The sequence below is a fragment of the Chelonoidis abingdonii genome, chromosome 24, assembly GCF_003597395.2.
Source record: "Chelonoidis abingdonii isolate Lonesome George chromosome 24, CheloAbing_2.0, whole genome shotgun sequence".
NCBI classification, from domain to species: Eukaryota; Metazoa; Chordata; order Testudines; family Testudinidae; genus Chelonoidis; species Chelonoidis abingdonii.
This window is the reverse complement of record NC_133792.1, coordinates 7,087,534-7,215,544: the sequence shown is the minus strand read 5'-3', so window position 1 is coordinate 7,215,544 and position 128,011 is coordinate 7,087,534. Positions and strand designations below refer to the sequence as shown.

At 48.8% G+C, this 128,011-nt stretch overlaps 2 protein-coding genes and 1 long non-coding RNA gene across 3 annotated transcripts; 1 reads left to right on the top strand and 2 right to left on the bottom strand.

Annotated features, from left to right (window-relative positions):
• Positions 1–7,030: 7,030 nt before the first annotated feature.
• On the bottom strand, positions 7,031–76,384 carry ARRDC1 (arrestin domain containing 1). The gene is made up of 8 exons (XM_032765229.2): positions 75,952–76,384; positions 48,473–48,583; positions 20,070–20,120; positions 18,704–18,858; positions 17,091–17,273; positions 16,278–16,454; positions 15,186–15,597; positions 7,031–9,037 (listed from the first exon to the last, which is right to left on the bottom strand). Exons 1-8 carry the CDS (start codon positions 76,067–76,069, stop codon positions 8,973–8,975), a joined length of 1,272 nt encoding a protein of 423 aa, XP_032621120.1. The 5' UTR covers positions 76,070–76,384; the 3' UTR covers positions 7,031–8,972.
• LOC116816191 (uncharacterized) lies at positions 17,307–18,372 on the top strand. The gene is made up of 2 exons (XR_004371654.1): positions 17,307–17,908; positions 18,178–18,372. It is a non-coding gene; the product is annotated as an uncharacterized LOC116816191 (long non-coding RNA).
• Positions 76,385–103,153: 26,769 nt separating the features above from the next.
• Positions 103,154–113,093, bottom strand: LOC116816180 (glutamine synthetase). Its single transcript, XM_032765216.2, has 7 exons — positions 113,039–113,093; positions 111,949–112,124; positions 110,839–111,000; positions 107,633–107,779; positions 105,816–105,943; positions 104,772–104,971; positions 103,154–103,916 (listed from the first exon to the last, which is right to left on the bottom strand). Exons 2-7 carry the CDS (start codon positions 112,112–112,114, stop codon positions 103,595–103,597), a joined length of 1,125 nt encoding a protein of 374 aa, XP_032621107.1. The 5' UTR covers positions 112,115–112,124; positions 113,039–113,093; the 3' UTR covers positions 103,154–103,594.
• Between the last annotated feature and the right edge of the window lie 14,918 nt (positions 113,094–128,011).

Here is a 128,011-nt window from a genome sequence, read left to right as displayed (position 1 = left end):
TTAAATTTACAAAGAAATAATTTGTACTAGAAGGGTTGTTCACCAGAATCTTTAATTAAAAGTTTTCTATGGGTTATTAAAGAAACCTGACTTGTTTTTAACTTCTAGTGTGTGACCACAAGGAATAGGTCTGGATTCACACAGGGAATGGTGGGGAAGGAAACAGGAGAACGGCGGAGAGAGAGAACTAAGTTCCTCGCTCGTGTCAGATTACTGGTCACTCTCTCTAGGGAGAGTCCCTGGAGAGGGAAAAGAAGATAGCGAAGGGGGAAGGTAGAATTTAGTCCTCTCTGTTGTTGGTGGTCAAGGAGTTCAATCACAGGTACTTCCAGGGTAACCCGGAGGGGAAGCCCTGGGAGAGGCAACGGGGCGTGGGGGAAAGGGTTTACTTTCCTTGTGTTAAGATCCAGAGGGTCTGGGTCTTGGGGTTCCCCAGGCAAGGTTTTGGGGGGACCAGAGTGTACCAGGAACTGGAAATCCTGGTTGGTGGCAGCACTACAGGTACTAAGCTGGTAATTGAGCTTAGAGGAATTCATGCTGGTACCCCATCTTTTGGACGCTAAGGTTCAGAGTGGGGAATTGTACCATGATAATATCATTAAAGCATATGAAGTTATAAGAATTGTGTTGTATGGTGGTCACTAAAACATGCTGTAAGTTGGGGAATCAGCCAGATATTAGCTCCCCAGAGACAACAGCAAGAAAAATAACCAACACCTGGGTGAGGTATCAATCAACCAATCAACAACCATTGTCCAGCATGGGAGCTACAATGCAATGACTCACCTGTATGAGGCCACACCAGGGGAATTGTTCAACCTTGCTGGGAGCCTCAGCAATGCCCCCGACATGCCTGGACTGACGGTAAAAACAGAGAGTGGCCACATGCTTGGCCCCTTCTCCGGCCCCAACCTGCGCTGCAAGCAACTAAGACAGTGAGAAGATGACAAGATTCCAACAGAGGAGATTGGCACAGATTACAAGGGTGAAATCTGTATACTAAGGACTGCAATATCCAGTGGGGTGAGTAAAACTGCTCAATCTAGTTGTTGCCCAGTCTAATAGGGCTGAGAGTTTAGACTGCGTGGTTATATCTTATTTCTTTTGGTAACTAACTCTGACTTTTTGCCTATCACTTAATGTCACTTAAAGTCTTTTATGGTAAATAAATTTGTTTTGCTGTTTATCTTTACCAGTGAGTTTGTATGAAGCGCGTGGCAAATCTGCTCAGGTTTGACAAAGGCTGGTGTATGTCCACTTTCCATTGATGAAGTGGTGAACCAATTAATAAAACTGCATTGCTCGTCTTGAGCGGTGGAAGATGGTATATTCCTGAGGTACAGTGCTGGGAACTGGGGGGGATTTGGCTCTGGTGCCTTTCTCTGTGTGATTCATGAGTGGGTCTGGGAGCATTCGTGCAATATAGCTGTGTGGGGGGCTCCACATGCTGTTGTGCTGAGTGATCACAGCACCTGGAGGGGTTTGCTGCTGGTCACTAGCAAGACATTGTGAGAGACAGCCCAGGCTGGAGAGAGTTCAGGGGATACAGCAGCCCCACTGCCCCAGGCTGCTCCCCAGGGGAATCCAGTCACTGGATGAACTGAGTAATTATAGGCCTGACAGCCTGACATCAATTCCAGGCAAAATAATAGAGCAGCTGATACTGTACTTGATGAATAAAGAATTAAATTAGAGTAATGTCATTAATGAAAATCAACATGGGTTTGTGGAAAATGGAGCCTGTCAAACTAACAATTTTTTTGATGAGATTACAAGTTTGGTTGATAAAAAAGGTAAGAGTGTTGCTGTAATAGACTTCTGGAAGGTGCTTCCCTTAGTACCACATGACATTGTGGTTTAAAAACTAGAATGCTATAAAAAGAACACAGCACATATTACATGTGTTAAAAACTGGCTAACTTTTAGGTCTCTTCTCCACCTCTTCACCCCCCTCCCTCCAATAAAAAAAACACAACAACAAAACACAGACATCCAGGATTGTCAAATGGCCCCTGGACACAATAGCCAAAACCCAGACTGTCTGGGTGAAAACCAGATGGGTGACAATGCTAGATGAAGCTAACAGCTCGGGTGTCACCTTCAGCATTATAGGCATACAATGAACCTTCTACTACCGTCCAATACGAGTTAGCTCAGTATAGTCATACACAAAATTAAAATAGCCCAATAACTTTCCAGTCACATACTGTGTTCATAAAAGTGATACATCTCCATGTTCAGAACGTTATTACAGGTCTACCTCTGTCACAAGTACCTGCCTATCATACGGTGGCTTTGGGAAGTTTAATAATCCTTGGCTGAAAAGGTTATGTGAGGGCAAAGTAGGATTATGCCTGTGAAGGATGATGTGCATGAAAGATGCTGTACCCTTAAGTTACACTGTACAGTGTTGCAGATGTTTTCCACATATTAAAATTTATAGCTTCTTCTTTCCCCCTCCCCTGCTAAATGCACAAGTCACAAAGTGAAACATTATGGCTGGGAATTGCCTAGGAGCCTGACAGAGTTAGCTCAGCTCTCACTGACTTGTTTTTAATTTAAACGTAGGTTTCTTTGGACAATTCCCCTCACTGTTTTTGCAGACTGATATCTTCGCCTTGTTTGGACGGAGACATACCTGTCACTCCCAAGGCAGTAGGAGCTCTGAGCACAGGCCTGGCTCTTCGAAGCTGGCCACCCAGAAACAGATGTCAGGACTAGAAGCATGGGCTGAAGTGATCTGTGCAAGTCACCCAGTGAGTCTCTGATAGCCCCACAAATAAAGATAATTGGCCTCCTGCTATCAGGAACGAGGGCCTGCAGGTGAACCTCGGACTAGCTACTTCGATCTCTAGGCAGATGAATGAACCCGATAGACTACAGCAGAACTGCTTTGATGGGCTGACCCACTTGATTGGTCACACTCAAGTCCAGCAGCACCAGTAGGTCATCGGCTGCTCACCACTTATGCCTACAACTGCGATTGTTCCTGTGCCTGCCTTGTTGCCAGCCCTGATCACTTCCTGGCTCTGTCCTTTGGCTCGGACTCCTGATTCTGGCTTTGACCCTCTGTGCTGTTCCTGGTCTCTAACTGCCCGCTGCTGTGATCACTAGGCATGACAGCCCATGCCCCAGTCATGATCTAAGCCCTATGTACTGGACCATGCCACTCACGTAGAAGAACATGGTTTTTGACTGTTGTGGAAGCTGAAAGTGAAGCAACTATGCCAGACCCTGGCAACCAGGCCCAGGGCTAGGTTGGTAACTCTCCAATATCTCGAGTGACAGGCAAAGTAAGATCAGTAGCTAGACCAACACTGGTGCTGGACATTTACTATCCAATCCATTGGCTGTACCTTCAGACAAAGTCTGCTTTGAGAGAATATGAAACCATGCTTTTTTCCCCCTGAAAATTCTGTCAAATCAAAAATGGAAAATTATATATATAAAAAATCAACCCAAGGCATTTCAGGTCAGCTCAATTTCCCCCCTCCAGAGTCTCCCATTCCAATTAGCTCGAGTTGTAAGATAGACAGTAGAGCAGGTCCACCTGTTATTGGTGCTAGCGGGTGTGTTTCTACTAGATTTTGGGGGGGAGATGGGGGGGCAATTCCAACATTTTCTCCATCCTAACAGAAAGAGTTATTTTAAAATACAGCCCCTTAATAACACCCCATATATTCTAGGTTATTCTGGAGGTTCAGGGATCTTCCCCTCTCCCCAGTCACTAGCAGAGTGTATTTAAATTTACAAAACTACTGAAAGTTCAGTACAATAAAAAGCATTTTTAAAATGCAGTGTCAAGAAATAAAGGGTATGGGGCAGAGGGAGCAGGAGAAGCAAAATCCACACACCCCCAAATTAAAGGGGAAAAATCAGATTTGAGTGCACTGATTCCCTAATAGCTTAAGATGAACAGACAAAAAAAGACAAAGGAGGCAGCAAATAAAAAAAGGACAGATGAGCTATTTTTGGTATTCTCCAATAAATGCTCAATATAGAAACAAATTAGCTTGCAGAAAAAAAAAAATCACTATGCTCCTACCCTCTGTTTAAAATAGAACGGTTACTTAAGAAGTTTGCTCTAGGAATTTAAATGAATCACAATGCACTAGGGTGCCATTCTCTGCCCAGAAACAGCAATGGGCAAGGAACAATCTTCCACCGGCTCAGTTATGGAGTTCAGAGACTGGAACGGAAGATGACTAAGGGCCTGGATAAAGCTGTCAGAATGGAAAGCGATTGAAAAGATTGGGACTGATTAGAAAGGGGACAAATAAAAGGGTACAAGATAAAAGTAACAAACTAACAAATGGGATAGAGGTGGTAGATCTTCCGTTCACCCTTTCCACAACAAAACAAACTGAAGAATGAATTCAAAATGGATAAAAGGAAATAGACTTTTTCCACACAAATGCCCATTTAGCCTGTGGAACTCACTGCCACAGGATATTGCAACTATGACTATAGTAGGATTGGAGACTGGATATTCTCGTTGTCCACAAACGCCCAGAGTTCTAACAGTAAAGATTAAAACAAACAAGAATCTCTACTGGGAGTCAGGAGAATGCTTCCCCTGGGGTCAGGGTTATCCCACACGTGGGCTGCAGGGTATCTTGCACCTTCTTCTGGAGCATCTCTTGGGAGACAAAAATATTGGACTGGATGGACCATGATCTAGTCTGGCAATTCCTGTGAATCTTGATGCTACTTTAGAAAATGCTACACTAGGTTAGGGCGTCATCCAGGGGAAACTTATGAGCCAAACTGGCTCCCAGTGATTTCAATGGCAGCTTTGCTAGTGGGCTGCAGTTAGAGTTGCCAACCCTCCAGGAGGATCCGGGAGCCTCCAGGAATCAAAGATTAACCTTTGGTTGAATGAATTCCTGGAGGTTTCATTACATGACACTCTCTTTAATCAAAGTTGGCAGCCCTAGCTCCAGTGGAACAGGACTACGCCCTAAGCAGTTATAAAGTGGAGCAGCAAATAGCCTACCCCAGGAGCAAGTGCCCCTCCCTGGGAACACTGGAGGGGAGTCTCACCCAGGTTACCTGCCAATTCTTTGATAGTCAACTTGCTGCTGCTCACCCAGGGCACCCAGCAGAGTAAAGGCTCCCATAACAATGCATCGAGAGGCGTCGGATTTTCCTGGCAGCAGCCATCAGAGACCAGATTCCGCAGCACCCCCCCTCCCCCAGTGCAGCGGATGGATGGAGATGGCGCTCAGCAAGGGGACGCCACCTGCAGCCGTTCGTCTGCTCCTTACTGGGAAAGCGGAGATACATTTAAGGCAACGGGGCTTTTAAACCAACACAACGTGCTAGAGGAACTAGTTGGGGTGAGCAAGCTCCAGCACATGGGAGCGTGGGAGAAGCCAAGTGAGATGAAGGCCCAAGCAGGATGTGCTGACTAGGGCAAAGCAGGCCCCTTGCACCTGGTGTGGCTGGAAGCCTATGCCGGATGTCACAGGTAGGAGGCACGTGCATTATTTAAAAGTGAAAACTAGGACGACAAGTGCTGGCTGAGTAAGCAGGAGAACTCAATTCTGCAGGGGCTCTGGTACCACAGTTCAATCTCACGGTTCAGCTAGAGGCAGGAGGCGCCACCGACACAGGAAGAGCCCATTGAGCACCAGCAAAGGAGCTGCCTAGGTAGAGAGAACCTCCCTTTCCCTCTGTGGCCAAAGAGAGGGGAACAGAGCAAGGAAGCTCTTAACTACCCCTCTGTATAGGGAAACAGCTATCCTCCCGCAGCCCCAGCCTGCTTTTCCTCCCCCAAGGGCCATCTCAGACTCTGCTCTGTCACCCCCATGACATTTCAACCCCACTGAGCACACAGGGGATGTATGGGAGTTCCACAGCATGGCATTTAGCTCACCAGCTGCGAACAGCTCTGCCAACATAACCGCCAGCCTAGTGAGCAAAGCAGCACACCCACATATATGCAGCACACTTATCTTGGGTCACAGCGGCCCTTTAGCTTCACATATTCCCCCTGAATAAGGAAATATTCCCCTGGGACTCACACTGGATTTGTCTGTTCAGAAAACAGTCCTGCTGCACAGGGATTTGGACTCAGAACGAAAGCACTGGGCAGAGGCAGATCATACGGCCTTCTTCCAAACCCATAGCTAGAGAGAGACCTGGGGCATGGCCAAAGCTCCGGTTAATCCAAAACCCATTCAAGTCTATAGGTTTTTCCATGATCTTGTTTGTACAACACCTGGCACAAGATGATGCAGCTGGGGGGCTGCATCTGGTTTACAACCAATGTTGTTTTCTCCTCTCCCCCACAAATATATTTTCTAGGAGTGTTGTCCCTAGAACTGATAAGGCTCCAACCTTTTCTCTCAAGTCATGGCTATTCCATTTCCTGGAGATGATTTTCCTCCTCTAATTCCCTAGCTTGTCTTGAGCCTCCACACTAAATTGCAGAGAGCTCTGACTACACCAGGGATCAGACAACACCTGCTGCTCATTTTGATGAACTGTACGTTCTGAGCATAGCAATGCACATAAGAGACAGTGAACTAAATCTAGCAGCTACTCCCCTTCAGGCCCCACGAGCTGATCCAAGCCAATGGGAATTGAGGGAACACAGCATCTGAGGATCAGGCTCTCTCTATATCAATATACCTTATATTATAAGGTAGCTTGAGGGCAGGCAATTCACTAGTGACTAGGAAACGTGATTTAGCCATTAAGACATATACCCGCTCCCCCATCTCAAAATCGTTAGGCTACAGAATGAATAGATGTGTCTGCAAACATCAGACCCTTGCTGGAAGCGCAGAACCACTTCTAGGAAAGCACCTCCCGCTCAACTGTTAAAGGGCCATGCACATCCCCTGTAGGGTGACCAGACAGCAAGTGTGAAAAATCAGGACGGGGGTGGCAAATAGGAGCCTATATAAGAAAATGACCCAAAAATCAGGACATCTGGTCACCCTAAACCCCTGTGATCCCAAATCACACGTGCAGAGTTCTAGGCCATGTGTACATATAGAAATGATCATTTTGCAAGAATCACTCCATTTTTCTCAGAATAATTTATTAAATACAGCATTAAAATTTTATTGGTTATGAATTCAGTCATTAAAAATGAGTTTGTATTTCATCTTTATGGACCTGGACAATCATTTTATAACTATCGGTGCAGAGAGAGACTGACCAACAGTGCCAGTGCTGCTAGGGAATGGTTATTTCCCCATCCTCCCTTCCCCCAAAGCAGTTCCACACAATTAATGACATTTGCACAGAAAAGTGAGCACTGTCCCCCAGCAGCCAGCCCTGGGTTAGGTAGAGGCAGGTGGAAGTAGGGGTTATAGAAAGGTTTTGGCTCTCAAGAATTGGCTTCTGCTATTGGGTGCACAGCTTGAGACCCCTTATCTTGGGTTCAGCTCTCACAGGTGGAAAATGACTGCAGCTCTCATCAACTGTCAAATGCAGCTGTAGGTGATCAGCATTTCTGATGATCGCACTGGTAGGTGGTCAAGATGGGCACCCTCAAAAGAAAGGGGGGGTAGAGGCCCCCTGTTGGAAAAAAACGTTGCCCCTAAATGCCACTAACCTCTGCCCCTGGAGCATCCACATTTGGTTTGATTTTGCACTGCGGCTTGTAAAAGCTAGTTTTCCTTATGAGCTAGGGAACCCTACTCCAGTGGCAAATCAGCCTTTTCCCCAGGACACTACAAGCTTGTGGGGGGAGCTGCAGACAGCTTTGGTGTGGTGAGAAACAGGAGCAGGCCACAGTCCAAGGGTCCTTCCTGGCACTCCCATCGGCTGCACAGCAAGGCTGTTTGGGAGGAGAGCATTTCGTGGTATAGGGTTGTTTCAAAGGACAGGGCTTCTCCATCAGACGCCTTGGGAGACTTCAGAGGTAGTGTTAGATGCAAGTTTGAAGCATGATTGTCAGTTTCCAGCTGGCTGAGAGCAGTGGAGAGTGGGAACAAAGAGGTTATGCCCTCCAGCTGATTTGACTGGCATGCCAGAGCTTATCCCCTTTATACCAAAGTCCTAGAGCATTTAAAAGGGATGAAGCTAGTAGGGTACTGCAGGTGGTGCTCAGAAAATCCTGTAAGGTTTTTCTGGACAATTCTATTCCTGAAGGAGACCTCTAGAGACTGGCTTTAAAAGTGCCATGAAAAGGTATTAAATTGTATAGCACACAGTCCCCTTCCCCCTCACTGCCAGGGGCTGTCCCCGCTATGAACCCCGCTAGGGTTACTGATGACAGCCTAGGTCAAGGCTCTGGCGACAGCAGGCCCCCTTGTCTCATCACGTGCTGGCAGCGTTTTAGCTTTCAGCTGCTGGAAGCTGGCCAGCCACTTAGCAGCATGGCACTGCAGAGAGCCTGGCCTGTAGGTCCTTTCTCCCCTCACTGCTGTGGCAGTACCTTCCGGAGATCTCCTGTTATTGATTTGGTGTAAAGTGGGGGTGCAGAGCAGGTAGGAAGGGCTTTGAGGAAGTCAGCTACACCAAAGGCCCATGTGGAAGGCTGACTAAGGCTGCTGAGTCCAGTCCTGATTAGAAACAGAACTCAAAAAACCCACCACATGAAATATATCAAAAGAATCCACACGAGCCCGCTACTGCGGACAGAGACAACAATTCAGTAGCATTTTCCATAAGGCATCACAGGTGTTTCAGTAATAAAGCAGTAAATAAAGTGTTGGATTACAGTACAGGAACACAGACCATTGTGCAAGGTGTCCTGAGGGCAGGCAATGTCTCTGCCCTGCTGCGTCAGGAGAGCAGGTGTGAGGGGGCTGTACAATTCCTTCCCCTCCCTCCCCCCGCCATACATACACACACCACGCCCCACACTGCTTCTCACCGCTCGATTTCTTTAAAAAAGAAGGACTTAAAAATCTCAGCCCAGGAGTAGCCCCCAGTGGAAGATGCTTTGCGCGGTACCAGACAAGGGGGCATGGTGCCTCGGGGCCAGCACTGTCAGGATTTCAAGCACGGGGCTAGTTGCCATTGCTGAGGCTGGAGTTGGCGCTGCTGCAGCTTTGTTCATAGGAAGGAGGGGCCTCTATAGGGGGAAGAGAGAGAACAAAAAAAAGTTTAAGAGTCAGATTGTACAGCTTACTTTGAAGGTTTCCTTCCCACCACTCTGCTCCTCCAGCTAGGGCCAGATCCAAATCCCACTGAAGCCAATGGCAAAAAATCATCTCCAACTTTACAGGATTAGAGCCCGTAAAGAGACGCACAACTGAGTGTCTTTGTGGACAAGCTGCAGTTCATGCCCAGACAGGAGCAGAATGGGAGGACAGAGGAGCTAGGAATGACCCTGTGGACCAGAGAACACTGGAGATGCAGCCCCCAGCCCTGCCATTTGACCTGGAAGTACACGAACTGGTCACTTGTGAGGCTGTAAAGGACAGTCTGTAGCTACTGAAAGACTCTTACCCCTAGAATGTGTCTGTTAATGCAAGAAAAAGTACTGTCAATTAGGTAGACAGTCACCAACACAGGCACTTACACAGCCCTTCAGAGCTCTTTAAATGTTGAGCTTCACAGCTCCCTAGTCTGGTAGGGATTAACACTCAGTTATAGAAGTGGGAAAATACTCGGTTTTACAGGTGGTTCCTATCTGTGTTCGACACGTGCGTACACAAGCACGCCATGTGCTGGAGATTAGAGAATTCTAGTAAGAGCATCCATTGGTCTGTGCCTGCAGTTTTCCTCCTCCTGCTCCGAACCCAAGGGATAAGAGAAGGTGCAGACCAAACACCTCCCCAGTTCTTTTATTTCTGCCAATCAGATATAATCTGCAGCAGAGGGGAAGGAGGGTGGTAGTGCAAAACTGATAGGTTCTTTGAGATGTGTGGTCCCTCTAGTAACAGGCAAGTAGCCTCCATTATTTCTTAAAGTGTGCATTCCTAGGTGTATTCCACACAGGGATGATTGGTAAACTGTGTTTGAATCAGGTGTGCGCACATGGGGGTGCAAGGATGCAGCTGGTATAGAGGTTTAATATTGCTGGCCGTGCTCCATCTGCAGACAAGACCTGGACCAATGCCTAATGTTTCACAAAACTATTTTCATAAACAGATAGTTAAGGGTTAATGTCTTTTACCTGTAAAGGGTTAAGAAGCTCAGTGAACCTGGCTGACACCTGACCGGAGGACCAATTGGGAGACAAGATACTTTTAAATCTTGGTGGAGGGAAGTCTTGTTTGTGCTGTTTGTTTTGTTCATTCTCTCTTGGGACTAAGAGGGGCCAGACGTACAACCAGGTTTCTCCAATCTTTCTGAAACAGTCTCATGTTCAGAATAGTAAGTATTAGCTAGAAGGCGGATTAGTCTTTTGTTTGTTTTCTTTATTTGCAAATGTGCATTTTGCTGGAAGGATAATTTTACCTCTGTTTGCTGTAACTTAGGCTAGCGGGGAGGGAGTCCCTCTAGTCTATGTATAGCTGAAGACCTTGTAAACAATTTTCACTTTCTTTCTTTAATTAAAAGCTCTCTTTTTAAGTACTTGATTGATTTTTTCCTTGTGTAAGACCCAAGGGGATTGGGTCTGAACTCACCATGAGATTGGTGTGGGGAAAAGAGGTGGGGCGGGGGGGGGGGGGAGGTTAATTCTTCTCTGTTTTGGGATCCAAGGAGTTTGGATCAGTGCATCTCTCAGGGTAACCCAGGGAGGGGAAGTCTGGGAGAAGGAAAGGAGGGGGAATGGTTTATTTCCCTTGGTTTTAAGACCCAAGGGGTTTGGGTCTTGGTCCCCCAGGGAAGATTTTAGGGGGGATAGGGAGTGTACCAGACATTGGAATTTCTGGTTGGTGGCAGCACTATCAGATCTAAGCCAGGAATTATGCTTAGAAGGGTACATGCAGGTCCCCACTTTCCGGGCACTAAAGTTCAAAGTGGGAATAATACCTTGACAACTATGAATGGAGCTCCAGGTAAAATGTCCAAATGAATGCAAGAGTCTTTCATGCTGAGAGCTGCGAACCACATTCCCTCGACCAGGAAGGGGATTATTTATGCCAGGTTAACTAGCTGGCATTTTGATTTCCAATACAAACACGTAATGGCTGAAGGTGGAGAACAGGTCTCCATCCTCCATTTTTCTTGGGACCGATGGAATATGAGGAGTAGAAACCTTTCCCTTGGTACAGAGGTGGTACTTGTTCTACAGCCCCTTGTTGGATGAAAAATCTCCTCCTGAGTGGTCCCTGAAGAGGAACAGGAAGGGGAGAGGTTTTCTACAGAGTAGCCACAGTGGATGATTTCTAATATCCACTTGTCTGTTCTCATTACCACCCAGCTGTGGGCAAAGAGGATGAGGGGGCCACCAAATGCTCAGGGGGCAGAAGTGGATGGCATCAGTAGGGGTAGGAGGTTCTTGATCATCCCATCAAACGTAATCCCTGGGTGGTGGATGTGCTGGAGTATTTGCAGTTGCAGCACGGAGATAATACCTATGTCTTTGTATCCTCTGACTTTTGCATGGTGGTTCGAAAGGGTGCTGGTGGTGGAGGAGGCAGATTTAGCTCATGCACTTGTGCTCTTTGGGGTAGGGGTGTAAATGCCTGGGGAGCAGAGGATTGTCCTAAGTCCTTCAGTGTTTATAGAGACCTAGACTTCACACTAGATAGAGAACTTGCCCACTGAATGTAATCTAGGACATTCTGAACCTCCTGTCGAAACCCAGAGGAGTGTAGCCAAGACTCATGCCTCATGAGTATTCCTGTCTCCATCCCACTAGATGCCACGTTAGCAGCATTCACGGCAACTTGAAGGGATGCTTTTGCCACCAATTTGTCTCGAAATTGGGCCCGGTCTTCTGAGGAAGATTTTGGAGTTCAGGGACAAACACCCATTAACTGTTGAAGTCAGTCACTCTGCCAACAGAGCTGGGTAGTTAGCAATATGAAACTGAAGGCTGGTAGAAGATAATATCTTCCTCCCTAGAAGGTCAAGCCATTTAGAGCTCCTGTCCACAGGTGCTGCTTTAGGATGCTGCAACCTAGATCTCCCGGACACTGCTTGTACCACCAGGGAGTTCATTGCTGAATGTGTGAAAAGAAACTCCGCTCCTTGGCTGGTACAAAAATCTCACCTTTTGCCCCTTTTTGAGGCGGTGCACAGGAGGCTAGAGAATGCCATGCTACCCTGGCTGGTTCCAGAATGCCCTCATTTACTGGGAGGGCTACTTCGCGGGAAGCAGAAGGCTGCAAGATGTAAGAGAGCATGTGCTGAACATCTTGGACATCATCAAGTGAAACCTGGAGTTCATTCACCACTCTGCAGGAGCTCCTGATATTGCCTATGGCCATCATGCATAGGGAACCAGGGGCAAATTGCCCCATTTGGTGAAGGTGAGAAACACACATTGATACTTCCAGATCCAGCTTGAATTTCTTCTCCACCAACCAGCTCCATTGTGTAGTGTAGAAGAGGGTCAATGGGACTCTAGACACCCTGGAGCCATCCATAAGTAGGGTTCCCATAGACCTGAACAGGTCCAATATGAAGGGCTGACCAGTTGTGGGGGATCTCAAGGAATCACAACTATCCAAGCGATTGACAGTATGTATCTTGGAGGAAGGATGGATTCCAGATCTTTGAGTCTGTCTGAACTCCCCTCCATATGTGGAGATGATGGTTCACCTAGAGCTTCCAACCCACCCAGAAAGAAAGCTAGTTCCTGTTCAACCAGCAGAGCCATCTGCACTGGTGGGGGTAAAGCTCCTGCCTATGGACAGGAGGATCTCCATTTCCTCAAGGTATCCTCCTCCAGTGTCAAAATGTCTCAAGACCTGAAAGAAGGGGAGGGTGAAGATATATACTACTACAGCAGTAGTCATCACCCAGTCAATCCTAGAGGATCTCTGGTGGCGTAATGGGGCTACTGCTACGGCAGGCTCCCTGCCTGCCCCAGCCCCACGCTGGTCCCAGAAGCAGCCAAAGCAGCCCCACTGGCCAGGAACAGGGAGCCGTTGCCAATGGGAGCTGCGGAGATGGTGCTTACAGAGGGGCAGCACACAGAGCTACATGCCCCCACCTGCCCCCAGAAGCTGGAGGGGCATGTTGGCCCCTTCCAGGAGTGCTGCCTGGCAGGAGGCTGCACCCCAATCCCCAGCCCTGAACCAGCACCCCAAACCCCCTCCTGCACCTTACACTGCCCCAGCCCAGAGCCCCCTCCTGCACCCAAACTCCATCCCAGAGCTTGCACCCCTCACCCCCTCTTGCAACCCAACCCTCTGCCCCAGGCTCAGCCCAGAGCCCCTTCCCACACTGTGAAGCCCTCAGCCCCAGCCCAGTGAAAGTGGGTGAGGGTGGGGGACTAGAGTGAGCAGGGCGGGGTAGATCCTGGCTTGCCCTTAAATTCAAAAATGATCTTGGGTGTGAAAAGGCTGGAGATCACTGCTCTACAGGGAGGTGCAGGTTTTGTTTGTCTTTGAAGAATGAGGTGTTCCTATAGCTGGGACTAGCAGATCTGGCATGTCCCTAGTCCAGGAATGGGTTGGTACCGCCAAAGAGTCTAACTGGGAACTCAGATGGTCTTGTGTGCTGATCCTTAGGCTTATCAACTGGAGACGTTGTCAGTACTGGCAAATCCTTTCATCTTCACGCCTCATCCTCATGATCAGAGGGTTCAAGCTGGCTAAAGCCTTAGGATCTGGGCCCAAGGATTCACTTGACTTAGATCAAGTCAGGGAGGGATTCCTTCTTTTGGGAGCTGACCTGGAAGGACATCTGTCCTTGTACTTATGAGTGCACCCTTACTCTCATGAGCAGCCCTAGCTGATGATTTGGGTTTTGCAGCTATGGAGCTTTTGCTTGGAGGGACGTTGCTCATTGGTGGAAGCCGATGTACGGTGTGTAGGGGAGGGTAGAAGGAGTCTCCCTGGCCTGTACCTGACTGAGGTCTCAACCACCTCTGTAAGGTGTTTTCTCAGATGGAGATCTTCCTCCTCACAGAGACAGTACCGTTGTTTGAGGCTCACAGAGAAGGAACAGTGATAGAGATCCAGTTCTTCAGCTAAGCTAAACTTCCTACTAAAAGACAAAATGAACACCCCCAAGACTACATACAGCATATTGACAGGTTCTGAAGAAAGACAGACAAAACATAAGGGTATCTTAAGATTCCAAACTCAGGCCATGGGGTGGTAAGAAGGAACCAGAGAGGTTTCCATCTGCACCAACTCTTATTCCCTCAGTTTGGAGCACAAGGAGGGCATCTGCACAGGTTTGGACTGACCAACAGGCACTATTGGCTAGAAATCTCCAGTCTCAGGTGCATGGTGTGTGCGCAATACACATAGGGACCAGCCCTTGAAGTAGTAGTCACGGTTTTGCTTACCTGTGCAACGGTTAGGCTAGTACTCCTAGATCTCACCCAATCCCCATCCCAGTAAATCAACATCCTCCCACTCCCCTTGCAATTCATCCATCCCTTGTTTGTGGATGTTTGGTCTCAGAGAAACAGCTTGGTTCAGTTACACAGCCAAGATGCTGCCTAGTGCCTCAGTTTTTATCCTGGGCATGAAGGGTGTTATTGTCTTAGGATATTGGTTTGGTCTAAGTCTGTTCTCTCACAGACCCTGTATGGACAGTTCTGGGATAGGCAGGGTTTTACGGATTTTCTTCTCATGTATAAAGGAGTTCCCAAATTCTTATATGCCAGACCATCTCAGACATAGAATTTGCCCTCTGAACCAGACGTAATGCCCATTCACATCAAAGGAAAAACTCCCGTTAGAGTAGCTTTTCCAGCTCTGTTGCCAACAGCATCAGCATGGGCCCAGACATTTACACCATCCCGTTGGATTAACACCATCATCTTTTACAAAGATTTCTCCACTTCCACAGCTATCCCCAAGATAATGTTGACTGTGGGTAGGTAGCGTCACTCATCGGAGACATGTGACACGACTGTCATAGCTATAAGGGGGTGGGATCCTTTACAGAGGCTACTGGACACAGAGACCCTGTGGTTTTCCTGACTGGCCATGTGGCCTTGTCTCCTCCTACATGGCTCTCCCCGTGTCCTGGCCTGGCTCAGCCGCCATGGAAAGAACCACTACACCACACGGCAGGGGCTCAGCCACTGCTCTGGAAACAGCGGGGTAAGGGACAATTCTATACTCCCAACAGCCGCTAGATTAATTTCTCCTGAGAACCTAGACAGTGGCTCTTTTAGAGCTCTGGGAGGGATTGCTCACCGTAGGGGTAACCCCACGTGCTGTACTCCGGCGGCAAGATGAGAGAGCTGGCAGTGGGAACCGGAACCACTGTCCCCTCAGCATAGTAAGGGACTGTCGCTCCTGTTGCCAAGCAAAGCGTGGGGTGGTTTGGAGAGGCAGTCTGGTCTGAGTCCAGCCTTAGGTCCTGGAAGCTTAGTCCTGGAGCGTAGCTGAATGCCTGAAGTTGGGAATGGCTTTTGGTGGGGATTGAAACGTTGTCCATTGGGTGATAGCCACTAGCAGCTTCCTCCTCTTCTGGTGGGGCGGACGGGACCACAACGGATGGAATGTGCTGGACAGACCTTGCTGGGGTCAGAGGAACCCGGTTCACAGCGATGTTGCCGATGTAAATAGGCAGACTGACTGAAACCTCTGGCGACTTCAGGGAAACCTGGGGAGAGGGGAAAACAAGAGGCATCCAAGTCGGTCAATCTAGGTTCTGCCAAAGGACCAGTTGCTCCAAACACAGGCAGTTCCAGCCACTGAACAGAGATTAACAACACAGCTACAGCTCTAGGCCCAAATGTACCAGAGCAGGAGCGAGTTTCTGGGACGTCCCCAGTCTTGCACTGGAAAACCCACATGGTCTTATTTGGTGCCTTCTGAGAGCTCAGGGCCAAATTTCCAAGCACTCAAGATCCCATGCACAGAGCTCTGCTAAAAGCTTGGCCAGAAGCATCACCTCTATTCCTCTCTCTAGCCGGCTAACCCCAGACTTGCTGAAGTGTTGGGTGCTCCGTTAGGCTTGCTGCTGAAAAATGCTATGTAAAGCTGGGCATCTATGGTTGGGGAGTGTAGTATTCACCTGCACCAAAACTGGGAAGCAGACTGGAGCTCTGTAACCCAGGGAGCTGTAGACACACATCTGCTGAGCAGTACGACACCACATGGGTGTCTCCTCCACAGCAGACAGTGTGGCTCCCAGGAGCACAGTATAGTTTGAAGAGCTTCTCCCAGACACAAAATCCTCTGGCTCCACCCTCCAAGGACTCTGGCTGCTCTGGCCCAGCCCATTGGAAGCACTCACAGGCGTTGTACTGTTAGCAAGGGGCAGGGCAGGGCAGTACTTACTTGGATATAATAGTCAACATGTATGAGGTTGCAGCCGTGCAGCACAGACTGCGGCAGTGCGGGGACAAGGATCTGCTCCTTCCATTCCGCGTGCTTCCAGGCCTTCACCCCTGAGCCCTCCACCTCTGCAATGGTCCTCAAGTCATAAATCCAGCGCTTGGATTTATAAGCGACCTTCTAAAGAGAGGAGCGAAGACGGGATTAAGCAGAAAGATCTCTACAAAGTCCATTTCACTAGGCTTCCAGCATTGCTCAGGGCTGCCAAGAACTAGGAACCCCTTAAGCATTGCTGAGTGAGTGTAAGCAGAGGTCTGGCATGACAGACAGCAACATGGAGTTTCTGCCCGGTTTCAATTATGTGACAGTCACCATCTTGGTGGACACTCTGGAGATTAAATCAAGGACTCCAGAGCTGAAAGCATGGATGACTACAGCTCTCTAGCTGGTGCTGCAAGAGACTCAGTGGAGCAGGCAGAGAGTGGGGGTGAGGATCTGTAACCTGCCGTCTGCCCGCTCATTGAGTTACACCTGGACTGTATTCATGGGGGCTTCTCTCCTTCCACCATACTTCAGTTAATTCTGCTTCCCCTCTAAGGGTTTGGTTTCCACCTAACCCTCAGGTGCTCAGTAGGTGGTAGTGGGAGGAGAAGGGATATGCACAAGGATTTAGAGTTTAGCAGACCCCCCCATTGATATTATCATTGTGCTTAGCAGGGAAAGCAGGTCTTGAGACACTACTCTCAGCACCTGTCTGAATGTGGCGCCATCCAAGCCAGCCCAGCCTCGGTCCCAGATCCTGCCAATGACTCTCACCTGGAGGAGGCTGGCTACCACCGTGCCAGTGTCCCGGCCAGACTTGTTCTCGATATCGGTGCGCAGCTGGATTGCCTGCCCCACAATATATCCTTTGAGGTCCGAGGTGGCGGTTAAGATGATGTTTCCACTCTTCACCAGCTTGTAGCTGAACTTCTTGGTGATGGACGTGGTGTTGGGTTGCTGTGGGAGGACAGCAGGTGGTCAGATGTGGGGGCTCAAGAGAGAGTTTGATCGTTTTTTCTGAAAACTGCAAAGGGAATGAGGGTTTTTTCCTCCCCCCCAAAATCCTAAACACCTAGTCTTCCAACAACCTTCGTATCCTCTGCAGTTTGAATGAAGCTGAAAGTGCCTCTGGATGGATGTATTTGTCCACATGTGGGAGATGTGGAAATACAATGCTATGAGCTACTGTACCCCACAGATCATCTTCCAGCACAGGGCAGACTTCACTGGTCCCCAAAGGGCCGTGCAGACCACAGGTAAATGAACACAAAGCAGCTGCTTGTCCTGTACGTGCTATACGGTGATCTCAAGGAGGGCTAGTCTATGCAGGCCTGGAGCATTCCTCTTTCACACCAGCAGTGACACAGCCACCCCAGAACAATGGTCTAGTCATCAGGAAAGATTCCAGGCTGGCAAAAGCCAGATGGTGTCATTAGACCCAAAAGGTCATTACAACCAGCCCTAGGATAAGGCCAGTTACACGCTCCCCCAGGCCTACACCGAGTGGGATCACCTAGAAAAAGGCTGGTTCTCATGCAGATCTCTGCAGCCCATGCATGAAGGTGACTGCGATAGCGAGTGGGGCAAGGAGGGTGGTCCAGTCTGGTGTGCTGTAAGCTATTTATAGCCAGTACAGCGTACTGGAAAGACACAGGAGGAGCAGAAAGTGGGGCCACCCAGTGACTCCACACTGGCAGCTCCTCCAGCACAGCTGTACTGTCCCCAGCCCTTCCACGCAGCTGCATGCCCAGGTCTCCTGTCTGGGGTCTGAACAGCAGCCAGAGGAGCAGCTGGCGTGAGACTCGGCTGCCAACGTGTCTGAAATAAATATTCTCTGCTGTCAGAGGGAGCTGGTTTGAAGCTCTTCTGCTGGTGATTCTCAAAGCAGGAGCGACTGTGAGCCAGCTATTGTTCCTCTGCTCTTGGCAGCCCACACAGCAGCTGTGCCATGTCCACGCACTGGAAGTGCTCCCCTCCCCACTCAGGTAACATGGGATGGATCATGGAGAAGGGAGAGGGAGATTGGGGGCCCCAGGCTAGGGGAGAGGCGGGGTCACACGCCCCTCCCCCCCTTAACTGGGACAGCATACTGGTAAGAAATGAATACAACTTGCACCACTGGTGCTAGTGGAAACAGGCCCATGGATTTACAGCCCAGAGCAGTGATGCCCTGCAGTGCTTTGGGTGACAACGCGCTCACCCCTACTGCATCTCATCCCGTGCAGTGCGCTCCATGAGCAACCCTCTCCTCCAAGCTTGAGTTACTCCCCTGGCTTTGCAGGGGCACACTGGATGGGGGGAGAGGAACGCTTGGCTTCTCCTTTCTTCCAATGGGAAATGCTCCAGGATGTGAGAGCCTCTTGCCCGCCCCCTTGCTGCTCTCTTACCTCAATGTCAGGGATGTCATTCAGGTTGAGCGGGCAGAGAATGTAGAAGACCTTGTTGCACTTATGGTCCTTTGCGAATCGGGGCGTATCTATCACGGCTTTGACCTGATGAACCACCTTCCCAAAAGGGCCTTCAAATGATGTGGGGGCTGACACTGGATTCACAGGGGAGAAGGCAGTCAGAAGAGAATGCCTCAAGCCATTGAAAGGGGAGCTCGGCCTTACTCACTGAGCCTGAAACACTCTCCTGTGGCTCAAAGCAAGAGAAGAGGCCGAACCTTGCAACTATTTGGGGGTTAGGGTCTCTGAAGTGCATTTGAGCCTGTGCGTGAAGAATCTGCAACCAAATTTGGTCCATTGGGATCACGGTCGCCTCCTTTTACTGTAGGGGCAACCTGTGCCATGCAGCCATGGTGTATGGGGAAGTAGGGACAGCACTAACTCCTCTAATTTGTACTATAGTAGTGCCTAGGAGCTCCAGTCACTGACCTGGCCTCAGTGCTAGGTGCTGTACAAAAAACAGTGAACCAAGACGGTCCCTGCCCCAAGGAGCTGACAGTCTTCCTCCCACTCTGCTCTGAAGAAGTTTACAATTCAGTGTTCCCACTGGTGCTCCCACCAGCTCTGGTGAGGAGATGGGGTCGCTAATGCAGGCAGACTCCAGCAGCTTCCAGCTTATTTTACTACTGTGTGGTTTAGTTAATATAGCTGTAGAAGCAGAGGTTCCCAGAGCCTCAGCTGCACTAGGCAAAGAAGAACTGCATAGTTCCTTTTTGGGCGAGCCAGCAGTGGGGTCAAGAGGCATGACTACAATGCAGCTTCCATCATCGCCACCACCAGCAGAGGTGCAGGGATCTGAATTTGGCCCGTTGAAACACAAGTCAGGGCTCCCATCAGTACTACAGCTCCCAAGGATTAGATTCTCTAATGGAGACAAACCTCCAGAGGGATAATTCCTTAACGGGCCAGTTTACTCAAAGTTGCTCTTCTAAAGAGCCGGGGTCAATTTAAGACCAACTCCAGCTGTGCACTGAGAGGCTGCCCTGAGGGCCTCACTTTAATAGAGGTTATGGTTTAACTGCTGGCGCTCGCCAATGCTTAATATGCTCTTAGGCCTGGACTAGTCCAGGAGAATAGCTCTGATTTGAAAAAAGGTCACATTAGCCAGTCAGCTCTGAATCATCACCCTTGCCTCTGCTGGGAGACAGGTCTTAGAGGCTTGGCAATAAAGGTCCTTTCCTCACTTGGCCAGCATGGGATTTTTACCATATAAGCCAGAGTAGAGAAAAGTCTCTCAAGTCACTAAGTTTTCACAACCCTGAGCCCCAGAGAGCATCCCAAGCAGTCAGCAGTATCTCCACCATACCTGGCAGCAGGAACTGGAAGGGAAAGCTGTGCTCGCCAGCTGTCAGAACGCCTGCAAGAGACCAAGCAAAAGGCAAGTGAGACAACCTGGAAGAATCCTGGACACTAGTGGCCTGAAACAGGATCTAAGTGCATTAGCATGAGGCTCCCCTTGGAAGACAAGCTGCCAGCTGAGAGCACGTGTACAGGACTCATCCCCTCAAAGCCTTCCTCTCACACTCAGTGCACGCAATAGGCCCTTCTCCCTCTCTACAATTCCCTGATCTTACTCCTTATTCTTTGATCAGGGACAGCAAGCCCCCAGGCCATGCCACCCTGTTACAACACCAAACAGATTTCATTCACACCCCAACGTTGGAGGAGTTTGAATCCCGGTCTGCCCATTTGCCTGTCTAAACATTAGCAACAGGGGAGATACAGGGCATGGTCCTTGGGACAGCAGGTGCAGTGGTGAGAGGAGCACGATCTAGCGCTCCTGGCTGGCCACAGGTGACTGGTGTGGGATCCAGGAAGGAGATGCATGTGAACAAGGCCAGAATGTGCAGCATGTTCTGCTGGTGTCCTGGGCTTGGGGAAAAGTTTGGTGGCATCAGGCCAGTATAATCTTAATCTTCCCCACAAGGAGCCCATTTACCTAGATGGGACCAAACTCCCCCTCCTTCAGCCAGGCTGCTTTGCATTCTCTGGCTCTCATCAGCGACATTTAGGGTGACCAGATGTCTTGATTTTATAGGGACAGTCCTGATTTTTGGGTCTTTTTCTTATATAGGCTCCTATTACCCCCCACCCCCTGTCCCGATTTTTCACATTTGCTGTCTGGTCACCCTAGCGATGTTCCAGCTTTGGCCTTACTGAACTCCGTTAGGATTAAAGGCAGAGTCCAGATTCAGACTCCGGCACCCTACGGTTTTCGTCCTGGATTTTTCGAAAACATGGCTGAGATCTCACCAATATCAGCTTGAAAAGACTTCAGTGCAGTCGACTGGATTTGTCCCGCAGCCAAGTGCAAGGATCATACTGTGAACAAGGCCTATAATGCAATAATCAGGCCTAAAGACTGCAGATCCTAGACATGATTTTTGCGCTTTCAGCATGGCAGGCAGTCTCCCCTCCCTCCCTTCTGCCTGGGACCTCACCTAAAGAGCTGGATTGGCTCCGGCAGGGGTGCAGAGAGCCATTGAACCACCCTGGATATAACGGAAACCACTTCAAGCCAGGGTGTGCGGCAGCCCCCTCAGCACCCCTAGTTCCAGAACCTATGGCTCCTGGGTCCCCTTCTCTCCTTTGAGATGGGAACAGAATTCAAGAGACCGTGGCATGAGAGGGACTTGCTGTCTGGTGGTTTGCCTTAGCAGTTACAGGTAAAGACACTTGGATTTGATCAGGCATTGGGAGAAGGATTTAGATTCTGTACCAGAGACTTCATTTTATTTGGGATCAAGTTCTCCGCTTCAGCATGTGCTGCCCCTTTTCCAAACCAACTACAGTGGCCAAGCAGCAACTCTAGTTAAATGTCTTTGGACCCCTTTAATGGCATTGTAACCTACTGTGAGAGCACTTCTTTGCAATCTGGAGAAACAAGCAGCAAATGGCCATGATTAGCTTGGCTCAGCTAAAGCAATTAGCAAATCCTGCCTTTTACATTTACAAGCCAACTGCAATGCTCTGTGCACAGTTCTCACTTCTAGATTCCAACCTAGTTCATCAGCAGTTGATAAGCTGTAGTTAAGGGCAGATAAGCGATACTGTTGTACTTACTATTTAATCTCCAGCAATAAACAGCAAGAAGGAAGAGGGTTTTACAGAATGGTTGTTTACATGTACACATGATGTTTTTAAATTGGCAGCATAGCAAGAGGAACCTGCTACCTATTAACTGAAGCTGTGTAGGTTCTGCAGGTTACTTCTACCAGCAAACCAGAGCCAAAACCCAGAACTGAGCGAGCTAGTTTGTTGATGCAAGAAATGGGCTACAAGACAGCTGCCAGTCACTCTGTTAGCACAACAGCAGGACCCCATTTGTCAGCAGACTAAGCAGATTAATGGAGGCAGATGGGAAAAGAGACACAGACAGCAATGGAGTGTCTCTTCCCCATTTGCAGGGAGACATTTTTGCAGCATGGAATCCTGTAACAGGGTTGGCAACTTCCTGAATGCCTGTTTGCAGCGAGGGTGCCTCTGCTGACACCTGCTTCTGTTTCTCCCACCCCTTCAGGGCCACACCAGAACTGCGCACGGACTTCTCTCCAGGTCAGCACCACCCCTGCCTGGAGCCAGTTTAACAGAGGGTTCTTAACAGTGCTCAGGCCCCCAAACTAAAGTCCATCGCCACACAAAATTCCAGACTTCTCACGACCAGAGCTCTTCTTCTGTCCCTGCCTGTTCTCCCAGGCCATCTTCCCAGCTGGAGTTCAACCCTCTAGGCCCCAGCCTACTTAGCTCAACTCCCATCTAGGAGCCTCCTTTCGGTCATAGCTGCCTTGGTCTCAGGGTCTTTTTGCAGGAGCCCTTCTCCCTCTACAATTTCCTGAGATCACCCCTTACTACTGCTTCTTTGATCAGGGACAGCGAGCCCCCAGGACATGCCACCCTGTTACAACACCAGAGATTTCATTCACACCCCAAAGTTGGAGGCGTTTCAATCAAGGTCTGCCCAGTTGCAAGCTTTGCTAGGAATTCTGTTTTTCATTCATGCAGCCGAGTGGTGGGGGCTGTGCATGGGGGTGGGGGAGGAAATCTGCTGCACACAGGACTTGGTACATACAGAAACCAACAACAATCCTCTCTGACCATCAATGGAAAGACACAGAATGTGACAAGAGTCAAGATCTTAATTCCTCCCAAACTCCTCATGACTGAACAAATGTCTAGACACCTTATCCTTTAGAACAGGAAAAAGGAATCATCTATTAGACATGCTGTTTAGGATTGGTTTCAATCCTCTCCCCTCACCACTCCCAAAAACACCTCTCCGCCCCCAGGTGCCAGCTAAAGTATAACAACTAGTCCAGTCACTAGGTGGTGTTCTGTAGCCACTCTTCAGTTGCAGGTTTACTCAAGCCATTTGCTGGGAATTACATTAGGAGGTGTCTGTGTGGAGTAGATTTCTCATTTCCTTTATTTGCCCAGCACTGGCACACAGCTACAGGAAGTTCAGACCAATCCAGGATAAAGATCATGCTATGAACTTGCTGGACTCAAGCTATTTAAAAAAAAAAAAAAAAAAAAAAAAAAAAAAAGCCTACACACCACCTACTACGGCTCCACCAATGTAATTCATACATGAGTGGCTGAAGCATAGACCTGGGTGACAGGAAACCTGATAGCCAATCCCCAGCTCTGCCATCAACTCACACCAAGCCTCAGGCAAATTATTTCACCTGCATGCCTCAGTTTCCCTACATGTAAACAGTAATTATTCACCTACTACACTGGAGTGGTTGCAAGGATTAGCTATTTGCGAAGCACTTTGGAGATGCCAAACTATCAAGCGTTGATTGCTACAGTCAAAACCTGCAACTGCTGTGTCTTGGCTTCTCAACTCTAGCCACCTGCGGCTGAAGTGAGGTTGCAGCATCAGACAATTAGCTTTACTATTCTGTAAGCTTTCCAAAGAGCATACACAAGAGACAACACGTGGCCTTCCTCCGAGAGGCAACTGTGCCCAGAAGGGTTTCCAGTGGCCGCACACAAAGACTATGTATGAGAACAATTAAAGTGTGTGGGGCGAGGGGGGGATGAAAGTCTGATGTTTTGTGCCCTCCTGTAAGATGGAGGCTAACGGCTCCTGTCCCGGCTAGATGTAGACCAGCCCACCCTCAGGACAGTTGCACTTCCAAGGGCTGTGCTGAATCTTGAAGTCAGTTATGCCCATTGCTGCTGTTGAGCCACCTTTTGTTCTAGTTTTTGCAAGTGATCAGCGCAGCAGAGAGAAAGGGAGTTTGCATGGGTGGATCTCAGCCTGCCTCAGGAAAAACAGATGGGCCTTAAGCTACCAGTGACATTTGTGATGCTCCCATTCCAAGGGTTCACTGAATACAAACGATTTGTGCTGTTGCCTGAAATTACTTTTCCAGCCCCTCTGCACAGAACAGGTCACTCTCTAGTCTTCGTTATTGCTCGAGAGTGGGTTTGCACCATGCTTGATAAAGTCAAGGGTGTAGGCTCAGTGAGGTAAGCAGGGCCATCTAGCCCCAGTGCCCCCAGCCCTCAGAATGCCACCCTGGGCTCTGCCAACCACAGCATCCCGTCTAGTGAGCCTTTGGAAGCAGAAGCTGCCTAGAGGCTGATAGATTAAGGCCTGGCTACTGGTTATGAAGACTAGGGCCTGGTCATTATGCTGCACCAGAAACTGAACGTGAAGCCAGTGGAACACAACATGCTCCTGAGTCTCCGCTTGAGAGGCTGCAGGCAGCCAGCCAGCAGCATCTCCCCAGTTCAGGTCTGCTCACCGGTGACCCAGGTCAGAGTTGCTCCACCCTGTCCCCACTCTGTCCTGCCCATGCACAGCCCCCTCCTTCTGCCAAGGGTAGGGCAGCTTTACACCAAGAGACCTCCTGCTGGGTGCACGTGTATGTGGGGGTGCAAACTGGAGTGTCTGAAGGGTTTCAACTTACATCCCCAGGCAGAGCGACATGCATCCACGCCTTCAGGCCAGACTATCAGCAGCTAAGCCACCATAGAGGAATGAGCCCAGGCTCCTGGCTGAATGGAGATGGAGCCCACAGTTCTCACCACTGTTGAGTGTGCATCAGGAAGAATAAGAAGCTGCAGGTCACTGATGATTGGAAGGATGCGCCCTCACTAGAAGCAGGTGGATGTTCCTAGTGGATACTGGCTCACAGGAAATAAAAGCCACTGCACCAGCAGCTCTCCCTGGTGCCAGACAAAGCTCAGGGCTGCAACAGCAGCAGGCATTACATGGCAGAACTGGGGGTGTGTTAGCAGAGCAGGTAAAGCCTCAGCTGGGAGTGGCTCTACTGCGGTCTACCGTTTTCAGGAGCACTCAACTGAAATCCTAGAATAGTAGGGTTGGAAGGGACCTCACAAGATCATCTAGTCCAACCCCCTGCTCAAAGCAGGACTAATTCCCAGTCAGATTTTTGCTCCAGATCCCTCAGTGGCCCCCTGAAGGATTGAACTCGCATCCCTGGGTTTAGCACACCAATGCTCAAACCACTCAGCTATCCCTTCCTCCTCCCACCCCACCCCCCCATGTCAGTTTGGGGAGAAAGCAGGTGGGGTTTATGCTCCAAAGCAAGGAGTTAAAGGTGCATCTTCACTACAAACCCCCCTACAGGGCAGCAAGGCTCCAAGCTGGCTCTGCTGACTCAGGCTCACACTATGGGGCTAACAGCAGTAGTGCAGCCATTCCCACTTGGGCTCTGAAACCCAGTGCAGGGAGCAGGTCATAGAGCCCAGGCTCCAGCTCGAGCCACATCTACCCGGCTATTCTTAGCCCCACAGCACAAGCCCCAGTTGGTGGAGCTGGGTTACGACACTTGTTGCTGCAGGGTGGAGGTGGGGTTTTTTTGCAGTACCCAAAGCCACAGGTTTGGTAGGAAGCTTCAGGAGGTTGTGAACCTTCCAGGGGACCCTGCTTGGCAGATCAAGCAGCTGTCACAGCGCAGGGATTCCATGGCACTGCCTTGCTGCCTCTCAGCTCAGCGAGAGTGGGGTGTTTAGCAGTCATGCCATTCCTCCCAGATTCCTTGTTCGCTATCCTTGGAGGAAGGGACACTCCTCTCCCCCCAACGCACACAGAGCAGGAAGACTCATTCTAATTAGCTGCCATGTCTGACTCATTCGGGGCACAAGCTCCATCCTGCACTACTGCCACAAATCCCCCATATCATAAGTGGGTGCAACTCCAGAGACCTCAGTGAAAGAACACTCCCCTATTTCTCCCCCCACCCCTATACCAGGGAGGGAGCAGAGTTGGGAGGCAGGTGTGGGGGAGCAGCAACAGGCTGTTGCAGAGAAATGTATGAGGGTAATCTCCACTAACTCCGTATAGCCTGGATGGCTGGAGTCTCATGACTCACCATCCCATCTCATGCCGGCATGGCTTAACTTCTGTGGTCCCTTCACTGAAGCCTCCATGAGATGGGGAAGCAGCCTTCTTCACCCTGGTGGAGGATGTGCATTAAATAACCTGCCTAAGGGGATAAAGCTTTGCTCAGGCACTAGTAGACAGCGTGAATGTGATACGACACTGGCCACTCTTGTTGCAAGCAAGTTCACAGTGCAAGGTAGATTTGGGCAGAAGCACTCTTAGGAATCCCACTAGAGCAGAGGGAACAGTCCACTGCCCTGTTCCTGGAAGCAGGCAGATTGCTCTCCTCTTGTTGGTGCTACACTGATGAAAAGACTGAGGTGCCTCCATCCACCCTCTCTGCCAGGAGGAGAGTCCAGGGTCAGTGGTGAAGAGTTTTGCCCATGCTTTGCTGCAACTTCTCCATCTCACATCCACCAGCACAGCTCAACCAGCAGCTGTCACTCACTGACTGCGGGGCAGTCAGTCTGACGGACCTGCTGGTAGGAGGAAGGCCTGGATGACAAGCACAGCATGGATCATGAGAGGCGGGTGTGGGGGAAGAGACAGACACCTCTATTCTCCACCCAGCTCCCCCAACTGGGGCCTTTGGGCACCACCATAAGAAAACGGTTCTGGATCTTACTTGTATTAATTGTGCTCCCTGCAAACATTCTAAGCCAGTTTTAACGATAAAGGTTTCCCCTTAGATACAAAAAAGTGGGGAGCTTTCCTCTTAAGACTTTTTTTAACATCAGGCTGCAGACTAGTTACATGGAACCAGCAGGGCTGAGAGATGTTGCTCTAGAAACATCTGACAAGCACCCACATGCTGTGTGGTACAAGACCGTTTTAAGGGAACCCGTGTGCAGACTGTCCCCCCAGTGTCAGAGGGTGTGTGAAGCTGGTCTTTAAAGCAAAGCCCACAAATTCCACCCCATTCCGCCCCCCCCCCCCCTGCAATTCCAGCTTTGATACCCAGAGAGTCTCCTCTTGAGACATGCTAGTCTGAATGATCCTGTTCTTATGCCTAACAGCAGCTTTAAAATATGAACTATGGAGAGGAAGGGGTTGAGAGTTACCACCCTCAGCAAGTGATTAACTCAGGATTTCCAGAAGCCTGAACAAAGGGTGTAGTTCGGACAGACAAAAGCTTTTCCTGAAGTTTACATGCAGCTAAAAATACCTCAGAGAGAGTCATGATGCAGCAGAGGCAGCTGGATTAGCACGGCTCAGTGATGATGATTCCACCTGCAGCAGCTTTTCCTCCAGGTTGAAGAGCAAAACTTGTGGCCTTTGAAACTTCTCCCCTAGACTCCTGAGGGGAATAAAGGCTTGTCTACACTACAAAATTACGACAACCTACAGCCACCGCAGTAATTAAATTGGCTACTGATGTCCACACTACTCTGTTTCTGCCAGTGGTGCACGTCCTCACCAGGAGCACTTGCACTGACAGCTGAGCAGGGCTCAATGCTGGACAATGCAGCTGTGAGCCAGGCACAGGGCTTTATTTCACAGCAGGGAGCCAACCAGCAGTGACAGTGTCACCCCTGGTATTAGTTCACATTTGGTCTCTGGCTGGGCTGACAGCTGGAGATCACAGGCTCTGGGGCTGACAGCTGGAGCCCTAGACCAAATGCAAAACCCCCATCATCATCAGCCATGAAACAGACATGGTCCCTGTTCCAGTTCTCCAGCACAAACCACAAGGGGCCACCAGCAGACTCCAATGCCCTGCCCATAGTCCTCACACCACCTCAGGAGCTAAAGCAGTGCTATTATCCCCACTGTACAGATGGGCAACTGAGGCACGGTGAATTTTTCACACCTGAGTAATGCAGATTAAATTTTAAGGGTAGACCAGGCCTACTGGAACAAGAACGTATCAGTGTACCGGAGCCTCTCCCCTCAGTGCGCAAGGACCCATGTGGCACCAGCACCCCTCCCCCAGGCCAGGTGTGAAAACTACAAACTTCCTTGTCTTAGCTTGAAGACTGGCTGTGCCTTCATTAGGGTTTTAAAAAGTCTTCATCTCAACCTCACTCCAGTTGTCCTCTGTCCACTTTACTCCCTGTGTTTCTCCATTGAGAGACCTCTGTCCTACCTACACCCCACCCAATGAATTAAGATCACAGTACTAGCCTGCTGTCCACAAGCCATCAGTCTGCTCCTGTGGTCTAGTCCTCCCCAACCCTTTGGCTCTCTTATCTAGGTAGGCCCTGTCTACATGGGGAAGCGTTACCAGTTACACAGGTAGACAGACCAGGGGACCTCCCCAAGTGTTAACACTTCTCCAGGTAGAAGACTGACTTTTTTTTGGCTTAGTTTAAAACTCCTTCCCAAGCAGCATAAGCAAGCAAATCTCCAATCAACCCAACCCCCAAAACACTCTTTACCAGAGTAAGATTCCACACGGGAGACACACCAGCATAAGTGTAGGAGTTTATATTAAAAGTTCATACCTTTTCTTCAATAAAAAGAAAGGCATAGCCTATAGACAAGGCCTTAGATTGAGGGCTCTTTGGGCAGGACTGCCAACTGCATTTGTGATTTGTACTGCAGTATGAGAGACCTGTCAAGAACCAGGGCCCCACTGTGCCCATGAGCAAACAAACAGAACAGAGATGATCCCTGCCCCAAAGAGTCTTGCATCTAGAGACAACAGGCGAACACAGAAGAGAGCAGAAGGAAAGAATGACACTCTGCTGGTCAGTAGGACAGGTGAGTTCTACTACTCTGAACAGTGTCCAGTAGTACAACGGGGCCTCAGTTCTGGTCCCTACCATAATGACCAACCCAAGTCTCTAATGCAGTGATACTCAGAGCTCAGCAGTTCAGGAGCCCAATTAGCAATCAACATCACCCAGAAGACCCTACAGTAGTAGCTGGCTATTGTAACAGTATGACAGGCAAATATTTAACCAATTTATAAAAAAAACTTCTCATAGCAAATAAGTTAAAAACGTAGTGCAAGTCAATAACTTAATTAAATCAAGATGCTTTTACTATATTAACTAACTACCAATCACCCAGTGTTTTAATATCATGTGCTGCAAAGAGCCGCAGGAGACACATTAGAGCCACGTACAGCTCCTGAGCCTCAGTTGGAGCATCATGGAGCTAAAAACGTCTTTTCATCCCAAAACATCTTTGGGGACACAGGGAGAAGCTCAGCATCTGCATCTGTTCCAGTCCATGGCCTGTTCCTCTATTCAGCCCAGCCTGATCACGTCTCTGCGTACGATTGACACTGCTTATTTTAGGGAAGGTTTGTAGGATGTGAGCGCCTACCCCTCTAGGGCTGAAGCTGCCAGATATTATAAATACTGGCTTCTGTAAAGGGCTTGGCGCTCTGACAAAGAGCACTATACAAGTGAGGAGGGTTTCATTACCCTGATTACAGATGGGGAACCTATGGCACAAGGAGGTGAAGTGGCCATCTAGTCAGCAGTCGGCTTCTCAGTCTTACTGACCTTGATTAAATCTGCATCATCCGTTTGTCTTTGACAGGGTCCCCCCCCCCCCCCACTAATCTCTTCAAATGCAGCCAACCCCATACCTTGATTTTGCATCCTACTCTCCTCTTAGCCCTGATCTACACCCCCAAGGTTGGCATAACAGCTCTAACCCCTGGTGTGGATGTGGCCAGGTCAATGGAAGAGTTCTTCTGTTGATCTAGTTAATGGTGCTCAGGGAGGTGGCTTGCTACAAATAGACAGGAAAAACCCCTTCTGTCACTGCAGGAAGTGTCTACATTGCGGTGCTGCACCTGCGTAGTGCTGTAGTGCCCATAGCAGACACATCGATCTTCATTCCTCTGAGTCACTCCACTTTACACTCGCCATCTCTGGAGGAACTCTCCTCTCTACTGCTTCCAGCCTTCTGAGGTCTGCTTCAGGCTATAGAGTAGTGGGAAATCAAACCAGCGTGCTAACATTTTCCACTTCAGTACCAAAACAGACTGTTTAGCCATCCACACTTGTGTGTCTGATTCTGTTCAGCACTTGTGGCTAAGGCACACCGGCTTTGCACCTGATCTGGACAGAGCCATTGGGACTCAAGCTTCCTAGGTCCACACAAGATTCTACTTGCTCTACAACTTCATCCCGGCTGCCTTTCAAACACTTCCTCTAGCACTCGCTTTCCAAGACACAGCCACTCGGTCTTCTTGGTGTTTATTTTAAGTCCAAGGCAACAAGACCAATTTTCCAAGTTAGTGAGGAGTATTCAATGCTGCAGAAACAAGAGCTGAAGTAGTGCTGGAACTATGGAAGGGACATTTTGATGAAGAGCTGACCCCGGCAGTTTGTCCAGGTGCAAGCATTCTAGACATACCAGATGCACAGGAAAGCTTGCATGGCAGAAGAGATATCAGCACTGAGCCATGGTCAGAAGAAAACAGCCTCTAATGTAGATGCACTTACTGAGTAATGAGGATCTAAAACAGTTTTTTAATTCAATGAGTTAACAGCTTAAGCACATCTGCATTAGAAGTTTGCTTTGATGATTAAGCTGGACCAGTTTAGTTATGCTGGTGAAAACAAAACTCACATGCACCCCACCTGAGAGTAGACCAGCTCTTAAACCACTAGCCTCTGCAAAGCACCAGACCCTTGAATGAACGCCGTTAGAGGAGTATTACGAAAGGAGGAGGCCACCCCATGTACAAAGCGCACAGTGACAACAAGGGGAGTATGGAAAGAATTCCAGTAGGTCATCGCTCTCTTAAATGGGTTCCTGCTACAGCCACTTGCCCTCTTCCCCAGGCAGGACCCTATGCAGCTCTCAGCGTTCACCTATACAAAGATAAAAAGACCTGCGACACAGCCATGGCTGGCCTGGGCTCATGGAGCAGGAAAAAAAAAAAAAAAAAACAAAAAAAAAAAACACACATGTGTAGATGTTCAACCCCAGGGGCTGAGCCAGACCCAGCTGACCTGGGCCAGTCACAGGTTCTCTCTCAGTGAAGACATACTAACAATGACTTAGGGGAGAGGTCGAGCTGATTTTTGATGGCACGCAGTGGTGGGCTGAGATGCTCAGCCCACCACCGCTCTGGGGTTTCCACTGCTGGCCCCTTGCCAGCGGAGTCCTGCCGCCGGCCCCACTCAGCATCCGCTGTCAGCCTGGGTGAAGGAACCCCAGGCTGGCAGCAGGCTGAGATCCCAGCTGGCAGGAACCAGCAGCTGGGACCCCAGAGCTGGGTGGGCTGAGCCATTCAGTCACTGTTCTCGGGTTCTGGCTGCTGGTCCCTTGCCAGCTGGGGTCCCCGCTGCAGCCCCGCTCCCCTTGCTTCCGACTGGAGTTCCAGGGCAAGCCCCCTGCCAGACAAGGTCCAGGCCTCCGGCCCTACTCAGCCCTATCAGCTGCCAGCTCCACTCACCTCAGCTGCTGATCTGGGGTTCCAGCCACTGACCTCTTGCCAGCTGGGGGTCTGGATCTCCAGCCTTGCTCAACCTGCTTTCTGGCAGACCACCTTGGGCTTTGCTCCAGGCCTTGGATCAGTGCTCTGCAGCCTCCCTGCTGTGGTCCACCATCCCCAGACTGGGACAGTGAAGATTGCACATCAGGCTAGAGGGTGCAGCGCAGACCCCCACACCCCCATCTTAAAATTGCTTACATCAGACCACATTACATCTGACCTTGTGCCTGCCTATTGCCATCCCCGCCCCCTCAAGAGTTGAAGGCAACATTTGACAAAATGGCAGCTCCTAAGAAAGCGAAGCTAGATGTCCGATCATTTCGGCCTGCTTGGACAGATGCATTTGGATTTATTGAAAAGGACTGTGCTATTTGTGCTTTCTGTTATGAAATGTTTGTCGCACATCAAGTGTTTGATATTTTGAAACTAAGCACGAGAAAACCTTGACGAAGCAGACAAGACTGAATCGGTCAAAAAAGGCAGTAGCAGCCAATGAGAAGCAAAGCAGTGGTTTTAAAAGCTTAAGTGTAAGTAAAAAATCAAGCTACAGAAGGAAGTTACAAGATTGTAAAAAACAGAAAGCCGTTTACAGATGGGGAAATATATAAAGTCTCTCAGCAGATCAGAGATTTTGTTCCATGATTTGCTAAATATACAATCATATCTAGAATAAAACTGCCCACCTCTGCCAGAACAGTTGAGAGACGCGTAAGTGAAATGGCAGAAGAAATTAAGGAAAAAGCAGACAACTGCACTGAAAGACAACGGCAGTGTTTACTGTTACAGTTGATGAGAGCATGGATATAAATGACGTTCCACGTTTGGTAGTTTGTTGCAAGATATTGTGCTTCTGATGAAATCCAAGAGGAACTTTGTTGCGCCATGCAGGGAAGATATACTGGAAAGTTTTGCAAACCATTTTGAAGAACGAGGAGTTGACATCAGAAAAATAGTGCGTGACAGAAGGTGCTCTTGCCATGGTTGGAAAACAGACAAGATTTGTAAAGTTACTTGAAGATCAAATTGGCTGTTTGACAGTCAAATTTAACTGTATCATCCATCAAGAAAACCTGTGTGCTAAAATTTCTAATTCAGAGCTTAATAATGTGATGGATACAGTGGTGTGAATTGTGAATTTCCTTGTTGCTCGATCTGCTTTGACTCAGACAATTTCAAACACTGCTAGAAGAGATGGACACTGCTTATAAGGACATCCCACTTCACAGCAACATTTGGTGGCTAAGTCGTGGCAAGGTTTTGGTGCACTCTGTAAACTGCTTTGTGCTTTTTCGGACAAAAAGGCCTTGATTGCATCAAAACTACCCCATACTGGATGATGACAAATGGCTGCATAAGCTCATGTTTCTAACGGATATCACCGCTCACCTAAACAAACTCAACCTCGGTCTCCAGGGTACAGGGCAAAACAGTTCTGGATCGTTATGAAGTCTGGAAAGCATTTGTTGTGAAACTAGCAGTTTTCCCAGGGATATTCAAACTTCTACTTTCCACTACTTGCGCTGTCAATGTCAATGAGATTGGAAAGTACATGCCAGAACTGGAATCAATTTTGAGAGACTTCAAGATTTCCAGTGATTTGGCCCAATACTTTCTCTAATTAAACCTGAAAAGTTCAACAAAAGCGACTTGGGTTTGTCTGTATTTCAGTGGATGGGTGTTGAAGATTTCGAAATGCAACTCATTCAGTTGAAACACTCAGAATTGTGGACACCAAAGTTTGTGGATCTGCAGAGCGCACTTGAAGCCACGAGAGAGATCATGGGGCCTGTGTTCTGACCTGCTGGACGTCCCTGCCAGTGAAATTTAACTGTGAAGAAAATTGCGTTTGCAATGGTTTCAGCATTTGGATCCACATACCTGTGTGAACAGGTATCATCATACATGAAATCTGTCCCTCTCTGAGCTGGTTAACAACTGGCCACTCAGAAGCCTGTGTGCAGCTTAAAGTATCCAAATACATGCCACCAGACATTGGAAAAAACTCAGCAAGGAAAAGCAAGGGCAAGCATCACACTAAACTGATAAAAATCTGCATTTTAACTTAATTTTAAATAAAGTTCTGAAACATTTTGAAAACCTTGTTTACTTTACATAGAACAGTAGTTTGGTTAGATAATATACAGAATTATAGCAAGACCTTCTAAAAATGTACGACTGGCACGCAAAGCCTTAAATTAGAGAGAGTGTGTACGAATGACGACTTGGCACAGCACTGCTGAAAGGTTGCAGACCCCTGACTTAGGGTTTCTGTCCAATGTGATGGGGCCTGATGTGCTCACTACACTTGCTGCACTGGCCACTTGCAGTGGTATGCACAGACTAAAGGCTAATGACCCATCGTCCACTGGCTGCCAGAGCAATTGAAATCTAATGGCCACTAAGTACCCGCACATTCCCAGAAGAATAAAAGACTGTCTGGTTTTTAGACATACAGGCACCAGAAAAGAAAAGGGGGCAGGGAGAGAACCTTTGCATCACCCCTTAAACAAACAGTAATGATGCAGCTAAGCAGGGTTGATCTAGAGGGGAGACGGAGTTTAATACAGCAGCCAGAGGACCAATGACAACCCTACTCGCATGGGCCCCCTCCCTTCCAGGGAGGGAGAGGTTACACAGCCTTTTGTCCGGGCAAACAGTTCAGACTGGTTTATAATTACATTAAGCTCCTGTGTTGTGGTGGTTTTCTGGTTACAAACCACTGCTCCTAGACAGAGATTAGTCTGGCAAGGCAGGTGGGACAGGACCAAATCATGGTTTAAAGTTTAGGCCAGCAGTTCTCAACCACAGGTTCAGGGCCCCCTCTGGGAGCTGCAAGCAGGTTTCAAGGGGACTGCCAAAATAAATCAGAAAGCAGGGCTACAACTGAAGCCTGGGTCACTTAGCTTTCCAGGGACCCCTGTGGAATGAGGCCCCAAGGAACTGCCTTGCTTGCTACCTCCTAATGTCAGCCCCATGTGACACAGGTGGGCTGTGGGGTTTATAGCATGTTCAGGGGAAGGAGGCACTTCAGAAAGCTAAAGGCAGAGAACCTCTGGTTTAAACCATGATCCCAAGCCATCCTATATACCTGCAAAGCCCTAGGCTTGAGCAGTGTCTGAAGACAGGACTTGGTTCCATCTGCCAGATGGAGCCCTGGGGACTCAGGAGCCCTGGATTCTTCTCCCAGCTCTGCCACTTGCCTGGTGGGTGACCATGAGCAAGTCACTTCACTTATGCTTTCAACTGTGCCTCACCTTCCCCACTCATTTGAGAAATCATGGAGAGCGCTATATACAGCTAGGTACTGTTATTCCTGTTAACTATGACTACAGTGTAGCTGTGCCTGTTTTTTCTCATAGTGTAGATAGGACCCAATACAATCAGAGGAGCCTTTGAGAAGGCTTATTAGCAGGGGAAACTGGCTAACCAACTTTAACGTGAGATTCATTGTTAGTATCTGCAAAAACAATGAGGTGTCCTTGGGGCACCTTAGAGAGATGCCCAAATCAATTTGTTAATAAGCTTTCGTGGGCTAGAACTCACTTCTTCAGATGAAGTGGGTTTTAGCCCACAAAAGCTTATGCCCAAATAAATTTGTTAGTCTCCAAGGTGCCACATGGACACCTTGTTGTTTTTATTGTTAGTTAAAAGCAACCCCTGACCCTGAGGTACAGAAAAAGTTTCCTAGGTTTGGAGTTTCTGCAACCAATGCTTGTCTCGGGTCTGAAGAACCTGGTCCCACCAGCATACAGCCAGCTTTACTGCAGGAACACTGGGGGTGTCCATGTAGCAGGACTGGCCTCAGTCTCCAGCTCTCCATGCACATTGCCAAGACGACCTCCACAACATGTCCCAGAGGGAAGTGCAAGGGCAGAAATGCAGTGCACAGCTACGGCAGGCCAGACATGCCACCGGCACCTGCCCATTGCTTTGGGTATCGTAGGACTTGGAGGCAGCGCTCCCTCATTTCCCCCACCCACGCGTGGAATGAATTTTGTTACCTGCACCAATGTGGAGGGGATGTGTGACATCAAAATTCATGGTGTGGGGGTGGGGTCAAGGGGTTCGGAGTTGGGGAGGGGGCTCAGGGCTGGGACAGAGGGTTGGAGGTGTTGCCTCAGAGCGCCAGTTGGGGATGTGGGCTCTGAGGTGGGGCCAGGGATAAGGGGTTTGTAGTGCAGGCTGCCCCAGGGCTGCAGGGGGGGGGGGGGAACCAAAGCGAAAAAACACACACTCCAAGCACTCTCCTGCCACTGCAGCACTGGGACTGGGTGGAAGAGATGCCCCTCCCCCACCCACAGCAGGTCCAGGCCAAGGCTGGGTCCAGGCCGGGGGAGGGGCATCCCAGCCATGGCAGGTATGGGCTGGAGTTGGGGCACCCCTCTCCCAGCTGGGGGGGCATTCCCTGAGTGCCTGTACGCAGGGTCGGCTCCAGGCACCAGCAAAGGAACAAGTGCTTGGGGCGGCCAATGCAAAGAGGTGGCACGTCCAGGTCTTTGGTGGCGGGTCCCTCAGTCCCTGTTGGAGCCAAGGACCCTCTACTGAATTATGAAGTGTTGCAGATCGGGGCTCCCCCCTCTGCTTCGCCGCGGCAAAAACGCTGGAGCTGACCCTGCCTGTACGGCGCTTAATAGGCTGCTGCACAGTTCTCTGCAGCTTCCAGAGAACCTAGCTTAGAAGTCATGTTAGCATGTGCATCACATCACTAGACCGAGGCAGATAAGGCTGAAGTGTTTCATCCTTGTATGTAGATAGAGCCCAAATGGAACAAAGCCAGGTCATGACCTTTAAATTCAGGCTTCACTGTGTTGGAGAGGCCAGGGGCCAGCCCCAACCACGAGAGAGGAGGCTGTTGGAGACACAGCAGTTAGCATGGCATTCTCTCACCAAATGCATAAAAATGCTGCTGTTTTAAACAAAAAACACAAGAGACTTTCAAGACTATTTGACAAACAGCAGGTCTGGCAATATGGTAATTTCTCTCAGGCTACTTATTAGAGAATGATGCATTAACATGCTCAGCCGAACCCTCCGGAGAGCAAGAAATTACACAGTGCCTTTGTTGGTCCCCCTGCCGCCCATCACAATAGCACAACCCTCCTGTAGGCTGTAATTAGCCCTCCAGCTCCAAAGATTTCATTAGAGGAGAGAGGGGCTCCTGCAGGCTCCTGGTATTTACTGTGCTGTTAGCACGGCTCCGTCCCAGCACGAATTCTCTTCCAGGTCTGGTTGATTCCACTTAAAGCTTCTTGCTTCTCTGTAGCCATCAGAACGTCAAGCTTTTGGCAGGGCCCAGAGAGAGCTGGGGCGTGGGGGGGAGAGAAGGGTGGGAGGAGGAGCAACACAGCAAAACTTTGGCAAGACACTAGGGTTTTTGTTCTGGGTTTGCAGGGTGCCTGGCACCATGGGGTCAGAGCCTAGGACTAGAGCCCATAGGCGCTATGGTAATACAAATAGGACATCTCAGCAAGAGTAGCAGCTCTTCTCCAGGTTACTAAAATCATGAGTCAGCCAGTGACCTCCCACCTCGCAGGCTTTCAGATTAAGTGTCCTCTTCAGGTCACCCACCTCTCCTTACCAGGCTCGTAAATTGCTTGCTGCAAGTTACTGAGAGGTCAGGGCTTGTAGAACCCCTGGGGCTTGCTCCCAGGCAGTGACTTAGTTGCACAGCTGTGCAACGTGAAGACAGACAGCATCTCACCGGCCCCTCCATCACTGAGCAGGCTCAGCCTCCTCCACATGTTCTTCCCAGGCCAGAGCTGGAGGGAGTTTCTAGAGGTGCCACACTGTTCTTAGTACCTGGTGAGGCTGCTCGACATAGTGAAGGTTTGTATGATGGGATCATCTATCCACTCCGGGACTGCAGCTATCAGACAGTATGAAACCACTAGCCTTTGGGTGATGGACAGTGCGATAAAGGGGAGGTTGGGATCTTTACCTCCTTTTTTGAAACAGATGGGGAAACCTGAGATGGGAGGGGATGAAGCAACCTGCCCGAGGTCACCCAGTAGAATCACTAGCAGAGCTGGGAATAGGTCACTTAAGTTCTAGTCTAGTGCTTTAACCACTGAGCCACACTGTCTCCCATGCAGTTGCTCAGAGGCCTTGGGCGCATGTTGATGGAAGGCCTTGGCTACACTGGCGCTTTACAGTGCTGCCACTTTCTCGCTCAGGGGTGTGAAAAAACATCCCCGAGCACAGCAAGTTACAGCACTGTAAAGCGCCAGTGTAAACAGTGCCCCAGCGCTGGGAGCATGGCTCCTAGCGCTGCAAGCTAATCCCCGCAGGGAGGTGGAGTACTTGCAGTGCTGGGAGAGCTCTCTCCCAGCGCTGGCACCGCGACCACACTCGCACTTCAAAGAGCTGCCGTGGGAGCGTTCCCACAGCAGCGCTGTACAGCTGCACGTGTAGTCATACCCGAAGTTATTTCTGAGCCCAGAACACAGACCCCATGTCATTTGACATCCAGTCAGCCCGCCCTTTAAAACCTATTATACTGAGCTTGGAGACACTGCTCTTGCTTGAGTGGCATACCCAGGCCAAGAGAACTCCTCCAGGGGAGGAACAGCACATGACAGGCTATCAGGGGACTGGGCATGTGTGGGGGGGTTCTATGCTGCTCCCTCTTGCAGCTGGGGGTGTGAGGAGCATGGCAGGATGGAAAGAAGCTGTACCACTGCAAGGGACGACTGAGACTTGTGCCAGCCAGCAGCACAGGCAGAAGCCAGGCAACAAAAAGGGAATTTAAGTCCACCTGTTCCTTCATACCCTCCCCTCCGGGCTGGGCTGTCTGCACTCTGTCTCTCAGGAGATGCGGCACCAAATCTGCCCAATAATGCAGGTGCGAGCTAGGATTTCTCCAGCCCTGCACTGCCACAGAACATCCCCTTGTTCGAGGCGTTGAATTGACCTAGATCAGACTTGAGCTGCCATGAGATGGGGAAAACTGCTGACTGATGCCATTATCACTTCCCCTGGAAGTGCTCCTGCTCTTCAAGAGGGAATGGTTTTTACATCTGCTGCTCCAAACAGGCACGTGTGGGTGCACAGATGTCCTGCACATCTGCTCCCCCAAGCAAGAGCGAGCCCAGAATCACACCTGGACAGCAAATGGCAGCTGCAGTCCTCTTGGGGATCTCACAAGCAGGCAGCTCTGTACAGGCTGCCCAGCTTCATGGGACCTGCTAACAGGCTTCTACCACCATGATGGATTCACTAAATGCCTCCAATGTTGCTGGTTTATAAATACTAGTGCTCTCATCCCTCAGTGCTCAGGGTGTTGTACAAGAGCAGCGCCACCCATTTTACACACACAAACAGGAACCAAGTGAGAGTCTAAGTTGAACAGACAAACCACAAAAGCCAAACCACATGGGAGAATCTGCAAATTCTCCTCCTCACTACTGAAAGCAGACATTTAACTAAGCTCCACTAAAGGACAACATTGTAGTCAGGAGATGACCTAACCCAGTGTGTACTCAAGCAAAGAGCAGAAACCAGAGAGACCTCCAAGAGACGCCTGCTGAATTCCATTCCAAATCACCGAGTTCACTCAGTTTCCAGGGGCTTCTCATGTGAAAAAGCCGAGTCACACGTTAGTGCAAACAGGCCAAGGGTATAGAACGCAGCACGTGATCACATACTGAGCGCATGGCTCTTCAAACCACAAGCCCATTTCTGACCCAGACGTAGCTACAGAACAAGGGAGTTCAAACCCGCTTTGTTTTGGTGAGATTAAGTGATTTCCCCCTCACACCCCCTCCCCTAAGCAGAGCAAGGAGAGTCTTGCTGTGAAAGAGAACTGGCTTTTTAAAAATAAAGTTTACACATTGTATTTAACAAGCGTCTTCCCTGTCACAATTCAAGGGCTTGTCTATGCTGTTTCTTTACTGCTTTAACTGCATTTGGCACATGTATGGTTTAAGTCAGAAGTTCTCAATAGGGGGTCCGCAGCCCCCTGGGGGTCCACGGAGCCCCACAGCTAAAACCCAAAGCCCAAGCACCTCCTGTGGGGCTGAAGCCCTGATCCCTGGTGGCCCCTGTGGGGTTGAAACTGGGAGCAGCAGAGCTGAATTCCTGAACCCCAGTGCTCCCCACAGGACAGAAGCCCTGAGCCCATGGGAAGAGTTGGGGGTCATTGATCCTCACACTCCACAAAAAAGCTACAGTGCAAGAGAAGTGCAGTCCTGGGGCAGCTCCACACACCCACTCCACTTCTCCCAGCCTCCTGGCCATGTCAGAGGCAGGAAGCCAGAGGCAGAGTAGTGAGGCAGTTGCTGCTCTGGCTTCTGCCATGGAGCAGGCAGGTGCAGGGTTCCCTCATCTCCAGCTACTGCTGGGGGTTGAAGCTGCTCCTCAGCTCCCAGCCACTTTTGCTTATGCAGCTGCTAAGAGCCGCCTTGGCAAGGGACCCAGCTCAGTGGCTAGCAGAACCTTCTGGGAACAGGGACCACAGGGGAGCTCCACCGGCACCCAGCCCCTAGCTACCCCCCTCCCCCACAGCTACTCCCTTCCATGTACCTTGAGCTACCCCCCCTGTCCACACACAACCCCTAGCTACTCCCTTCCATGTACCTTGAGCTACCCCCCCTGTCCACACACAACCCCTAGCTACTCCCTTCCCTGCCCCCTGCCCTAACAGCCCCTAGCTACCCATCTCCCTGAGCAGTTTTCAAACTTTTTGAACTGAGCCCCCCACCTTTTGAATTATAATTTTTGGTTAAGCCCCCCCATCCCCACTGCCCAGACAGGCTGGGTGGCCTGCTGCAGTGAGTTGGGGTGGGGGGGTAAGGGAGAAGAGATGGCACTCCCTCCCCAGACCACACTGTGTGGAGTTGGCTCAAGCCCTGCTAGCTCCTATGCCTGAGCCTCTGACCTCCCCGCCCCCACTGAAGAAAAAAAGAAAGCAAAAAAGGCAGAAATGAAAAGGTTGAGCTTCCTTCTCCCCCGCCCCCCCCCGCCCCAGTTTAAGGTGTACCACCCTGTAGAATGGGTGCAGGGTTATACAGCACCTTTTTAGACTAGTGTATCAACATAATTTCCATGTTATTTTAGAGAGAGAGTATTTTTATTTTACACACACACACACACACACACACACACACACACACACGTTTGGATCAGTACAACCACCTCCCCTTCCCCTCCCCATGCCCAGTGTGTTTAAATTAGGCCTAAAGCTTATGGAAACGAGATTTTCAAATAAACAACCCAATTTAATTAATAGAATATCAGAGTTGGAAGGGACCTCAGGAGGTATCTAGTCCAACCTCCTGCTCAAGGCAGGACTAATCCCCAGACAGATTTTTACCCTAGTTCCCTAAATGGCCCCCTCAAGGATTGAACTCACAACCCTACATTTAGCAGACCAATACTCAAATCACTGAGCTGTTTCTGGGAGGGGTGATGGGGGTGAGGTTGTGGAAAACAAAGAAGATACCAGGCTACTTACAATGGCATCTTCAAGACTGCAGGCCAGTTTCAATGGTTGTTTTTGCTGAGTTGTTGTGGTTTCCCTAGCAAGGTGCAGAAGGTGGGGGCCTTCCAGGCTGACAGCACCGGTGTTCCAAAATATTTGTCCAGTCTAAAACCCACCAAGCTTGGGGATTTTTTTTTTTTTTTTTTTTAAAACAGGGGTGGGTAGGGAAGAGACTGATTGGAAGTCCAGAGGAAGCCAGGGACTTTATTTACCCTAGGGAGCATCTCCCTGAATTCATGTTTTCCCCCTTCTGGTCACGAGGAGGGGGGAGAGGAAGAGGGAAGCACGTGGCTGAACTGTTAGAAAACAGTTCCATGAAAAACAGGCAAGATCTGTTTGCAGCCTGGCCTTGCAGCCCACCTGCTGGGTTTCCTCTGAAATGGAACAGACAGACATGCTGTCAGGCTTGATAAACTGGCTTATCTCAAGAGCGAGAAGTACTAATGCTGGAGAAGAGCCAGATTTCCCCATTGCTTTGAATGTAAGTGTCTCATCTGCCACCCCACCTCCAGACAGGGGGTGGCAGCCTGACCTCCTGGCCCCACTCAGGAATCTGCAATAAAAATCAAAGAACAAAGCTGGGGGGGCGGGGGCGTGGAAGAGACAGGTTAGATGCCTTGCTCAGATCACTTTTCAACCACATTCTTGCAGGTTACTCAACTCCCAGGGGCTTGTTCTCCCTACCCACCCCAGTTCCAGAAACACTCCAAATTAGTACCCAAGTGTCTTAGGAGGGAGTGTGGGTTGGGCAGGAGGGAGACTTTGGAAAGTCTTGTCTCTTGGTTGCTTTCCACCTCCTGCTGCTTCACCACATTCTCCCCAAGCTGTTCCCTGGAGTGTGGGTTTCAGAGGGCTGGGAGTTAAAGAGACAACTGGTTAAAGGTCAAGGAGCTTTTACACAGCCCAGCGGCCTGCCCAGCTTGTGCCTTCCCCAATGGAAACAATCCAGCTTTTGTCAAGGGATCCCCAAAGATGGGGGTTATTGTGTAGTAGGGTGGGTAGCGCTGAGCAGCAGGGATGCAGAAAGAGCTGTGACAGAACTGAAGCTGTTTTAAAGAGGTGATACAGTGTACAGAACAAAGGCGCAGCTACAGCCATAACACTAGCTTTCCTCTGCTTGTTTGGCTTTCGTTAGCAATGCAGGGGACTGCGTTCATTTTTGGAGAGGCCTGAACAGTGATATGGGAAACCCAAACCTGAGCGTCAGCTCTCCCAGCAACCCGGACCCCTAATAGTGTGGGGCAAGGGGAGTAGAAGGGATGTGCAGTTTATGGCGTAGTTGCAACTCTTGTCCTTGGTTCCAGAAAATGTATGTAAACACATGCCACAGCCAGCCCCCCACCCCAAGCTTGCATTTTTGCCAAATTCTGGCAGGGGGAGTTGCACACTGGCTGTGCAAAGTCAGCCAGCCCAGAGAAAGAGGGGAAATGCATTCCAGAGCCAAGAATGCCTTCAGGGGAAGGCTCTTCCCTCCTGCCTGCCAACCCTGCTATTCCCTTGGCTGAAGCTAAACTCCAGGCCAATCCTCCCTCCCCACCCCTTAAACTCTACATTCCCTCCCTCACCCCCTACAGCAGTGGCTCTCAGCCCCCTTGTGGACCATGGGCCACGTGCAGTCAATCAGCACATAGTTGCAGCCCATGTTACATCCTCAGGGGCACAGAGGTGGTATACATATTACCTGGATGTGGCTCCCATAACCGAGGTGCATATGCAGCCCACAAATAGGCTGAGAACCACTGCTTTACGGGGAGTGCGACAGGGAAGTGGATGGCCAGGCTTCAGCCTCACATGAAGCCACCACTATGGTCCTCCAGAGCTCCAGCTGAAGCCCCCCACCAGAGGATGGAGATTCAGGCTCAAGAAATCTCCTGATCCAAGAGATGGGTATAAGAACTGCAGGGGCATCTTTGTACCTCACAGGGAAGCAGAGAGCACAGGCTGCTTGTCCGCAGTTCCCTTTTAAGAGCTGGGCTGTGAACTGATGCATCTAAAACACAAGGACAGGACCATCCTAGGCTACTCAGCTGTCCCTTCTATGGCTTTTTTTACTCATCAGGAATAGCTTCTTGTGCACTTCAGCAACCAAGGAGGTGGGGGGCATCCCCCCCCGACAAGGCACAAAGCATGAGCCTAGTCCAGGAGGAGGAACCTAACCCACCTCCAGATTGTGGCTTCTGGGTATGCTTTCTGGTGTGTCCTGAGGCACTGTACTAAGAATAACCCATATTTAGAAGTCACACACTTCCTCCAGCACATACAGAAGAGAAAAACAGCCAAACGAATGGAAAATTGGAGATTCCTTATAATATAGGCATTGTCCTTTAGATAAAGAAGGGGACAATATCTCATGCCGGATCTGCATAAGTATCAAAGTAAAAGATGTATGGCTCTTACTGGTGCACCCACACAGAGGGGTGAGGTAACTGGAGACACAGATGCACGACTTAAAGGGGAAGAGAAGACATCAACTTGCCTAAGCTTGAGAACTTGGGACAGCAGAGCTCAGCAAGCGAGTTTACTGCACTGTCTGAACACAGAGCCAAGGTGCAAATGGAAGGATGAGCACACAATGCCAGCCCAGTTCCATTCTCTACCACCTTGATGTACCAGCTTCTCTTACAGCTGCAGAGCTTCTCTCTGCTGCAATCCATCCTCCACCGTCGCCCAGGTAGGATGACTAACAGTGAGTCTGCAGTTCTAGCACATACCATTCCTTTAACAGTGAACACCCAGCAAATGTTGTCCTTAGCAAAGATCTTACACAAAGAGCTGTTTATCCTTTCTCCCTCCCCCATCCACGCCCAGAAGATGGCAAACCATTTCAAAGGGGCCTGTAACTCATTAGTTTGCCTTTGGCAGGCAGTTGGGAACATCACACTACATAGTGTCTCACAATGGAGTAGATTTTTCTGCATATTCAAATCTGTGGTTTGTTTCCACAGGACTGACTGTACCTGAGCTGCAAACCAACGGACCAGGGGACAGCACCTGAGCTGGAGGTCAGTAGATCTAGGTGTTGGAAACCACCACCTGCCTCATCAGAAGGTCTGCTTGGGAAAGCTGGACGGAACAGGGACAGAGGGTCAGGGGAGTAATACACAATGGTGCACATGTAACACCGACAGATCCCGGTCATCGGCGGGCAGGATCGAATCCGAGATCTCTGGAGCTAAATGCATAAGCCTATTGCATGAGCTAAAAGTCACATGACCCTTAGCAGCTGTAGAGAGAATGATGAGTCTGCTCTCTCCAAGAGGTCTTGGTGCCCCTAGATGGAACAGAGCACCACATCCAGGTGGTGTGGGGGTTTTTACACACACAGTCTACATTTAAAAATTAGGTTGACATAGCTAGTGCCCAGAAGTGTGAAAAAATCCTACTGTCTGAATGCCAGAGCTTTGCCGACTTAACTCCTGGTGTAATCCTGGCTAGGTCAATGGCGCCGGGAGGCGGGGGTGGGAAGAAAAGAGAACAACACTTCTCCTGTGGATTAAACTACAGTGATGGAAACACTCCCCATCTCTGTAGGAAGCATCTACAGGACAGTGTTACCACTGCAGTGCTATAGCACTCAGCATAGCCAGGGTCTGTGTGTCTGACACTTCCTGGGTGACACCAGCTGATGTGCCACTGGGGTTTTGAGATGCAAAAGCCAATAATACAGTTGGAGGTCACTGACATGACAACCTAGTACTCAGCTGTGAATTTCTATTTGAAATAGTACTAAGCCTCTTCCCACAATTGTACTACAAATTCACAAGACAGCAGAGTAAGTGACAGGTGTGAAGGGAGAAGTGACGTGACCAATGACTGCTTTAGAGTGCAGTTAAATAGCAATAAATAGCTAAACCATCTTATTACTCAACAGATCTGCTCCCTGTGCATTTGAGACAATCTGCTGGCCTCACTGACAAAGAACCATTTGCTACTGCTTTTTACTCCCGCTGGCCCTGCAGAACCAACACAGCTACAGGCGAATAAGCTGCATTCTGTTCTTCATCATGCATCAAACAAAACTGATGGCAACTGCAAACACACAATTGTAGGCAAGCCTCAAAGTGCCCAGTTTGACCCTCAGATCTCAGGTGGAGTCTGCAGGGCTGGTATTTTACACAAAAATCCACCCTGTGTCATCTGAACAGATGTGTAACATTTAACTCTGGATGACTATGATGACAGAGCTTTACAAGTTCAGTCATTTTTCTGTTTGTGAAAGCATGAACTGAGATCAATAATTTTTGTTTATGAATAATGGTACCTAGTTTAAGACTTGAAAAAATGCAGCCGTTTTAAAAAGGTGGACTTTTTGTTGAACAGTTTGTTCCTGTTCTAGTGTGGAAAATAGACAGGCACTTTCTTGCCAAGCTTTGTACTGGAGGATTTTGAAAGACAGATGCTGGCAGGGGAGACTAGGGCCTAGCACAAGTAACATGCTCTAGGGAAATGAGCAAAAGAGACGGGAGGCAGGAGGTCATGAGTGCTACGTTCACCTAAAATGACTCCACTGGCCTCAGTACTACGCTATACTTAAAAAGCACTGTACAGCATTACTTATGCCTGAGGAATCGGCGAAGATCACTGACCGACACTGGTCCAATACAAAGGACATTACTTCACCCACCTTGGGACCAATACAGCCACTGCAACGCTGCAAACAGTGACACACCCACGATTACACAGCAGAGTCCATATCTGAGCTGAGTTCTTACACCCACGTCTTTGTGTCTAATGCCCCATCTGCCAGTCCACACCACCAGCTCCAAGCAAGTGGCTTGACCTTTTTCACCTCCATTTCCAAATCTAAAAAAATGGGGATAATACTCAACTCCTCTCTATGTAGCTGAGCATGCCTTAAAATGCATCAGAATTCACCCTTGACAGGTATCAGAGGGGTCGCTGTGTTAGTCTGGATCTGTAAAAGCAGCAAAGAATCCTGTGGCACCTTATAGACTAACAGACGTATTGGAGCATGAGCTTTCATGGGCGAATCCCCACTTCGTCGGAAAGGCAGGTATTCGCTAGCTGTTTTTTAGCTGCCTTGCTCAGACAGTCCCTTCTACTTAGCCAATCAAGCAACAAATTGGAGGAAAGCCACCAAAATTAGGGTTTGACTTTACCTTTTGGTGCATCCCAAAGCCCATTACAAACACCTAATTGAACACAGACACCCCTGCAAGGTCTGTATTAAGCACACAGAAAACAAAGTGAAAGACAGCCCATATGGTCTGTTTTCACAGGTGCTGAGCACGCACAGAGCCCACTGTCTTGAACTGGAGTTTAAGCACTCAACACCTCTGAAGATAAATCAGGTCTTAAGTGAGTTGTCTGTAGCCAAAGCTTGGGACAGACTCTAGGGAGTTCTGAGTCCCAGCCCCCTCCTATCCTCTTACCAATGTTAGCCAAGACTTTAGAGATTAAGGGCACTGGCTGGGCTTTTCGGATGAGCCCTGGAAGCAGGGCACCCACAACCTCAGTGAGACTCACTGGGAACTGGCCAGCTAACTCTTGAGCCTGGGTTTCCAAAGCAGCTGAAGTCTTCGTTCACTCTGAAGACATTAAGAAGTCTAAGCTGTGTGTCATGACTCCAACAGTCCATTCCCCATCTGTGCCAGGGATTCGCATTCCTCCTGCCACCCCCCAGGTTAGTGCAGGGGAGCCCTAATTTAGAGGCTCCAAGGATCCCAAAGGATCCTATTTTCATCTACTTTGTGTGAATCAGGACAGAAGCACCCATGACTGTTTCTATCTTGACAATGATGTAAAGATTCCACCCAGGGCAAGTTTCACAGGAAATGCATGCCCCCAACGACAGTTCAGTCTCCCTCCTAACACCCAGGTGGAGGCAGAAGCCCATGCTTTATTCCAGAAAAATATGAGGATGCCCGATTTGCTTTTTTGCCCGAATCCCTCAGTTAAACTTCTGGGGTTGGGACATTTCAAAGTTGCATAGTCCATGCAGCTCACTTTCCCCGTCCGCCACCTAGGCTGCTACATGGTTAAGCTTTTCCAGAGCAGCAGACATCATTCAGATGCAGGATCCTCACAGAAATCATTGGCATGAAAAATATATATATTCACCACGCTCCAATACTCAGATTTGAAAGTGGTTACAGGTTAAAGTGACTTAAATGGAGTCTGAAGCCAGCCAAAAGCCCTGCAGCCCAAGTGCAGAAAGCATCCAGCTCTCAACTCAGGGCTGTTTTACCTGGAGTGCTTTATAAAGCCCTTTGGGATTTGGCAGCCCAGATACTCACCAGCCTGGTGTATGCACTGTCTGGCTTTGTTCTCGGCCATTTCCAAGGGAGACGGGGCTTTTCCTACTCCCCCTCCCACGCTGCACGTGGAAAACAAAAGTTGATTCAACCCACTCCTCCAGCCTATTGATCTGTGTGGCAGCCGAACAGGAAAGTAGCCCTGATGGTTCCTCGTCACCCCAGGGTCTGGGCCGGAGAGATGTTTACCCCAGGAAACACTGTAGGATAGCTGACCTTTCCCCAGCATGCGCTAAAAGCTATGCTTGCAGACTGCTGACTCCGCAAAAGCAGTCCTGTGTTACTGCCTCTTACCCATTTCCTACGAGAAGACGAAGCTTCTGAAGGCCCATGAGTTTGTTTCCTTGCCGCACACACTTCAGTATATAAGTTACGACTCCATACGCTGCTGTGGCAGGTGAATGCTGGTACTGATCGGTTTCAATGGAAGCCTAGATACAGCGTGAATTATTTGTGGTGTACTGACCTATTTGCCGCCTTTCAGCCAGTATTCATTCAAACGCAGAGTCCCTGGAGCACACCCAAGTCATTCTGACTTGTGGCAGGAATATATGGCAGGAGCAAATACACAGCTCCTCTCACTGGGTGCGCATCTGCTAAGCAAGGGAAGCGTTGCAGTGACTTCTTTCTTCCAGTCCTACCACAGCTGCTCTCCACTGAATTGTTACAGTGCACCCCATCCCTATGGTTAGGCCAGAGCACTCTGTGGTTCCTGAAGCACCCTTCCTATAAGGGCCAGCAGTGAGGCGGCAGGCAGGGCCTTTGTAGTTTCTAAAAACATGTTGCAGCTGCACCAGTTTTGCACAACCTGTACACTGACTGCACCAGACAGCTGCATTGGTTTTAAGTAGACACGAGCTAGAGACCTTGGCCCAGATGTTGCAAGCAATGTTTGAAAACCACATGAGATGGGTGCTGTGTTGTACTGGCATTCCAAGACCTTTCTGCATAGCATAGACAACCCCTAGCTGTCTTGCATATAGCCCGGCTAACATGATGTCACCTGTACTTTGCATGCAGCTGAGCCTGTTTCAACACAGGGGTATTTTAGGAGATGACAGCATTAGGTATGTTGTTGGTACACGCAGAACCTGTATCGTAATAAAACACAGCCCAAAACGGTATCCAAAAGGGAAGGACTCTTCCTACTAATTAGACACACAGTTCTCTATTCACCCCTTGCTGATCTTACCTTTATCCGCCAGCGAGAGCGTGCTGTTAAAGTACTGCTCCTCCACAGTCCACACGGTGTCATTGGCCTTGTTGGACACGCCGCAAGAGCCAACGCAGCTCACTTTGATAGCTAGAGAAAAAAAAATGCACAACTACATCAATACTGCAATAGAGTTTTCAGTCGTCTTCCCAGGCCAGTCAAATAAATCCCATCTTTTGTCTCATCCTGCTGCCTCCTGTGGGCTTCCTGCTCCACTGAGACACAGCCAATTTACCTTTAAGTAGAGCATCCATGCACTAGTTGCTGTGACAGTGCCCCTTTTACACACACAGGGTGGGGAGAGGAGATGAGATGGAGGTCAGTGGCTCTCAGTTCAAAGGGTATTTTCTCCCTTTACTTGAAAGTTATTGCTCTAAATGCAGCTTCTCTCCAGCAAGCCAGGGCATTTTCTAAGCTAGTCTCATCACACTTGCTAGGCAAGTTAAAAGCCTCTGGGTAAGATTTTTCGAGAGCAACAAGGAGCTCAAACCCCCTAGAAAAATCAGTGGGACTTAGGGGCCTTTGAAAATTTTACCTGGTCTCCCATTTCTCTGGCTCCCCTCCCCTTCTGTTCAACTAATCCTCCTCAAACACCCCCACACCAGGTAACTTGTGGTTTCAGCTCCAATTCCTGTGCACAGGCAGAGCAACCACTGATCCAACAGTGGGTTGTTCTCAGCCCCAGAAGGACCTGTTAATGCAGCGAAGGGAGCAGGGAACTGCAAGAGCTCCACAACCTTTGAACTCCTCAGGGAAAAGGGCTCTCTCTCCTGTTTGAGGAGACCCAGATGCACCGTGCCCACAGCAAGGTCAGGGCACACACTAACCTAGCAGTCATATGAAGGAAGGAGAACCTAGGACACCATCTGGCCTACCTGTTCTCAAAGGGGCAGCAACGCCACTCACTCAGCGGGACACAAAGCAAAACTGTTTAGGGGACGGGAGCCGAGATGGCCTGTATAGGTACTTACAGAACTCACTGTCCTATCTGAGCATCTCACAAACTAATGGATTTTTACCCTTACCACACACCTACGGGAGGAGGGGGAAGGGTTGCAGAGATGGGGGATTGAAGCACAGGTAGCTGAAGAAGCTTCAAGGTCACGCAGGGACTCTATGGGAGAGCAAGGAACTGAACCTGGGTCTAAGCCCACTCCAACAGCCTAGCTGCTAGAGCAAAGTAACCCACCAACTGCACTGTCTCTTTTGTGATCCAAACAGGGTCCAAATTCATGGGGGGCTCCCCCCAAGGTCACAGGCCAGTATCCTTCTCCTTGCCCCACTGAGGGGGCACCAACCACCTGCAGCAGCGCTTGCTGCTCCTGCATTGCAGACCTAATCCCAGCCCAGAAGGGAGGCTGAGGTGGGTGGGCTTGAGCAAGTGGCATTGTGATCCTGGAGCCCAGTTTGAACCAATTGAGGATGGGGAGGAGGAACAGAATCAGAGCCAACCCCATGGGACAGGAGTTGCCACTAGAGGATGCGTGCGCAGGATGGGCTTGCTCTCCACCCTCCACCTCCCTGAGGCCACCTGTCTGCACCTGGCCTATGACCCCTCCCCCCAAAACCTTCCCACTACCCAGGAAATGCTGCACTACACCATCCTTCCAACCCTGGTGGTTTCGAAAGCACAAACCTTCCCTTTCTATGAGGGAAAGGGAGTAGAGGTGGAAGAGTCCCATGTAGGCAAGTTAACATTCAGCACGGCTGGCCAGGCTAACCAGTGCAGCCACACAGGAAACGGGAGTCGGAAGGAGCCTGGGTCCAACTGACAGTGCCTCACACCATGCCCCAGGGCAGAGTTTATGACCTTTTCACCCAAGGCAGAAATCCTCTTTTGCTAAGCTGTGGGGAGGGAACATGGAGAATTCTTGGGGGCAGTAAGAATCATGACTGAACACACTGCAATTAGAACGAGGAGCCCTTGTGGCACCTTAGAGACTAAAATTTATTTGGGCATAAGCTTTCATGGACTAAAACCCCACTTCACTGGATGCATGCTGTGGAAAATACAGAAGAAAGGTCTATATCCACACAGAACATGAAAAAATAGGTGTTGCCATACCAACTCTAATGAGGCTAGTCTATTAATGCCACAAGGACTCCTCCTCCTTTTTGCTGATACAGACTAACACGGCTACCACTCTGAAATCTGCAATTCTGGTTTCTTGAGAATTTTCCTCACTGCTGATCCCTTACGGCTCTCTCACACACCAACAGTTCAGATGGTGGGAAGACAGTTCCCTGGCAAGCAAAGTAAGTGGCTGGTGTTTACCTTGGCCTCTCTTGAAACAAAGGCTGGTGCTTTGTGCCTTTTGTAAAGGGTTTTTGTCAAGTCAAGAGCTCTTGTGTGGAGTTTCAGGAAGGGCTGATCAGACACTAGGGCGGTATGCTGAACTCCTCCCTCTCACCCATAGGGTTTATGGATGGGCCTATGTGGGGATTAGACCCTGGGCTTTACAACACAGCTATGGCTGGCCCAATTCGGTGTTCAGTACACACCAATTGAGCGCATGCGCACACACCTCCCCCAACCTGGAAGGAAGTAACCATGCTGGAGACATTCTCCTCAACAGGATTCTAGCAAAACAGCTTCACTTGTTCACAGCTACGCTCTGAAGTCCTCAGCTGCACTAGGGACGTAACCTGATCTTTCCCGGATTATAGTATAATTAGATCCATGTTTCTAGACTAAGCTTCTGGGCAGCATCTCTGAGATCAGAGACTTTTTAAACCAACACATTTTCACTTTGGGCTTTTATGCCTTCTGGGCTGCTCTGACAGAAGGCATCAGGCAGAACAGTTAGTCCTGCAGAGTCATAGCAGAGCTGGAGTCAAAATATGGCTTTATATCCTCAACCATGGAGAGAGACAGACATATAAAACTAGCTTGTTACACAGAGATGTCCTCCTACAGTGGGAGCAGTAACCTCTCTGCTGGGTGGAAGGGTGTGCATGTAGACCCTGATACAAGCTGATGGGACCAGGACTACATCCAATGTCTTAATATGGTCCTCTCCTGGTTCTCCTCTGGTTCCCTGGCAGCAACTTCAGCTCTTTTTTGAGGTCCTCATCCTCCGACTCTGAGGCTTCCACAGGGTTCCTCCTTTGGCAGTCTCTCTGGGTGATCCACTGATTTGAAGTAACTGAAGCCACTAAGGATATGGCTACACTTACAGCTGTACAGCACTGGAGTTACAGCTGTCTTCATACAGCTGTGTAGGGAAAGCGCTGCAGTGTGGCCACACTGACAGCTACCAGCGCTGCAGTGTGGCCACATTTGCAGCGCTGTTGGGAGTGGTGCATTGTGGACAGCTATCCCAGCGTTCAAGTGGCTGCAATGTGCTTTTCAAAAGAGGGGGTGGGGTGGAGTGTGACAGGGAGTGTTGGGGAGACAAAGAGTGGATTTTTGGAGCTGACACTGTTCTCAGCTCCCTGGCTTGCAAGTTCTAAGCACTGGAAGACACACAGCACCTACCTTCAATCATTTTAAAAGTTTTGACCCTTCCCCCCCATCCTTCTTATTCACTAAATGCAAATTATAGCCTTCAGACCACATAAGCAGCTGCTCAACAGGGCGTCCCCCCTCCCCTCAAGCAAACAGCTGTGAACATTCCAAAGCAATTCCCTTGCCTCCGCTCCCTGGAGCAAAGAGCAGCTGTGTTTGTTTTTTAGATAAGTAGCTCCGGGGAGCTTGGAGTTCAGCCATTCTTCCGGTTTGTTGTAGACAGGAATTCTGGGATACCTCTTAATACCCTGGAGGCCAATAAAAGCGCTTTTGGTGGCCACACTTGTCGAGCAGCGCTGCATGACCAGCGCTGCAATCGTTACACCCCAAGCAGACCAGGTGTATAGCCAGCACTGCAGCCAGGGAGTTGCAGCACTGGCTGTGCCTTGCAAGTGTGGACACAAAGTTGCTGCGCTGTAACCCCATCACCAGCGCTGCAACTCTCCAGTGTAGCCAAGCCCTAAGTATCTGACTCAGATCTACCCAGCCCTACCTGAGGTGTCTCCCCTGTGAAAGTAGAATGAATTATATTGTAAAAATAAGAATAGAGATTAAAGAAATGCTGTACTTTAAGCAGAAATACCTGTGTTTCAACATTTGTCAGGAAAAGAAACATTAAGGCATAAACAATGAGCCCACTTAAGCTAATGGTGAAACATTAACTGGAGATTGGTGAAAGTTAGTAAGGAAATTAACTATGCATATCTAGCCCAGGTAAACTTCTCAGGGCTTGGCTACACTAGAAATTTCAGAGTGCTGTCGCGGCAGCGCTTTGAAGCGTGAGTGTAGTCAGAGCGGCAGCGCTGGGAGAGAGCTCTCCCAGCGCTGCATGTAAACCACATCCCTTAGCCGTGCTCCCAGCGCTGCCGCCCTGATTACACTGACACTTTACAGCGCTGTATCTTGCAGCGCTCAGGGGAGTGTTTTTTCACACCCTGAGCGCGAAAGTTGTAGCGCTGTAAAGTGCCAATGTAGCCAAGGCCTCAGATTCTGCTCCCTTTGTTATCTTGTTAAGTTTGCGCGCTTTTATCTGTATAAATATGATAGTTTGTGTCTTGCATGGTGCTCACGTTTTCTGGATGTTATTAGCACAGCGCTCTGCTAATAAAACAGAGTGGTCTGACAAACTAGGAGTCCTGAGTCTAACTTTGACACCCTCCATCCAATCTCGCATCTAAACCTGCCTCAGACATCGCCTGCCAGAGGGGAGTCTCGTCATCTTCACTCATCTTGGCATAAACTTACTCCCCTTCCACTGTTGCGATCCCACCATCCTCCCTGCCACGCAGGCCCATAACCTGGGAGTTCTCCTCAGCTCCTCCTCACACAGCAAAGCAAGCAGTGTCCAGATGTTGCTAAAAGATTTTGGTCCATGCAGCTCGTTTCTCAGCCAGGCTCTTCAACATTCACCTTATTGCTGTAGTCTTCTGTCCAGTGTCCGTCACACTGGTGTCATACCCTCCAGTCTACAGCTCTGGAGATCATCTCCCTGGCTAGTCCTCTGACCACACCACTTGGAATCATTGCCTTCCCCATTGCACTGCATTCAGTTTTCTAGTCAGTTTTCTCCCCTATTCAGACTCAAGGTGCCAATTTACTCCATTAGGTTTCCTGTGCCTGCAGGGCCATAGTCATCATAGAATGAACCAAAGAGCAACCACCAGAAGATCCAGTAGTTACTAGTTTTTTCTGCATTGACCAGTAGTTAGACAGAATACAGCCCCCCTGCTCACACACACACCCGGCATGGAGATTGGCATGTGTACGTAACTCAACTGGCTTAGTCCTGAAGAGTTCTTTATATATCATAAAGGGCAATTCTCATTAAGAGTCAATACAATTGGGAGTCCAATGCACTGGACTTCCCTTCTTAGCTCAGAGGCAAGGCCTTTTGTGAAAGGCTACCAGGCTGGTTTGAGGGCTGCCTTCACACTGCAATATTTCCCAAGCGGGTGGCCAAATGAGAGACTAAAATTGTCTGGCCATCAGTTGTGATCTCTTGGTCAGTTGTGCAGCCAGCCAGCCCTCAGTCTATGAGCCAATACAGGTCACCTGACAGGCCCACATTAGAAATTAATGGGAAGTGGGCTTCCAAATTTGCTAGGCAGCTTTGGAAAAATCCAACCCTTCTGCCCTAGCAGGAGGGGGTGCCACAACAGGGAAGGGAGTTCAAGGCTCTGCTACAACCGGTCACTGTTCACCAGAGCAGATGACGGAAACAGCAGCAGAGGGAAGCCCAGGTTTACTGCAGTCAAGACTCCAAAGCACACCAACCAGACGTCGAGTCACTCAGCCTTTGCTCATCATTTTGGAGTAAACGAATTCCACTATACAGCTGCCAGTCTCTGGTCTGGTCCTTCCCATAGGAGGATGCTCACACCAATTGCTTAGCCAGCCCATCTGTTACAGATGAACCGTTCCGAAACCCAGCCAGCTCCTCTCCCACCGCAGTTACATTTTCCCCCACAGCGAAGATGGTAATTTTCCTATCAAATTCTTAATCTTCATAGTCCCAAAGCACACATCAGGAAGCCTCCCTGGGCCACTTCAGACGTTCATAAGCCATCAGCATCTGTTGCTATGCCCAGTTGCAGAGGATTACTGCCTGGTAGTTAGGGCCTGCCTGATCTGCAAAGTGTTATCTAGGCACAGATGGATGCATGTGGAACATAGGGGACACAGCCAAGCTTGCAGTTTGCTTTAGTCTAGTGCACAGCTGTGGATGCTTGAGCTCCCTTTATCACAGGCCAGAACCTGTGGCACCTAAGGACTCCTTGGCTTTCTGTCAAGGAAATGGGAGCAAGTCTGTGGCCTGGCTAGGCTACTGTACTCAACTGTCTGCCATTTATTCCATTTTCTGTAGATTCAGTGGAATCTGGTTACAGTCTCCATTACGGCCATATTCCTTCTGCGAGTTCTAGCCCCACACCCGCCACAGGAAGAGCGGTTAGACAGCAGTGTGTCCAGATCACATATAGGCACTGGCATTTCAGCACCAGCTTGCTTGGGTTAGGATTGGCTCACCAAGGCCTAAAATCCCTTTCCTGGAGCTGAGCAGCAGTTACACAGGTGGGAAAACCCTCCTGCCTTTGACAGAGTAAAAAGAGGAAAGCTAGAGCCATCCTCATCCTTTAAAACCAAATTCCCTAATGAGCAGTAGGGGCTGGTGGATGACAGGAAAGGGCTTTGGAAAGATAACTGTGCACCCCCTATATTGCCATCTCTCACCATTTTATCATGACTAGCGATTTGGGTTGCTTAACCTGTCTCGTGAAAACACAATGCCAAGTGCCCACTCTGGAAAGTTCTCATTCAAAATGGCTACCACACGCTAATCCTCTCAGTGGGGCTGAAGCCAGCCACATAACCACTATGGCCCTACAGCCTGCTTGTGGAAGCGATGGAGCCCTTAAAGTTTACAGTGGGGGGTGGCAGTGTGGATGAGATTGGAGTTTGCCATGCCCACAGGCAAAAACAGCTGCCACTCTATGGGGGGCTGGACAGCTGAGGTGAGAGGCTGGATGGCAGAGACACTGACTGATGGATGGGAGCAGGAAGAAGAGGGGCCTAAGATAGGCAGAGGTAGGGCGGAAGTGGGGGTGGGGTGAAGGAGTCCTGCTGCTTAGGGCTTGGCTACACATGCGAGTTACAGCGCAATAAAGCAGCCCCAGGTGCCTTAGCTCACGCCCTATCCACACTGACAAGGCACGTAGAGCGCTCTGACTCCGCGGCTACAGCACTGCTGGTTCTCCACCTCAGCGAGTGGAATAATGTTTGCTGTGCTCCTCCTGGAGCGCTGCGGCACCAGTGTGAACAAGGTGTTGCATTACTGTGCTCTGATCAGCCTCCCGAAACATCCCATAATCCCTTTAATTCAAGTGGCCACTTCTCATTGTTGTGAAATCGACTGCAGAAATGTGGAAATACCCTTTCAAAGCTCTGTTTGGAGAAGCCGGCAGCCCCAAGAAAAAGCAAGCATTTACTGTTGGCTTTGAGTGAGAGGTGGGGGAAGGGGGGGTCTGAACTTACAAGACAGCATGCTGCCATGCTCTCAGTCCCCCAAAAATCCACTCTGCCCCCACATACATATATTCACACACTGTCACACTCCACCCCACCCTATTTGAAAAGCACATTGCAGTCACTTTCATGCTGGGATAGCTGCCCATAACACACCACTCCCAATGTTGCTGCAAGTGCTGCAAATGTGGCCACACCACTGCACTTGAAGCTGACAGTGTGGACAGACTGCAGCGCTTCCCCTACTGTGCTCTACAAAGGCAGGTTTAACTCACAGCGCTCCACATATGCAAGTGGAGCCATGGCCTTAGTGTCGGGCAGAGAAGAATGTGAGGGGGCAGGAGGTGGTGTTCAGGGAAGTGCTGCTTCTTGCCAAAGGTTAAGCCAGTCTCACTGGTTTTAGGGGCTACCACCACTCAGCAATGATTGATAGTCGTTCAAAGTTCTCTAATCTGCAGCTGAAACTCATCAACCCTGTACCAGCTTGAAGCATTAATCACCTCTGTGGTTCTCAAGTTATTTGCTATCCAGCCCTTCTTTTATCAAAAGATATGCCAGGAGTACTCCTGGCAGTTACCCTCCCCCTCCCGCTCCTCCCCTTCCTGAGATAAGGAAAGTGAAGTCTCCACCTGAGCAGCCAGGGAGAGACATGCATTTAAATTTCACTTTTCAACCTGAAGCCACCATACACTGGCAGAGCAGAGTGGAGTCAAAGTCAAAGTCAGACAGACTAAACACTATTTGGATCGTTTTGGGGACCAACCTATTTTTGGGGTGGGCTGACTCATGATTTTTAATCTCTTGAGATGCTACAGATAGACAGTACTGTAGCACAACAGAAGTTCCACTGGATCGTTACCTCGTGATGGATGGAAAGGTGAGCAGTCATGTCCTGGGGCACAGAAGTTGCATTTCTCACCGCTATGGCTCTAGGCCACTGGGATTAGCATCCCCCAGTCAGCAGTGCTGTACTGGAAGGGCGTTCATGGGTGCAGAGGATCCAAACGTTTGGCCTGGGTGGACTTCCCAAGGAGAGGAAGGATGTGGGTAATTTCCCCATCATACTATCCAATTTCAGCTATTTGAGCTGTAAGGCGACACCAGCAGCCTCATATTTCTGCACTTTCCTGTTCCACTGGGTGGACTTGATATTCAAATGGTAAGAGCTCCAGGGTTCAACAGAAAAGAGACATCCAATCCCCCCACACATACATAGAGCAAAATCCAGGAGTACCCTTGCACTTGCAGAACAGCCACATCTACAACATAGGCAGCGGTATCTATCTGCATGCATCCAGTGATGCCCCACGTTATGTGTCATAGAAAGAGAATCAAATGATGCTGAGACGAAGGCAGACAGATCGGCCACATCTAGCCATGTATTGAGGGTAAACAGTCAGCAAAGGAGCCTGAGCACATTGGCCTCCCCTCCAGGTGATGTAGGAGAGTGGCCAAGTCCTGTTCAAAGCTCAAATTGCTTGTCTCTGATTCAGAGTGTTGCAGTGCCTACCCTCACGGAAGCTCAATTTCCATCACAGGTGGGGAAAAGGACAGACATGTGAACAAGAAGCTGTGTACAGCACGCTCCCCTGCAGGAGACGACAGGGCAGAGTAGCAAGCAAGAGACAGAGGGCTAAGATCTCTTCTACTTCCCAGAGCGCTAACCAGATGTCGCGAATGTGCACAGAATGTCACCTGCTGTCCTGCATGAGGAATGAATACAAGGCACAGCAGGAAGTTTGGCAACAAAATAAAATCCAGAAGGTCGCAATCCCTCCCCCACCCCAGCTACTCTGAATCACCTCAGAGGCAGGTTTTCCTCCTATGGCCACTTCTTTGTGAATGAGGATCCCCATGACAACAGGGCAAGGCATCAAGAGACCAGGGCTCTGTTCCCAGCTCTGCCACTACCTAGCTGTGTGACTTTGGGCAAGTCACTTCCCCGCCGTGTCTCGTTTCTCTGCCCACCCTTTGCTTGATTTTAAGCTATTCAGGTTAGCAAGCAGCTCTCAGTATGTCTATATAGCACCTAACAAACAGGGGCCCCAATTCTGATTGGAGCCAGGGTGCCATTTAGGGAGAGCAGGAAGGTGGTTCTCTCCCCACCCCAAGTTTCATACCACATTTGGGTGAAGTCTCATAGAGGAAGAGCTGGTCCCCCCCCAAACCCCCCCCCAAGCCCCCCGCGCCCCCTCACTACCATGGAGCTGTGGCTGGCTGCACTGCTAGGGACCAGGAACCTGCCTCCTGATCTGCTGCAGAGAGCTGGGTGGAGGCTGATGTCAGAAGTGGCCTCCATCATATACCTGGGTGGGCAGAGTGCACCCCCTGCTCCAGCTTTTGCCCTGCCAAGATGCCTGGAAGAAACTGTACCTACCCACCCACTCTTTGTGCCTTGAGCTACCCCCTCTTCTGGCACACAGCACTAGCCCCTGCCTGCTCCCTCACTGGTTTTCAAACTTTGAGCTGAGCCCCTCCCCTTTGTGAGTCGTGAGTCAAGTGTCCCGTCCCCCCCCGCCCCCCCCAGACACGCTGGATGGCCTGCTGAAGTGAGTCAGCGGATGAAGGTGGTATTCTTACTAGGCCCCAGCATGTGGAGCTGGCCCAAGAAGTCAAACTATTTCTCCTCCCTTTGACCCTGGTATAGTGTTTTCAGGTGCCTAAGTAGCCCCTGGGATCAGTTAAAGTTACCCCCTCCCCCCGAAAGTCTGAAATAGCACTCTGGTTGGAGCATCTAATACAACCAACTCCTCGCACTGATGGTGGAGACTGGAGATTGTCTGAAATCCCCTAAAGGGGATCCCTGCAATGTTCAGGTCACTATTCTGGAGGGTTGGGGGCAGGGAAAGCAGCTGCACTGCCACTACCAAGGTTAAATTGAAGCCGTTGTGGCGAAGGGATGGGGAGTGGCCATGGGTTGGTGGGATGGAGGGGAAGGAGCAGCATGTTTAATAAGTTTGTTCTATCCCCATTGCTCTCAGTGCAGCATTATCCAAGTAAACGCTGGAGCCTGTCTACATACAGTGGGTCTGTAAAGTTTATCCAGAGTGCCCAGAGCTCGGGATGGATTCTCTTTAAACAGAGTTGTTTAAATTGCCTGAGCTACAGGGTGCTGGCCTCTCCAGCCATTGTGTCATGTTAAAATTGGACTATGCTCCCTACCTATCATAACTGTCCCAGTAGCTAGAGAGGGGCCTTTCCCTCATGACACAGGGAGCAGGAGAATGGCATTTTTCTCAGTCTGGGTGGGCTGCCCCTAAATTCTAGGATCCAGCAGGGAACAGCAAGTGCTCTGGGAAACTAGAGATTCAGCTTTGAGACATGGAGATTTATCTGAACATCAGCCAATTTTAACTTGGAGGGAGGATGAGAATTGGGCCCCCATTAGAGGACAGCAGAGAATCCTGTGGCACCTTATAGACTAACAGACGTTTTGGAGCATGAGCTTTCATGGGTGAATACCCACTTCATCAGATGCAGGACAGAGTCAGCCAAGCACCATGTTTTAAATTAGATTCTCCACGTGCATGTACACACACACAAGACCAGGACTGCCTCCTCACATATCTGCAGCCAGAGACAGGCTTTCAGAAGAGTCAGTCAATAGCCAAGCCAAGCCCTCCCGAAAGAGAAGAGAAAGGAGATTATCCTGAGTGCCCATGCCCTGATCCATGAATAAAGTGGGAGGAAGCCCTTCATAACCAACACAATGTTGGGAATAGCAACAGTACATCCGAGTCCCATATGCACTAAGACTGGGCCTTCTAGCAAAAAGGGGGTTGTCAGTAAGTTGATCCTTCCCCACTCCAGTTCCAATAGGGTAATAAGAGCAAATTAAGTGATAGAATAAGATAGCACAGGCTTTTTTCAGACCCTGAGCACCATTATAGCCAATGTGACTGACTGGCTTGGGAGACATGAGAACAGAGTTCTGTGCCCAGCTTGGCCATGGACCAGCTGGGCAGCCTGGCACAAGTAACATTGCCTATGGTGACCCTTTCCATCCTTGGCTTGCCTAGCAAGACTGAGCTCTGAAGGGGGGACAGGGTCTGATCTCACTTGGATCCTCAACTCTTGTGCAGTACATCTACCAATGAGATATGCCATCATGTGCCAGCAATGCCCCTCTGCCATGTACATTGGCCAAACCAGACAGTCTCTATGCAAAAGACTAAATGGACACAAATCAGAGGTCAAGAATATAACATTTAAAAAGCCAGTCGGAGAACACTTCAACCTCCCTGGACACTCAATTACAGAGCTAAAAGGTCACAATTCTCCAACCAACCACCAAACGTCAAAAACAGACTCCAATGAGAGAATGCAGAATTGGAACTAATTTGCAAACTGGACACCATTAAATTAGGCTTGAAGAAAGACTGGGAGTGGATGGGTCATTACACAAAGTAAAAAACTATTTCCCTGTGCTATTTTTCCCCTACTGTTACTCACACCTTCTTGTCAACTGCTGGAAATGGGCCATCCTGATTATCACTACAAAAGTTTCTCCCTCCTGCTGATAATAGCCCACTTTAATTGATTAGTCTCATTATAACTGGTAAGGCACCACCCATTTTCTCATGTTCTCTCTGCATCTGTCTCCCTACTGTATTTTCTAGGGCATGCATCCGATGAAGTGGGTTTTAGCCCATGAAAGTTTAAGCCCAAATAAATTTGTTAGTCTCCAAGGTGCCACAAATAATCCTCGTTCTTTTTACAAATAAAGACGTTGTCTCTGTCTACACTAGCAGCTGAAGAACCAAACTTAGCATCAATTGATGGGATTGAAGTGGGATGATCGAATGATAGTTCAGTAACATGTCATTCATCATTGCCAGCAATGGGTCAATTATCTAGCATGGCCAAATCACAACAGGGGACTTGTCACACACCCCCTTCTACACCACCTCCCAAGAGTGAGCATCAGTGATCAGAGCTGGCTTCAGAAAAACAAGGCCACATTGATTTGCCGAAGCAGAGGCATGAGATTCTGTATTCCAAGACATGCAGCACGTTATCAAAATGCGACAAAGGTCTCAGCAAGTTGCTGTAACAAGCAGCGTGTGTGTCAATACATCAGCAGCTTGATGGATTCATCTCGAGACAGAAATCAAAGCTCAAGTGTGCTCGAAGTTCTTGCTGGCCTGGTTGGGTTATGGTAGGCCCCAGCATTGTAGGGAGGGGACATAGATGACTGGAATTTAATTGAGGACTCTGGGTGTCCATCTACCAGCTGTAAGACAAGACTTTGGGAAGCTGGAAAGTTTGTGAAGAACTACAAAAAAATCTCTAGGTAAAAAGAGTTACTTTTAGTCTCTGCTCAACATGTAGAAGAACTTTAAAATGGAGTACATCTTAAAAAGGTCAATGAAAACTTCACTGGTAGCAGAACAAAGGGGAGTAACTTTCAAAGGTTAAAAGCATCTTTAGTTCCCACAGATTTAAAAAAATTCAACCCCCTCATGTCTGAGGAGCAAGGAAAATTGATTGGAGAAAGGGCTGGATAAGTGTCAACAGAAGAGCTGGCAACCTTAGCTTAAATACTTAGCAACTTATGCAAAAGTTGGGGAGACACTCTTAATTAACTACCTACTAATTAATTTTTAGCTGTCCCCATCCTGCTGGGGCTGTCCTATCAATTCTTGTACATTTTTACACACACACACACACACGAAACAATAGAGCAAGTCATCCGAGCAAGGTGAAAGAGGGAAGAGTAAGCTAGATACCTATACTAAGAGGTGCTGAGGTAGTATTTTGGTTTTGCAAAAGCAAGAGTAGTGTGGATCCAGATTCTAATTTAGCCTACCCTTCATTTGCAAGGGGGGGTGGGCTCATTCCCCCACTTAAACCCTGCTCCTGGGAACAGGATTTATGATTCTACAAAATAGAGTGGAAATGCTTAAGACTATCTCAGGGGTCCATGGGGTAATCAGGCCCCTAGCACGGCTATTTGTAATATAGAAGGGGATTCAGATTCTACTGGTCTGGAATAGATCCTTGTCACTCATACTGATGACGGCATTAAAAAGGGTGGGAGAACGTGACTTCTTGCGGTAACTGAACTTTGATCATTGTGACCAGAGGGAGAGCACACTTCCCAGGAGCTGGATTTGCGTCAGATGTGATCACATGAATCATGGTTGAAATAGTTCTAGTCAGAGAAGTGATAAGAGACAAAAACACCCTATCACCTGTGGGTGAACACTATTCACAAAGCGATCACTCCCCAGTTGACCTGTCTCCATCCTCAAAGGAAACCTGCACAACAACATTTTCAAAAGTCGAGCCTGGAGGATCTTAAATTCAGAACTCTGCTGGATACTAAAAATCATGGACTGAACAGAGACCCTGGATTTATGGCTATTACAACAGTCTGTAACCCACTAACCCCCGCTTTTTGTCCTATGACTGCAGAGGTGTTACCAGGCCGCTCTACCTTGAACAGTCCTTTAGCTGAGGCGCTCTGAGTAGCTTTCCCAGACCTGAAGGAGACCGTGTAGCTCAAAAGCCTGTGTCTCTCACCAACAAGAGTTGATCCAATAAAAGATATGGCCTCACCTACCTTCTCTCTCTATTCAGGGAGAGACAGTTTATAGTCTAATGACACAGGGCTGCCCCGAGGGAAGTGGGGGGCAACTGGGGCAATTTGCCCCAGACCCCGGGCCCTGCATGGGCCCCCGCAAGAATATAGTATTCTATAGTATTTGCAATTTGTTTTTATGGAAGGAGCCCCCCAATATTGCTTTGGCCCAGGCCTCCTGAATCTTCTGGGTGGCTCTGCAATGACAACAACATTAAATTGTGGCTCTGACCTGGGCTACTTTCACCTCCAATTGGTCTTGTCACTTCTGCTCAGACCAGTTACGCTCTCTGCTCCCATTGTTTGAATTACTACACCTCCTTGGAAGAGCCACAAAGGATGGTGATGTAACACAACCTGTGTTCAGAGCACAAAGACAGTCTGGTGCTAGAGAGGTATAAGATTTCCAAGAGCCAGATAAGTATAGTTTAGCTAAGGGATGATCAAGCCGAGGATAACAATCCTTAATTAGATGAAAGATGAAAAGCGAGATTAGCCTGGGTGGAGGCCAAGGGTCCTACATTAATAGGAGTTAAAGACGGAAAAGGTAGGCTGAATCTCAAGAGAGTGATGGGAGAGAAATGCAAATCAGAAGTACTCATGCCACATTGCTTGGGAGAGTTGGAAGTGCGCAGAACGAGGCACTGGAAAAAATATAGTTTAGAGAACAATTGTGTATTGTAAGAAGAGGGATAGACCAAGCCCTAGAGGTTTTTTCTGCTTGATGTTGAGGAAAACCTTATGGTCAGCCAAGAGGCCACTGCAAGTATCAGCACACACCAAAAAGCCATAGTATGCAGTGGAGCCATTGGGCACTTAAGAAGCTGCCGGAGAACAATCCTTGATTAGCCCAAGATGGAGAACAGATAGTGTACATTTTCCTGCCATTTATATTACGGCAGCAAATCCTAGGAAGACACTGCACAATTCTAGTGTGGTAACTTTAGAGTTCCTCTATCCCAGTATCATGGGTATTGATCTTCAGGGGTGGAGAAAAAAGCCTATGTAGGTTTTGTACACTAGTACCGGGAGGTACACCCTGTACGGAGACACAGGCCATCACAAGAATGGCTGGGATCAAAATCAAGCTGAAAAATTCATGCGTCTAGAACAGCTATTACTCCAGCATGTGACTATAAACTATTCAGTGACCTTCTTGGGTTAAGGATTCACTTATTTGAAGGTAGATAAAGTCAGACAGGAATGCAATGCTGCCCAGTGTTCTCAGTGCCTCTCATACAACAGCTACCAATATGCTCAGGCATGAAACACTGTTCATTAGAGCCAGAGTCCCTCATCGAATTCAGCAAGGAGTTCTGCCCCATGAGGCCTGGCCCAACAGGACATTCAAGGTAGGACAGCAGCTGCAAGACAGAATATCCTTGTTTTGCAAAAGGGTTGTGTTGGGCACAGAATGTCTCCTTCTCTGCTACTCTACAATAACCCCCAACCACAATCAAATCCATCACACACACACCCAACCACCCCTCCCCACAGAGCAAGGGAAGCGGTTGTAAATGCCACTGTTTTCCCTCTGCTTAGGTAGCTGACTAGCGTGACCAGATGTCCTGATTTTATAGGGACAGTCCTGATATTTAGGGCTTTTTCTTATGTAGTCCCCTATTATGCCCCCACTCCCTGTCCTGATTTTTCACACTTGCTGTCTGGTCACCCTGCAGCTGAACAGATTTCTGATGACAGCCATGCACACATGGATTGACAGACATTTGAACACACGGCTACCAGAAACACACACTGCAGTCAGAGTACTGTAGTTTGCAGCGACCAAAGCCAGGGGAGGTGGGAGAGAGAGACCAATTCTAAAGATAGGAACCCTCCTCCGGGGAGCATCTTATGCCCTATCTCACCATACTTCCCTCTAGGAATCCCACCATCCTGGGTGAAGATTACTCTGATGCAGAGAGCCAACACAAGACCTACACACCAATAGTCCAGTCCCACTTTGAGGGGATAAGTAGGATTTTGCACAGACTTGGTGCTAGACCTCTGGATGGGTGCAACATTCAGCCCTGTGTATGTTGCATCATGACTTGGGAAACAAGGGAGGTGCTCAAACCTCCAACCTACAGGGATTGCTTAGGAGAATCAGCTGAAAGCTGCTTCTTGAAAGGGACTAGGGAAGACAGTTACTCTTAGAAGCCCACCAGTTAACATGGAACAAACTGGACTAGCTAGTAGTTGGCTACAACAAATCGTGATGGCCAAGAGAGTTGTATTCAGCACTAGCTCAACCCTATGGCTGGACTGTGTCTGCAGAAGGGTTGTGGAAAGTTCAGATCAACTGCCAAATCCAGCCTGTAGCTTCCCTCCCTCTGCAGAGCTGAGCTGCAGGTCTGTATTGCTTGTGAACTCCAGACAGTTTGAGTTTGTCCCACAAGGGAGAGAAATAGGAGCAAGTATATGGATAATACATGCAAATATTCAAATTAGACACCACCCTGGGGCTACAGGCAATTTGGTAGTCCAGCCCAAGGGGCTGCATCTGGGTTTGTGCAGTCTCTGCATTAGCAATATCCAGACCATCTTCCCCCTGGGTTTTACTTCAAAGGAATCCTAAAGAGCATCCCCCTGGCCACACTTTACCCTTCCTTGGCCTTTCAGCACATTGCTGCAAAAGGTTACATAGCCCATGTCCATAATGCCAAGAAGCTGGTCAGGTAGAGTTTTTATTTTAATTTGTTTTTTGGGGTAACTGCCTCCATGCTAAGGAGAAGTTTTGATTTAAGCAAATGCAGCTTTTTCCTCAAAGTGCTGTACAGATTCTTCACTGTGGGGCTCTAAGTACAGTTCACTTGTCTAAATCTCCCCTATGCGACACATGGGTCGATCGTCTCCAGTCTACAAGGATTTTCTTCCATCACAGACAAATTGAACATGACAAGAGGACCTGTTCTTTCCCCATCAGGGATTTTGTCTGCATGCATCCCAGGAGAGGGGAAGGAAAAAAAAAAAAAAAAAAAAAAAAAAAAAAAAAAAATCAACTGCCAAGTTCATGTGTTTAAATGTCGGGCACTTTTCCCTACTTAAACAACTTATTTATAGCAGCGTATGAGTTATCAGCACACTGGCTGCCCCAGGAGGAAGGAAAAAAAGGAGTCACCTTGCACAGCTGGAACAAAACCCAACCCGAAAATGTTTACCACACCTGGTTCTTTACACATGCTGCAAGGCAGGGAGTGGAAAGTGAACCAATGCATCCCACTTCAACTTTGTTTTGGTGGTTTGGAGGGGGAAGGGAAAAAGAAGAAATGAGAGAAAAAAGTACAACCAATGCGTGCTCATAGTTTTCAAAAACCTGCCAGAAGCAACTGTAGTTTCTTAGCAACAGGAGTTAAGCACCTTACCTTCTGGGACATGAGTCTAGAAATTGACATCCAGCAGCTTTGTGTTAATATCTCATTTTTAACCCCCTTCTGTTACTCCACTGGCACAGGAGCATCTGTTTTCACAACAAAGATTTCCCATCCCCCATCCCCAGACATACAAGGATTTCTGAACTCAGACTGTGGTTTAGTTCCAAATCCTGCTTCTGTCAAGTCTTGTGGAATGGGGAAGTTGCTTTCCCCTGATAACTCTCCTTATCTCCCTTCATCTGACACACACACACAGTGGGCATGTTGGGTAATTACAGAGCCATGTGATCAGTTGCACCTTTGATTTACCCTTCTGCCTAACAATCCTGACTCCTGGAGACTTATTCCAATGCTCCAGATCCTCAAGTAGGTTCATGGGCTTTTAGAATCAACCTGCTGCACAGCTGTTTCCTTTACTCTCCTCCCCTACAAAGTTACCCCAGACTGAAGTCTAGGAAGGACAATATTCCTAGATCTGGGCTTGCAAAGGAAATGGGGGTGGAGGGGGGGGGGAGAGACAGAAGGAGAATCTGTAGGGCAACTTATGGTAGCCCACCACAGTGCCAGCCTTTCCCCAGTGGGTCACTGTTCTTCTCTCAAATGTGTATGGGAGTAGGAGTGCAGAATCCCACCCCTGGAAAACAAGTAGGGTTGCCAACTTATCTGCAGAAAACCCAAACCCTTGCCCCACCCCTTCTGAGGCCCCGCCCCCTGCTCACTCCATCCTCCCTCCCTCCCTTGCTCTCCCTCACTCATTTCCACCAGGCTGGGGCAGGGGTGCTAGAGGGGTGAGTGATCCGGCTGGGTTAAGCCAGCATATACTGATATGGCCCTTATTGCTGTCAGAGAGCTGCACAAACACCCCCACACTCCTGTGAGCCAAGGCAGTGCTATTACTTCCTGGTTTTGGAGGAGCAGAGGCACAGGGAGACCAAGAGTACATCTGCAGCAGTAATCATCTCAGAACCAAGACCAACCAGCTCAGGCTCATGCTACAGGGCTAACGGTTGTGTAGATGTTCCCACTCAGCTCTGAAACCCAGCAAGGCGGGTATGCATGCCTACACTGCTAGGTCAGTCTACCCAAGTTATGAGACCACAGGTTGCACCTTTTTTGTTTGGAAGCCACAGTACAGACATCCCCCTAGTGACTAACCCATTGTCACACAGGAAGTTTGTGGCAGAGCTGTGAACTGAACCCTGTTCTCTAGAGTCTCAGGCTAGCACCCCAGCCACTGAGCCAGGCATCCTTTCATTTCAGTTACCAATGGCTCATTCTGATTTAGCTTAAATCTGATCCTAAATGGACTTTAACTAGACTGAAACAGGTTGCTAAACCTGAAATAAGAGTGTCCACACCACAATTTGCACTGGTTTAAATTCATACCTTAAATTATTCTGGTGCAAGTTTCACATTTAGACAAGCTCTAATGACTCTTTAGGTCCCGGCAACATTCCCCACAAGGTACTTTGATGCCTGTCAAGTCTACAGCCTAATAAGCTGCCCCTTCAAAATACATTATCCATGTACTGTTCTTTCCCTGTATGCACAAAGCAAAACCATCCCTGTCTGGCTGCCAGGGCAAGCCAGCAATTCACTGAATGAACAAGATCAGCAATAAGCAGTCTGAGAGGCCGAGTGACCTAGTGCTCAGACATCCTGGGAGCAGAGTCCTTTAAATGTGGCCAATACCAATGACAATTTAAGACAGCTCAGGAGGGCCATGGGAAGAAAACAATCAGCCACTGTGTGTACTACAGACATTGGTTCAAAGGGGTGCGACCCCATATGGCACTGAGACTCCTGTGTAAAACTCCTGGGACCAATCAGCATTTCACCCATCACTATAAAGGGCATTAGTCACTGAACAAGCCTGCTGCCTTTGAAGCCTCATTTTAAGAGAAGGCTTCAATAAGGAAAGGAAATTTACACTTCATGGGTTCATTTTTATACCAAGTAAACAACGGTTCATGTCGCCCCTGATCCCCGATGCTCTGCACTTATAAGTCGTCCCTCCCCTTTTTTGACAGCACCATGTAGTGTCTTTTGGGATTTAACTAGCAACTACTACAGTCCAGGAAATTGTACACACCCAGCTCCTTCATTTATGTTCACTTCTGCATGGCCTCCTTTTCCAACATACAACTGTGATGGAGTAGGGGCTGTCTGTGTGGGGGATGGGAGAGCAGGGTGTCTTTAGGTGAGGGACAGGATCTTTAAGCCTGTAACCTGAGCCAGGCAGGGGGAGTGGGGGTCAGCTCCTTTGCCTGGGAAGCTGAAAAAAAGGGATCGGCCGGTGGGAGGAGAGGCTGGTCAGTTTTGGTTTTGGGGCTGTGTGGGCGGAATTCAGGGTATCCTAGCTAGGATCCAAGCACCTTGAAAGCCCAGAAGGACTCGATGGAGGGGTCCTGACTGTGCCTGCAAGCTCTGCTGTAACCTGCGTTCCTGTTGTCCAATAAACCTTCTGTTTTACTGGCTGGCTAAAAGTCACTGTGGGGTCCAGGAACAGGGACGCAGGGCCAGATTTCCCCAGACTCCGTGACAACAACTTGTACCTATATGTTCAGAAGCTTACATGCACCCGAAACACTAGTTAACAGAGGTACAGAGCAGAGATGATGGCCCATTAAACACCTCTTAAGTTAGCTCTTGTGAGACCTCCATCAGATTCTCATTCCTGCCTGCTGTTTGGGCACCTTCATAGAATATCAGGGTTCGAAAGGACCTCAGGAGGTCATGTAGTCCAACCCCCTGCTCAAAGCAGGGCCAATCATAGATTTTTACCCCAGATCCCTAAATGGTCCCCTCAAGGATTGAACTCAACCCTAGGTTTAGGCCAATGCTCAAACCACTAAGCCATCCCTCCCGCCTCAGTCTACTTCCTGGAGAAATATGGTCTGCTCTGAACTTCAGCCATGTCTATGCTAGGAGCACTTTACTGGCACACTATACCAGCAATGTACTCCTAGTGTGGATGCAGTAAACCAGCAAAGCTGCACTTTTACTGGTATGGTTTAGTCTATTCCACACACACCCACTAGCAAATCCAAGCTATATTGATAATAGCGTCTGACATAGCTGCTTCTACACTAGGGGCATCTGTCAGATCAGGGAATCACACCTCCCCTCACTTCTGACGGACAAAGCTGTGCCAGCCTGTAGTGCAGAGCCAGCCTTTGAGAACATGTGGAGCTGAACTTCCCTCTTCAGGCTCTATTCCCATTAGTGAGCAAGGTCTGACTTGAGTCACTGGGGCAGGGAAGACTGGGAACAAGGACATAATCTGCACCTATTTTGGCAAGGAGTTGGTGAAAGGTTGAGACAATGTATTTGTTCACCTACACAATTTAAGTGTATGATTCACTCAATGTGGACATAAAATGCTTGTTATGGATATCAGAGAAGCCCAAGGTTTTATTCTGAGCTGAAAGTCAATTACAAATTGTCTGGAAGTGGCAATCTACAGCTAATTTATGACCCCCAAATTCTTATCAGAAGACATTCCTTACTGCACTGGCATACTTCCAGTATCCCTCCTCTGCAGCCATCCAGCTTTCTAGAAGACTTGCATCTCCACAGGCTTTATATTATAGGGTTTCAATCAGGCCCTACAATTTCACTCATGTACATCTGACTCCAGCAGTGGTTGCATGCAGATATCCAAGGGCAGTATTTGGTCCCAGACACGACTGTATCGATCGATCCAAGAACTAGTTACAAATATCCCCTCTACCATGAGAGTAAAACCTGTCAATTTTGGTGGCAGGCCTTTACACTGCAAGTTTTAAAGACACACCCAGCAAAAGTCAAGTCACACCAGACACTGGAGTGTCATCTATTTTTAACTGGGCAAAGGAAATTCAGGATTGTGTCAGCCTGGGAAGAGCATCTTTGTGGTCAGACATCATCTCTGCTTTCAGATCCCAGAAAGCAATCGGAAATGGGAGAAGAGCACATGCACACACATACACAAGTCTGCTAACTTGAGGCAGTTAAATCTTTTGTACATTTCTCTTCTAAGCACTTTTCACTTCCACACAACAGTAGTTAGAGAAGCCACACCAAAGAGATCATCATCTTTCACAGCAATCCAGGGCAAGAGGTCATGGAATGGCTTGACACACACATAGATTTGCATTAAAAAAAAAAAAAAAAAAAAAAAAAAACGGACTGTGAATGCCAGTAAGTTTTTTCCTAAAGCACCTCAGAGCCTTGTTAGCAACTTTTGAGTATCTTGCCCTCCAAATTTAATAATTAAATAAAAAAGACTTAAATACCGAGGTCTAACACCAAGAGCCCAGTTGCCACTTTTCTATCCGTTTTCTGTTCACTTTTCTGGTCTGTTTCTTCACCCTCAGTCTCCTTTCAGTCATTGATCAGATCCATTCTGCACCTCCCCCCACCTTTACTTCTATATCCTCTGCTCTCCTCCTTCTCCCCACCTTCACTCCAACAACCCTCCTTGAATCACACCAGTTCTCATGGAACTGAGGAGAGCCAGCATCACTGCCTACCAAGAAATGGTTGATCCCCCAACTCCCTGCAAAATACTTTAGATTTCTCTGTCGGAGGTTACAATACACCAACCACCCACTTCCAAGTCTTCTCCACCACTATGGAAAAGTAACCATGAACAAACAGACTGACCCCTACAGAAGAACATTCCCTAGATCAGGGGGACCGCAGGATCCCAATATGAACTCAGTCTCCGTCTCCATGAAAGGATATAGATTTGCAAGTGGTAGCCAACAGTAAGAAAAGTTGCTCCTTCAAGCAGCTAAATCCTCTCCCCTGCTTAGCAACAGACATGCTGCAAAGCAACACACCTGCCCACTCTTTTTTGCTTATTCTCCTGTTTATCCCCGGAAACAGTCATGCCCCAGTGCCCCTTTGCCACACTTGGCAGCATAGCAGATGCTGGCCACTAGCTCTCAGGTCTACATTCCATGTGCCCAATGATGCGCCAACCACCACACATGGCTCCTGTTCTCATTTTTCCATCAGCAAAGAGGAATTTAACAGCAAAGCTTTGCCCACAGGTGAGTCTGGGGGAGGGGAGGGCAAAAGGAGTGCACCATAGACCAATCTTGAGAATAATTTACATGGCATTTCTGATCCACCAGTGAACTAGCCAGAAGGGCAGAAACTCCCTTTTGCTCCATGTCTCAGCAGACGGACCCCCACCACAGAGCTAAGGTGCTCTCATCCCACACGTAGCTGAATTGGATTCTGAAACTGGGAAGTAGGAAACAGCCTGATAGACTGACACAGAATTACACTGTTCATTGATGTACAGGAGCATGCAGTGGCGAGTGTTAGGTCAGCAAAGAAATACCAGGGTAGTCTGAATAGTTAGCTGGGTTTTGAATGCATGGGGAAGGGGGCCTGGGGTGGAGGAGGGGCAAGAGGGCTTGGATACTCCCCCTGAACAGGACACTTGCACACTTCTGGACAGTAAACCTGTTAGCTCTATCCCTGCCTTGCATTTTGCAACAAAAAAAAAAAAAAAAAAGGACCCACTGCTTGACTGTCACATTCAGAACAATTTTCTAGAAGTGTTATTTGTTTGGGGTGACCCAGGAGCTATGTAGTCATCTGTACATATTCCAGATCCACTCTTACTAGAGTTAATGACTATTTGCATCAGTAGGATCCTGTCTTAGACAGGGCACTGCTTCGGATGCCATTTTTTCAACATCATGTTACCATGTTCAGCACAGCGATAAGGAAACTGGGCCACTGACTGCCTCCCTCTGCAGTGCCACAGGGAGAGAGGAGATAAGGCTGCTCCATGAGCTGCTGAGTCAGCCAGGACTCCTCCGCCTAGAGCAGATGCTTATGCTTAAGGCCATCCCTGCATGCAATTAAAACTAAAACTTGTCTAGCAGCCGTCATCAGCTAGCACTTTCCAACAAGTTTTACAAAACCCCTGCTCAGGTCCCATTACAGCCCACAGCTCAGTTTGTTAACAAACACTACCCAAGTACTGAAAGGGCAGGGGCTGGTGGAAAAAAAAAGTCTTTCTATCTTTGTTGCTAATGCTTATGCAAGACTCCAAAATTTCCTAGGCTCAAGTCCACTTAGGTCGCTACAGCGGGAGGAGGAGGAGGAGGAGGAGATGGGACTTTTCCAAAATGAAGAAAAAAGGGCTCATACAACAGATCTTGAGTGGTCAATGAGGTTAAATAAAACTGTAATTGAAGCCAAGTGAGAAAAATGGGGGGGGAGAGAAGAGAGACTCTCCAGAAAATCTAATTGCCTCTGGCTGCCCTACAGGCAAACAGCAGTCAGTAGCCTGGTGTAACCATAGTTACCTCACAGCTGGCCAATAATGCAACATGGCTAGTTGGACTAGCTCAACAGAATCCTGTGATATTACAGCTCTGCCCTATTATTGGGAGCAGGTTCTCGGGAAGAGAGAAGACTCAGTCCATAGGCTTGGATAGAGGGAGGAGCAGGAGAGAGAAATCAGGGACTACTGCATTAGAAGTCTCATGCTGAAAGAGGCAAGTAGCATTTCCTAATAAGAATGGGTGTAAAACACCACCATCACCAAACCTCTAACAAGTCCTTACGATAGCCTTCAGAAACCAGAAAAACCAAAGCCCAATGGGAGAGGTGTTTTAAATCAAGACAGGCATACTTGCTTCTACAGCAACTGCGCTTTCCAGACAAGGTCAACAGAACGAGGTCCTGGCCCAGAAGGAATAAATCTAAATACTTGGAAATAGTCCCAAGAATCAGGGACAGAGGCAGTGAGAGCAGAAGATGGAGGAGGGAGAGACTCAGCCTTAGGGGAAGCAAAAAATAATCATTTGCATTTCTGAAGCACCAGGGCTATCAAAGCACTTTGCAAGCAATAACGAAGACAGGGAAGATGCCAATATCTATTTTACAAAAAAGGAGAAACAGGTACAGCCAAAAGTGGCTTGCTCTGAAAGTCTCACAGGAAGCCTGTGACAGACCTCAGATGGAGAGAGAACCAAGATCACTTAACCACCCCCATTCCATTAACCATCCCTTGTTTATACAGGGAAGCCCCGTCCACGCTAAGGAAATTCTAAGATAATTTTCCATCACTATCAGGTCAGTTCCATGGGTGTCTGCAGGTCTAGGGTCCCCAACCTAACACTGGTAGAGCTGAACTAGCATTAGCAATGATGGGAAGTGGTTTAATTCTTTTTTAAACAGTTTTAGAAGATTCCCCTCAGCACAGACTGGACCATAGAGTTTGGAAGTTTTCAGAGGAAGATTCAAGTCTAAGTTGGGGTTTCTCAACTGGCAGAATTCCAGTGAATTAAAACAATACAGGATTTGCCTACTCTGCCAAGAAGAGTTTTGCAATGGTCAGATTTGCTAACAAGGAGGTGCTGCAGTGCTCTTCCTCAACTACAGCCGGAGTGCCTGGCACAGACACCATACAGCCTACCTCCTCATAGTCTTCTTACCCTCCCATCCCCACTGTCTCAGAAAGCCTCAGTTCTCCCTCTCCTAAGTCACCACAGCAGCCATCCTCAGACAGCAGCAGACCTGCTTGTCATTTTCATTAGGCACAGTCCAACTGGACCCAAGGGAAGATGCAGAAATCCCACTTTCAACTGCACTCTGGAGCACAAGCCTTTCACCAAGGAGCTGCTTCTCACCATTACATCACAACTTGGGAGCCAAGCAGACTGAACAGTGTGAGCAATGGAAGAGTCAGAGGATCACCTGGACCCAGCTCTGCTGGGCTCTGCCTCCAAGCTACTCAGGTTGTCATCTCTCTTTGACCTCATGTTTGAGTAAGCATCAGAGTCAGAACTATTGCTGACACTTCTGTGAACCAAGTGGTATAGGTTTATTTTGTTGGTTTGTTTTTTTTTTGGGGGGGAGGGGGGAGGAGAGGAGATATTCAGGGGGAGAGAAAGAACCTTCTCTGTGCAAAGTACCTGTACACAATCTCTTTCCCTACTCCCTTGACCTGATCCTTTAGTCAGTCAATAATTCTATAAAAAGACACACCAAGATACTCTTCAAACAGTTCTCTCCGAGCACCTTCCATGTCAGAAACAGGATCTTAGCATAAATCAAAATCAGTGACATTCAACTGCAGGTGTGGAGAATTCAGATTTTAGGGCAAGTATCTATGTGGCCCTCCCTCCCCAAACACACACTACAGTGACAGCTGAGTTTAACCCTTCCTTATACTTGCTTGTTTCAAATATCCTCCACTATGGTTTGGCCTCTAAACAGTTATACCAAGTTAGGACCAAGCACATAACACATGCTCCAACCCAGCTAAAGACTTTAGGCATGGCTGTGGACTTTTAATTCACTTCAGTCCTATTCACACAAGCTGTGACAAACTAGAAACAGGCCAGAACCCAGATATTTAACTTCACACTTCTATAAAGAAGAGATCTAGTGAGGAGGAGGGGAAAGTGTGGGATAAACTGCCTGCCACCCATTAGTTTATTGTGGGAACCAGTGTTGAAGACAGGGTAGTGGGGTAGATGGACCCTGGAGCTGAATCCATCTGACAATTCCTATGCTCCAAACCCTGGCAATTCCCCAAACTTTATGGGGAAGTTCAGACTGCCTGTGCCAATGCCTATCTCCGTTAAGATCACAGCTGAGCTTTAGGTCAACACTCCATGTCTGTTTTAGGGTTTCACACTGCCACCCATCACCACAGCATCTGAGTGCCTGTTGCATAAAAATCAACACTGTTGTCAGAGCCATGCCAGCAACAATGGAATCTGAGCAATTGTTTTAAAGGGGGTCTAAGCAACTGCTCCCCAAACCAGGAATGGGGGTGGGGGAAACACACACACGCTTACTTTGACCAGATGGATCTCACATCTGAAACAGGTAGAGGAGAAACGCACAGTTACCCTGGACAGGGAGACTGTTGCCAGAAGCCTGCTAGTACCCACTATGCTTAAACACAGTCTGTTACCAAGGCCATTCCGCCCCCACATGCGCAGACCCTGAGCAGAGCAAGTTTTGTTCCTGCTGCCCATGATCCAAGGAGGAAACTCCTCCATCCCCACCCCCTCCCTGAAAGGGGAGGGAGGAGGGAGAATGGAGCAGAGGATGGGGGAAGGTGGTGAAATATTAGTCAGACTCCTACTGAAGCCCACAGGAGGTAGAAATGAAACACAACAGACAATGTAATCCAAGCCCTACTAGTAAGGAGAGGGGCTGGAGGGTCCAAAAAGCTGCCCCCGCCCCCCGGCGTAACAGATCTCTATGGAAACAAGTCTCTTGAAAGTCACAAACAATGAAACTCCCAGTACAAAGGGGAGTGTGTGTGGGTGGCTGGGGGGGATTTCCAGATGTGGCTCAACATGGTCATACTGAACTCAACCTCTAAGTGCAGGGGCGGATGGACCAGGGAGAGCCAGCAGGCACGGTGGCCGGGAATCCCACAGCCCTGGGGAGGGGGGCCCTACACACGGAAATGCAGTGGACGAGAAGAGCGGAATGGCACTGCGGCAGGGAAGCTCACAGCCCGAGGAGGGTGTTATTGTGGGAGAGGAGCCCACGGGTGCGGGGGCGGACGTGGGGCGATCCGGGTCTTCGGCGGCATTTCGGCAGGGGGGGGGCCTTCCGTGCCGCCAAAGACCCGGGTGGAGTACAAGCCCTGCAGCTCCCCGGCTTTGCCCCAGGCCCCGTGAATGCTCTGGGCAGCCCTGGAGGAGCCCCGCCGCCCGGGCACCTGGCACTGCGGCGGGGAAGCTCGCAGCCCGACGAGAGCGCTATTGGGGGAGAAGGACCCCGCTACCCGCGGATCATGGGGGGGGGCTGGCACTGCGGCGGGGAAGCTCGCAGCCCGAGGAGAGCGCTACTAGGGGAGAAGGACCCCGCTACCCGCGGATCATGGGGGGGGCTGGCACTGCGGCGGGGAAGCTCGCAGCCCGAGGACAGCGCTATGGGGGAGGGGGGCTGGCACTGCGGCGGGGAAGCTCGCAGCCCGCCATGCGGGGCTCACCGCGGTACGGCAGGCTCCCGGAGAGGCGCACGGTGACGGTGCCGGCCAGCGGCTCCCCGGGGCTGTAGACCACCCGGCTCTCGCTCAGGCGGATCTCGAAGAGCTGCAGCTTCCCCATGGCCGGGCCCCGCTCCTGCTCCCTGCAGGGCTGCGCGGCGGCGGTAGCTGCTTCTCGGGGGCGGCTCTACCTGCTGCTAGTGACGCGCCGGCCGGGCATGTCCCTGCCTCTTAAAGCGCCAACACCGCCCCGGCAGACACCGCCTGCGGCGGGGGGCGGGGGGATGTCTAGGCGGGGTGGCCCCAGACGGGGTGTCCCGCACCCTGCAGCTAGAGGGGGACGGACCCCGCCTCCTGGTCTGAGGCCCTGGGATCTGGACCCAGCCAGGAAGAAAGCCTGTGTCCAAGCAGGGATCTGTTTGTTTCAGAGTGATAGCCCTGTTTGTCTGTATCAGCAAAAACAACCTGTCTCTCTCTGCCCAGCTTCCCGCCTGTCTCAGGGAGATAAAACCAATCAGCAGCTCGGGGCAAAGGGACTGTGATCCAAGTGCACCATTTCCTACCCTGAATCGTAAGGAAAGGAGAAACAGGGTGGGCAGGTGCCCCTTACAGATCAGAGCCATCTGTCCTTTATTCCCTTGCGGTGCAGCCAGTCACCCTGCTAGTGGGGAGGATTATGAAGAATCCAGCCTTCCTCAGCTAGCCAGGAGTGGGCTGCACCTTGCACCGGAGGTGCCCGAGTGTGAGAATGCTCCGTCCTCAGAACCATCTACCTTCCTCCCTACCGCTCCTGTGTCTCCATCCCTGTTGGATGTGCTGAGCAAGTCAGTGCAGTCAAAATACCATTTATTTAGCAATTAACTGGTCTGACTTTAGTGCTAGTGAAAGGCTCCTCCTGGAGACTCAGGCCTGGGTGAGGACAGGCAGGTTGTGGACACTGGAAGAATTAATAAGCCCTGTTCATCCACAGAACAGGGCTAGTATAGACAGCAGCCCTGCAAGCTTCCCCCCACACTGCTCCGTTTCTCAGCTCAGACTTTTAAGAGACTCCAGTTGATATGACCCATTAGTCTGTCCTGGGTCTCTGTATGATGAGCCTGCCAGTAAAAAGGGGGACAGGAACTGTCATCCTGATGGTAGTTCCTGTGATGAGAATGGCTATCCAGTAGAAATGGACTTGAAATTCCAGTTAATTTCACCTGGACCCCTTAGCAGACATTAGCTGGGAAAGGGAACAGCTGTTGGTTACCCTCAACCTGGCTGGATTCACACTGGTGATTAAGGCCTGGGCTCTGCTAGCACTTTTCTTAAAGTCTCCTGCCATTCACTAGCATTGGTACAGTCCTGCTAGTACTGTAGCAGCAAAAGTGGGAGTGCTCTGCTCCACTAATGATCCCACCCCTAGTGGCTTTCATCCAAGGTACTTTGCCAATGCTAATAATTAAGCTTCACCACAACTCTCTGGAGTCAGTAGGCCTAGAATTATAGGGCTATAAGGAAGCAAAGGTCGTCTAGCGCCAAGAGACAGGATTTGCATCTAAACCGTCCAAGACAGTTGGCTCTCCAGCCTCCTTATGAAAATGTCCAGTGAAGGAGCTCCCACAACCTCCCTCAGCATCTGTGCCATTGTCCTTCTGTTCTTACGGTACGTCTACACTACGGGATTATTCCGATTTTACATAAACCGGTTTTATAAAACAGATTGTATAAAAGTCGAGATAGCACCTGCAAGCATCCTGAAATCAAGCTGGCCACATAAGCACATTAATTCGCGGTGTGCGCTCCGGACTCCGCTACTGAGAGCCTCAGCTTGTCGATTTTCCGTGAAGCGATCGCTACCTGTGGGTAGTATCCATTAGGTTATCCTATATTCCGCAGTCCCTGCTCGCGCTGCTCCGAAATTCCTGGTGTGCAGAGCCAGTGGGCTAGGATGGTGGGTCAAAAATCTGATTATTGTCGCGGGTGTGTTATGGTGGTAAATGTCCAGTCACTGATGTCTTCCTCGGGAAGCAACGGTCACCCAATCGACAATTGCAGCTTCTGACACTATTTCTTCCTGTGATTGCCTGGCAGATGCCCATGCACACAAGGCAAACCATAGAGCGGAGAGCAATGCTCTCAAGCTTTTATTTTTCTACAGTCCGTCCAATGAAGAAGCGCGCCTCTGAGACGGTCGCTCACGGAACAGAGGCGCTCTCACAATCACAGCCTACTTCACATATGCAAAGCATTCAATGTTTTTATATGATCGCAGAGGTGGTTGTTAGTTCTGTACATACTGCTGGCTGGGGTAAATCATAAATGACGGTTATCTGTTCCTCTTTACTGGTTGCTGCTATCATGGGTGCCCCTGGCTGAGATTGGCTGGGCGACAGAAGCGCAAAATGGTGCAAGTGGCCTCCCTGAGCTCAATCCCTCCTTTGCTGCTTTATACAATAATAGAGTCAGTCTCTGCCTAGAATATCTGCACGCTCCTCGGCAAGAGGGTGGTACTGAGAACCAGCTTGTATCAGGAGAGCACAGCTGCTCCGTGTCAGATCCCGAGAAATGGATAGCCGCTAACTATCGCTAATATATTGCCGGAGTAGATGCCTCCCAATACTCCAACAACCCACCCTTGTTGCTTCCCTCCTCCCCACCTTCCTGGGCTACAACACTCATATCAGCCCCCCCCATTTGTGTCATTTGAGTTATAAGAATGCCCAGGAATAAGAAACACTGATTTTTTTGGTGACATAAAATGAGGGAGAGCAGCCTCTCACTACTATGATAGTCCAGGTAGTTACAGAATCTTATTCTTTCACATGAAAGAGGAGGGGGTCACATCTTTGAAGCTCGGCCAGTACTATGATGAAGCGGTTACAGGTCTTCCCATCTACTGGTGTGACCAAGGTACAATGCCATCCTTATCATCTACCAGCGGTGCCCCCCAGCCAGCCTCACTAGGCCAGCCAGAGGTTATTCAGCAGGTTATCAAGCATGGTTATCAATCACGCGCGTTGATAAGGACCATTACCAGTTCCTACTGCACCATTGCTACAAGGGAGGGTGAGGAGCCAATATCTGCCGCAGCTTCCACTGACTGCGTCATCTCCGGCAGTGCTACTTCAGAAGCCTCAGAGACACAGGCGTAGCATCCATTGAAAATCAGAAACACATTTATTTCGCCTATGTGTTCCACGTAGCCCACGCGGTGCGTGGGGGAGTAAATTGAGGAGCCTCTTTCATCGCCTTGCCTCTGCCAAATGTGTTTGAAGCTAAGACATTGCGCTAGCAGCTCTCAGGCCAAGTGGCATACTGTTCAGAGTACTGCTGTGGACTGTGGATAGCTGGGATCCTCGTACCCCTTCCTTCCATGACGTCCATTTGAGGTCTCTGGCTTCCCGTCTACGCTTGTCACGCGTCAGATGTGATAGCCTGGAGATTTTTTCTTATCAACGCTAACACTTATGGCCATTTCATCATATCTGTAATGGAGCTATGTGATAGAACTCCCTTATAGTACTTCCTTCCACTACAGCGATCTGATTAGTATCTCCCGTTATGGTCCATGCTGGAGTTACTTTTTGGACATTTTGGTACTGTATCTGACCACCCGATCGACTGGAGGACTCCTGTAGCTCCCTCAGTCCGATGTGCCAGTCCAACAGGAAATGAAAATCTGAATATATTTCGCCATGGGCTTTCTCAAATCTGTTGCTTCCTGGCCACCTAGCATCGAGTTCAGATTAGCTGTCCAGCGCAGCGGTCACAGTTGAGCTGCACCTGTTCTCGGTATCATTCGCCCGGACGCGCCATACCGCGTCTCCATTTTGCGGCACAATCTATACCCTAAATCCAGATCATACCTGGTTAACCTACCAATATTCTTCAGACAATACTATCTGCGTCTTCGAGGAAGGTACAGAAACCGATTTACCAACGCCTCCCCTCTCCTCGATATAAAGGGCCTCGTAGTGTGAACGGGCTCCCTCCGCGCTCTCTCGCGCCCCCACCCCCTCTCGCCTGCTTAAAATTGGTTTACGCGTAGTGTAGACAGGCCTCTCCTCACGGCTACGGAAAGTTTTTCCTGAATTAAATCTGCACTTCGCTGCCTGCGCTAGCTCTTGAATGAGTTGCCTGCTTGTTCTTCCCTCCTCGCTCGGCCAGCGCGCGCAAACTCTCTTCATCCAATTTTAGCCTTCTCAAATATCTGAAGCCTGCTTTGGGTCCTCCCTTAAGCTCCTCTATTCCTCGACTAAAAGCGCTTCTCTCTCCTCTCTCTGCTCCCTCTCTGCTCTCTCTTCTCTCTCACATGGCCCTTGTATACATCGTGTGACAATCTGGACCCCACAGTTTACTCCAGTCTGACGCCCTAACCAGCACTGAGTAGAGAGGATACTATCACTTCCCATGCTTGCCACTGCTTTGCCTCTTGTTAATGTATACTGACCTCTGCTGCTTTTGCTAGTTTTATTGCTTCACAGATCCATTACTGATTCATGTTGAGGCTTTTACGATCCACCACCTACCCGGATTACTTGCTTTTCTCAGCATGCTGTACTCAGCCAGTCATCACCATTTGCATCTTGGGTTTTCTTCCTAGTGTAGCACCTTACCTTTGCCTTTGATTATTTCATTTTGTGGTCATATAGCTCTCTCTTTTTTAGCACTACTCCTCTCGTTGAGGAGGAGTACAGAAACCGATTTAAAGAGCCCTTTATATCGATATAAAGGGCCTCGTAGTGTGAACGGGTACAGCGTTAAATCGGATTAACGCTGCTAAAATTGGTTTAAACGCGTAGTGTAGACCAGGCCTTACGGTTAGGAAGTTTTTCCTGAGATTTAATCTAGATCTGCTGTGCTGTAGTTTGAACTGATTGCTGCTTGTTCTTCCCTCTGTGGCAAGAGAGAACAACTTTTCTTCATCAATTTTAGCCTTTCAAATATCTGAAGCCTGCTATTGGGTCCTCCCTTAAGCTCCTCTTTTCCAGACTAAAGAGTTCACCCCTTTCATCATCTTTGTCACTCCCTCTGGATCCTTTCCAGTTTCTCTACATCCTCTGTATACATCGGTGAACAAATCTGGACACAGTACTCCAGCTGAGGCCTAACCAGCACTGAGTAGAGAGGTACTATCACTTCCCATGACTTGCATGCTTTGCCTCTGTTAATGTAACTGAAAATTGCATTTGCATTTTTTGCAACAGCATCACATTACTGATTCATGTTGAGGTTACGATCCACCACAACTCCCTGATTCTTCTCAGCAGTGCTGTCACCAAGCCAGTTATCACCCATTCTGCATTTGGGTTTTCTTCCTTAAGTGTAGCACCTTACATTTGCCTTTGATTAATTTCATTTTGTGGTCTATAGCCCAATTCTTCAAGGTGTCACCCTCTGAATTTTAGTTGTATCCTCCAAAGTATTGGCAACTCATCCAGCTTTGTGTTATCTGCAGACTTGATCCGGATGCTCTCTATTCCTACATTCAGGTCATTAATAAAGATGTTAAACAACACTGGACCCAGAACACATCCCTATGGAATCCCACTTGGGACCTCCCTCCAATCCAATATCATTATTATCCCCGCTTTACACAAGGGAAACTGGCACAGAAAAGTGAAATGACGTGCCCAAGGCCAAAATGTGAATAAGTAGCAGAGCCAGGAATAGAACGCAGGCACCCTGTTCGCTGGTCTATCCACTAGGTATGCTCCCTATGCTGTAATACAAGTGCAAGCTGTAAATTTTCTCTCTCTTTCTGGATAATGAGTATTTTTCTAATATGGATGGTTATGAAACCTCAGAATTGACTCTTTTGCCAGGAGCTACAAGGATCCATGTTTGCAGTTTGCTTATCAATTTACATGACATAACTATATGGACCCAATGTCTTACCACTTGAATGCCAACTCACTCACCATTCCCTACTCCTCACCTCTTGGTTGATTATGTTCTGCCTATGGGGTATAGACTCATAGGCTATTTACATACCTAATTGTCTGCTCATCTGCAGCTACATGTATGCACTGAAAGTAGAATTCTTATCTAAAAGCACATAAAGAAGCATGAGGAATGAAAATCGCAACTAAAGTTGGTGAAAAAAATATGTTCTATTAACATTTTAATTAAATTATTTTTGTTTAATTTGAATTTTTACAGAATTTTTTGACAAAAATGCCTAAACAAAAATTTTAGTTTTTTTAAAAAATTGTTCTGATATGTTTTCATGGGTGGGGAGGTGTAATCCCACTTTCTCTTCCTTTTCAAAAATCTCTCTCTTCCCCTCTTTTTTTTTGCCAAAAAAAGAGATACATTTAAAAAGTATGATGAAGTGAGAGTCTCCCTACAATTTTAAAACAAATTTTTCATTTGGAAAGTTCATCAAAAAACTAAACGTGTTGAGGAATAGGAATTTTTTCCTGGAAAAATGTAACCATTGTCAAAATCCAGGTTAAAAAACAAATCTGTGCTCCTTTGGGACCAAAGACACCAGCCTCTACCTGGGGAGCAAAGAGTAGCTGTATTTATGAAATAAAAGAAGGATACCAAAGTACACATGCAGGGACCAGCAGTATGTGCAAAATATTATTAGTATATAATATAGGTATCTGTACAGGGGAAGGTGTAATGATTAAAGCACAGGAGTTTTCTTCTGAATCAGATCTAAGTTCCATTCCTTAGCTGTCTCTTCCTGGGTGACTTGGGCCAGTCGTGTCACCTCTTTGTGTCTCAGTTTCTGCACCTACAAACTCAGGATGATAACACTTATCTCGCCAAGGGAGGTTGTGATGCTGAATTTGTGAGGCAACCGGTGACTTCAGTGAGAAGTGCTATGGAAATGTCCCTAAATAACTACGTAATGACGGATATGAACATACACATAGGCCAGTTATGTGAACACATCAAGGTGAGGCAACACCTCTTCATCTTCAGTGCAATTGCAATTCACAGCACCATTTCCAGATGATTTGTGGTTCCAGAAATGTGCTGTGGGAGCGAGGCATGCGTTGTGGATTTCACATACTCATAGATTATTAGGGTGGGAAGGGACCTCAAGAGATCATCTAGTCCAAACCCCTCTCAAAGCAGGACCAATCCCCAAATCCCTAAATGGCCCCCTCAGGGATTGAACTCATAACCCTGGGTTTAGCAGGCCAATGCTCAAACCACTAATGAACACTGTCACAATTCCTTGGCCTGTTATCTTTTCTAGGCAATGTATTACCACTGGAGAGAAAGCCATGCAGCGTAATGAACCTCCCATAATGTCATAAGCCAGGCACCTGAGCTACAGCCATGGTGGGAGAAGAAAATACTAGTATAAACAAAGCCAAGGTAACCAAAGCTTATATTTATATTAACAAGATCAAGAGTCAGAGGGGTAGCCGTGTTAGTCTGGATCTGTAAAAGCAGCAAAGAGTCCTGTGGCACCTTATAGAATAACAGACGTTTTAGAGCATGAGCTTTTGTGGGTGAATATCCACTTCGTCAGATGCATGTAGTGGAAATTTCCAGGGGCAGGTATATATATGCAAGCAAGAAGCAGGCTAGAGATAATGAGGTTAGTTCATTCAGGGAGGATGAGGCCCTTTTCTAGCAGCTGAGGTGTGAAAACTAAGGGAGGAGAAACTGGTTGTGTAGTTGGCTAGCCGTTCACAGTATTTGTTTAATCCTGAGCTGATTAAGAGATCAAGAAGTGACTTGATTATACTGTCTAAGCACCTTCACGGGTACTAACAGGGCTCTTTAACCTAGCCAAGAAAGGCATAACAAAAAGAAAACACACACCTCTCAAGCCAGCTAACGTCTGGATCTTTTCTACTTCCGTTGCAGCCGTTTGCAGACAAAGTAGCAAATACCAGAGTATTCCAGGTGGAGTCACGCCATGGATTTGTTTCTATACTGGTATTATAACATTTCCCTCACCATGCTCTGTCCTCTTCTCAGCACACTAACATCTTAGCTGATTTCTGACCACCACACTCAATTGTTGTTAGTTATTTGTAATAGCACCACTCATGGCCTGGGACCCCACTGTGCTAAGCACAGCCCCAAAATATAACAAAATCAAGCAGATGTCTTTACTGAGCTATTCTCTGTGACTCAGAGGTCCACTAATCCTTGACCTATCCGTTTGTTATTTGTACTGTCCCCAGCCACCGAGCAGGACCTCATTCAGAGATTCACAGAGTTTAAAGCCAGAAGGGACCATTAGATCATCCAGTCTGACCTCCTGTATAGCACCGGCCTTTAAATTTCACCCATTTACCCCGTGTTGATCCCAAGAACTTGTGTTTGACTAAAGCATCTCCCAGAAAGACAGCCAGTCTTGATCTGAAGACGTCAAGAGATGGAGACGCCACCACGTCACTTGGTAGTTTGTTCCCGTGGTTAATCACTCCCGTTGTTAAAAATCTGTGCTGGTTTCTAATTTGAATTTGTCTGGCTTCAGCTTCCAGCCAATGGTTTTGTTTTGCCTTTCTCAGCTAGATTAAAGAGTCCTTTAGTACCCAATATTTTCTCCCTATGAAGGTCCTTATACACTGTTATCAATTCACCTCTCAAGCTTCTTTTTGATAAGCTAAAGACACTGAGCTCTTGAAATCTCTCACTGTGAGGCAGGGGTGGGCAAACTTTTTGGGCCTAGGGCCACATCTGGGTGGGGAAATTGTATGAAGGGCTGGGGCAGGGAGTCGGAGTGCGGGAGGGAGTGTGGGGTGTGGGAGGGGGTGTGATGTGCAGGAAGTGGCTCAGGGAATGGGATTGGGGTACAGGAGGGGTGCGGTGTGCAGGAGGGTGCTCAGGGCAGGGGTACAGAAGGGGTGTGGACTGTGGGAGGGGGCTCAGGGCAGGGGGTTGGGGTGCACAGGGGTGCAGGGTGCAGCAGGGAGCTCAAGGAAGGGGGTTGGGGTGCAGGAGGGGTGTGGGGTGTACAAGGGGGCTCAGGGCAGGGAGTTGGGATGTAGAAGGGGTGCGCGGTGCAGGCAGGCTCCCTGCACGCCTCATGCCCTGTCCCCAGCCCTGTGCCGCTCCAGGAAGCGCTGTGGTCCCTGGGGGCAGAGGGGAGGGCTCTGCGTGCGCTGCCCTTACTATGCCTCCAGGTACCTCCCCTGAAGCTCCCATTGGCTGCAGTTCCCCATTCCTGGCCAATGGGAGCTGCGGAGGGCAGTGCCTGGAGGCAAGGGCAACGCACGGAGCCCTCTGCCTCCCCACCTGGCGGCCACAGGGATGTGGTGCCAGCCGCTTCTTAGAGCGGCGCAGAGCCCGCAGCACCATGGGAGGCAATCCCGCGTGCCGGATCCAAATCCCCGAGGGGCCAGATCTGGCTCATGGGCCATAGTTTGCCCACACCTGCCATAAGGTCTCTAGCCCTCAAATTATTTTTGTGGCTCTTTTCTTCAACCTTTCAAATTTTTCAATATCCTTTTTAAAATGTGGACCATATATAATATTCCAGGACTGATCTTACCCATTCTGTATACAGTGGTAAAACCATCTCCTCACTTCCCTGTTTAGCCATACAAGGATCACCCACTTTTGCTACAGCATTGTACTTGGGACTCATTAGGGTACCAGATGTCCTGATTTTATAGGGACAGTCCCATTTTTTGGGTCTTTTTCTTATATAGGCTCCTAGTAATCCCCACTCCTTGTCCCAGTTTTTCACACTTGCTGTCTTGTCACCCTAGGACTTATGCTGATTTGTGTGTCTACTGTGACCCTTAAATCCTTTCCAGATACAGTTCTTGCTGCTTTCCAAGACAGGGCCGCCCAGAGGATTCAGGGGACCTGGGACAAAGCAATTTTGTGGGCCCCTTCCATAAAAAAAAGTTGCAATACTATAGAATACTATATTCTTGTGGGGGCCTCTGCGTTGCCAGGGGCAAATTGCCCAACTTACCCCCTCCCCCCGGGTAACCCTGTTCTAAGATACAGTTCCCCATTCTGTAGGTGTGGCCTGCATTCCTTTTTCCTAAATGTGAAATGTTGCATTTGGCTGTATTAAAACATACTGTGTTTGAATGGGCCCAGCTTAACTAGTGATTCAGCTCCTTCTGGAGAAGCCCCTGCAGCTGGGGTTAGCCAGCCTGAGCCAAGAACATGCCCTTCGTTCCTTGCAGGGTGCAGCTGCACAACAGCTGCAGGTGTAATCTTCAGTTCAGGCAGACATAAGTGCACTAGCTGTGGTCTAGCCAGCACTCCAAAAATACTAGTGCAACCTGGCGCTGTGAGCAGTGGGATGGGCTAGCTGCCTTAAGTATGATCCTGTCTGAAATGCTAAGTACATACCTGGCTCGGCTAGCCCCTCCCACCATCCGTGCAACCACAGCTGCACTGCCCTTTCCATCCTTTATTCACAGTGGGGTGAAATTCATACACATGCAAAAGGCCAATACAAGGGACGAGGCTCTGCTTATATCCTATTTTGAGGGTTTAAGTGGGGTGTCGGCCCTCAGCACAGGGGTGAACTTCACCCATAGATGATCCCCTACTCCCACCAGTGGTTCAGCTGGGCCTGCGCCTGTGAGTAAGTGAGAGTTGCACAATTGGCCCAAAGTTAAAAAAAAGGAGCTAATTTAAAAGTCAATTATATCTGCTCCTCCCCACCCACCGAGATTTAAATACGTATCAAACTTACGACAAACAGTGCTCAAGGTTGACTGTTTTCCCCACTGGAGAGAAACTCTTCCCATTGCAGTTCAGCCTTTCCCCCGGAAAGAAGGATGATCTAGAGGTTAAGGAGCTCGCCTTCAGAGTGGGAACCTGGGATTCAATTCCCTGAGTTTAGGATGACCAGACAGGAAGTGTGAAAAATTGGGATGGGGTGGAGGGTAATAGGAGCCTATATGAGAAAAAGACCCAAAAATTGGGACTGTCCCTATAAAATCAGGACATCTGGTCACCCTACCTAAGCCACTACAGACTTCCTGTGCGATCCCGGGCAAGTCACTTAGTTTCGCTGTGCTCAGTTCCCCAGCTGTGAAATAGGGAGGATGGCACATCCCTATCACTTGGGTACTGTGAGGCTAAATACAATGATGAATGCAAGGTGCTCAGCACATATGGCCAGATAAGTACCTAATATAAATAGAGACATGGCTGCCTCCCTCAATTAATCTCCCAGCCATCCACCACCAGAGCAATGGTGAAATTGCCACAGATACCTTCTGTTTGTATTTATATTCTGTCGCCTGCGTGCTGGCTCCCACCTTCTTCTATTTTCTGTTTACGCCCTTCCTGAACCCCCTGGGGGTTCCACTTGTTTTCTCAGCACAATTAACCCCCTGTTCCCTACCATCACTTTCACCGTCAGAAGCAGCACCTTGGTTCTCAGCAATTTATCTGTCCCTCCAAGAGTCCAGACTGAAATCGATCTCCAGCCCTGACAAGCTTGTTCAGGTGGCTATTCTCACCGCTCCCTGACACGCTCACAACAAGCCAGACTCACCAGTGCCTTGGGCACAACATAAAAGCAAAGCCCTGACTGCTCATGGGCATTAAAGAGTCAACCCTCAGCACATACTGTACGAATCTTACTCCAGGCCATGCTGGCCCTGATGGGGCCTATTCTTCCTTGCGCAACTCTGGTGGCACAAAGCAGCCAGAAATCTAACTTAGCTGCCTACCTGGGTCTGGGGTGTCCCCTCCTGTATGAAGAATGGCTTAGCCTGTCTCCTGAGCCCCCAAGCACAAGGGTGTGGCCAGGGGAAAGGGGACATAGGTGCACCCCCTAGTGATAACCCCCTGCCAGACCATCTCCTCGGGGCCAGCTCTGAAGCCAGTCTAAGTCTGGACCCAAGATCGGCAAAGCTGTGTGTGGTGCCCAGGAAAGGGTTAATTTCTCAAACAAAGCTGCTCTCAGAAGCTGGAAGGAACCTGTTCTGCCTTCAGGGCAGGATCAGCCAATGAACATTTCTCCTCATGAGGGAATGCTTCTAGAGTAGAGTCATGTTGGGGGGGTATCTGATACCTTCAGAGACCTTCCTTCCCCGCTGAGCAGTTCAGCTCAGAGCCCTAGAGGAAGCGGAGAGGGAAAACCGTGACTGGACCCTGACTAGCTCATCCACCTGGCCACAGCAGGGTGTTGTTCCCCACAGGACAGTTTCCTTTGTTCAGTTATCATTTGATTTGATTTTACATGAGGTAACATGAGAGATTAAAAGGTCATTGGAACCTAGTTCAACTGGACTCATCATGAGACTGATGAGTAATGCCTGACGAACCTGTACAACTAGCAACAGGAGTTGCAATTAAAAGGTACACCTTGCCTTGACACAGGTGAGAAATGCACCAACAGTTCTCACTAGGTGGATTAACCTGCACGGCTACTGCTTGCTGAGGTCCCTGGTCTAAAATGAGTGGCGAAGCTAGGCCCTGTCTACACTATAAAGTGCACCAGTGAAGTGATTTCCTAACCAGCTTGGCACACCAGCATCTGACCTGGTTACAATAAAAACGACCGAGTTGTGTCCACAGCGGCTTGGGTTTGTAGCAGTGCCTTGTGGGAACATCAGGTCTGCTCTCCCATTGTGCCTTAGCAGGGGGCACACTGGCCAAGAAGGGCCATGCACAGAGAGCAGCCCAGAGGGCAGTGCAGTCTGTGAGGTTGTACCGCACAGAGATCTACATGGCAGCAGGACCAGCCAAACGGGTTACACAGGGTTGTGGTACAATGAGTGGAACTGGAGAAAGAGGGTCAGGTTTCAGGAGGGATTGGGAATGCATGCTGGGCCATGCTCTTACCAGACAAACATGAGCCTTCCAGCATAACTCTGGCCTCTGTGGATGTGTCTACACAGCAAAGAAAAACCTGCAGCTGGCCCGTACTAGCTGACTCGAGCTCGCAGGGCTCAGGTTGTGACGCTGTTTCATTGCTGTGTAGGGGCTCAGACTGGAGCCCTCGCTATGGACCTCCCACCCCGCAGGGTCCTAGAGCCCAGGTTCTAGCCTGAGCTCCAGCATCTACACAGCAATGAAACAGTCCCACAGCCTGAGCCCCGCAAGCCCAAGTTGGCTGACACGGTTGTTCTTTGCTGTGCAGACATACCCTAGGTGTGCTCGGTAAAGATATCGCCCCTCCACCTCTGCCTGCCCGTCGCATCACTTGTCACCAATGAAACCAGGAGAGTCCGTCTCCGCTGAAAACAAATAGCGTGCCCAACTGCCCACAGGCCATAGCCACGTACCAGGCTTGGCCGTTGGCAGGGATGAAACACTGCAAGGTGCCATGGTTGCTGGCTGTGCATTAACCGTGTTGCGTGTGTGTTAGAGACAACTATGTCATTATGGTTTATTTCACCAGTGACTATTGACCCACCAGAGGCTCTGGGTTTGGATTTGGATCTGAATCTAAACTTTGCCAAAGCTCAACCTATTATATAGGTAGCCCTGAGCTGAGAAGTTCTGATCCAAATCAGAGCTTCCGGGGCCACATCCTCAGCTGGTGTAAATGGGTGTTCCTCTACGGAAGTCAAGGGAATGACTCCCATTTACACCAGCAGAGGATCTGGCCTCTCAGCATTCTGGTTCGAACCCTTCTCTAAGAGTGATTCTATCTAGTGTACCTTCTCTACTGAGTCTAATCTGGGGCTTGGCCTGCCCATGACCCCAGCAAGTTCACTGTAGATCAGAACACTTCTAATTGATCTTCTAATGGGGTAACTGAAGCATGCAGCCGACTGTCTGTCAGCGACGGCCCAGGTATCTTTGGTCCTGCTCCAGCACAGGCAGATGGAATGGATGACCTCTCAAGGTCCCATTTCTGTAATTCTATGGCAATCATTGTTTGGTATATTCTTTTAAACACATGCATTACCTGGGGGTTATCTATTACAGTGACCCTCAACCTTTCCAGATTACTGTACCCATTTCTGGTGTCTGATTTGTGCTGTCTACCTCCAAGTTTCACCTCACTTAAAAACCACTTGTTTACAAAATCAGACCAAAAAATACAAAAGTGTCACAGCCTCACTGTTACTGACAAATTGTCGTCTTTCTCATTTTTACCATGCAATTATAAAATAAATCAGTTGGAATATAAATACTGTACTTACATTTCAATATATAGTACAGTATATAAAACAGTATAAATGAGTCACTGTCTGTATGAAAAGTTAGTGCTTTTCATGTGATCTGTTGTAAAACTAGACAAATATCTAGATGGGTTGATGTACCCGTGGAAGAGCTCAGAGTATCCCCAGGAGCACACGTACCCTTGGTTCAGAACCGCTGATCTGTTACCTTTTGCACCAAGTCACCTTGCCTCGTTAGTGGATTTAATGGAAATTGTAATAGCTGCCTCTGTTGTAAGTCAGGCCAGCACCATCTCTAAGCACTGCCTTAATACACCATCCAGTTCTCCAGCCCAAAAGGTTCCTCCAGTGCTTCCCTGGGTGCCCACTTGTATTTCCTCCATCTCCATGATGACAGCAGCTGCCGATTCACTGGTGTATGTTAATGTATAGACATCTTGCAGTTTTATAAACTGTGCAGATTACAAACTTGTGGCAAGTAAGAGTTGTGGAATTGGGGATCATGGCAAGAAACTGCAGCCTGGTTTAGGTCCCAGGCTGCAGAATGACTGAGAACTCCCTCCTTTAACAGCCCTTCCCAGTGGATCTGGTCCTCATTCCACTGGATTCTAATAGTGGGCTCAGTATGAAAGTGACTGAGTTGCACCTTTGTCAGTGACGGGGCTGGATATTTTTAAGCAATCAGACCCTCTAATGTCAAGTAGGTTCTGCCTTGAGTTACTTGTGTTCTGCTCCTGCCGCTTCCATCCCCATGTGTCCAGCGATGACGTCTCAATTGCCATGGTCCTGCCCCCTCTTGCTGTGCTGTCCCCACAGATGAGGCTAGTCAACGTCATGGTTGTTTTTCATCGCTGTTATTGTCAAAGGTGGAAGTTCCAGGGCAGGCCAGATGACGGCATCTCAACCCGCTTCGCAGAAGACAACGTGCAGAGTGACCTCTTCCTCGCTCTAGTTGAGCGGCAAGGTGGTAAAAAGGCCTGCAGCTGAGATATGCCATTATTGTTTCTTGTTTGTATTACACCAGCACTTAGAGGCTATAGCTCAGTTCAGGGCCCTAGTGTGCCAGGTCCTGGACAAACCCATAGGCTTTGTCTAGACTAAGATTTAAAGATGTGTTGTTAGACCATATTAGCTAGCTTCATTGAATGCCTTTTAAAACACTAATCAGGACAAGGCAAGGTGTACTGTACTGTAGCCATAGATGCCGGAACTAGGGGTGCCGCTCCCCCTGGTTTGAAGCGGTTTCCATGATCTACAGGGTCTACAGTTTGGTTCAATGGCTCTCAGCACCCCCATTATACAAATTGTTTCAGCGCCCCTGACTGTAGCTGCTTGAGTTTTATTAAAAGGGTGGGGGGGAGGGGAGTGCTAGCACATAGACCCTCTAAGCTCTAAGGCAACACATAACAATAATATTGCAGTTGATCCTCTATTGTGAGGGAGATCGGAGTCGGAACGACGAGAGCAGGAACGAGCACTCACTGTTAATTCCCTCTGCCTCTGAGATGCAAGAGCAAGGAATGGGGAAATAGCCACTTGAGCACTATGTTGTTACAGCACAGCATTCCTGAGTTAACGCTTGCTGATGAAGTGAGCAAGCATCATTCTTCCCATGTCACAGGTAGGAAAACTGAGGCACTTAAGAGTCTGTACCATAGTGAGTCAGTGCCACTGTGATTAGAACTCAGGAGATCCCGGCTCAATCTACTAGCCCACGCTACTTCTGACAGCAGTGACAAGTGCCGGAAGTGGTCCTTGTGACTCAGCAGGTGATGTTCGTCCCCACGAGTCAGCACAGGTAATGCCTGTACAGGGCTCTGAAGGTGTCGGGTATTATGTAAGCATTAAGTACTGCGATTAGCCAACCATTGGCTCAGCGCGTATGATGTTAAGACATTGTGCTACTGGAAGCACTGGCTTTGGCATGAGATTTAAACCAAAGTTCCTGACCCCTTATGGGCATTGGACATCGTGTGAGATTTTCTCACGAGAGTCGAGGTTCTAGTCTCACCCTGCTAGCCAAATTCCAGGCAGGGTGACTACCTTCTGCATACCTGAAATTCCCCCTGCATGTTCATGGGAGGTGATGTTCCTTCATTCCTCACCTAAAGAATTAATCAGTGCTCTTGTACGCTGCTGTGTTCCACCCCAGGCATGGCTGCATTTCAGTGGCAAGCAAAATGCTGCTGATCTAGCACGACTATCTTGTAAGCTGTTTTGAGAGCCTTTGGGATCAAAGGTGTTCTAGCAAATGAAATATTCTTATCACAGACCTTTAAAGGCAGCACTACGCTTATGAAGAGAGAGAGCTGATTTTCAGTGGACCTAGTTTGGAGCAGTTGCAATGCTCATTAACTTCAGCTGAAAGAAGGAGCCAGTCAAGCTGCACAGCCAGGAACATGGACAAAGAAGGTATTATTAACATTTTAGTTCAGGTCTTTACCCTTAACACCCTCTCCTGGCCAGAGGCTTTGACTAATGCTATTGTTAAATCTAGTGTCCTCTGTATAACCTGCTTTTACAACCAGTTATCAAGTGAATTAAAAGGAATGGAATTTATAGTTATGAAAAGCACCTGACGTCTGAGGAACTCGGAGCCCTCTGTCCTGTACCCCCACTGCCCCATTTCATCTGAGCATTTCCAGGTATGTTGCAAGGTTACATGGAAAAAAAGCTTGACTACCGCCCCCTGGTGGTCACAGACAATACTACAACCTGCCTGCGTTTATGTCGCACTAGCCAAAGACACCATTTCCAGGCCTGATGGAAGCTGTTTGTCTGACTTTCTGCACCTCATCGCACACAGGTGGCAGTGGTGAGTTACTGCCAAGTGTTTTGCAAATCTCATTCCTGCCATGCAGCCTATGGGGTGCCCTTGGCTGTCATATTCAGCTCTTGAAGCAGTAACTTGGACTGAGTGGGAGCAGTGTGCACGGTGCTGACCTGTGCATAGAGAATGACGAGCTCCTGCCCCGAGGAGCTTACGGTTTAAACTCTGGGTCATGTGTGCAGTGTTCCGCTGTCACCAATGCTCAGCGCAGGCTTCCCTCCAGCTTGGAAACCCTTTCTGTTGCAAAGCTAAATATCCCAGGAGGTAAATGGGTTAAGGCACAGGGGGAAAGAAGTTTGAGTTCTTGAATTAGTTTTATAAAACCTGTAAAAGTCAAGTCTGCAAACCACACTCCACAAAGATCCCCCCTACCCACCCATCCAAAATAAGGAGCCGGGGTGACCAAGTGGACAGAATATTACACTGGGAGTCAGGAGGCCTGGCTGCTGTGCCTAGCTCTGCTAGTGGCTTACTCAGGCCTAGCCTACAGTAGGAAAGGTTTGTGGGTGTATGTGAGGGGTCATAGTGGATCATGAACGCCAAATGTGATGCTGTGGCCAAAAGGATTCAGGTGACCATTGGCTGTATAAACAGAGGAATCCTGAGCAGGACTGGAGAGGTTATTTTGTACTGGCCACTGGTGCGCCTGCTGCTGGAATCCTGTGGCCAGTTCTGGTGTCCGCTCTTGAAGGATGCTGGGAAACTGGAAAAGGTTCAGAGAAGAGCCATGAGAATGATTAAAGGATTAGAAAAGCCTACAGGGCACTGACAGAGAGCGGACAAGCAGAGCCACTCCCAAGGCTGCAAGGGCTGCCTCCGCTAAACAAGGAGTCACTGCCTTCGGCACTTCTCTTCTCACTTCTCACTAGCAGCTTCTCTTCTTAGGCAAACTCCCTCCCAAGCTGTGGCCAGCTTCACCTTTTTACGCTCCCCTTCTCCAAGCAGCGCCTGTGCTCCAGGTGCACCTAATTAGCAAGTGCAGGGGCTTGTTAGGCTCGGTGCCAGCAGGGTGGGGTGTGTCCCATCCCAACTGCCCCGTTTCTGGTCCCTGGAGGAGCTGCGGTGACCCAGCCCATGGTGTTGCAGACAATCCCAGCCCCACAGTGACACATAAACCATTCATGGACTTAATACAATAGGTTCCCCCAAAGGTATTGCCAGGCACAAAGGTTCAAGGGCGACTGGATTATCATCTATAAATAATGACACTGGGAACAGAAATTTGATCCTGGAGGGCTGGTCGGTCTAGCTGACAGAGGTGTAGCACGATCCAATGGCTGGAAGTTGAAGCTAGATGAATTTAGACTAGAAATAAGGTGCCAGTTTTTAACAGGGAGGGTAACTGACCGTTGGAACAACTCACCAAGGGGCGTGGTGGATTTCCAGCACTGGACGTTTTAAAATCAAGACTGGAAGTTTTTCGAAATACTCTGCCCTTGTTCAAACAGGAATTAACTCAGGGAAGTCCTATGGCCTGTGCCATGCGGAAGTTCATACTAGATAATCACAACGGTTCCTGCCGATCTTCTCATCTTCTCTTTTACCCTGTTGTTTAAACGTTGTCTTTGGGGGATGCAAGTGGAGGGGGGGGTGTCGAAAGAAGAGACAGCAGCCACTTGATGCAGTGATAGGCACTTGGACACACTGGAACAGCCTGGCTGCTGCCGGTTCCCTGACAGCTCTTACAGAGACGCCAGGAGCTAAGCGCCGAACCTCACTTCCTGCACTTTTTGCAGAGGCAGGGTCCTGCGTCCTCAGCTGCACCATGCATCTGCTGGGCCCTGGCAAGGAGCTCTTTGCAGTTCCCTGATTCTGGAGCCAGCTGGGCCACTGGCATCGTTCAGAGCCGTTCTTGTCTCCGAGGGGCTGGCTGCTAGCTGAGGATACCAAAGTGTAACGGTGCTCTGGTGGCCTCCTCCCACCTGGGAATGCCCCAGCATGCTCCTTCTGCCAGGGGATGCAGGGAGCGGTGCAAAGTGATGGGAGTGGGGCTCGGGATTGACATTGTATAGCAGGCAGTTACTGATGCTCTCTTCTGCCAAACTAGAACAATCACAGCCAAATGGGCAGGGGTAGGGTCTCAGCTATTCAGGCTGCCCTATATGAACGGCTGCATCTGGATTCCATAGGATTTGCCTTACCAGATCAACCCACTATCCAAACAGTAACCTCTGGGAGTGCCCACTGCTCAGAGGACTGTGAAAGAGCCCAGCATGCTGCTGGCCAGTTGAGCAATGGATGTTGTGTAGAGGAGGGAAGGGGATTCCTTCCTGATCCCCCATGGCGGGGATCCGAGTATGCCCTGCAGCATGGTGCCTGATCACTCACCTCTTTTACCAGCACATGCAACTGTAAGTTATCCAGCTACAGTACCTGACTCTTTGGGTGAGGAGATGTAAGTTACATCTCCTGCTAGGCTGGCCATCACCTGCTCTCTTGGAGATGCTGTTCGGAGGACACATTGAATGGTCAGATCTCCAATGGCCCTGGCCACTTCCTATAAAGTGCTACCAACATAACAGGGAGCTTGGTCCCACGCACACCCCACACTTGTTTTTTGCCAACACCCCAGGGATTGAACCAGGGTTCTGCAGAGCTAAAAGCACAAGCTGCTGCAGCTTAAGCAAAAGAACTAATCCGGGACTGGAACAACTCATATCCTCTGAGGATCAGTACAGAGAGGGCCCCGTAACACACTCACAAGTGGGTTATAACTACTTCCCATCCCTGTAACTCCCCCCCCCCCACACACTGGGGGCCTCCATCAATGATGTCCAGGATGAATCCTGTCACAGAAATGGACCTATGACTAGAGGTAAGCACAGACCTAAACCTCAGATCCAGGTACCCCAGAATGCTCAGGGAGCTCTGATCTGAATTTTAAACCTTCACAGTTTGAGACCATCTGTCTACCACATCCTGTGGTGGGGAGTTCCACGTGCCATGGGAATAGTTTCTTGATGTTTGCTCTGAATTTGCCAGCTGTTCATTTCAGCAAGGACTCCCTGGTTCTCGTACTGCAGGCAGGAAGATAGGAGGAGGGCTGGGCGCGGCAGGGGCTTCTCTTTTCCACAGACTACTGATCTCTGACAAGTATTACTGAGAGAACCACACCAGGCAGGAAGCTGTCACCCAGAAAGGAGGCCTCTGCTAGGGTGAGCGAGAGGACTCACTTGACAGAAAGAAGGGGGCTTGAGGGAAATCGTTGCCCCTGATGGGAGTGACTTTGAATCTGGGCCAAATATAGAAAGGGAGGTGCCTGAGTTTACATACTAGGTAAGCATGTGTTATTCCTGTCTGCACCTGTTGGAGGCAGCAAAACATCCAGAGATGCACGTCTGTAACCTGTATGTTGCCCAGGGAGCCGGTAAGATCTGGGTTAGACCTGCTGGTGTCCTGCTAATAAGCAGCCTGACTAGGCACCTACAAAGTAAACAGCCTGCCTTTTCCTTTGCCACCCGCCGGTGCAAGGAGAGCAGTCAGGTCTGCAGCAGCGGAAGATGGGAGCTTTGCATTTGAGAGGCGCTTCTTGCAGGGTCAAACGCAGGCTAGGGGGACCTGAGCTGGCTTGAGAGGAGCCCACCTAGTTCTGGTGGCCGAATCCCAACTGTGCTGCCCCTGATGCAGGAGAGGCAAGCACCCTGCTAAGGCTGCAAGGACCAGGCTCATGAGACACTAGCCAGGAGGGAGATATGTTGGGCAACCCAGGACTGCACCCTTATCTTCTGAAAGCTGGTGGGAAGATCTTGGCCCAGGCAGGAGCCAGAGTCGCTGCAGCCCGTGAACAAGGCGGATAGGTGCAGGGTGGGTGGATGGCCTGCTTCGACTGTGCTGAAGAGCAGCTGTCGCTGTTAAAACAGAGATTCTCCCTTCTGCACCTCACATTCAACCAAGTCCCTACTGGGGACACAAGACCCACAGGTGTCTATGGGGAAAGGCTAGCGGCTAGAACACTAGGCCAGAACTAGCCAGGAACAGGAACGGCAGTATTTGGACCCAGTTCCAGATGGCAGCGTGCACAGGTGTGTGGCTCTGTGGTTGTGCCTGGGTCCCACCTCTGCTCAATGCAGCTGGCTGAGCAGGGAATGCTTGAATGAGCAGAACATTCTGAACTCTCTCCAAACCCATTGCTATCGCTCGCTCCCCGGCGTTTCACACACAGCCAGGCAGGGCTCCCAGCACCTAGCAATGGAGGCAACTCGGTCCAGATGCCTGAAGGGAATCTTCAGCTTCTTTGCATAACTGCATGCAGCGCTAGTCACTGGTCAGATGGTGCCATTGGCTCCCATAAGCTGGCACCGGGCAACCCATGTTAGTGACAGCGTGGTTAGAGGACTTGGGAGCCAGGAACTCCAGAATTTTAACCTTAGGTCTCCCACAGACTAGCTGAATGAGCCACTTCTCTCTGGGTGCCTCTGTTTTACCATCTGTAAAGAGGAGGTAAGGATGCTTGCCTGCCTAGGTGCATGGATTAGTTAGTTCAGACTGCAGCGTTCACAGCATACACGCAGAGAAGTTAGATAACATTCCTTGCTGGCAGGTTGCGATGTAACACCAATTTATTTCTTAGCATTCAGAATGATAACACACAAGAACGCCCAAAAATCAGAGCGAGAGACAACAGACTGCTCCCTAAGGCAACAAGACACAGCTCACTCCGCTTTGTTTTAAACTGTCTCTATCCAGAATGGTCTGGGTGTCTGCTGACTCAGATCACCTGGCTTCCCTCCAGGCGCCCTAGCCTGCAAGCAGGACCAGGAAACCCATTACACTTAAAGCGATAGCTTGTCCTTTTTAACCACTTTCCAATACACCCCAAAGAGCCATATTAAGTATTAGCAATCTGCACTTCTGCTTCTCACTGGGGCCTTTGGATGCTACTGCAATATAAATAACAGAAGATAAATATTCACCTGCAGCTCCAGTTCCAAGAGATTCCAGTGCTGGGCTGCATTCCTACCCCTCGTCTGGGCTGGCCTTAAAGCTGTCTATTGACAAGGAGTATTTGCTTTCGCTGACCTGGCATGCAGGGATCAGCAGAGGTGGATTAACTCTGACTGCCCCAAAAAGTGCCCTGGCCTCAGAGCTGCCATGTTTGTCTCTCATCTGCACATAGGTGTGGCCAGCCTGGAGGCTGGAAGCTATTTCTCCAAGTTCCTCTGTCTCCTGCCAAAGTCAGGGAGAAATTCACCGTGTACAAAGGACACGAGGCTGCAGGCAGCAGTGTTGCAGCCTGTGGGAAGGTTGCTTGAACCAATTACAACCTGGATGCCCTACCTGGCAGTAACACACCCAGAAGAAGGTGCTCGTGGCAGTGGGTGGCGATTTAGGTTCCAGGCATACGTGAGCTGGGAAGTTCCCTGTAAACAGCTGGCCCTACGAGGGAGCAGTTGGATTTAGTACTTAGCTCTTCATCCGTAGATCTCACTGCCTGTCACAAACGAGGGTCCTGTTTTACGGATGGAGCTATGGAGGCACAGAGATGGGACTTACCCAGACTCACACAACAGCTCAGTTGCAGTGATGGTACAAGGATGCAGGGGACCTGGGCTCTCTCCTCGAGGTCCCTTCGGGCCCAATTCAGTCCTCAGCAGGGGGTTCCGCCTTCTGTGTGTCACCAGAACAAGCCTCCAGCTCTTGAAGCACAGAGAAGACACAGACATGAATTGAAACAGGAGCCGGCCGTGTCTGGCTGTGGTGCTACAGCCATCGCCGGGGTGGTGCGAGCGCCACTGGAAGATGTGGGATGAACGGCTGCAGCTGACTGGTTTTCCCACAGCACGAACAGGAAATGACAAGCATCATGGCTGCACCAGTTCAGCATGTCTCAACTTCTATGTAAATGATGTAAATTACTCACAAGCCCCTGGGCCCCCAGTCTTTGGGCTAGAGGTCTCAGGATTCCCAGAATGCCTTGGGCATAGCCTCTGCTCTATGACACACACATGCCCCAACCTAGGTTTGCTGTGCGGCTGTGCGTAAAGCCTTGCACAGGACATTTCATGCCATTGATGTCCTCGCAATAGTTCCCTCAAGTGTCTGTAGTGCCCGGCTATGAGGGTGGAGATCTATTCGGGTGGCGGGGGGGACCATTCCGCCATCAGTTCTTCTGGCCGTTTTGAGGACGAAAAACATATGCTATGACAGAACATCTCTGGGAAGATTTTCAAAGGCACAAATAACAGGTACGGGTCAGGTCCTCAAAAGTATTTTGGTGCCTAACTGCCATTGAAATCAATGAGAGAGAGGCACCGAGCTGCTTTTGAGGATCTGTGCTTAGGTGCTGAAGCTACCAGTAGCTTTCCATAGGAGCAGGTTGATCTAGTGGATCAAGGACCCATATGGGCTTCAGAAGACTTGGGTTCAATTCCTAGCTCAGCCACAACCCCCCTGTAGGATAAGTCACTGAATCTTCTCTGTGCCTCAGTTATACAAGGGTCATATTGCTTCCCTAGCTCACAGGGGTATTGTGGCAAATAAAATCCACCAGGGACTATGTTGATGTGACAGAGTGGAAGGAGCTTGCAAAACAGCTTGACGTCCCTTTGAAAAATAAGTCTGTGTGTGTTTAGTGCCCCTCTTTCTCCACTCACCTCACCCCCCAAAAAGCTTAGCCACAGGGAGCATAACAATGTTGGGTGAACCTGCTTTCCCAAGTGCTCTCTCAAAGCTGGTCGTGGGTGGCCAGAGATGTGATTATAAAGAATGTCTCTGTTCCACGCTTACATTTCTTTATTCATTTTGAGCATTCAGTACATTGTTGAGACCAATCCCTTCCTCGTTAGCACAGCATTGCACGCTGGCAAGGGGGGAACATTATACTCATATTTGCCCTTTTGCGTTAGGAAATTACAAAAGATTAGTAATGGGAAATCCTGGCAGTGTCCTTCTCACCACACCCTAGTTGGAAGCTTCTGTTGTCAGGCAGACCAGTGTTCTCCAGGGCATTTATTCTAAATTTACTCCAAGCACATTTGGCCCTTGGATGCTTCGGTTATGTCCAGAACCAATAGGAAATTTTTGCACTGCGACACAGTTTTTGTATTTCTGCTGGCAGCATGCTGTGCCAGGTTGCTTAGTAGAGCCCAATTCATAGTTCCGGCCTGATGACAAGCCATCTACACCAAGGCAATGTCTCTTGATTTACATGAGCAGAATCAGGCTCTTAGTTAACAGACACCAAGTCACCAAAAGATATTCAAGGCCAAAGCAGTCAGTGGTGACTGGATCCAGTATTCTAGAAATCCCACAAACTGCCCTGCAGGAGCCTTTTGAAACCACCCAGCATTTCTGTAGGGTGGCTTGCAATGGCCTGTCATTTGGACAGGTGGGGTTGCTGTTCTCAGGTTCACAGATCACTTTGATGTGCAGAAGCCCTAGGTTTTTTCCCATGCCCTTACACTGTGCTACTTCCTTGGCCCAAGCAAGGCTGTAAGGGTCTTTGGAGACAGGGGGAGGCCCCGTCGCTGCTAACAGCATGTCTTAAGCAAGGCCAGGACCGCTTGTGTTGTACCTGGGTTCCCTGCTACAGTTCTGGTGTAGATAAGCCTTGCGGGAGTCCTGCATGTGTTCTGCACCCTCAGGGTTTCCTTCACAACTGGCCTGGCTAGAGACTTAGTGTCTTTAAGCAGAGAAGCTTCAGTTCCGCAAAAGAAAAAACAAGCCTGATTGTGGTGGGAGTTAAGTGTGTAGATTTTTGTTGCCTGTCTACTGTGAGCCACTCAGCCCAGCTCACAGAAAAGTACGTCATACATTTGCATTTACCTACATCAGATCTGTGTTTCCCATGTGCAGCCCTTCAGAGGAGGCAGCAATTTGGAGCAAGGTTATTGGATACCTGAGGCATTGTATAGCCATGGGCTTGTCCTTCAGCCAGGGGGCCCCTCTGGGTACTCACCCATAGTCGAAGGCTACCCCTCCAGCGAGCTGGGCGAGTGATGGGCATCTAGGTCCGATGCACTGAAATGATCCTGCTCAGGCTTTTAAACTGCGTTTTGTCAATAAACTCTGTAGGAATCGAGCTGCAGGCAGCCAGGTAAACATTGCTTTGAGCCAAACCCCAGGGCCTGGCCCTAATTTCCTTAATTGAGTGTAGGGCAGAACCTACCTTGACAGTGAGGGGTTAATAGGACTTTCCCCAGCTGTAACATTTATGCATTTAAGCCAGGGGTGTCAATGACATGACTAATCTTGGAGTGATGGGTCCACCACCATCTCCTCTTCCTCACCCCTAGAAATGCCTAAATCACAGAAGTAAGTAGCACAGGTGGGTGCACAAGCAGCCCCCAAGCCCCCTCTTACCAGGGCTCATTTGTATGCTTCAGGCCCAGTTAAACTAAGTCTGACTCTTGCTGTAAATGGAGCCCTGCACCATTAACTAGGATACTTAGGAATCAGGCCAGGGGGATGGCTGCTGAGTCAGCCGGCCGCACCCTGCTGTGTAAATACCTGCCAGCTGCTCAGCCCGTCCCAGGCATGTTTGCTCAGGCTGCATGTGCTGTTTGTCCTTCAGAGAATCATGTCTAATGTGGATGGCTTTCAGCTTCCGGAGTCAGGGTGAGGCGGTTGCCCACTGTCCAGTCTGTTTTAGGGATGGAAGCAGGATGCACAGACCCTGTGCATGCTGCACCAGCAACATGCCACCACCTGTAGGAAATGCAGTAATGATCCAGACTGGAAGAAGGCAGTTATGGAGCCCATGGCAAAAGAACCCTGTGCAACAGGGAGAAGACTGAAACTCTTCTTGCTTTCTTCCAATGAGGCAGCCTGATGCACTATTGTACCAGAGACCCAAATCCGATTCCCACAGCCCAAGTACTTGCTCCATGGGGCAATGTGCCATAGGTTGTCTACCCCTGTACTAGCCTGAGTGCCGAAGGCAGCACACAAGCTGGTTTTCAGTGGCACTCACACTGCCTGGGTCCTGGCCACTGGTCTGGGGGGCTCTGCATAAATTTATTTTTAACTGAAGCTTCTTAAAATGTTTTAAAAACCTTATTTACTTTATAGTCAACAATAGTTTAGTTATATATTATAGAAAGATACCTTCTACAAACATTAAAAGGTATTACTGGCACATGAAACCTTAGGTTAGAGTGAATAAATGAAGACTCGGCACAGCACTTCTGAAAGGTTGCCGACCCCTGGGCTAGTAGATGGCTCCACTCAGGACAGCCCCAGCTGATCACAACCATGCTGGACACCTAGGGACACGGGCATGCAGCCTGAGTAGGGACATCAGTATCACTTGCTAGGCACGTCCATGCATAGTTGTCTGAGCAGCTCCCTGTGAGCTGGGGCACATTCACAAGCAGCATGGACATGGGGGAGGGATAGCTTAGTGGTTTGAGCATTGGCCTGCTAAACCCAGGGTTGCGAGTTCAATCCTTGAGGGGGCCATTTAGGGAACTGGGGTAAAAATCTGGCTGGGGATTGGCCCTGCTTTGAGCAGGGAGTTCAAGTAGATGACTTCCTGAGGTCCCTTCCAACTCTGACATTATGATTCTCTAAGGCCATCCACCAGTCAGCATAAAAGACATTTGCTGCCAGAAGATCACAACAGTGGTTAAAAGCATAGTTAAAAATAGGGCTGCAGGGGAGGAAGGAATCCACAAGGCTCTGCCAGTTTGGGGGGTTGGGAGCTACTGGGTTGGGACAGGGGATGGACCAACATTGGGAGTGGGCTTGTTGCCCCAGGAAGCAACATCTTCTGTGTGAATGGGATTGCATCTTGGTCCAAGAGGTTAGGCACCTCCTGCCTCAAGTTACTTTCCAGCAGTCACAGGCATTGTGGTGGGTTGCTGGAAGCAACAACCCAAGCAGCCACCAAGGTCCGAGATACAGGAAGTATCCCACTAGACTTCACTCGTCAAGTCACATTGTGTAGTGATCCCACCAGGTATCCTGTCCAGGGGAAGCAGGGTCAGGCCTTGTCTGGCAGCCCTCAAGAAACAGAAGTGCAGCAGGAAGCAGTTACTGAAGGTTTATAGGACCAACACCCCAGCATGGGGCTCTACTGGTGCCTTCCAGTCAAGAAACACAACTAAAAGGTCCTGACCACCCTGGTCATTAAGGATCCCAACACTTATTTTCACGGTTGCTTCATCATCTTGGTGAAATTCCATCGCAAGCAGCCACATACGGCTATCTAAATTCCCCTCCAGTCAGCAGTTTTGCTTGGAAGAGATATCTTCTCCCCTGCCAAGTTTCCTAACCAGAACTATTCCTTAGGGCCATCACCACTGCACATTACTGAACAGCTGCCATGTCTCACCCCACAGGTGGCTGCTTATCAGTAGTAGATTAAGTGATCCCAGAATTAAATCTGTGGAGAAACTCTAGGAAAAAGAAAAGAAAATTTATAGGAGAGAGCGGCTGACATGTCAGCCAATAAGACTATTTATTGTTACCTTACAATACAAACATGGCAGAAGGGGGGGGGGGGGGGGGGAAAAAAAAAAAAAGGGCTGGGGGGAACGAACAGATTCAACAGCAGCAGCTTTTACATAGGAGTCTATGTACACCACAGTGTAAAGTCAATTAAAAAAAATTAAATCCAAGTTTTGAAAACCCCCATGTGTGATCTAAAAAAACCCAGTAACCAGGAGTTTGGCTGAGAACTATATAGATTCTGCCTCCCCCCACAAATACATCTACAAATATTTTTCTAAGCCACCATTTCACAAGACCAGAAGCAAAGTTCTAAAGAGTCTAGACTTTACAGCTGACCAGGTCACACGTTCATAAAACCCACATGAGAAACTAGGTTTGAATCAAAACCCCCACCCTCTTCAAGGCCTCATTTGTCTGCATAGTCTATCGTTTGCATCCCTGTCTCGTCAAGACACGTCGTCCTCACAATGGCCTCTGTGACAGCATATGGGTCGCAGTTGGCTGCAGGCCGGCGGTCCTCGAAGTAGCCACAGCCATCCTGGCCGACTTGGCGGGGGATACGGATGCTCGCCCCTCGGTTAGCCACGCCAGCAGAGAACTCAAAGATGCTTGAAGTCTCGTGGTGCCCGGTCAGTCGCCTGGAGTTGTCCCTGCCCCCTCTGGGGTCGTACACACAGATGTGGTAGTCGTGTCGCTTGCTTAGCTTCTCAATGGCAGCTTCAATACATCTAACCAACAAGGAGAAGAACAGTTTAAAACACGGCTATGCAACACAATGCCCAGTGAAATTCTAGGCCATGGTGGGGGCTCCCAGGCACTATCGCAATACAAATAAAGAGATTGTGTTGAAAATAAGGGCTCTGAGTGTAGGGTGTGAGCATGACTGAGAAGCCTGCCAAATGCTGTTACTCAAGCAAGACACACACAGGGTTTTAGGCACAGGTGGCACCTTGGTCTCACCTGTTCTCTGTTTGGGGCACACAATAGTGGTCTTCCGAGAACCAAAATGTCTTCGTTTGACTCAAGTCACTGGGCCCAACATGAGGTATCTGGATGAAATTCAATGCAGCTCATACTATATCGGGGTCCCAACCTACAGCCCACCAGAGCATTTCATGAAGGATGTGACCAGCTTCAACACAATATACTAACGGGCGATTCAGTAGAATTTTTTTGTTGTGTGCAAATTTTAGGCACGAATCTCTTTATTTGTTTTTAACTAGACAATGCTATCTAAATACATACAAAACAAGCCAAACTTAAAATACAAAGTCAGCACAGGGGACTTTAAATCTTATTACAATATGCACAATCTGTTTGGCCCAAACAAGGTTGTGCTTAGGTTTATGTGACCATCATGTGCAGTAAGGTTGGGCACCACTGCACGAGATGATCCAATGGTCCCTTCTGGCCACAAAACTACAAAACCAGTTTTCTGTTCAGCCTCATGCGGACCCTGTGCATGGGGCTGTGGGGAGGGATTTCACTCATTATCTAGAAACTGTCACCAAGCCCCTTACAAAAGGTGCTACTAACCACAGTGACCCCAGACAGACTCCAGCTTAGCAACAGCATTAACTCACTTGAGACCACCCTCCTTCCTCATGTCTTCTGTGCTGTAATTGGTGTGGCACCCAGCTCCGTTCCAGTTGCCAGTCATCGGTTTGGGGTCCAACGTGGCCACGACCCCAAAGTCTTCACAGACGCGGTGCAAGATGAACCGTGCCATCCACAGGTGATCTCCCATCTCGATGCCTTCACAAGGCCCGACCTGGAATTCCCACTAGAAGGAGAAAGATGAGCATTAACGCTAAGGTTTGGGTTTCTGCCTTAGTCACTTGCTTTTGACTCAGTCGATCATGGCAGATTCCTGCCAGCTGGTCTGGCACGCATGCCAGTAAGCTATTTATCAAGGGTTTAATCATCCGGCTCAGGGGGCAGGGATGGGGGCAAAAAAAGCCAAATTAAACAAAAACTCCAAACGATTCATCCAGGGTTCGCCAAGACTCAGGCCTTGTCTACATGGGAAAGTCACATTGGTTTGACTTAAGGTGTGATTTTAAAATGGGTGCAACCCTCTCTTGCAGAATTAGGAATTTGAGCTAATCTGAAATAGGAGTGTCCATTCAGGGGTGGCGCTCGTTTAAAAGTCACACCTTCAGTGAAGTGGTGCAGCTTTCTCCTGGAGACCAAGCCCTAGCTGTATGAGGTCACTCGACTCAGTGGCAAGTGACTGTGCTGGTGTAGAGGAAATCTAGCCTGCACAGTGACTTTGGAAACCCCTGCTTCCACCTTTCAGCACTGGAGACCAGGTTCTCCAGAAGAACACACTGCCCCTGGTTGGAGAAGGAGCTCATTTCTCCCCTCCATGTAGTTTTGCTGAAGAATGCAGATACTCAATGCAGACAGCTCTCTTCGGTACCGGGCAAGAGGTCAAGTGCTGCAACAGCTGTGAGTAAGTGGGGCACAGGGAAGCTGGAGACTGGAAGAATCAAATCCCCAGGGAGAGCACTGCAAAGCTAATGCTCAGGGCATTGCAAAGTAAGTATTCCAACTCCCAGTCAGCTTCCTGCCTCAACGAATGCTCCCTGGACAGGACAAATGAGAAATGCTCCTTCCGTACATACCTGGGAAGGCATGACCTCAGCATTGGTGCCACATATCTTCACCCCGGCATAGATGCACGCCTTGTAGTGGGACTCGACAATATCTCGCCCGTACACCTTGTCTGCTCCAACCCCACAGTAATAAGGCCCTAGAAGGGAGACACAAGACACCACGTCATCAACCAAGGCAAGTTCAAGGGAGGAGCAGTGCCCCTTCATTTCCCATCCCACAAGCTTATCATCCAGCAGGTATTTCGAACTCTGAGACGTTCCCAGGGCTCTCCTTCCAGCACAAGAACCCCAACAGCCACGGAGATGCAATGGCTTCTCCAGCTCGGCTCCAGATTGAGCTGAAGGAACTTCATCTAGGAGCACGAGCAGTTCAATCTCCCTGGTACATCCAATTGTTGGCTTCCACTGAGGTTGCCAGCAACATGACCAACTGAAAGGTCTGTTCTGTTGTGTGGACATCTGCCCATTCTATGGGAAAGGTATTGAGACCAAAAGCTGCTCCATGTGAGAGCTGTTCAGTCCCCTCGCTGGCCCTGTCTACCGACTGGAACAGCAGCTAGGAAGTGAAAAGCTCCATAATCCATTCCCAACACTCTGGGCCATTTAGTCTCACGCTGCTACCCAGTATTCCCACTTGGATGAAGTGTTAATTTCCCCATAAACCTCATTTATACTCTAGCTATTGCATTCCTTAGTACTTAAAGTTCCAGCAGAGAGACTGCACAAGGGGATTTCCCAGTGGGGGTGGCAGGAAGAAAGGAAGTGAAGAACTGCTCCATTACAATGAACTCCACCCCTAACGCTAAGGCTGGCTTTGAGATAGTTCTGACAGCTACCGTTGCCTGTGTTTACTGCAACAAATTTGGAACCTGAATGAGTATTAACTTGTTGCAGTTTGCTTCACAGGAAGCAGTTAGCTCTGCAGTACAAACTCAGAGGGAAAAATGGAGATGTTGAGAATCAACTCCAGTCAGGGGATAACCCTCTAGTGTCACTAACCCCACACAATCCAGTCTAGGCAGCCGAACCAGTTTGTGTTTAGGGGGTGGGGGAATTTGCTGGAGTGCCCAGCCTTCACATTAATAACCATCTGCATATTTTTTCCCCCAGACAAATTCTCAAACCCTTGACAAACAAGTTCTAGAATGGAAAAGTTGTTTTCGTCTCAGGCAGCGTCAAGAGAGTGGTACCACTGCAGGGCACAAAATAGAAAGGTGTGCCACTGGGACTTAGCTGAACTTGAAACAGTGCTGCCTGTAATTTAAGTTTCAGGAAAAAGCTGCACCCATTTGCCTAAGTGCTAACTGGTAGGGTGATTCAGGGGAGAAGCCCATGGTTGGATCAACACCTTCAGAAGGAGTTCTGACTGTCTGAAGTGAGAACAGCAGCTGAATTAAGCCAGCCAAGGTAATCCACCCACCACTACCAGTTGGGATGGAAGAGCTTTTTTGCTTGGCTTCACTCACTGAGCGAGTTAAAACAGTCTTGGATGTAGGTCCTGCTGTGAGAACTGCATTGGAGATGGGGGAGTGTGTGTGCACGCACACTCCCCCCTGCACCCACACAGCATATGAGTCTCTGTCCACATGGTTCTTGTTGCAGGACAGGAGCCCCACTCATGAACTGCACAGGGTTTAGCACTGATCCTGTGACGTGCTAAGTGCCTTTGACTCCCATTGACCTCAATGGGAACTGCACCTTGTGCAGTCAGTCCTTTTGGCATAGAAGAGGTGAGCGAGCTGGGTAGCACTGTGCTAGCTAGCAGGAGTCTGGGAATACTGGTGGGCGGGGGAAGGCATTCAGGGGCAGGGGAGTCTCACTCTTACCTTGTGGACCTGGGAACCCATTATCAGGCCAGCCGTACGGGTGTCCATTGATGCCCAGCAGTGTGTACTCCTGCTCCATTCCAAACCACGGGTGGCTGTCCTTAACCAAGTCCATGACTTTTTTACATGTGTTCCTCAAGTTCGTTTCTGGAGAGAAGAGAAATTCCTTAATTAGACCTGGAACAGCTAACCTGGGGATCAGAAACCCTCCAGAATTTCATTCAGCCCATCACTGAGGGCCTCTCTTACTGGGGAAGACACAGCCCTCTATGAGCTAGAGACAGTTCTCCTCCAGCCAGCCTCTCTGTTGGGAATCTGCAACCAATATTGTTGTTATGAATTCATGACACTGTATTGGTTTGCACCGCGACAGACTTGTCTCAAAGACAGGACTAGGATGGCCCTGGCTGTGGAAAAGCTGAGCTGAGAGGCTGATAAATCCAGACCAACACAAGATGTGTTCAACAAGGAGAAAGGGAATAAGGAAAATAGCTGGTTACACAAGATCACCTCCCTCTATCCATGAGGAAAAATGTTCTCTGCTCACCCACCATTTGCTTTAGCATTGGAGGAAGACAACAGTGCTTGATTTCAAAGGGTTTGTAATTTTATATACAAAGTGCAAATGTAACCCCCTGCCCATTAAAACTGATCCACAAAAATCTATAAATATCTAAGTAGCCATATACCCTGCTGCCTTCCCCCATCCCATCACCACAGTATCTGGCCATTTGCCAAGTAGGTATGGATTTAGACCACCACCACCAGTAGTAGGCAAATAATCTTCCTATTTTGCAGATGGATACAGTCCCTTAAGCAGAAGTCCATCTTCCCACCCTATGTATGTGTCCAATCAAACTTCCCTGGACTCTCTTCCCACCTCACTGCCCCCCATGTTCTGGGCCAGCATTCGAGCTGGCCGACAGCTTGCAGAGCTCACTGAGCACCAGGGCTAGTCTATCTGGATTTCTCCCCGGATGGGAGTGCCACAGAAACCCATCAGAACAGTCCTGAAGATATTGTTGGCCCAAGTGAGACCTGGACCAGAAGAATCCAGGTAAAGGGGAGAAGGAGGAAGTGAAATAACAGGTTTTCCCTGTCACAAAATGGCAGCCTGCAGGTAACAAGTTGCACTTTTACCCACAGTGTTCACTGAAGAGACCCAAATGCTGCTGCGACAAACCGCAGGGATCTGTAAATAATGACAAAATCACCAGCAATGTTTTCTTTTAAAGGTCACACTTAGAACCTTAAATGGTGGAGAGAAAAATGAAGAGACCCTCTAGCCACGTAAGCTGAGCACCTTCAGAGAAAAGTCAGTTCAGGGATTGGCATTCACTGAGGACTAGGTAAGTGCTTAGTGTTATGGGCAACGCTGGCTGCCATATTCCCCTCTGAATCTCTTTAGCTGTACTAGGATCATGAACATGGTACAACAGAGGCATTTAAACAAGCTTCAGAAAACGAGATATTGTCTCCTGAAGCTCTTGCTGGGGGGAGAATTTGGCTCTGCTTCAACCCCCAAAGAAGCCACTGCTTTAAAGATACAGTTGAGCCCCACGCTAGCTGCTATGAATCAGCTGATTCCTTTATCTGTAGAGGATGGTTGGCTAATTTAATTAAACAAAATATTGTAACCACAGGAAATTTGTTGTGCATGACACAGGACCTTTCTGCATACTTTTGCCAGAAAAGCCTTGCCTTCATTTATCAAGTTAAATGCCCCTTGATTCAAGTTAAGGAATGTCTCATGTTTAAGAGCTTGTTTAATCTATTAAACCATACTGCTTTAAACACAGTAACATGGATAACCTCCCTGTTTGACAGAATAGAGCCAAGCGCGTGGAGTTAAATGCTTTTTTTGATTATTTTAAGTCATACATTCAGTCATCTGAGATCACAGCAGTTGCCTCTCAGAGCTGTATTACTGCTTGATAGGTATATCTAGCCTCTGTTTGCCAGAAGCTGGGAATGGATCACTTGGATGATTACCTTATGTATGTTACAAGAACTAACTTAAAGAGCCCAACACCACAAATGTACAGGTAGAGACCCAGAACTGAGCTTTCCAGCCACATCATCAAGCCGGCACATGGTTATTAGACGGGTGTCTCAAAAAGTGGAGCGATTCTTAAAGAAAACCTTTGTCAGAATGGAAGTACAGAAATACTTGAGAACACAGTATTCTTAAAAGTCCTGAAATCAAGATTTAGACTACGGTACTTCACACAAAAGTGAAATGTCAGAGTCTTAGCGTTTTTACAACCAACCACCCTATCTTGGACCACCACATCCCTCAGACCTCCACCATCCCAGCGAAAGCTTTGCATACTGACATGTGGTCCCCACATATAGGGGATCACCTGACTTTCCTTTGCCCTCACAGGAGCCAGGAGACTTCATTCATAACTACAGCTCGTTCATGCTCAACAATGATCCGAGATAATTTTAGACAAGGTCATGAATCAGCTTCTCCACAATCACCCTGAACACATAGACCTGATTCCTGCTGTGCGCCTGACATATCACTATACCCGGCTATAGGCCAGGATCAAGGCTACAGATATCATAGGTGAGAAGATCAAACGGTTGGAACTCAGAAGCAACACACGAGATACAGATTTCCTTTCTCAAAGTAACCAGTGGAGCTTTCCAGCAGCAAGGGGGAAGGAAGTGTGGGTGTGGTGCGAAGTGAAGGTTCCAAGTACCTTAGCTTACTGGCATATAGGTTTTTATTTAAAATACACAATCACTTCTATGTTTTCAAACCCTAACTTCCAAGTTTGTCTTAACGTTCAAGATGCTACATTCTAGTAATCAGGTTATAGTAAGCATTCAGGGAGATTGTATATTTGAGCACCAGGTTAAAATTACTTGGTGCTGGCCTGGTCTATGAGGCGTGTGGTGAACTCTGCTACTTTTTGACCACTTAATAGAATTCTCCTTGTCCTTCCAACACTTGCTAAGATGGGTTTCTGCAGATAACCAGGACCAGCAACGGGGTTTTTGCATGCCTAGGTTAGCTGAGCAAAATATAGCTCAGTCACAGATTAGCACACGATCACTTGCAACTTCCCACCGACCTCAAGTGGCATTGTTGTGCTCAGCACTTTGAGAATGAGGCCCTAATATTTTGATACTGATGGCATTTAGCTGGTGTGTCTGTTTGGTAACACACTGGCTCTGGTAACAACCAGTAACCTCACCTGCATGTTTTCTGTTGTATTTCAGGACCTCACACAACACTAGCTTGTTCGGGTCCAGACAGAAGGGGTCTCGGAACATCCTGACTGGTATCAAGAACATATCACTGTTGGAGCCTTCAGCTTGGTCTGTACTGGATCCATCGAAATTCCATTCTGGGACATCTGGGAGCAAGAGGAAACGGAAAAATCCCTAAGATTAAAAATCCCTCAATTTGATCATGTCAAATGTTCGAGAATTTTAAGATGACAGCAATCAGCACCCAGGGAGGATATACTCTGCAACATGCCACTGAAAATTGCTTCAGAAGGAAATCCAGGAAGCTTCTGACTCCCTTGTATCTACATCAAGCCCAGTCCTGCAGCTACTACCCCCATCACTGACCACAAAGGGGACAATAATCCAGTAACACTTATAGATGCTAGAACTGGGGATGCAGCACCACCCCCTCATTTGAAGCAGTTTCCATAATTTATAGGGTTCAGTTTTGTAAAATGGCTTTAGCAAGCACCCCCACTATAACACCCCTTAACCTCTTTGATGGTTCAAACAAGATACTAGATTTAGACTTCAAACAGCTCACAGCATTGTTAGTGACTAACACCAGACAGGGTTAACATCTCCATTCCAGCCATAGAGGTGCCTCACAAACTAGAGGTCTGGCCTCCAGTCCTTTGGCTCTGTGTCCGCAGCACCTAGCCAAATCCCATTACAAATTACTTATGATGGAATCCCATTTAAACATGCTTCTTGGAAATGAGCCCTGCTCTTCCGAGGCAAGAATGCTTCCCCCTCACCATCCTAGCACTGATGGCAGAGAGATGATGGATAGCAAACACCATCATCCTGGAGAAGGCTGGCTATTTACCAGAATACCTTATACAACCTGGTGATAACATCTGCAACCCTGTTCATATACTTTGTATAATCCACAGGGAAGAGAGATCTGTTCTGTGCATTATGCCACCAAATGAATCAAAAACATACAGCAGCTCCTCATATAACGTTATGAGTATCACAGACCTTGGATCTAAAACTCTTGGCTTCTATATTCTGCTTCATGTACAGATAAGAGAGCGACTGCTCCAAACAGCTAACAGGCCCAGCGTTACCTTCTATGCACTTTGGTTCCTGGTCCATGGTTCGAGTTTTACAGCGGACGCCTTCTCCACTTCCATCAATCCATACGTAAGTCACCAGGATCTTGCCCCCCTGGGGAAGCCTCATGTACTGGTCCCTGACCACCTTGTTCAGCTTGGAACTGTGTGACACAGACATGTTGATGGATCTAGAAAACTGAGGAGAACAGAAGTCCCAGTTACAGAGACTGTTCCAGAACAACGTGGACTCACTCTAGCCATGGGGAGAGCAGGAAAAAACCTCTCAGCCCCCACAGCTCACTCCTTCCCAGCAGGCAGATGGGAGAGCAGGCAACTTATTTCTCCTTACGGTGGTAACAGTCTCAGCAGATGCACAGTTTTATGATCTTGCCCCACTTCCTTTCCACTGCAGAGATGGTGCTTTGGCGCCATTTCCTATTTAAATTTTGTAACTGAGGACGATTGAACATAAACCCCAGAGCAGTTCCACCAGCCCATGAGGCCGGGGGAGAAGGGGGAAACCGCCCCTCCCCCACAATAATGACCTGGGACACTTGTGATCAGTTCTATCTCTGCACAAAGAGACGGTCCTGCCCCCAAGCGCGGCCTTTGTTAAAAAGATTCATTTACAGAAGCCCGAGGAGGGCGGGCAAAGGGCCGAAGCGCCACAGATCTGCGGCCAGGGACACAGCGCCGGCCTTGCAGGCTGTAAGGCTGGCGCAGCCACGCGGGGCTCGTCCACACACACAAGCTGGGGCGGTTTGGCTACACCGGTGCGGCCCCAGCGACGCGCACGAGGCGTGCTCGGGCTAAAAGACAAGCCCCGGGAAGCCGAGGAAATGGCTGGGACTCCGGATTCGCGGCATCTCCCCGCCCGGCTTGAGCACGATGCTGCCAGAGCGGCACGGCCCGGGCAGCGCAGCCCCAGGGGCGCGGGGGAAGAGCTGCCGGGGACGTCCCCACCCGCGGGATCCCGGAGGCGGCAGCAGGGCTTGCGCTGGAGCAGGGCGCAGCTTCCCGCCGGAGACCAGCGGGGCAGCCCGACCCCAGGGCATGGACCATCCCCGGGCCGGAGCACGTGGCGCCCGCGGCCCCCACTTACCGCGCCTGGCCGCGCAGGAGCCCAGCACCGCGACGCAGCTGCTGCCTCTCCCCGCCCGCAGACCAGCGGCGGCCGGAGCCCGCTCTTATAGGCGCCCAGCCAGGCAGCGGGGCCAGGGGCAGAGTGGGGCGGCCGCTCCCCAGCTGATGCAAGAGCCGGCAGAGGGTTGGCTCCCTTCGCCCCTCCCCGCGCTCCGGGCCGGCCCCACGGCCGCGCTGGGGTGGGGAGTCGCTTTGCGCTCTAGTTCCCCCTTCTCGGGTACGAGCGCAGTCTGCGATTAGTCCCCGCCCAGCCTGCCGGAAGTTTGGAACAAGTTTGGTTCTTTGGCCGTGTTGTTTTCTGTTTTGTTATTGTAGGGTCGCCCGGCCTGAAAGGCGGCTGGGACGATGATTTTTGTGCTTGCACGTGGGGCCAGGGCGGGAGCTGCCTGGGGCGGAGAGGTGCACAGAGGGCAAGGGATGGATTTTTGAGAAGGTTTAAGGGGGGGGATTGGAGGAAAAAGGGGGTGTTTGGAGCAGTAGAGGTGCAGAGGTTGTGACCTGTGCATGGAGTGTTGCCCAATACTCTTTCTAAAGCCTCAGTTCCTGGAGGCAAGTGATATAGAAATAGCAGCTTGCTTTTTAAAAGTATGTTTTATTTGTCTGTGGTGCAGAGAAAAAATAAGACAACCAGACAGCAAATAAAAACACAAAATAATTTTTAAAAATCATTATTTTTAAGCCAAGCTCATGATATTTGGGGACCTACCTCATGTATTATGGATGCATGCGTGACCTTGGCAGTACTACAGGATGTACATCCTTTCCACACAATCTCTGCTTTGATCACGCTTTTCAGGATCGGTTCTAGCCTGGGCTGGGTTTCGGGTTGGTGGAAGCATGGATGGACCTTAAACTAGGGAATGACAGAAGCAACTGGAGAAATTATTGAATAGATCTGCTTGAAAAGAAAGCTTGCCATTTTAAAGGTTTTTTCAATTTAAAAACAAAAAATCAGATGAGAAATATAACCCAAAGCATTTTGGGGAGGGGGAGGCATAGCTCATGGTTGAGCATTGGCTTGCAAACCCAGGTTGTGAGTTAATCCACGTGGTGAAATGCAATGTTGGCCAGAGCTCTGCCTACCTGTGGCAACGATGGTTAGATAAAAACAAGATGGTCTGCACAGTGATCATGGAGCTAATTAGTAACTAGATGAAGGATAAACGAAAATAAGATTGGGACTAGGGTTTTTTAGTAATCAAAAGGGCTAACTTTTAAAGAATTACAGAAATTAAGGGAAGTGATTGGGACTGAAGATTGTGGATCTAAAAAAGCAGAGGAGGCCTGGAATAATAAAAAGTTGGCAAAACATCAGAAGCCGCACACCAAGAAGGGGGAAAAAAATCATAGAGTGTAGACCAAGCTGAGAGCAAAAGAGGTGATTAACGAAAAGCAGAAAGCCTACGAGGAGTGGAAGATGGGAGGGATCTAGCAACGGAAAGCTACTTATGAGGGACAGAACATTAGGGATAAAGTGAGAAAAGGCCAACAAGCAATGATAGTTGGAGCTGTGCAAAGGAATTAAAATATAAAAGGTTCCTATGGACATTAATAGAAAAAAACAAGAAAAGAAAAGAGGACCGGCTAACCATGAGGAATGGAGTGGAGTTAAGGAATAATCTAGGCATGGAATATTAAACAAATACTTTTGACACACCATCAAGTCTTTTAATGAGGCTAATGAAAGAACTTAGGATAATGGTAGGAGCAAAGAATGAGGATATAGAGGTAGAAATACCACATCCGAGGTTAGAAGCAAATGACAAGGGCTAATGGACTAAATCGGGGGCCAGATAAATCTCATCCAAGAATATTAAAGGACTGGCACATGAATTGCAACCCTTATTATCAAGAATTTTTAATCGAATAGTAAACTCAGGGGTTGTAACCATGACTGAAGAAAATTGCTAAATATCTTTAAAAAAGGGAAAAAAAGTGATCCAGTAACTATAGGCCCGTTAGTTGAAACATCTGTAGTATACAACGTCTTGGAAAAAATTTTGAAAGAAGAAAGTAAGTTAAGGACACTGAGGTCAAGTGAATTGGACCAAAATAAACATGGCTTTACAAAAGGTGATTCGTGCCAAACCAACCTGATTCTTCTTGAGAAGGTAACAGATTTTTAGAACCAAAGGAAAACATAGTGGATCAATTTAACCTCATTTCAGTAAGGCAAATGATATTGTTCCACATGGGAGTTATTAGTTAACATTGGAAAAGATGGGATCAGTAATTGAAAATTGAGAAAGGTGGATAAGGAACTGGTTAAAGGGGAGACTACAACGGGTCGTAACTGAAAGGTGAACTGTCAGGCTGGAGGAGATACTAGTGGCGTCCTCAGGGATCGTTTTTGAGGCCAATCTTATTTAATTTTTTTTTACTGACTTACACAAAAAGTAAAAGTTTGCGGATGACACACAAGCTGGAGTATGCTAACCGTAAGAGAGGACCCGGAGTCAGACAGGAAGATTGGATGACCTGTAACTGGAGTAATAAGTAAAGATGAAATTTTAATAGTGGAAAAAGTGCAAGGCCATCCATTTAGGGATTATAACAGAACCTATTGTTAAGAGCTGGGAGGCATCACAGTTGGAAGTAACAGAGGAGGAAAAGACCTTGGGAGTATTGGTTGAGCACAGGAGACTAGAACCGCCAATGTGAATAGCCATTAAAAATGCTAATATGGGTCTTGGGATGATCAGGTGAGGTATTTCCAGTAAAGAAAGGGAGGTGTTATTACCAGTTATAGTGACAGGCATGGTAAGACTCATCTGCGAATAGTGTTCACAGTTCTGTCTCCTATCTCAAGAAGGAATGAATTCAAACTGTAACAGATTCAGAGAACGGGCTACTAGGATTGACGAGGAAATGGAAAACCTGTTTCTTTGAAAGGAGATCTCAGAGCTTGCTTTTAGCCTAAGCAACAGAAGGCTGAGGGGGGATCTGATCATCTTTATAAATATATCAGAGGGTAAATTATCAGGAGGGAGAGGAAATTTTAACTTAGTACAATGCTGGACACAAGAACGAAATATGGCTTAAAACTGGATACTAGAGAATTTAGACTGAAATCAGATGAAGTTTCTAACATTGAAGAGATGAAGTTCTGGAGCAGGCCTTCCCAAAGGGGAGTAGTGGGGGCAAAAGACATATCGCTTCAAACTAAGCTGTATAAGTTATGAGAGGGATGGTATAGTGATGGATAGCCTAATTTTGGCGAATAATTGATCTTTATTACACTCTAGCAGGTAAATATGCCGCAATGGGTCTGCTGATGGGTGTTCATGGAGTGGGATCTGAGTTACTAAGAGAAATTTGTTTCCTGGGTCGCTGGCTGGTGAATCTTGTCCATGTGCTCAGGGTTAACTGATCGTCCATTTAAGGTGGGAAAGATTTCATCCAGGGAAGATTGGCAGAGGCCCGGAGGCTATTTTGCCTTCCTGTGCAGTATGGAGCCCGGTCAACTTGCTGGAGATCTTGCACGTTTGAGGTCTTTAAATCACAATTTGAGGCTTCAATAACTCAGAATAGGTTTAGCGGGTTTGATACAGGATGGCGTGGGTGAGGATTCTGTGGCTGAATTGCAGGAGGTAGACTAATGGATCATAAATGGTCCCCTTCTGACCTTAGAAGTCTGTGTAGACTCTGAGTAAAGTGTATGCAGATGTTCTATAATAGGCTTCAGCACACTTGGGTGATGCTTGATCACTACAAAATCTTAAGAACATTGACTTTAGCCAGGGCCGGCGTGCTAGGATTCTAGACGCCTACGGCCTGAGAATTTTCGCCGCCTCGCCGCGGGTTCTCGCGGTTCCGGCGCAGGTCCACGGAGCGACAGGCTCCCTGACCGCCGGGGGCGCCCGGGGGCCGGACGCCGCGGCAGCTCCCTGACCCCGGGAGCGCCGGTGCCCCCGAGCTGCCGGACCGCGCTGCGGCGGCTCCCTGAACCCGGGGGAGCCTGGGTTCCGGGCCGCTGCGGCGGCTTTCCTGACTCCGGGCGCCCTGGGCTGCCGCGGCTGCGCACTGACCCCGGGGGGCCCTAAGCTGCCCGGGCTGCCGCGCGCTGCGCGCTGAACCCCGAGGGGCGCCCTAAGCTGCCTGGTGGCAGGCAGCTGCGTGTGCGGCAGCTCAGACTATACGCAGCGGCCGCTTGCTAACCATTTTAAAAATTTGGGTTGGGCGTGCCGCTTTTTGGCGCCCAAATCTTGGCACCGTACGGCAACCGCCTAGTCGCGCTAAGGTTGCAACCGGTCCTGCATTTAGGCATCAATCAAAAAGAAAGATCTGCAGCAGCAGGTCTCAGAGCCCATGTCTTAGTGCTAAAAATAGCCATGGAGGTGTTCGTTTAGGCTCAGAGACCCATCCCCCTCACCGTTTTTCAGAGCCCCAAGGAGACAATCCACCCAATTTTTAATGCCCTATCTCAAGCCCAAGTCAGTAGGTCTAGGCTCTGAGACTTGCTACTATGTTTTTATTTTTATTTTTTGCAATGTGAACAACCCTAATAAGGCTTCTGCATCATGACTGATACAATTGGGGAAGTTCACATTTCTCTGGGCTACTGTTTCAGGCTGGCGGCAGATGTATGTTCGGGTAACAGTCTGAAGGCTATCTTTAGAATCAAAGGCACCAGGGACAATTTTTGTTAAAAAAACCACAACAAAAACTAAGAGCAGACTGGAGTAAAAGAGGGATAGATGTTAGAGAAAAGCACTGCAAACTTGCCATATTCACCCTGCGGCATATGGGCACCATTTACAAGTTAAAACCGGACACTTAGTTTAGGCCTCATGCATAGAATAAAACCAAGGACTTGTTTACACACACAAGTTAAGCACTGGTTTAATTTAAGCACATTTACAAACCAATTTAGCTGAGCAGGCTTGTAGCAGGAACAAGTGACCAGCTAGCCTCATGGTCAGCTCACGGCCTTACAGGTTCTGTCGGTCTAGTCCTCCCAGGGAGGCCCCAGCTGTGGCCTAAATTACTGCCCATGCTCCAGTTGCTCTCCTGGAGTTCATCACTATAAAGGCACAGGGAGGGGGGGAGGCAAAGTAGTGGGACCCAGACCCATGCACTTCACCTCATGCTGAACCAGGAGTGTCTTAAAGTCTCCAGCTCAGTTGCTAAGCAATGCCAAATTACCCCCAGATCATTTACTACTGGTCTGGAGCGCCTCTGTTCGGGACACAGTCGTTGGCTTAGCAGTCTCTCCTCACTCTCATAGCGTCTGTTCAGTCAGTTTCTCTCTGGGCGTTCAGCTCCCAAAGAAGAGAAGGAATCCAAGTCTCTGATGCTAGAGAAGCCCTCACAAAGCAGTTGCTGCTCTCAGCATCTGCCATATACAGCTCATTTCTCCTCTGGCCTGTGGTACCAGTGCCTTTTTAAAGCTGTTCCTCCACTGGGAACAGGCCTGGACCTGTTGAGGGTTGAGGCCTCCCTAGCCCAGGATTGCTCTACTCCCCATCCTCATTCAATGTGGGGCCTGCAGACCCCATCACAAGGTGCAACCCATGTGTAAATGATTATTTCAGTAGATGAATGGCTTACTGCAGTTTAGCTTTAATCAATTCCTAAATCGATTGAAGTTAAGACAGATAACCCTCTTTTCACTCAAAAGAAGCATGTCCACACAGAGGTTTGCACTCATTTAAATAAGTTGGTTTAAAACAAAAAATCACATTGCAAATTAAGCCTGTGCAAATGTGTGCAGACCAGTCCCCAGCGCTGAGGACCAGCATTGCCCACTCTTCGAATTTTATTATGGGGCTTATGATAGTTGGGGTTTTGTTTTCTAAAAAAGGCCCAGCTACTGGACTCATGGGATTACAGCCTGATCTGCACTTAAAACGTAGGTTGATATAGCTATGGGGCTCAGGGGTGTGAAAAACCCATACCCCTGAGTATTGTTGCTGTGGCGACCTAGCCCTATTGTAGAGGCAGCTACACTGATGGAAGAATGCTTCTATTGATCTAACTACCATCTCTTGGGGCGGTGGAGTTCCTATAGGGATGGAAAACCCCTTTCCATCATTGTAGTCTGCGTCTACACTACGTGGTTAGAGGGGCATAGCTACGGCGCTGTAGCATCCATAGTATAGACATGGCCTACATAGGACTCCCATCTTTAATTAAGAAAGGTAAATTGTAACCCTCAGAGTTTCAGAGAAAAGCTTGATAACATAAAAGCTCCCCTCCCCTCCCCCGAAACAACCCAACAACAAAAACTCAAGACCCCAGCAGGCAGAGAAGGACCACCTTGACGTTTTTTTAATCTCATGGTTTTTGAGGCCTGACTCAAAGTCGTTTGACTGAGCTCATGTTAGTGAAACAGTAGTTAAACATCTCTAGGCCATTGCTTTGCCTTGACAGTTACAAACTCTAGCCACTAAACACAAATTACCCCTTACTGCCATGGATGGGGAGGCAAATAGTAGAGAACTATAAAGCAACAATCCTGTTTTTTCCTCGGAAGGTGCTTTGATCGCTTGTGACGATAAATGTTTAGAGACCAGCTGGGTGAGGTAACATCTTTCTTGGGCCAATTTTAGCCAGATGAGACACAGAAGCATTTGCTATTGCACAAGAACCAGGCAGTGTAGATGCTGACCACAACAAAAGCAAACCTGCTCAGTGTTTTGGACAGCAAGACAATACTCAGCTGTGAGCCAAAAATCAACCCTGCTGTAAGCAAGTGCAGCTTCATTGGAGTCATACCCACTGACAGGGCTCAGATAATGAGAGAGCACGTAGGAGTGAGGATTTGCAGAGGCCCTGAATGAAAGGCTGACTTGTACTGCCTCAGCAGTAGTACTGTGCTGTGGTAACATTTGCACTGAGGTCTCCAATCTCAACTCAGTTTCAGAACCTCATATATTTTGAGTTGCATCAGTGCATTTATATTAACAAGGCTGCAGTCCATAGGCAAACAGGCAGGCTCCAGTGGGCTTTCTATCAAACCTGTGATTCGATAAAAAAACTAAACCAACCAATAAATATTGTTAGAGAGGTTTCAACATTCCTGTGGTAGAGAATGTCCCAGGGACTCCCATCCTCTCTCTCCGTTCCAGATTAAATGTGCTGTTGGTCTGAACATTGGATGAGTCAGTCCTAGTTTGCATCAGTCTCCTTAACTTGTTTATAGCACTCCCTGATTGAGAAACTTCCTTGTTTGAGTCCTATGGTGCTTGTTATGTGGGAGGTGGAGCAAAGCAGAAGCTGGAATTGCAGAATGAATGAAACAGGCCCTTTGGCTGGCTATCCTCCAACCCAGATCTCAGTGGGGAAGAGAACTTATGTTCTTATGATGATCGAAGGGGAGGAGAAATGGGGGCATGCAGCCTCAAACATTTCTAAGACTCTAGGTTATCTGAAACATTGAAACTGACAAGAAGTTTTAAAAATAATAAGTTAGAGAATCCCCCAGTTTGCAGCCATTCCACATAGTAAATAGTGTTAATACTAGAAGTGGGGGTGGAGGCTTGGGGGAAGTTTCCCTGCCAGTTGTCAAGGAGGCTCTCCCCCGTCTACAAATACTGCTCAATCACCTCTGGCCTAGATGGTTTATCCAGGCTCAATCTTTCTTAAGAATATTTTTTTTTTTGGCCTTTGGAATGCACCAAATTCCACCCAATGTGGTGTCTATAACCTCTGTACCTTATTCCACCTACCCATTCCCTTCTGCTTTGTCATTGCTTCATTGTGGCTGAAATCCACAGCTCTTTACACCACAGGAGTCTATCCACAAAGAACTGCTTGCAAGAGTGGGACCTTAGACTGTGAGCTCTTTGGGGCAGTATCTTTTGGTGTCTGGAGGCCATCTTGTGCTCAGTGGGTGCTGAATGAAGTTGTTTAGCAGTAGCAATAAATAGTGTGGTTGCTGTGTTATAACAATGTTGCTTTACAAAAAAGAATCCCTGAGAATAAAGCCGGTCTACAAATGTGTTATCCCCAACTCTTACAAATTACAGTTTAAACCCCACCTTTTCCCAAAGCTATTTGGCATCCTCCAGCATTTAATTCTATAAATGTGGGATTGGGGGTTTTGTACCCCCTTTTGCAAGGCACCCTTTAAAAAAAAGAAAAGACACTGCTGAGATATTCTTAGTTGTTCTTTAAAACCTTCTAACTCACTTCTAGAACAAAACTAATCCACCTGTATTCTGAACACTTAGAATTTCACAGATAATATGTTCAGAATCACCCTCTGTTTTCTAATCACTGCTATTCAGATCTCACACACTTGGGAAAGCCTATGTGAAGCCTGGGGTGGTGGGCAGAGCCCATGAAAGCATCAAGATGAGGGAGAGGCCACAGAGCCCCCAAAACAATGGATTCCATGCGGAGGATTCAGGGGGCCTGGGGTCTTCGGCGGCGGAGGTCCTTCCGCTGCGGGTCTTCGGGGCACTTCTGTGGCGGGTTCCAGAGTGAGCGAAGGACCAGCCGCTGAACTGCTGCTGAAAGATCCGGAGCGAAAGGAGCCCTTGCCACTGAATTGCTGCCTGGAGTGGAAGAAGGAAGGTCCTTCACTTGCTTCGGGTATGTTCGGTAGCACTGAAGGACCTGCAGCTGAAGACCCACCAAAAACTCTCGTGGGGGCCCCTGAAAACTCTCATGGGGGCCCCTGCGGGGTCCAGGGCCTGGGGCAAATTGCCCCACTTGCCCTTCCCCCCTCTGGGCAGCCCTGATTCCACGGGACAACACGTGATCAAACAGAAATGGGAGTGGGGGGTGTCAAAGATTCAAAAGAAGGGCAGCAGGTGAGGACAATGAACAGAGAACCCCAGACCGTGCCCACTGTTTCACAATGAACACCTGGATACAACCAGGAAATGGAAATAGGCCCCACGCTCAACAAGCTAATATTCCTGCAGTCTGAAGTCTAACTATGGCTCAGAGAAAGTATGAGTTGGAAGTTTCCTCCCACTATCTACTCTGCCAGTCTCTCTTGCCACTGAACTGAAGGGAACTGTGTTTGTGATGACTTCTGGGTAGGTGAAAATTTACTGATAGGCAAGAGGCAGCATGTGGTCATGAAAGAAGAATCAGACCAGACAAATTTAACAATAATCTGTGTTGCCAACTTTTGTGATTATATGGGATTGGCAGTGCTGCAGCATCCTGGGACACAGCTGCATGTCTGGGAGGCAGCGGGAGGGCAGTTAAATTCCCAGCTACACCAAGAAATACAAACACTCTGTGTCCGTTATCTATTTGCACTGCTGTAGCACCTAGTACCCAATCAGGAATCGGAGCCCCCTTGTGGTAGGCACTGTCCCCCCCACCTCCAATACTCCCACAAAAGGCAGCCCTTGTTCCAAAACGCTTACAGACTACGTGATAATCTATAGTATATCATTAAATCACCATTTGCTGTACTAGACAGAAAATACAAGAACAGGGTTCCTGTCCTAAAGTGGTTAAAAATCTAGACACTGGGCTATTTCAGTGCACACTCTGGGACTAAGCCTCATCTCACACTGGTGTAACTCTACTGCCTTGTGTAGAATTACTCCTGATTTACACCGGTGTCAGTGAACTCAGGATCAGGCCTAGATCCCGTTGACTGTAATATGATCTTTTGTCCTACAAGCGCTTTCCATCTAAGGATCTCAGCGATCTTTATGAACAATATATTTAGCTTCAACACACCCTTGGCAGGCAGGTACAGTAAATATTATGCACCAGGAGGAAAGCAAACCAAATATTAAGTGACTTGCGCAAAGTCAGACACAAGAGTTCTGTGGTGCAGCCAAGAACACAACATAGATGTCCTTATATCAGCAAAAAGTCACTTAGATTAAATCTTCAAGGAACTTTTCAGAAGACAGTGTCATTATATTAGAAGCCCAGTGTTATGCGCAGTCTCTTTCAAGATAAAGGAAGGTGGAAGCAGCGAAACAAAATTCTGTTTTATTGCCACCAACTAAAAGCAAAGACAAGCTAGAACCCCATTATCAAGGCTGTTCAGTGGCTAGAAACAAGCTCTGTATGTGGCATTCCAAGAAGTAGTGCCTTTCTCTTCAGAGGTTTCATCGTGTGGTTTTGCTATTATTAGAGAGAACACAGTGGGGAATGGTGATGGAAGGTCTAACTTCCCTGTTGATATACACCACCCTGTCCCTTTGTTCTTCTTGGTGAGCTCTGCAGCCACTCACTTCTGTCTCTCCCCTCCTACAAGTCATTTCTTCCTTACTGTAGTCCACTGGTGCTCAGATTGAGCTTCATGAGTCCATGGTGTTCTGTGGACAGGCTGTTGGTCACATAGGAATGGCTCCTCCTCGGTTCCAGCTGCTAACTTCCAATCACAAGGAACAAAAGCTCCACTGAATGATCTTATTTTACTCCTTTCCCAGGTCAGCAGTTGCTGGAGTTGCCACAGGGAAGGTATAAGATAGTGAATGGGGGCGGTGGGGTCCACCAGACCAATCTCTTTGCTATGTCGTGGCCCTCACTAGGCGAGTTCTGGAGAACTCCGCTGCTGGAACTCGCTTCGGTAAGTTTGGCAGTGACCCGAAATACTTTTCATTGCTTCAATCGTTATCTCTGACTTTGAGACTTTATCTTCCTGACTATTTTCTCCCTTTAAAAGGAGATACATCAGAGATATTATCAATGCATTTCTTAAAGCAAATACCCCAGGACTAAATATATTCATTAAAACACGGAGCTCAAGCTGAACAAGTGTATTTCCTTTCAGCACCAACAGTAGGAAATCACCAGCTGTAGCAATATTAACATCCAAACCATCCTCAATTCACATGATCTACCAAACATTACATTGCCCAAATGCATGAACTCATCCACCTCCACAACTTGTCACGCAGCATCCACCCTGCTCTCCTTCACGTATATTCAATTCCTCACAAGTCAGGCAGAAAACGCACAACTTTCACTCTCATCTACAACACTTTAAGGCCATCTGTTGGTAACAGGTTCAGTTCGATGAGGTCAGAGTTAAGGGTGTGTGTTTGAGTGCACCTGGCTTAAGTAAAGGTGTGCATTGTGGGAGGTTGTGTGCTGGAAGGGAAAGGGATTTTGTGAAACAACAAGGAACAGGAGGGAAATTATATACGAAAAATTAAATCTCGGATTTAATTATAAAACTGAGCAAAGAGGCTGTATGGAGAGAAAGGGCAGTCCAGTGGACTTGGGTTTCCATCTGATCTTGGGCAAGTCACGTAGGCTCAGATCCTTAAAGATGCATAGAAACCAAGCCGCAAGTGCCTAAATACCTTTGAGGATCTGGGGTCTAGTCTGGCCCAAATCCACAAAGTGCCATAGGTGTTGCAGTGCTGAGTATCACAGCACCTGGAAAACGACAGGAACAGCATTGCAATCCACAAAGTCAAGTTAGGGGCCCAGGCTCCCTATACAACCCATGGGGGAGACAGGCCCCTTAGAATGCAGTTCGCAGAAGTCATCAGACCAGGCAGGGAGCGGTGTATGCTGGCCAATGGGTGATGCGCAGGAGTGGGTGTGTGCTGAGCCCTGCCCCTGTCATGGAGATAGGCGCCTAAGGCCAGCTGCAGGGAAGCACCTGTCTCGGCTTTGCAATCCACAACTGGAGCCTGCTGTCAGGAGTCAAGTGGCTCAGGTGCCTAAGGAGCTCCTGGGGAGATGAGTTTGGTTCTTGCCTCGCAAAATAGCCTGAGGAAGAGCAGCTCTTGTGCATGGTACAGCTTTTAGCCCTGTGGTTAAAGCACTTGGCTAGGAGGGGGGAGACTGAGGTTCAATTCCCCCCTCACTGCCACTTCTCAGGAGTGTGCACTAGCTATTGAGCTAGGGCATGGGTGGGCAAACTAGGGTCCGTGTCCGGCCCATCAGACCTTTCAGTCTGGCCCTTGAGCTCCTGCTGAGGAGTGGGGCTGGGGGCTTGCCCTATTCCGCGCATGCTGTGGCTCCATGTGGCTCCTAGAAGCAGCAGCATGACCCTTCTCCAGCTTCTATGCATAGGGGCAGCCAAGGGGCTCTGCATGCTGCTCCTGCCCCAAACGCTGGCTCTGCAGCTCTCATTGCCTGGGAACCGCAGCCAATGGCAGCTGTAGGGGTGGTGCCTGGGGACAAGGCACCACACTGAGTCGCCTGGCTGGCAACACACCTCCGCATAGGAGCTGGAGGGGGACATGCCGCTGCTTCCGGGAGCTGCTTAAGATAAGCGCCACCTGGAGCCTACACCTCTGACCTCCTTCCATGCCCCAACCCTCTGCTCAAGCCCTGATCCCCCTCCTGCCCTCTGAATCCCTCTGTCCCAGCCCAGAGCACCCTCCTGCACCCCAAAAACCCCAGGCCAACCCCAGAGCCCACACCCCTAGCTGGAGCTCTCACCTCCTGCTGCACCCCAGCCCCCAATTTTGTGATCATTCATGGCCTGCCATACAATGTCCATACCCAGATGTGGCCCTCAAGCCAAAGAGTTTGCCCGCCCCTGAGCTAGAGGATAATCTGCTGTGGGGCTCCCTCAGTTTCTCCTGTTGAAGCTGCCCCACTGTGGCTAAATAATGGAAGAGTGGTTGGATCAGGGGGACTGGACCCAGGGTCTCCCACCTTCCAGCTAGGTGCCCTAGCCACTGGGCTTCAGAGTGATTCTCTTTCTCGCAATGACTTAAGTATTTATCCTCAGTGGTCAGCTTCAACAGGAGAGAGGGAGGGAACCCCACGGCAGAATATCCCCTAGCTCAGTGGGTTGAGCACTCTCCAGGGGAGGGACCCAGGTTCAAATCGTTTTCCCTCCCTGCGCCCGACAGAAAACATAGGTGCAAAAGTGCGTTTAGGCATTGAGAGGGGTGTCAGCAGGAGTTTTGTGGATTGCAGTGGAGCCCAAATTGGGACATAAAGTTTGTGGTTTAAGAGCCTAAATGCCTTTGTGGACCCCACCTTTGGTGCTTGAGTTCCCCGCTCTGTACAATGGGGGTAATAGCCCTGCCCTACTTCCCAGGGATGTTGTGAGGAAAACATACATTAAAGATTGCGAGGTGCTCAGATATGATAGGAACTACTTCAGACTAGTGCTATCCTGGAGACTGCATGTCTAGGACAATCAAGGGAGAGGACTTAGGTGGCAGCATCTCCTCTATACAGAGCCTTGGTCCAGTCACACATGGAACAACATGTGCAGGTTTGTCTCTCAACCAAAATGAAGACAGGTAGATTAGGGAGAAGGCAAAGAGCAGGGTCAGGGTGGGGAAGACCAGCACAAACACCGTAAAAGGATTAGAAGGTGCGATGACCCAGGAAGAGAGGTTATGGGAACATTACTGTATGCACAGCTTAGAGGGAGACAGAGCTTTCTATATTGGAAGAAATGGAAAGGTGATGCAGTATTTAAGATAGAAGAGGCTGGACTCACAGGGAGTGCAGTACTGTACATTTCTCTAAACAGGGAGGTCAATGGAAGAACTGGAACACTTTGCCCAGGGTGCTAGTTGTTGGGAAGCTAATAGGAGGTGTTCAAAGGTAGACTAGATAAAGCACGTGGGCCATAAACAAACTAAGGAAATACAACAGTTGGAAAACTGTTCCCAGGGTGTAGTTAGTGGTTCCCAGCCATGCTGGAAGGGCATAACCAGTGGAGTCCCACAGGGATCAGTTCAGGTCCGGTTCTATTCAATGTCTTCATCAGTGATTTAGATAATGGCATAGAGAGCACACTTATAAGATTTGCAGATGATACCAGGCTGGGAGGGGTTGCAAGTGCTTTGGAGGATTAAAATTCAAAATGATCTGAACAAACTGGAGAAACCATCTGAGATCAATAGGATGAAATTCCATAAGGACAAATGCAAAGGACTTCACTTAGGAAGGAACAATCAGTTGCACACATACAAAATGGGAAATGACTGCCTAGGAAGGAGCACTGCGGAAAGGGATCTGGGGTCATAGTGGATCACAAGCTAAATGTGAGTCAACAGTGTAACATTGATGCAAAAAGAAGAGAAAAAAAAAAAGGAACATCATTCTGGGATGTATCAGCAGGAGCACTGTAAACAAGGGACAAGAAGTAATCCTTCCGTTCTACTCCACGCTGATTAGGCCTCAACTGGAGTATTGTGTCCAGTTCTGGATGCCACATTTCAGGAAAGATGTGGACAAATTGGAGAAAGTCCAGAGAAGAGGAACAAAAATGACTAAAGGTCTAAAAAACATGGCCTGTGAGGGAAGATTGAAATAATAGGGTTTGCTTAGTCTGGAGAAGAGAAGACCGAGAGGGGACATGGTAACAGTTTTCAAGTACATAAAAGGTTGTTACAAGGAGGAGAGAGGATAGGACAAGAAGCAATGGGCTTAAATTGCAGCAAGGGTGGTTTAGGTTGGACATTAGGAAAAACTTCCAAACTCTCAGAGTGGTTAAGCCCTGGAACAAATTGCCTAGGGAGGTTGTGGAATCTCCATCACTGGAGATTTTTAAGAGCAGGTTAAACAAACACCTGTCAGGGATGGTCTAGAATAGATAATACTTAGGCTACTTCTACACTAGAAACTTCAAAGCGCTGCTGCGGGAGCACTCCTGGTAATCCACCTCCATGAGGGGACTAGGGCTTGGAACTTGTCCACACTAGCACTTTAAAGCGCTCAAAGTTGCTGCGCTTAGCGAGTTAGAGCGCTATAAAATGTAAATGTAGACAAGCCCTTAGTCCTGCCATGAGTGCAGGGGACTGGACTAGACGACCTCTCGAGGTCCCTTCCAGTCTACGATTCTATCCCAGGGCTTACAGAGCAGATGATCCAGCACTAGTTCAGGAGGATGGACTAAATGACCCTGTAGATCTACCCCTTCATCTGTGATTCAGCCTGCAGCCAATTCAGTCTCCTTGGCCCATTCGGTCCTTGATGTCTAAGCTGAGGCTTCCAACGGGATTGCCAGCTGGGGTGAGCAATTGATATGGAGGCTTGTTCATTAGGACCTGGACTGCCACTGGCCTATGGCCTTGAC

What these genes read in the sequence shown, in the direction of transcription:
- LOC116816180 (XM_032765216.2), bottom strand. Translation starts at nt 112,114, where the DNA reads ATGTCTGTGTCACACAGTTCCAAGCTGAACAAGGTGGTCAGGGACCAG. An exon ending in ATACAACAGAAAACATGCAG is followed by an intron (nt 107,780 to 110,838) that starts GTGAGGTTACTG and finishes TCTTCTCTCCAG; the next exon opens with AAACGAACTTGAGGAACACA. An exon ending in TGGGTTCCCAGGTCCACAAG is followed by an intron (nt 105,944 to 107,632) that starts GTAAGAGTGAGA and finishes TCTCCCTTCTAG; the next exon opens with GGCCTTATTACTGTGGGGTT.
- ARRDC1 (XM_032765229.2), bottom strand. Translation starts at nt 76,069, where the DNA reads ATGGGGAAGCTGCAGCTCTTCGAGATCCGCCTGAGCGAGAGCCGGGTG. An exon ending in CGGGAGCCTGCCGTACCGCG is followed by an intron (nt 48,584 to 75,951) that starts GTGAGCCCCGCA and finishes TTTTTTCTCTAG; the next exon opens with CTATCAAAGTGAGCTGCGTT. An exon ending in CTTCCAGTTCCTGCTGCCAG is followed by an intron (nt 18,859 to 20,069) that starts GTATGGTGGAGA and finishes CTGTGAATCCAG; the next exon opens with TGTCAGCCCCCACATCATTT.